Source organism: Vigna unguiculata, chromosome 9, assembly GCF_037176805.1.
Source record: "Vigna unguiculata cultivar grain cowpea cultivar isolate G323 ecotype 2 chromosome 9, ASM3717680v1, whole genome shotgun sequence".
In the NCBI taxonomy this organism is placed as follows: domain Eukaryota; kingdom Viridiplantae; phylum Streptophyta; class Magnoliopsida; order Fabales; family Fabaceae; genus Vigna; species Vigna unguiculata.
The window spans coordinates 32,349,238-32,493,416 of NC_140800.1; the positions used below are offsets into that span (position 1 = coordinate 32,349,238).

Sequence of the window (144,179 nt, forward strand, 5' to 3'; positions counted from 1 at the left end):
AAATTTGTCATTAAATTACATATAAATTAGTAATTAAATTGGTCACTAAATCAAGTACAGATTCGATCATTGAATCGGTCACTAATTTAGTCATTGATTCAGACAATAAATCAACTACTACCACCAATGACGAAAAATAGTGACTGATATGGGTTACTGACTAAATCAGTCACCATTTCATGTTTTTCTTGTAGTGAATTATCATATACTATTCCTAAATATCATTATATATATATATATATATATATATAAAATTTTAACCACTTCAAACAGAATTTAAAGTGAAAAAATTACATTATGATTAATAATGAGTTATAAAATATAAAATAATTAGATAGAATATATCGAAATATTATTCTACATGATGAAAATAAAAAAAATAAATAAAAATATTAAAAAACTAACAAATGTGTGTTTTAGAAATAATTTGAGAGACTATCGAAAAAAATCACACAAAGGAAATCAAATGTATAACTAAGGTATGATAAGACGAAAAATATCTTAGAGAATTAAGAAAACTTTTCAAATATTAACATATAATTAATGGTTGAAAAATAACGAAAATTATTTTAATGAAACAAAAGAGTTCTTCAAATTAAACAAAAATTAATAATAATAATAAGTAAAGAATTTTTTTTTATATTATCTTAAATTGAGAGTATAAACATTCTCATGTGAAAGAAAAATTTATAATAAATAAAAATATTAAAAAATAATATAAATATTCAAATGTGAGGCATAATTTTTTTTTAATTAACATACATCATTTTAACATAATTACATAAAGGTTATGATAAGATAAAAAATATATTGGAGATGAGAATGAGTTTATGACAAACCAAATAATTAGAAGAAATAAAAAATAGAAAAAAAAAATATATATATATATATAGGGGTTACTTGATTAATTGTGAATATTTTAATAATTTAAATGAGAATGAAGATATGGCGGGGACGGGTATTATGGCGGGTATATGTACATCCCCATACCCATCCCCATACCCAACTGAAAAAGTCGGGGATTCCTCATACCCATACCCATACCCAGTCAATGCGGGGATTCCCCGTCAAAACGGGGACGGGTTCGGGCAATACCCACGGGGACGGGTTTATTTGCCATCTCTAATCTTACGCTCAACAATTTTAACACACTTCCATGTAAGGTTAGGGTTTAAAGGAATTAGTGATAATATATTAAATTTTGAAAATATTTTGAACAAAACAAAAGGCATTAATTACTAAACTAAGTGAATGATTACTCAAGTACTCATGTCTTCCAAAAAGATATATTTCGATTATTTATTAAAATAGAAGGATGTAGATACTAGGCTTATGCATCTCCACATATGACACCAATGTTCCGACCATGTGTTCTCAAGGTATTGTTAGGATCAACTAATGTGTTCCAAGGTATTTTCCGCTTTAGAACGTGGAGTTCCATGATTTTATCCTTAAAAAACACTTTGAAGGGTGAAAGGATGAAAAAGTATTTAAACTCTTTCTTGGAAGATGGAGTATTTAAATTGTGATTAACCTCAACTTCTAAGCGATATAAGACTATTGGATTATATATATATATATATATATATATATATATATATTATCTTACTTTTTAGTTTTACAACTCTTCTTTTTCTTCCGTTATACACTTTTTTCTCTCTGTTATAATGGTTTGACTTATTTTATGTTGATGAAATCCACTCACCCTTCCAAGGTAATTTCCCTGGTATCTCTTACCATAACATTTGTACATATATGTTAGAATAGTGTATTATTAATTGTAGTTATTGAAATATTTTTATGTCTCACATTTGAATATTTTTACTCATTTTTAATATTTTTATTTTATTTTTAACCAAATATTTAATTCTCAATTTCAATTGTTCAATCGCATAAATCTTTTATTTAGTAGGTAATATAGAAAAATTGTTTTTTTTTTAATTTTCTTTGATCATTATCTATTAACAAGTTCAACTACTTCATATCTGAATTTTTTTTCTTAGATTTTCAAAGTACTTTTCATCTGATCACGCTTTTAGTTATACATTTATTTTCTTTTGTATGATCTCACTAAACGATATGTCAAATTATTTCTAAGACACATATTTAATCATTTGTACTCTCTTTTAATATTTTTTTTGTTCTTTATTTTTATGATATAAATTATTGTTTTTATGATTTTTTTATATAATTATTTTATTTTCTAACTCATTTCATAAGTGTAATTTTATCACCACAATTGTATAAAGACATTTTATTTTCTATGATATAAAAACTTAATGTCGATCTTGGGTATCGCCATCCAACATAGATTGAGGTTCAAAATATGAAAGACATATGCTAAATTTCAATTATTATTAATTTAATTTTTATCCTTTGTTAATTACTGCATACAAAAATATTAATTAGAATTTAAAGAAATTAAGTAAAGAGACATTTGTAATATTTTTAAACTTGGATCCTTGTTTTTTTTATAATGTTTTTAAGATATTATTTAATTTTATCAACTTTTTTCATTAACATTTGCAAACTTAACAAATATTATGGTTCTAAAAAACTTTTATTTGACACTCTAATTTGAAATGTATACAATTATAATTTTTTTAAAAAAAATTTGACATTGAAAAGACATAAATTCATTTGATATTGAATATTTGATAATATTTGTTTCTTTTACCATAACTTTTTTTACAAAAAATAATTAATTGATATTGAAATAGTAAGAAAATGAGTACAAATATAGATGTGAATGTATATCCTTACCCGTTGCGCGTTGCCTGGTGGGGATGAGGATGTAATAAAAAATGTTATATTTGTTAAGTATGAATATGAATATGAGAATGAATTTTATTTTTTAGGGATGGATATGAGATAATGAAATTTGTTTCTGCCGCGCCACTTGTCATCCCTTGAATCGAACCAATTCCTTAATCTATTTACTATACACCTCATGTATCATTATAAATAGGATAATTATACTTTAACCTGGTAAAAGTTACCTAGTTTTAAGTCGTCTATGTGTCAATCAAGCTGGAAATTTGAAAAGTAATTTTGAATTGCTTATGTGGGACATTTCGTCCTTCTTCCTCAACGAAACATGTAAGACCCAGAAAAAGTTAAATAAATAAATAAATATTTATTTAATATAAATACAATTAAAGGAATCTTAATAATAATTATGCAGGGTTTATAACAAGGAGCATTGGTAGTTCAAGTGGTTAAGAGTACTTGGCTTTCCTCTGAAAGGAGGGTAAACACGTGGCGATCCGAGCTTGTGGCCTAGTGATGTTGGTAACCGGTGTGAGTGTGCGAGTTGTTACTCATACGGATGGTTTCAACTTAATTAGGCAATCACGGGTTATGGCCAGTGGTGGTGGTTCGTAACATGGCAGTGACCATGTTTTCTAGAATCGAAGAATAGATGTTCTTCAATGAGTGTGATCGTGTAATTCGTTACAAGGAAACATATGATGTTGCAGGTGAAGCTAGTGAGACATAAAGTCAGAGAGGGGCAACATGAGAGTTTTATTTTATGGTTTATATTTAAAATTTTTGTAAACACGATTTACTATCAATTTTTTAATATGTAAATATTGAGTTAAATTATGGATTTTGGTTTTAGCGAGCGCTAATAAAGTTTATTTATTTTCCCACGCTTTGGAAAAGAGTATTGCTAATAAATGCGAGTTTGATATTAATTATATTTTATTTATTTAAATTAATAATATCCGATTGAGATGTTACAAAACACACCACAAGCACTTTCATCCATTCTTCTCTTTCATTACTTGCGTTCAGAACCTCCATCGTCTTTCAGAAACATCACAACAATTACTTGTAATTCGTTACAAGGGAATATATGATGTTGCAGGTGAAGCTAGTGAGGCATAAAGTCGGAGAGGGGCAACATGAGAGTTTTATTTTATGGTTTATATTTACAATTTTTGTAAACACGATTTACTATCAGTTTTTTAATATGTACATATTGAGTTAAATTATGGATTTTGGTTTTAGCGAGCGTTAATAAAGTTTATTTATTTTCCCACGCTTTGGAAAAGAGTATTGTTAATAAATGCGAGTTTGATATTAATTACATTTTATTTATTTAAATTAATAATATCCGGTTGAGATGTTACAAAACACACCACAAGCACTTTCATCCATTCTTCTCTTTCATTACTTGCGTTCAGAACCTCCATCGTCTTTCAGAAACATCACGACAATTACTTTACTGCGACGCTCCGTGCACCATGTGCACTCCTCGCGCTTGCCTTCCGCCCCCAAACTATCGTCGGACTAGGTCTTCAATCTAATCAAGGAAACTACTCCAACATCGGAGCTCACGTCCTCTCGTCGTTGTGTCGACGAGGATCATTTCCTTTGTCGTTGTTATCACTTATAAGGTCCTACTTCTCCCTTTATGTTTCATTTTTTATTGGTGTGGTGAAGGTTTTCATAATATTCATGGGCTCGTCTTTCTTGGGTGCATAGCTTGTGCCACTCCTACCATGGGCGAATCATTTAAAGGGCAGGGAGGGGCCACAGCCACCCAATACTTTTGAATGTTTTTTAAGTTATATGTATATTTTTGAGTTGTTTTTAAATTATATTTATATTTTTGAAATTATTTTAAATTATATATATCTTTTAAATTTTTAATTTTTAAAAAAATTATATGTAGTATATTTTAGAAATTAATGGAAATTAAATATTGTGACTTTTTATTTCTTTTATAAAACACAACATTTAATTTTAACAAAGTTGGTCATCTAGTTTTTTTAGTCTCAATTTGGTTCCGATTTTTGAAAAAATTGATGCAATTTGATCATTTGCATTAAATTTGTTGAAGCGAATCAAAATATTTTTCATTAAAATTAACACAAGGATTATGTTAATTGCACCAACAAAACAAAATATCTTTATTAACCATTTCAATTTTCAACAAATTGAGACTAAAAAAACATTAGACAACCAACTAGACATTTTTGGACAAATAAAGAAACATAAAATAATAATTAAACTAAATATTTATTAAGATAATTTTTATTTCTTTCTCATTGTCTTTCTAATTTTTCACAAATTGTATTCATCACTCATTCTTATATGTTTTCTTTTTGTTTTTGAAGAAAAAAAATTAGACACAAACTCATTATTTTTTTTTTCTAATTTCTCATTTGTTTTCTTTCTTTCTTGAAGAAAAAGAGGTAACTCTCTATCATCTTACATTATAATAAAATATTAGTTTAAGAGTTATTAACATGATTTTTTATCTCACAAGCCTTTTGCAAATTCATTTTTTATGAATATATAAGAAAAAAATTGTATTCTAATATTATATTGGAAACAAATATTTATACAGATGAAAAATAAAATAATAGATTCATTTTTTTAAAATGACAAAAGGAAAGCTATTCGTGAAGATGAGAACAGATACATTCTACTTCATATAATTTGAAACATTATACTAATGATCTAATTGTTTAGTTTAAGAAATTATTTTTTGAAACATTATACTAATAATCTAATCTAATGATAAAAAAATTATATTATTTTGGTCCCTCCAAAACTTTTGGTCAAGATCTGCCACCAACTCTTATTCCAATATGCAAGGAGTGGTTCATTTTAACATTCTCCGGCTAGGTCTAATGTACAATTTGTAAATAAATATAAATGTTATTGGGTACTTAAATGGACTGACCATGGATCTTCATTCTCTTGTACGGTGAGCTAGATCTCTCCTCACCCGTATGATTTCTGCTCACTACTTTCCCTTGAAAGCATTTGCCTTACCATTATCTTCTGGAAATCCAATCCACCAAGATCATCTTACCAATCAACAGAATGTAAAACACGTTAAAAGCATCAGGAACCAACAACATTTATATTTATTTACAAATGGTACATTAGGCTCAGCCGAAGAATGATAAAATGAATCACTCCTTGCATATTGGAGTAGAAGTGGCACACGTTATGCACCCAAGAAAGACGAGCCCGTGAATATTATGAGAACCCTCACCACACCAATAAAAAATGAACCAGAGAGGGAGAAGCAGGACCTCATAGGTGATAGCATCAACATGGGAAATGATCCTCGTCGACACAACGACGAGAGGACGCGAGCTCTGATGTTAGAATAGTTTCCAGGACGAGATCGAAGATTCGGTTCAACAACAGTTTGGTGGCGAAAGGCTAACGTGAGGAGTGCACATGGTGGTGCGCGGAGCGGCACGATAAAGTAGTTGTCGTAAGCAATTCAAAAAATAATTCAAAATTACTTTTCAAAATTCCAACTTCACCGAAACGTAAGCAAGTTAAAAGTGGATAACTTTTATAGATTTAGAGTATTATTATCCTTTTAAATAATGTAGACTTAATTAGTAATTCAGTTTCCTATATTTAGATCTATAATTTACTTTGTTACCTATATTATTTATAACTCAATTGATTACTATTATCTTTTAAAAATAGTCAATTTGGTATTTTGACATTAACAATATTCTAAAGGGTCACTTATGAAAATTTGAGTCATCTTTTGTCTTAAAAATTCTTTGATTTTTTTATCATTTTTTTTCTCCCTCCATCTCAAAGCTATGCTCATAAGCCCGAGAGAAAAATTTCTCCCACAAAAGGGAATCTCACAAAACATAAAGGAAGAAAACAAAGGCAAACAACTAATAAACAAAAGCAAAAGGAAAATGTCAAAACCTAAAAAAAAATGCTCCAAACCAAACCTTGCTTGGATTTCTTAAATCCACCATTGTAGTTGAAACCGAGTTCAAGCCTTCCCCTTTTGCGAGTATTTACAAGAAGAGATCCGAGATAAATGGCGAGTTCTACATATGTAAGACTGCGAAGAAAACCTTAACTTACAACTGGTGAGAGGAAATAAAAAGAAGAAACATTGATAGACAATGAATGAGGAAAAAACCTAATCCAGATTTAGAAGAAGAAAAAAAAACGAAGAAAAATCAAAGAAATTTATGATCCAAATTGTACGTTAACATCAACTTACTGAAAGAAACAGTTTAATATAAAGACCAAAATAATCATAAACCTAAATATAAATAACAAATTAGTAATTAAATCACTAATATATTACTAAATTTGATTCATCGTTTACGTCAGAAAACAATTATACTAAATCTCATAAATTTAACCAAAAACATGTATGTACTGCACCTAGGCGGTCAAAATCATTCACACTTTTCATCCTTTGTCGCTATGTCTCCACCGACAAAGGCTGGAGGATTGGTGTACTGCACCTAGGCGGTCAAAATCATTCACACTTTTCATCCTTTGTCGCTATGTCTTCACCGACAAAGGCTGGATGACTGATGTACTGCACCTAGGCAACCTAACACAACTATACAGTAAAACCCGCCTACATAAAGTCCCACAAGCATGCAAGCATTTATCAAATGAATCAAGCGGACAAGCGTAAGCGGCTCAAGCCGCCTACTTTAGAAGACGAAATGAGACCTGTCGACCCTTACAAACTTAAAGCATTACAAGCAAGGCCCCTAAGGCCAATAATGATCGAACTAAGGGGCCTGGGCTAGGCCTAGGCCCACCTACGGCCCACTTACGACCCAACCAAAGGTCCAGTCCATGACGTGACCAAACATAATTAATAAACTATAAATACACATAGACCCTAGTAATTAAAGGTACGCATTCATTAATCCCTTAATCACAAGATTTGACTTTCTGAGAATCGTTTGGCTGACTTGAGCGTCTTAGTCTTCTCCGCAAGTAACCCCTCTTGGGTCCAAGCCAGTCCAAGCCGTGATACCAGCAGATGGCATGTGCGAGCCGAGGAGAAGCCAACTAGAGAGATTGCGGATTGAGGTAAGGTGATATTTGTGTCTGACTTCTCTTATTTGTTCTCCACGTAAACAATGTATAATAGGTACATGTTATATTATAAATTTAACTGTATCGATGCACTCCACACTATTTTACACACTTGAAATTTTTTAAATAAATTGTCATACTTATGTATTATATTAACTTATCCAAAAAAAATATTTACACTCCCACAAGTACATTTTGAGTGGGAATTCTTAGTGAAATTATTGCATTTTATAATAATAATAATAATAAAAATAATAAATAAATAAATTGAATTTTGACTATTCAATAATTGTACCATTCAATCATTTTTTGTATATGTTCTGGTTCAGAAAAATATTAGATAATTCTTTACCAAAACAAAAAGAAAGTTTTTGTGACTTGCTTAGGCCAAAAAACTCTCATCCCTTGACCATGGGAGTAACTTTCTTATTTATATCATAATTAGTTACAAAATATTGAATCTAAGATATACAAAATAATAACCAAAAGGAAATCATCTTCTGCTCCTAATATATCTCTAAATATAACAACAACCTCAAAAAATGAAATTATCTTATACTCCTAAAATATCTGAAAATATAATAACCACCTTATTAACTCCTACAAACATCACCATATACGAAACTAACTAGATTAATATTCTCCCTCAGTACCCTACCGAGCTGACACAAAACCCACTTGTCCTCTCGGTCTGAAACCGACTCCCTCTGGCCTAGTACATAGCTCTCCAAATTCTGCACGATCTCGCCCTTAAGACGAAGATAGCAGAATTTGTCTTGTCAACACTGCCCTTCACCACTTCCCGTAAAATCATCATTACTCCCTGCATTTACGCCTCCACGTGTAACCTATCTGTTGTTACTCCATGCATTTACGCCTCCATGTGTAATCTATCTAACGGACACCCTTTCAATCCCCTTTTTTGAATACCAAACGACGCTCATTTCCCCCTTTCAATTCGCACCATTAACAATTCCCTTACCTCTCACATTTGCCACACTCAAGCTTTTCAACTCCCCAACGTCTTGCTCAACCGCCATTTCCTTCTTTCAGGTATTTCTTCTTTTCTCGTTCAGATTCTATACCTGCACTTTCTTGCTTCCTGTACTGGCTTCTTATACATTATCTCTGTTTTATGCGCTGTGTTTTAGCTTGCACTTTCTTTTCTCCCTTTTTTGATCACCCTAACTTATTTTGAGAATACTTTCCCTCGACATACTTTCAATCGCCCTCCATGAACGATCACTATAATGCCCTCTATTCTTGGGCCCCTCTGGCCCCTCGGAGGGAAACCTCAACCATGACTACCCTTACTAGGGTTAGAGCTTTTAGAAGCCACCAAACTTTATGTAAAAGCAATGAATCTGACGTTACTGTAATCGCCTGCGAAGGTGATGAACCTATCTGTAGGGATGGCAACTTGTTCCCTATTTCCCCTCAAAAATTTACCTTTATGTATGTCACCTTATTTGAAAAACTAGGTTTGCGTCTTCCCTTTAACACCTTCGAGAAAGAACTCCTCACCGTCCTGAACGTCTCTCCTTGTCAGCTTCACCCTAACAGTTGGGCCTTCATTCGTGCATTTCAAATTTTATGCACCCATTTCGGTATTACCCCCTCAAGCAACATGTTTCTCTATTTCTTCGAGTTACGAGCCCCTCACAAACAACTACTAGCCTCTCTCAGTGGAGTTAGTGGTCGAGCCCTTCTAACCCTATACAACTCTTCTTACAAGGGTTTCAAAGGTATCTTCATAAAGATAGTTGCTTCTGACCACAGTCCTTCCCTTCTAGAAGGCTTCCCCTTGTATTGGTGTCAATCACCTAACCTTCAATCCCCTCGGCAATTAGAAGACCTGGACCCCTCCGAGAAAAAAGACTGCCTGATGCTGGAACAACTGGATGTTATTTTTGATACCCGAAAACTATTAGAGCTGGAATTCCGAGTGGTGGATCTAAAATTTCACATCGGTACTTACTTTACAACCGTCCTCTTATTATAACATACTTAATACTGACTCTCTCCTTTTAACCGACTCTATTTATTTTTGCAGAGAACCTAATGGCGATGTCCCACGAAGATATGCTGAAACGAGCTCGTCAGCTTAAAAATAAAAAAACTTCCACCCCTGGCGCAAGTCCTTCAGCTCCCCCTCCCCGTATTGAACTCCACGAAGAGACTTCCGAGCCTGACCTCGAACCCCTAACCCGAAAATTCAGAGCCCGAGGTAAAAGAGTCATCGAAACCACCTCCCAACATTCAACCTCCCAAACTCAAGTGGCCCCTCTCCACACCGCAGACGATACTGAGTTAAGCTTCTGGCATCCCCAATTCCTTCATTCCCAACATAGCCGGAAGCACAACTACCTCCGCCACGACATCAGCTTGCTAAGAGCCCAAGACCTCCAAACTCTTCATGAAAGCCTCCTGGCTGATCTCCATAAGGCCGAGGCATCTAGCCTCATGCTGATGGACCAGTTTAGCCTCCAATCCACTCAGAAATCCCTTGACCTAGAGCAGAAAGATCAAGCCTTGATACTTTCCAAAACCGAAACCTCCCGCTTAACCAACGAAGTCACAAAACTAACCAATAAAGTAAAAAGAAAGGATGAATTGCTTGCCGATCTGCAGAACCAGCTGAGAACCCTTGAAGCCGAGAAGGAAAGTTGGATTCTTAAAGAGAAGGATCTTCTCCACAACTCAGAACTTCTCAAAGATCAGATCGGTTCCTCCCTAAACATGGGATTCCAACTGGCCCTTGAACAAGTCCGAGTTCTTTACCCAGATGCAGACTTATCTCCAGCGGATATCTCCAAGTCGGTGGTTGATGGACAACTGGTGGACACTGACGATTAAACATCTTCATTTTTTCCCTTCTAGTCTTTCCATTCTTATTTCGCCCTTCGAACTTATTGCTTTGCTACTTTTACTTCCTTGTTATTGCTTGAAACATTATGTTTTAATATTTAGTCTTACTTTCCCCTATTTGACTATAAAATTCTTTCCCTCTTCTCACGTAGCTTACATATAAAAATTTAATCAACTAGATAATCCCTCCAACTCGTAACATTGACTTTAAAGCAAATAATAACTTATTCACAAACTGAACTTTCAAGTCTGCAAACATTCAAACTAAAGCAAATAATAACTCGTTTATGAACCGAGCTCTCAATCCTGCAAAAATCAAACTAAAGCAAATAATAACTCGTTTATGAACCAAGCTCTCAATCCTGCAAACATCAAACTAAAGCAAATAATAACTCGTTTATGAACCGAGCTCTCAATCCTGCAAAAATTCAAACTAAAGCAAATAATAACTCGTTTATGAACCGAGCTCTCAATCCTGCAAACATCAAATTAAAGCAAATAATAACTCGTTTATGAACCGAGCTCTCAATCCTGCAAACATCCAAACCAAAGCAAATAACAACTCGTTTATGAACCGAGCTCTCAATCTTGCAAACATCAAACTAAAGCAAATAATAACTCGTTTATGAACCGAGCTCTCAGGCTCGGAGTAGATCGCATATATTCTTTTAACCTCGAGCACATAGGCTCGGAATAGAACTCATAGGTTCTTCTAACCTCAAGCGTATAAGCTCGGAATAGAACTCATAGGTTCTTTTTCTTCAAGCACATAGGCTCGGAATAGAACTCATAGGTTCTTTTAACCTCAAGCACATAGGCTCAGAATAGAACTCATAGGTTCTTTTAACCTCAAGCATATAAGCTCGGAATAGAACTCATAGGTTCTTTTTCTTCAAGCACATAGGCTCGGAATAGAACTCATAGGTTCTTTTAACCTCAAGCACATAGGCTCGGAATAGAACTCATAGGTTCTTTTAACCTCAAGCACAAAGGCTCGGAATAGAACTTATAGGTTCTTTTAACCTCAAGCACATAGGCTCGGAATAGAACTCATAGGTTCTTTTAACCTCAAGCACATAGGCTCGGAATAGAACATGTAGGACTGAAATACTGTAGTATTAAAAATCAAGAAAAAATATCTTTACAAAAACAAAACAACTTAGCCAAAATATCAACTAAAATAAAAACGCAAATTAGCCGCATTCCATGTTCGCGGGATCTCCTTCCCCTCTAATGTCTCTAACTTATAAGCTCCTTCTCCCAATACTTGCTTAACACAATAAGGCCCAGTCCACTTCGACGCCAACTTGCTATCCATCTGAATTAACTGTGCTTTCCTTAATACCTGATCTTGTGCCTGGAACCCCCGAGGTACTACCTTAGTCTTGTAACTTCTCTCTAACCTTCTCTTCATTGCTTCATTAGAAATCTGAGCCAAATCCCTAACCTCATCTATAACATCAAGGTTTGCCCGCAAGCCAACTTCAGAAATCTCCTCATCAAACAATCTCACTCTTCCAGTGTTCTCCATAACCTCTATAGGGATCATTGCGTCGGTACCATACACCAAAGCAAAGGGAGTCTCTCGGGTAAACGTCTAGGGAGTGGTGTGGTATGCCCACAACACTCGATGTATCTCATTTGGCCATTCTCCCTTTGCTGCCACTAATCTTCGCTTCACACCCCTCAGTATCACCTTATTGGCCGCTTCTGCTTGCCCATTCGTTTGAGGATGCTCCACCGAAGAGAAAACCTGTTTAATCTCGACTTCCTCACACAATTGCCTCACCTGTGAACATGCAAACTGAGTTCCATTGTCCGAAATAATTCGACGTGGAACACCAAATTGACATATTATATTCTTCCAAATAAATTCTCGAATTCGACCACCCGAGATAACAGCAACCGGCTCGGCTTCAATCCACTTTGTAAAATACTCTACAACTACGATAAAAAACTTGAATTGTCTCACCGCTTTAGGAAACAGTCCCAAAATATCTATTCCCCAAGTGTGAAAAGGCCAAGGTGCATTAATAGAGTGCAGCACCTCTGGCGGAGCACGACTCCAATCGGCATGTTTCTGACATAATTCACATTTTCTGACATACTCCACGCAGTCGTTCTTCATAGTGGGCCAAAATAACCCTCCTCGGATTATTCGTAGCATCAATGCTCTGCCCCCAACATGACTCCCACAAATGCCCTCATGAAGTTCGGCCATGAGTCGAGATGCCTCCCTCCTTCCTACACAAATCATCAAAGGTCTGGAATATCCATACCTAAATAAATGACCATCTATCAGCGTATACTGGCTTGAATGTTTCTTTATTTTCTGTGACTCATTAGAATCCTCAGGTAATTTGCCATCTGCAAGATAGCTTTTTAAAGGTGTCATCCAAGATTCTTCAGTTGTCAAAATCTCCAAAACCTGATGCTTCTCCCGCGTATCCACCTGAGGAACTACTAACGTTTCCCTTATCACCGACTTATGCTGCCTCGGTTTCGAACAACTAGCCAACTTGGATAACAAATCAGCTCGGCAATTTTGCTCCCTCGGAACATGCACAAATTCAAAGAGAACAAAATTCTTCGCAACAGATTGGACGACTTCTAAATATTTGGCCAACTGTGGGTCACGACCTTGAAATTCTCCAGTCACCTGACCTGCTACTAATGCGGAATCACTTTTGACCAACAACCTAGTGATTCCCATCTCTTTGGCCAAAAGCATACATGCTATTAAAGCTTCATATTCTGCTTGATTATTACTGGCTTTGAAAGCAAACCTCAACGATTGTTCGATTAATACCCCTTCTGGCCCTTCCAAAACTATACCAGCACCACTACCTCTTAAATTAGAAGCCCCATCCACCGATAAGATCCACATTATTTCCCTTACGCTCTGATTCGCAACAGGTGGTTCAGATAACTCCACCACAAAATCAGCCAAAAACTGAGCCTTGATCGGTCCTCGCGATTCATATTGTATTCCATACTCTGAGAGCTTTATTGCCCATTTAACCAACCTGCCCGATATATCAAGTTTTTGTAATATGTATCTAATCGGAAGATCCGTCATCACCTTGACACTATGATTCTGAAAATAATGTCTCAAACGCCGAGCGGACACTACTATAGCCAATGCGGCTTTCTCTATAGTGGGATATCTCACCTCAGCACCATGAAGCACTTTACTTACGAAGTATACCGGTTTCTACTCCCCATCGCTTTTTCGGACTAATACCGAGCTGATTGCATGTTCGGTTACCGATATATACAATGATAGTTCAGCGCTTTTTTCAAGCTTACACAATACTGGTGGTTTGCTCAGATACTCTTTCAATTTTTGGAAAACTTCCTCACACTGATCAGTCCATTGGAACCTTTCATTCTTCTTCAAGCATTGGAAGTAAGGAAAACCCCGATCCCCACTTTTAGCAAGAAAACGGGACAAGGCCGCCATCCTTCCCGTCAGTCTTTGTACCTCTTTTACATTACTTGGACTCCTCATGTTTATAATGGCTGCACATTTATCAGGATTAGCTTTTATCCCCCTCTCGATAAGCAAGAAACCCAGAAACTTTCCTGCTTTAACCCTAAAAACACACTTCTCGGGATTAAGCTTAAGTCTGTATTTGTTGATTGTAACAAATAATTCCTCCAGATCTTCCTTATGCTTCTTCTCCTCTACCGAAGTGACCACCATATCATCCACATACGCATGGACATTTCTCCCCAACATGGACGCCAAAATTCGGTCCATTAACCTTTGATAAGTAGCTCCTGCGTTTTTTAACCCAAACGGCATTACCCGATAACAGTAATTAGTCGTTCCTCCCATAAACGTCGTCTTATCTTCATCTGATGAGTGCATCTTGATCTGATTATAGCCTGAATAAGCATCCAAAAAACTTAACAAAGCACAGCCCGATGCACTATCAACCAGGGCATCTATGCTAGGCAAAGGATACGAATCCTTTGGGCAGGCATTATTCAAATTCATGAAATCCACGCACATCCTCCACTTTCCATTAGACTTTTTCACCATCACCACATTTGCTAACCAAGTCGGATACTGTATCTCCCGTATATGAGCTACCTTTAATAATTTATATATCTCCTCAGTAGCTGCCTGGGCACGGTCTCCACTCAGCCGTCTACGCTTCTGAACTTTAGGTTTAGCCAAAGGGTTAATGTTAAGCTTGTGACATAAAAAATCGGGATCAATCCCCGACATATCCGTTACACTCTAAGCGAATGAAGAAAGGTTTTTCTTCAGCACCTGTATAAGCTGTTGTTCTTGCTCTAAACTCAGATCGCCTCCAATTTTTAACTTCTTCCCCTCTACAAGCACCTCCTTCACCTTTCCTACAGGCTGAGGCCTTCTTTCAGGGTGTACTAGTCTAGGATCTAACTCGGGATCTACGACTACCTCCGTTGTGCTCACTGAATATGCTACTTTCCTCCTTAACCTTAGACTGTCTTCATAACATTTACAAGCGGTCTCCTGATTTACGGATAAAGTGAGCACCTTTCCCTCATCAGAAGGAAACTTCATCTTCAAGTGCACTGTCGATACTACAGCCCCCAATTTATTGAGAGAAGGCCTTCCCAACAGTAAATTGTATGATGAAGGAGCGTTGACAACTATATACCGTATAAATATAGTTTTTGCATCTTCTTTGTCCCTAAAGGTCGTTCGAAGATCAACATACCCTTTAACCTCCACCTGATCTCCTGAGAAACCCACAAGCACTCCGTCAAATGGCTTTAACTGGTCCATCGGTATTTGTAACCGTATGAAGGTGCTCCAAAACATCACATCGGCAGAACTCCCCTGATCAATTAGCACCCTATGAACATTCCTTCCCATCATAATCACAAACAAGACTATGGGATCATCTTCATGTGGGATTACTCCTTTTAAATCATCACTTGAAAATAGTATATCTGGAACTTTTCTCGGCCTGTCAATCGTGGCTGTAGTCATGACACTCCTTACATATCGCTTCCTAGCCGAGCTGGTCTGTCATCCTCCCGCAAAACCTCCTGCTATCATATTAAAATCCCCCAGGACAGGTGTCTCATGTAAATCGGGAACCATGCCAGTTTCAGATGGTTTCGCGTATGCATCCGATTTCATGAATTTCTCCAGAAGTCCCCTGTCTGCTAAGATAGAAAGCTGATGATTTAAAGCATAACACGAATTTGTGTCATGACCTCTAGCTTGATGAAACTCACACCAAGCATCCAGTCTATTGTTGAGTGCCTTCCCCGCGATGTTAGGATAGCGCAAATGTTTTGCTATTTCCGCATCCTCCAGTATTTGGGCGAGAGCCACCTTAAAATTTGGGGTTTTCTGAACTCGTCGATACTCGGTCCTTCGTTGTGCGACATAAGGGACGAAACGTCGATCCGACTTCGTCCGGGGTGGAGTTCTTTCTCTTCGATAAGTTCTCATATCTCGTTCACTCCTGGAATGAGCCAACGGTCTTTTGTCCCCTGCTTTTTTATGACGCATGGCCTCCTCGGTCTCAATCTCCACAGCTGCCCTTTGCCTAATCTCCGTTAAGTTCCTCGGAGGATATCGGTACAAGGATTCACCGAACGAACTGGCTCGAAGTCCTTTCACGAAGGCTTTGACGAGCAAACCCTCGTTAGGATCTATTAGCCTCATACTAATATTGGTGAATCGATTAAGGAACTGCTTTAGCGTCTCTTCGGTGGTCTGCCTTATATCAAACATGTCTGCCATCTCCACTGGTTTGGCCCTGTTGGCTGAAAATCTCTCCAGCAAAAGACGTTTGAAATCATTAAACGAGTTGATCGAAGAACTCGGTATAGTGTTAAACCATTCTAGGGCAATCTCGGCTAGCATACCCACAAACATTTTACAACGTATTGCGTCATTACCCCCCGATATCATCATCCGAGCCTGGAACGCTTTTAAATGTAACTCGGGATCAGAATTCTCTGTGAAAGGCGTGATTTTTGGAATTACGAAATTTTGTGGAATTGGCTCTTCCATAATCGAATCTGCCAGAGGACTGGCATCACCCACATCGGGGTTCAACCGACATGCATATCGGAAACCGACCCTGGTGGCCTCCAATCGGCTTTGCATATCTTCGTTTTCCTTCCGTAGCTGTTCTTGTTGCCGAAGTGCCTCTTCTAATCGCTGATGTGTTTCTTCAGCATCTTTCCGCAATCTTTCTCTTTCTCCCAAAGCCTCTTCCCTTAGAGCCTGTAAATCTTCTTTTGCCTTCTTACAAGTTTCTTCTCTCTCCTTTTCTAGCTGAGCCTGATCAGCCTCCGCCTTCAGTCTGATTTCCTCATTCTGTCGTTGTAGCTCCAGTATGCTTTGCATTATCTGCTGCCTGGTAGGTCCTTCACGCGTCGCTCCTCTGCCTCTGTTCATCCTCAAATTCGTCTTTTTGTTGTTTATTATTCTGATGGGGTAAGGATCGAGTTTTACCGAACCCCACGGTGGGCACCAATGTTCTGGTTCAGAAAAATATTAGATGATTCTTCACCAAAACAAAAAGAAAGTTTTTGTGACTTGCTTAGGCCAAAAAACTCTCATCCCTTGCCCATGGGAGTAACTTTCTTATTTATATCATAATTAGTTACAAAATATTGAAAATCCAAGATATACAAAATAATAACCAAAAGGAAATCATCTTCTACTCCTAATATATCTCTAAATATAACAACAACCTCAAAAAATGAAATTATCTTCTACTCCTAAAATATCTGAAAGTATAATAACCACCTTATTAACTCCTACAAACATCACCATATACGAAACTAACTAGATTAATATTCTCCCTCAGTACCCTACCGAACCGACACAAAACCCACTTGTCCTCTCGGTCTGAAACCGACTCCCTCTGGCCTAGTACAGTATATATTAAATTTCAACACAATAAATATTTTTAAAATAACGACAGTTACGTTTAATTCCCAGTAAAAAAATATATGTACAAAAAAAAACTATCACAAATCGGTAAAGGAATAAATATGTATGTGTACAGTATACATAGACCATTAGTGCTCTTACTTTGATTTTTTAAAATATCTATCACTTTATTTAATTTTTTAAACTTGGTTTCAAACATTTTGAATTAATTTAGAAAACAGACTAAAAATAAACTTAAAAGAGAATTTACTCAATAAAGTCTAATTGCATTCTACTGCTAAACGAGTGCGTCAAAGAATTTGACCCAAAATTGTTTTAATTTAATTAATGATCTTAAAATCAAATTTTAAATATATAACTATATTATATACCTTAGAGGAAAGTTTTACAATTTATAAATATCCTACTCGACTTCAGTGGACAGTGTCCCATAAATAATGAAGTAATCTTTAAAATAATTAAATATAAAATATTATCCAAATTTAAATGAAATAATATTGTATGAAAATAGTTAATAATGCACCCAAAGATATGATCATCTACAGGTAATGTAGAATAAAAACCGTAAAGATATCTCTGCTAAATGGTCTAGCAGCACCTCAACTAAATACGCAAAATCAGCATTTTCTATTCATTCCATGACTGCGACTGCGGCTCCTTCCCTCGTCTTTCTCCCAAAGCGTGCACGTCGTGAAAGCACAACCAAAACCAAACACACGCTATATCTCCTTTTTGTCTCTCTTCTCTTTTTCACACCCCAGAACATTATCCTACCCTGTATATAATTTCTTTTCACACCCAAAAGATAACTAGAAATGAAAATAGAGAAATCATGTCATCTACCAAACCAACAGCAGAATCCAAGACTACAAGAAAAGAAATGAACATAGTGATTTCATCAACATCAACTACCAATGTAAGTGTTTGACCTAATTCGATAGGAAAACAATATTCTGTAATGATGCTCAACAAGAATAAGAGAACTGCAAACAAAATTTATAGTACGCAAAGATCTACAGCAAAAAAAAAAACTAAAATGAGGAGACATGGGTGAACGTAAATTTAGGAAGCTGTAACGGCATGACGCTTTTGCCCAGCAAATGCTTGAAGAAGTTCTTTATATCCACTCCTGTAGTGCTCAATTGAAAAGCATAGTTGCCGGATGGCCTCCCTCTTCTCCTCAGCCCTGTCAGAGATCACAGAATTCTGCCGAGTCACCTCTTTCTCAAGCTCATCAACTTTTAGTTTCAACTCATTTACCACATTCAGTGTAGCAGCAGATCCTCTCATCAGCTCAGCCTTTTGTTCGCGTAGCTGGATTAACTCTCTTTCCAGGTTAGCAATATGATTGTCGCGATGTCTTGTCTCAGCCATAAGGTTATGAATCTTTGCGTTGGCCTCATCTTTTTCAGTCATGACCATATCATACTTCTGCTTGTGCTGGTCAAATTCCCTATTCACAGCTTCATGATCGTGTCTTCTCTGATTAAGTTCTTCCTTCAAACAACTGATTTCACCTTGCAGAACCGTTTGTTGGGAAACAAACTGCTCTTCTATTTTCAATCTTTCAGCTTCAACTTGTCTTGATTTGTTTTCTAACATGTGGCTTCTAGATTCATATTCCTCAAGTCTAGAGCCCAGCTGTATGTTCTCCTCTGATAAACGTGCAACATCAGAATGCAACTGATTTTTCACCGATGAGAAGTGTGCTTCGGCTTCAAGCATTTGAGCCTTCAATTTCTGCACCTCAAGTTCATTATTGGTTTCATTATCTTTGTACCATGTAAGCCTGTCTTCTAAGTCCCGCATCTGCTTTCTCTCTGAATCAAGTTGGCATTCTAATGTCACCACATTTTGCTGTGTTACTTCAAGCTGACCTTGCAGCTCCCGAGTACCAGATGTGCTGATATTAAGTTCCTCTTTTAATCTAGCAATTTCATCATATGATATCTTAAGGTGTTCTTCAGCAAGCTTTAGCTGTGCGACCAACTTCTCAATTTTGATGCTGCAATCTGAAACATGTGTTTCCAAATCAACGGTCTTTTTCTGCAACTCCAGCACCCGTCCTTTTTCATACTTAAGATTTTCATCTTTTACTTCTGATTCTACCAATGCATTATTAAGCTGACCCTCACTTTTTTCAATTTGAATTTTCAACTTGTCAATCTCTTCTTCTGAGAGCTTAAGTTTACAGTTGGAAATTTTCAGCTCTTCCTCATTTTTTAGGAATGCTTTAAGCAATTCATCATAACTTCTACTCTCAGTCTCCCAGGATATCTCATCGGCTTTTTCCTCCCCAACTATTAGAATTTGTTGCTCTGAATCTGAAGATGATGAGGACGAAGAGGAAGGTGATCTAGAGCCCTCTTTCATAGAAGCCACAGAACTATCACCACCAGAGCTAGGGGAAGAAAACTCTATATTGACTGGTTGAAGGCCAGATTTCAGCAACAAGTGTTTCGGATAGGGAGTATAGTATGGTGTCCCCGATACATTCTCTTGATCATCGAAACCTACACTAGAATTTTCAGGGTTCTCCATCTGAGGTTAAAATCAATACTGCACTCGAAGAAAAACGAAATATATATGAATTATCATTCCAATAGTCAGCAATCAACAAACGGCAAGGAATAAATCTGTCAGACAACAGAAATTTTGAGAAGAAATCGATACAACATGAATAATAAATCTGGACTGCAAAACCACGCAATAATCAGCTATCACCGTTTTTTTTTTCTTTCTTTTCCATAGATATGAATTAGATATAAAACAATATCTTAAAAATTAAACTACGGCAAAAATCCAATTATTCATTGAAATTTCAAAACTCTTCTTCAATCAAGATAGATGATATACTTTGATTGAATCTGAACCCTCCAAAAGCAAAACTGACAGGAGGTATACTATGTTCCATAAAACCGTGTTTAATGGAATATGTGAGCATACAAATTTCCAATTCTCTTCCTTCCACGGTCAATTCCATTACTTATCTCACAAATGATTACTGCTAGTGGAAATTACAGAATTACATCCTAACTATTATTAGTCCAGTTCTGAACGTTTTCTATGTTGCTACTCGTATACCTGTGTATTATTATTATTATCATTATTATATCATTATTATTACAATTGTACAAAATAATGCATAGAACACACACAACAATCAATCTGAATTTTAAGCCTTGCGTCACAAAATCACAAGAAACAACTTGCTGAACATGTTACCTTACAAATAATTAATGTATGTCAAAGTTTATTTACAAATATCAACCACGATCTACGTTATCCAGACTCAAATTCCACAATAGGAACAAACTAGAGTTAACTTACACTAACAAGGCTCTCACACACGAATGAAAACGCAAACGGCATAAAATTAAGCATGATTTAAAAAAACATCAATTGAAAAGAGACGGTTAAACAATATGAAGTAAGCAATGAGGAGTTAGTTAGGATGAATCGGAAATAATTGAGAATGAGAAAGAATTTGTAAAAGCAGAAGAATATAAAAAGCAATCGGCAGGAGGAAGATGTGTATGGAGTTGAGTGAAGCGTACCGTAGCGAGTGGCGGAGAGATCGGAGAAAGAGAGAAGATTGGAGAGAGAAAAGTATGAGAAGAAATAAGAAAAGCGAATGAATTTTGGGTTATAAGACAGAGAAGAAGAGACGGAAATGAAAAAGGGATGAGAGAGTGAGTGAGTGACAGAGAGACACGGCCCCTCAATTTCTGGTATCTATCCCGCCTTCTCAAATTTCAATTCCATCTATTTTCAAAATCGAACACTGTAGGTAACAAACAACACTGACGTTGACCTAGATGTTCAACCTCATCACACATTCAACTAATCCATTTTTTTTTATGTTTAAATATTTTCAAATCTCTTTCTATCTTTATCTCATTGCATAATACCACATGAGTATGTTTATTAAAGACTAGATAATCCAAATTAATGAAACAAAAACTATTTTTCAGAACGCTGAACAAAGGGAAAAAATTAACCCTATTAAATTGAGATGCACAAGTTAAATTTAAATTTCATTATTCCTAATACTGACTTAAATATATTTTTTAAGTGTTTGTATCTGCTTTAACTTCTCGTAACTTGACATGCATTACCTTTATTTATTACTATAAGCAGAATTATTTGAGTTAATGTAATTAAATTATTTTTAAGTATGTACTTTGGGAGCAGTATACTTAATTCGAGTAAGTGAGATAATTGAACTACTTTGCTTTAATAATTTACTTTTATTTTTTAATACATTGTGAATAGTAATTTATTGAATGGAATAAAAAATAAGATTAAAAACAATAAAAATCGTTGTTGATTTTGTTGATAATGTACTAAACAAATTATACATAATTATATTATTTTCACAAAAATAATAATATGTTAATTACATGTCTGAAAACCACGTAGCTATTTTAATTTGAAATATTACTTATCATTTTAGTTAATATTTCTCTACTTTGTATGCTAAAATAATTATAAACTCGTTAAAAAAATATTAAAAGAATGTCCTAAATTCAAAAGTAATAACTTTTAGAAAGATTAAAATCAAAAAAAGATATATCTATATAAATTTAACACATATCTTTATTATTATTTTTTTCCATAATGAGTTTCTCTTACCATGTCAATACATATTTTAATATATAAGTTAAATTCAAACTCATAATTTCTTACAAAATGTATATAAACTTAAAATATTGAGTTTACACTTATAAGCTAAAGTAGATATATAATTAATTCACATAATTTTGTTTTATTCAAATATATCACCCCAAAAATTAATTTTCTTTCGCCTTTGTAATATACCTAATAAATCAGTATCTTCTAAATTAACAATCAAACAGATATTTCCCTTAAAAAGTTGTACAAAGAGGCTTTTATTATTATTTTTCCTTTATTATATATATATATATATATATATATATATATATATATATATATATATATCACATATTAACAAAGACAAAAAATTGCCAGAAAATTTTTTCAATTTTAAAATATAAATCTATTCAAATATATTGTAGTTTTAATTCATTAAATTGTCTATCAGTTCAGTTAAAAAACAAATAATAAAAGATAAAGTTATTTTAACGTTCTCTAAAGTTTTTAAAATGTTATTTAAAAATACCCTAACGGAAATATATAAATAAGTTTTTTTAAGAAAAATGTTGAAAGCACAATCTATCCAATTATATCCATCTATAAGCCAATATTTGTTCTGCCTTCATAATTCACAAGGTACGGAACGAACTTACTCTTATTTTATAATAAAATATTAGAATGCTATATTTTTAATAAGCGAATAATATAATTGTATTTCATTTCTATCTTTCTTTCTATTTGCAAAACGGGACAGTGTTTAAATATTCAACTAAAAACTATAGGGTTAATTATTAATTAATGACACCGTTCTTAAAACCATCGTCAAGAAAATTGGTCCTTAAAATGTGGGCCATTGCCGACCCACATTGTTTGATGCCCGGGAAAGGATGAGATTTGTGGCGGGAAATAAAACAAATAGAACTTCGAAAATGTCGAGGGTACTTATCGGAGAGGCCCAGTGGGCCCGTTTGTAAATTTTCTTTCTTTTTCGGCCTCCAATGTCAATTACATTTTCCAGAGCTGATGGGATTGACCGATGAAATAAACGACAAAATAGTCTTATTACACTGTACCTTATTGCCCAATTACTATCGTTATTTTAATTTTCCATATTATTACGTCATCAGAATTTGGATTTAATTTTGATGTAGTACAATTAATATAAGATGAAGTAAATGATTAAAAAGTAAAATTGTTTAAATAAGGAATGTTAGTGAAAATAAGTAAAATATTTATGATAAATGTCCTTGATAAAAAGAAATTAAATTATGTATTTTATAAACATTTTTTAAAATTTAAAAAGAAAGAATATACTTTAATTTAGAAAAAAATGATTCAATATAAAGTAATTGATTTATAAAATAAAAAACAATAATTAAATATTTTGCATTAGTATATTTTTATAAAATTATCAAGATATAAAGAATAATTATTTTTATTAATATAATTCTATACTTATATAAAATTTGAATTTATTTTTTTAATATTTATTTTACAAGAAAAAAGTATATATATATATATATATATACTATTACAAGTTTTGTTCTAACACATTTTTTATGTATCATAATTTTTATTATATTTAATTTTCATATGAAATTTATGATATATATTTTTTGGTTTAAACTTAAAGTAAATACAAACTAATTTTTTTAAAACTTTGTCAAATCAAGAATAGAACTTGTTAAAAAATTTAATTATAAATAACATATACAAATTATTATTTTTTATTTTAAATAATTTATTTCTTAAATTACATTTATAAAACACAAATTTTTTACCTTTTAATTTCATTTATTTCACATGAAACACTTTATATGAAAAATCTTTAGTTTTCCATAATTGTACTAATTGGCATTGTTATGGTAGAGGTGCATAATGGATTATATGTTTAACTACAATTATATCATTAAATAGATATTATCAATTATGTCCAAAGATGGATTATGTACTTTCTTCTGTATTAACTTACATAGTTATTAAATGTAGTTAACTTGCATGTAATTATGAAATAGAGTTAATTTTAAATCACAATAATTAAATTACATTCTTCAAATTTACGTTTAAGTACAAACCTTCAATTTGCAAAATAATTGGTTTATTAAACCAACTTTAAAATGATAATGTCAAATTTAAACTTTGGTTTGTAAAAATATTGTAAGTTAAATTGTTTTAATTAGTTTGTTTTACCTATAATTTGACATTATTTTCTTATGAGGTATAATCAACTATGGCTAAATGCATGATCATATTACTATAACATCCCATTTTAATAGCATAATACTACTAAAATAAAATATTTCATGATGAATATTCATAAGACAAATAATCCAATGTGTATCATATATCAATACAGTTTTACAAGATAAAACTATAATAATATTACACATACACATTCTCAAACTACTATACTACAGTTCTATTATAAAATTATACCTAACATGATTTAACATTGTTCAACCACCAAGGCAACTGACTCCTCAACATCAAGAGGTACCTCTTCACCTACATCTCCATTTAATCACACCAACAAGATGATCATTGGAAAAGAATAACACAACACATACAAATAACAAACAGGAGACGGTAATCTAACTATAAAAGAACAAACATACCTCATAAATAACAAATTTTATTACAATTATCACAAGCAATCAAGATTACACACATGTACTTTATTAAACTCTCAAAAACTCAATTTATCTAGATAAGTGCAACTTGAGTAGAACTAGAAATGCTATGCACTTGTGGTGGGACAACTCGCCTACCCGAGCTACCATATTCAAGGTAAATCTTTTTTATTATCATAGAACCCTATGGTCGTTCTCATGATAGGACCTCCTACCACTCTAACTACCTAATCATCCTTCTCTATATGAGTATGAATGACTAGTAGAGTTCAGGATAATTTTCAAAGATGTAATAATTTTATCCTCAATGCACACCCTAAATATTTAAGCATTTAATGGGATTCCCTTCTTGGGAATACTCTCACATTATCATAAATTTCTTCAATCTCAACCAATTAAAATTATCGTATCAAAATGTTTTTACAAGATCCTTATACCCACAATCATACATCAACATGCTTTATCATACACATTTTCATTAATTATTTTATACAACTAAACTTATCATACCAAAACATACGATAACATTGTGCATCAATCATTCATTATTCAACATAACCAACAAATGTGAAAGCTATCAACAACCTAATCTATGTGAACCTTATGAGAATCACTTCTCTCATTATAGACCACTAATTACCGTCAAAGTGAAGAACTATGTGTCAAGGATTCGTTGTTAAAATTTCAGCTCAATTTGATGTTAACGAAGCAGGAATCTTCATTTTACCAAGAGAATGCAATGCATAAAAACTGAGTAGTGCCCAACGCCAGTTTGACAGTAAACGGGCGATTGGAGGTGAAAGGGTAGTGCCCGATAGTTTGATAATTCGACAGTGGCTTCTGTTTTGGGTTTCCAAAATTGGCACTCAGTGCCCCATCTAGGGGTGAGCAACGGACGGGTTGGATGGGATTCAGGTCCAACCTGTCTGATCCGACATAATCCATTTTTCATATTTTAAAATCATTCTGACCGATTAAAATGTTGGTTAGTATGAATACGGGTTCATTTGGGTGGGTTCATTCAGGTTTTAAAATAAAAGAGATGAAATTTATCTAGCAAAAACAAAATAATAATTTTCAAAAAATAGTTACAAGAAACCATGAAACTTCCAAGAAAAAAAAAACAAAATGAAACTTGAAACTTATAGCAAAATCAAACAGCAAGAACAGCAAATCTATATCTCCTCCAAAACAGAAAGCACTTTTAGAAGACTAAAATTGATTCTCAATAATAAAGTTGAATATTTTTTATTATCAGACGTTCAAATTAATCACAAAAAAAAAAGAAAAAACCAAAGAACACCATAGTTACGCTACATTTGAAAAAAAATGACACCAACAAGATAATAAAGGTGATTGCTTTTGGTGGGTGCATGAAACTGCGGTGGCTCGCAGTGGCCCACGATGGCTCACAATTTCTAGCGAAGATTGTTTCTTAGATCTGCACTCGCGGTGGCTCGTGGTGAATGTCGTTTTGTGTTTACATTGTTGTTCATGGTGGATCTGCACTAGTGAAGTCGTGCTTGTTGTTTGGGTTGTACGGTGGAGCTCCGGTGAACACCTGACGCGATGATTATGGTTCATTGCGCGTCCTAGTGACCGTCGCTGCAGTTGCAGAGTTTGCTCGTGGTTGTGCAAAGAGATGGCAGATGGAAATGAAGTAGTCAGAGAGGAAGCAATTGTAGAGGAAGCCGCTAGAAAGAGAGAATCTAGGGTTTTCTAGTCTGATAGAAGACAAAAGGGTAACAACAAAATCCTAAACTTTGGATTTTATGTTCCTTTACGGATCAAGTCGGATATCCACAGGTTTTTAAATTAAATCCGTACCCAACCATTTAAACCCACATTAACCCGTTAGTTTTTATCCAACTAACTCGTATTCATTTAACCCGACCCGCAAACATAATTCTTCAATCGAATTAGATGGTTTCAGACGAGTTGAGCTTTTCTGCTCACCCTTGCCCCATCAGTGCAACCCAACCCCATGACAGATCATAGAAACTCCTCCTTGAGCTTTATTTGTAAGATCTGATATTCCTTGAGCTAATACTTAGTTCAAAAAATCTTTATGATGATATATTTCATGATTTTAGGCTCAACAAATGTTAGATTACTCAAATTGAAGCCTCATAGAGAGAATTTCTTTAGCTCATTTAGAGTCACATACATCTAGTCATACTCACTGTGACATCCCATTTAATATAATAACTCTAATAAATAAAACATCTTATAATTATAATATAAAATAGAGCAATGACATAAAATATATAAGAATAAACACCATTACAGTTATCCAAAAATATATTGAAGAGGAAATACCAAGGGCACGGATGAGTGCCATAAACTTGTCTTAAAATGTAAAATAGTTTAGCAAAAGATTGCTCATAGAGTAAGGAATTCCAAAGAAAAGTAGTTCGAAAAGGTGCTCAAAAGAGTGATAAAAAATAAGCCTAGTCTAAATAGCTGCATCTCCATCATCTGCACGATCACCAGGAGTCTCCATATCTGCTCACACCAACATTGGTGATCATTGCAAAAAGGAAACTATCACAAGAAAACATAACACAAACAAGAAAAGGGTCTAGAGAAAAAAAATAAGTTTTAACATATGAGTAAGAAAGCAAATTATTAAACACAAGCAATATGTGATAACAAACCATGACAGACCCTCTAACTCAATTATCTAGATACATGTAATGAAATCAGATTCACTGGTTGCTTGTACTTGTGGTGGCCTCTATTGCTCTGTAGAGTCATTGTCAATGGGTTTCAACCTACAACACACAAGGTTAGTCCATGATCATCTAAGGCCATTATCCTGCCAAAGACTGGGACCTCCAGCTACTCTCACCACTTGAACCAGTCTACTTTAAATGAGTCTAACTGATTCATTAGAGTGTCAGGATGCATCCTTACTTGAATCCCTAAGTCATCACACACACATACACACACAAATTTATGACCCTAGGGATTTCTCCATGAAATTTCCACACGTAATTCACATATTATCTCATAACATTATCATCTCATGCTAAACACATCAAACACAATCCACAACATCCCATTATACATGCATAGTCACATATTTCATGCTTTTAAAAGAAACTCAACCAACTACAAATGAACTCAGAGGATTAAAACCAATATGCCCCATTATCGCTTAAGGTAGGAGGTCTCACTCAAGCAACAGGTTCTCCTCGCTTAAGCTAGAATCTCCTCGCCTGAGTGAGAACTCAAATAGAGGGTGCAGTGCACATCTGTGAGTTCTCACTTAAGCTAGACTTTCTCGCTTAGGTGAGAATTTTCGCTTGAGCGACAACTCGCGCACCAGCAAAGGCTAGAGGTTCCACGTTTAGGCAAGAATAACATATTTTGACTTGCTCACACATGCACGCCAGGAATTCATCTAAAAACAACATACCGTTTATTTTCACACAATGACAGGCATCAAAACAACATTTTAAGCAAGATTCAGAACCAAAAATAGAAACATGCAAGACACTTAAAAGCTTTAAAACCCTAGCTTCCCTTACCTTGAAATTGCTACTACTCTTGATAAGGAGAGAGTCCTAGGTGGAGAGGAACACCGTAACTCCAAAACATACTAAGAAGCTGAAAAACATGAACACAAGTGGACAAAAAATAAGGCTCTAAGGGAGATCCCAAAGTTGAACCAACACAATAGAACTGCAAAAGGAGAAAAACAGAAGTTTGAAGTTTGACTTACGTGGAGGAAAGGACGTTCAGTTAGCTCAGAGGAGGATTTCGCAAAGGCCCTAGCCCAGATTATGTTTCAAGGAAAGCAAGAGTGAGTGAGTTGTTTTTTGTGAATGAGAGAAGTTGAGTAAAGGTTTAGTGGTAAAAACTGAAAGGGTTTTCTGAAAAAAGAACAAGTGGGCTGGCCTTGGGCCTTTTTAATCAAGTTGGGCAAAACAGAAGTAGGCTTCACATTCACACCATATCAGATCCATCAATACAAGCGAAGTACTAAAAATCACAAACACTCATAAAACACAAGATTTAAGCTAGTTTCCCTTACCTGTTAAAATTGTTTAACAAGCTTTAATGTAACATCCATAAATCAATAAATAATGTATTATTTTATAAGCATTTTATTATATATTATTATTATTATTATTACAAATATATATATTAAATATTTTAGAATGTTAATAAAAAGAATACTTTAAAAAAAAAGAAGAAACGTAAAATTAATATCTTAAGTTACGTAAGTATGAAATTAAATATGGTTAGGTAAACTGAACATATTAGGTTATAAAAAAAATAATAATAAAAATAAAAATGAAAAGAAAAAAAAAAGAAAAAAAAAAGCCTTCATCATTATCTGTTCAATTACCCTACGTCATGAGATGAGCTCATAAGCTAATAAATGCATGTAACATCACATGTTAAAGAAAGAAGAAAGATGAAATGAAAACTTAATCCATAACAAACCACGGTGACTAGAATTTGAAAAAAAAGAAACAGAATTGAACAGTGTTACAAACCAAATAAACTAAATGTAATGATTAGGTGCATAGTATAAATAGGAGTAGTGGTAGACACTAAGACGAAAGAAAAAAAAAAGGGGAGAAGAGGAATTTGTGAGTATAAGTCGACAGTGAAGAAAATAGAAGAAGGAGTTAAAACGTTCACAAAGCTTTGGGATATATCTTTCGCAATAATTAAGGTAAGGGAAGGAGATATCTATCATTTTATTTTTACTTTAATTATTTTTTATCTGTTCATAATTATTTTTATCTCTATATTTACCTTAAGTGAGGTGTCCCTAACCTCATTCTAGTTTATATTTAGTTCCCATTCCTATTTATTTATTTATATTCATCTCTAATTGAGTACTAATCCTATTTATATTTACTTCCATTTACTTATTTATATCTCCAATTATATACTGGTCCCCTTCAATTATTTATATATATTATTTTTCTTTTTAATTATGCATCGATCATGTTTATTTAATTAAATAATTAAATGGTTAATATTGAAATAAATTTTACGATAAATGAAGATTTGATTATTGTAGTTGGAGGTATGACCTTGGGGATTTAAACGAGTTAGTATTACTCAAGATGAGATGTTCTTGAGTTACTTTGTTGGCCATGAGCTCATTTATCCTGACTAGTCACTACAAAATTAATCAATATCTTTATAAAAGTATAATAAAAATTCAGTTTCATGAACTTGGGAGAATTTTTATTTCATTTTATTTTATTATGATATGTTTTTTTTTTTGATATTTGTCTCACTTCCCTATTTCTTTTGATTGTGTGCGAAAAACAAAATTTTATAACATTATCATAAATGGCTGCTCCGAACACGCCTGATCCCTTCTTCGCCGACATTGTGGCTGTTTTTCCGGAAAATGCATGGCAAACCAATGTAGTGAATAATTCTGTAACATTTTAGGGAACGGGAAACTCTACCATTACTTTTCTCTCTGCTCCGAATGCACCGATTGTCATCGAAGGACAAATCGGAGTTACCTTTTATTTACCCCCAACAGTCCAAGTGAATCCTATCCATAACTTTTTCCCTCCACCTGTTTGATAAATCGTATATGAGGGGGAAACTATAAATAAATAATCCTTCTTCCTCTTCCAGTATAGGAAATATAAAATGTACTAAATAATGTGGATATAGGAAGTATATAGTATTGTAAATATATATATATATATATATAAATGTGAATATTTTAAATATAATTATATCTTAGTGTATAACTTTTCGCCTCTAAATATTTATAAGTATACTATAATAAATAAATAAATAGATTTTTTTTATCGCCACATTAGATGATATCAGAGCGACGTTTCATGCGAGATCTGTGAAATGTGCTCATTATATATATATTTTTCTTTCTAACTCATACAGTTCCAGATGGCGAACATTAGAAGAAACAATGAATTAACTGAAGCAATGCAAGCTATCCGAGACATGGCTGCTGCTCTAATGAGGAATCAAAGACCTGAAGGAAACCCTGAATCACAAGGATTAGCTGAATTTAGGAGAAACAAACCCCCACAATTCTCTGGAGGATATGATCCAGAAAAGGCTGAATTATGGATTAAAGAAATGGAGAAAATATTTCGAGTTATGAACTGTGCTGACAACCAAAAGGTGAATTATGCTGTATTTATGTTAATAGGAGAAGCCGAATATTGGTGGGATGGTACCAGGAGATTACTTGAAGGAGGAAGAATAATTATTACCTGGGATGTATTTAGAACAAGGTTTTTAGAAAAATATTTCCCTAGTGATGTGAGGAGAGCAAAAGAAATAGAGTTCATGCAATTGAAGCAAGGAAGCATGACCGTAGGGGAATATGCTTCCAAGTTTGAAGAATTAGGAAAATACTCTACTTTCTTTTATCACCCAGAGGAAAGGATGAAATGTATAAAATTTGAAAATGGACTTAGAGATGAATTGAGAAAAGCAGTAGGGATACTAGAATATGCTGATTTTCCTATGCTTATTCACAAGTGTAGATTTTTGGAAGATTTTGAGAACAACCAAAATATCAAACCAAAGTATTTTGGACCCCAGATAAATAAAAATAAACGCAATGAGGGAAAACCTTACAATCGCCCACAATGGAGGACCCAATCCAACCAATCTTCATCAGGAAATTCTAGTAGACCTGTATATGATCATATCAGATGCTTTAAATGCGGACAAGGTCATCATGCTAAAGATTGTCACCTTAAAGGACCAGTCTGTTTCAAGTGTGGGAAACCTGGTCACATATTCTCTGAGTGTGGACAACAGAAGCCACATTTCAATCCAACTGCAACCAAGACAAGACCTACCACAACAGGAAGAGTGTACACCATGACTGGAGCTGAAGCTGCTAAAAACCATGATCTAATTCAAGGTATGTGTTTTATTAAAGGAAAAACTTTAAATGTACTGTATGACTCAGGTGCAACTCACTCATTCATTTCCAATCATTGTGTTCAACATCTTAATATGTCGACCTCTTTTCTAAAAACTAGTTTGGTTGTTTCAACTCCCACAAATGACTCAGTAATAACCAATAGAGTTTGTTTAGACTGTCCACTGTTCATTGAGAATACAAAATTCCTTGTAAATTTAATATGTCTACCTTTATCTCAATTAGATATAATCTTAGGTATGGACTGGTTATCTTCCAATCAAGTCCTTTTGGATTGTGCTAAGAAATCAGTGATATTTCCAAACTCTGAGAATCTTCTAAAATCACCTACCAATTCAAAAAGTGAGCCTTTAAGGAATGAAATTCGAGGGTACTTGTTATTATCTTCTATGGAAATAAAAGAGGAAGTTGAGTTGAAAAATATAGCAGTTGTTCAAAATTTTCCTGAAGTCTTTCCCAATGATATTCCTGGTTTACCACCTAACAGAGAAATTGAATTTTCCATAGATCTGATGCCTGGAGTTGGACCAATCTCTATGGCACGATATAGGATGTCACCCTCTGAATTAGCAGAATTGAAGAAACAATTAGAAGAGTTACTTGAAAAACAGTTCATTCGTCCTAGTGTGTCACCTTGGGGAGCCCCTGTTTTGTTAGTTAAAAAGAAAGATGGAAGTTTTAGGTTGTGCGTAGATTACCGTCAATTAAATAAATTCACCATAAAGAATAAATATCCTCTTCCTAGAATAGATGACTTGATGGACCAATTGAGAGGAGCCTTTTGTATTTTCTAAGATAGATTTAAGGTCCGGATATCATCAGATTAGAGTAAAAGCAGAAGACATACAAAAAACTGCTTTCAGAACTAGGTATGGTCATTATGAATATCAAGTGATGCCTTTTGGTGTGACTAATACTCCTACAATATTCATGGATTACATGAATAGGATCTTTCATCCATTTTTAGATCAATTTGTGGTTGTTTTTATAGATGACATTCTTATTTACTCTAAGACTCTTGAGGAACATGAGGAACACCTTCGAATTGTCTTGCAAATCTTGAAAGAAAAGAAATTGTATGCTAAATTGTCTAAGTGTGAATTCTGGTTAGAGGAAGTAAAATTCTTAGGACATGTGATTTCCAATAACGGAGTGTCAGTGGATCCAACCAAAGTAGAAGCAGTTTTACAATGGGAACCACCAAAAACAGTGACTGAGATTCGCAGTTTTCTCGGTTTGGCATGATATTATAGGAGATTCATTGAGGGATTTTCTAAAATAGCTTTGCCTTTAACCCAACTCACCAAAAAGGGCCAAGCTTTTGTGTGGACAGAAAAATGTGAAAATAATTTTCAAGAACTCAAGAAAAGATTAACCACTTCTCCTGTTTTAGCATTACCTGATCCTACTGGACACTTTGTTATATTTTGTGATGCTTCCAAAATGGGATTAGGTTGTGTTCTTATGCAAGATAGAAGGGTAGTGGCATATAGTTCCAGACAACTGAAAACACATGAAAAAAATTACCCAACCCATGATCTAGAACTAGCTGCCATTGTTTTTGCACTTAAGATATGGAGACATTATGTTTATGGTGGAAAGTTTGAAATTTTTAGTGATCATAAGAGTCTCAAATACTTGTTTGATCAAAAAGAATTAAATATGAGACAAAGAAGATGGATGGAATTTCTGAAAGATTATGATTTTGAATTACAGTACCACCCAGGTAAGGCAAATGTAGTGGCAGATGCGTTGAGCAGAAAATCTTTACATGTCTCTTCACTAATGATTCATGAAATGAATTTGTTAGAAAAATTTAGAGACATGAATTTGTCGGTCACCCTAAGCCAGGATAAAATGCAATTAAACTCCATTCAGATCATTAATAATTTACAAAAGCAAATCCATGAGACACAAGAAAGTGATGAGTTAATTAATAAGAAAAAGAAATTGATAGGTCAAAGGGGTGGGGAGAATTTTGGCATAGATAAAACCGGAACTTTAAGATTTAAGGACAGGATGTGTGTACCCAATAATGAGGAAATTAAGGAAATGATTCTGGAAGAAGCACATAAAAGCAAATTAAGCATACATCCGGGCACAACAAAAATGTACCAAGATCTCAAGAAAATGTTTTGGTGGCCCAAAATGAAAAAGGAAGTGGCGCAATATGTAGCAAAATGTCTAGTTTGTCAAAAAGCTAAAATAGAACACCAAAAGCCAGCAGGAATGCTACAATCCTTAGATATACCTGAATGGAAATGGGATAGTATAGCAATTGATTTTGTAGTTGGCCTTCCACGAACCGTTCAAAAATTTGATTCCATATAGGTTATCGTGGATAGGTTAACAAAGTCTGCTCATTTCTTACCCATTAACATTAGGTATTCGTTGGAAAAATTGACTGATTTATACATAAGAGAAATTGTCAGGTTACATGGGGTTCCAATAAGTATTATATCTGATAGGGACCCTAGATTCACTTCAAAATTTTGGAGAAGTTTACATCAAGCCTTAGGTACCAAGCTTCACCTTAGCTCAGCTTATCATCCCCAAACTGATGGACAATCTGAACGAACCATTCAATCTTTGGAAGATTTGCTGAGAGCTTGTGTGTTAGAAAATTCTGATAGTTGGGATCGATACCTGCCTTTGATTGAGTTCACCTATAACAATAGTTTCCATTCCAGCATAGGTATGGCACCTTATGAAGCATTATATGGGAGGAAATGTAGAACACCTTTGTGTTGGTTTGAGATCGGTGATAATTTAGTATTAGGTCCTGACATGATTCAACAGACAACAGAGAAAATCATGATGATCAAGGACAAATTGAGAGCAACCCAAAGTAGACAGAAAAGTTATGCTGACAAGAAAAGACGACCTCTTGAATTTCAAGAAGGTGATCATGTATTCTTGAAAGTAACACCAACCACTAGAATTGGTAGAGTGATGAAATCAAAGAAACTCACTCCCCGGTTTATTGGCCCTTACCAAATTCATAGAAAAATAGGTCATGTTGCTTATCAAGTTTGCTTACCTACGTTCCTTTCCAACCTTCATAATGTCTTTCATGTGTCTCAATTAAGAAAATATATTTCTGATCCAACTCATGTGATAAGACCTGATACAGTACAATTAAAGAATAACCTTAAATTTGATGCAATACTTGTACAGATTATGGACAAGAAGGTCAAAGAATTGAGAGGCAGACAAATCCCTCTAGTGAAGGTCATGTGGAATGAAGCTAATGGAGATATTACATGGGAATTAGAAAAGAAAATAACAAACCTTTATCCTTATTTATTTCAAAAATAAATAAATAAATAAATAATTTCGAGGACGAAATTTCTTTTAGTAGGGGAGAATTGTAACATCCATAAATCAATAAATAATGTATTATTTTATAAGCATTTTATTATATATTATTATTATTATTATTATTATTATTATTACAAATATATATTAAATATTTTAGAATGTTAATAAAAAGAATACTTTAAAAAAAAAAGAAACGTAAAATTAATATCTTAAGTTACGTAAGTATGAAATTAAATATGGTTAGGTAAACTGAACATATTAGGTTATAAAAAAAAATAATAATAATAAAAAAAAAAAAGAAAAAAAAAAAAAGCCTTCACCATTATCTATTCAATTACCCTACGTCATGAGATGAGCTCATAAGCTAATAAATGCATGTAACATCACATGTTAAAGAAAGAAGAAAGATGAAATGAAAACTTAATCCATAACAAACCACGGTGACTAGAATTTGAAAAAAAAAGAAACAGAATTGAACAGTGTTACAAACCAAATAAACTAAATGTAATGATTAGGTGCATAGTATAAATAGGAGTAGTGGTAGACACTAAGATGAAAGAAAAAAAAAAGGGGAGAAGAGGAATTTGTGAGTATAAGTCGACAGTGAAGAAAATAGAAGAAGGAGTTAAAACGTTCACAAAGCTTTGGGATATATCTTTCGCAATAATTAAGGTAAGGGAAGGAGATATCTATCATTTTATTTTTACTTTAATTATTTTTTATCTGTTCATAATTATTTTTATCTCTATATTTACCTTAAGTGAGGTGTCCCTAACCTCATTCTAGTTTATATTTAGTTCTCATTCCTATTTATTTATTTATATTCATCTCTAATTGAGTACTAATCCTATTTATATTTACTTCCATTTACTTATTTATATCTCCAGTTATATACTGGTCCCCTTCAATTATTTATATATATTATTTTTCTTTTTAATTATGCATCGATCATGTTTATTTAATTAAATAATTAAATGGTTAATATTGAAATAAATTTTACGATAAATGAAGATTTGATTATTGTAGTTGGAGGTATGACCTTGGGGATTTAAACGAGTTAGTATTACTCAAGATGAGATGTTCTTGAGTTACTTTGTTGGCCATGAGCTCATTTATCCTGACTAGTCACTACAAAATTAATCAATATCTTTATAAAAGTATAATAAAAATTCAGTTTCATGAACTTGGGAGAATTTTTATTTCATTTTATTTTATTATGATATGTTTTTTTTTATATTTGTCTCACTTCCCTATTTCTTTTGATTGTGTGCGAAAAACAAAATTTTATAACATTATCATAAATGGCTGCTCCGAACACGCCTGATCCCTTCTTCGCCGACATTGTGGCTGTTTTTCCGGGAAATGCATGGCAAACCAATGTAGTGAATAATTCTGTAACATTTCAGGAAACGGGAAACTCTACCATTACTTTTCTCTCTGCTCCGAATGCACCGATTGTCATCGAAGGACAAATCGGAGTTACCTTTTATTTACCCCCAACAGTCCAAGTGAATCCTATCCATAACCTTTTCCCTCCACCTGTTTGATAAATCGTATATGAGGGGGAAACTATAAATAAATAATCCTTCTTCCTCTTCCAGTATAGGAAATATAAAATGTACTAAATAATGTGGATATAGGAAGTATATAGTATTGTAAATATATATATAAATGTGAATATTTTAAATATAATTATATCTTAGTGTATAAATTTTCGCCTCTAAATATTTATAAGTATACTATAATAAATAAATAAATAGATTTTTTTTATCGCCACATTAGATGGTATCAGAGCGACGTTTCATGCGAGATCTGTGAAATGTGCTCATTATATATATATTTTTCTTTCTAACTCATACAGTTCCAGATGGCGAACATTAGAAGAAACAATGAATTAACTGAAGCAATGCAAGCTATCCGAGACATGGCTGCTGCTCTAATGAGGAATCAAAGACCTGAAGGAAACCCTGAATCACAAGGATTAGCTGAATTTAGGAGAAACAAACCCCCACAATTCTCTGGAGGATATGATCCAGAAAAGGCTGAATTATGGATTAAAGAAATGGAGAAAATATTTCGAGTTATGAACTGTGCTGACAACCAAAAGGTGAATTATGCTGTATTTATGTTAATAGGAGAAGCCGAATATTGGTGGGATGGTACCAGGAGATTACTTGAAGGAGGAAGAATAATTATTACCTGGTTTATATTCATCAAATGTAGATGATATTTTTCTCCAAGATTCTCCTTTATATTCTCGAATATTCTCCTCTCAATCTTAGCTTCCTACAGGGAGGTCGATCCTAGGGTGACATCCTCGCAAATCTTGAACCATCAACCAACTACCCTCAGTGGCGTCGGTCCTAGAGAAACATCCTTTTGGCTTCTTGCAATGACCTCTGGAGACGAGATTTTTGACTTAAATTTTCGTTCGATTCCTTGGCCTATTGAATACCTCAGTTTATTGGTGATCTTCTCCATCCAGGAGGGCACAATATGTAATGGACTGTTATTAATCATTGATCGTATGATAAACAAATTGGTAGTATAATATCTACTATTAATTTGGATCATTACACTATTATTACATTGATCCGCGTTTGTTATATTATAATGATAAATAATTATATAAAGTTTAAAAATAAAAATAATTTTAATAATTTTATTTACATTTTATTTTTTACCAAATGAGTTGAAGGAGTATATTATCTTCAAAAGAAACATTTGACATGGATTTATGATGATTTTAAGTATTTAGTACAAATGATTTAAGTATTGGGAAAAGTTAGAGAAAAAAAAAACGTGAGATAAGGAAGAAAAGGAAAGATTTGTAGGTATTGTATGTAAATGACAAATGTAACGTCCCAATTTAGTAGGATAAATCTAATAAGTAAAATGTGACATGTTTATAGTATAAAATAGAGCACCAACAGAAAATATATAAGAATCAACCATTACGATTATTCATAGTATACTGAAAGAAATACCCAAAGACACAACAAGAATACCTCTAGCAGGAATTAAAAGAAACAATTGGCAAAAGGATCGCTCACTGAGCAAGAAACTACATAGACATCAGCGTCTCAAAAGTTGCTCAAAAGAGAGCCATAACTAACACCCCTGAACTGGAAAGCAACGTCACCACCATCTGAACTATCTCTAAGAATTTCCACATCTACTCACACCAAGGATTTGGTGATCATCACAAAAAAGAAAAGCCAAACAGAGAAACAAACACCAAACAGAAAGGGTAAGTTAAAGTAAAAGATTTGTAATCATATTATTGAGCAAGTAAATGTTAAATCAAGTTATAAACATACAAATCAGTAAGCACCCAAACCATGTGATAGCAAACAAATGCAAGACCTTCTGACTCAATTATCTAGATTATACTCTTGATATAGAATTCTAACAGAAGTATGTGCTTGTGCTGGTTTCTAAACTCTACAGAGTCTAGACACAAGGGGTTATCACCTAACACACACAAGGTTAATTCTCTAATATCTTAGGCCCAATACGTCCCAAGACTAGGACCTCCTATCACTATCACAACATAAATCATTTTACTCTATGTGAGTGTGAACAATTATTAGAGTTCAGGATACCTTCCTTTGTCTAGACATCTCCTATATCAATGTATACACTAACCACACCATCACCAATAGTTTCCCATGAAACTCTTTTATGCAAAACATTCCACATGTCATCTCAAACATTATAATCTCATGCCAATGTTCAACCAACCAACCCATTTGTATTTCATTTCATACCAAGCAAGTCAATATCACATGAAACATACATGATCACATATTCATACTTTTAAGATTAATTGAATAAATTCACAAGTTAAAGTAAGGAATTAAAATTCTACAACAATTCTCGCTTAAGCTAGACTGGTCTTGCTTAAGCTAGGAATTCTCGCTTAAGCTAAAAATTCTCGTGTGGGCGAGATTGCAAATAGGGAGCACTGCAGGTTTTTGGAAGTTATCGCTTAAATGAGACCTCCTCGCCTGAACGAGATAACTCGTCGCTTAAAACGGAAGCTCGTCGCCTGAGCGAGAGTTCGAGCAAAAAAACCAGGGAGAGCTTTTGCTACTCTCGCCTAGGCGAGACGTGCTCACTTGGACAAAAATACCAGTTCTCGTCACTGTTCACGCATGCAACAACTAGACATTCGAAATCAAACAACATCTCAATATTTTCCAAGCAACCACAACTACATACAAGCATTATTAACACGAAACTGAATTGAAAATAGGCAGATACTAAGAAAAGATTAAAAAAAACCTAGCTTCCCTTATCTTAAGTGGAGTTAAACTTTATGGGACTCTTAGTGGAGGAGAACCAGAACCAAAATAGCTTAAGGAGATGGAAGGACATGAACTCAGCTAGCTTAGAGAAGAACGATGTTCAAGCCCTAACAGAGCTTCTGAAATGAGAGAAAAGAAAGGAGGTGGTTCAGCTACGTGAGGGACAAAATGGAAATGAAATGGCAGCTGTAGGGATTTAGGGGTAACTCGTGGGCTGACTTGGGCCCAACTAAGAAGGCCAAGCCCAAAATGTTTTTTTTTTAGACAGAAAATGGGGCTTACAACAAATTGACCTCTTTTTGATTTTTTGAAAATAATTTTATTTTCTTGGTTTTCTTTAATTTTGAATTATTTTTATCAATTAATAAATAGTATTTTTATGGAAATAATTACTTTTAGAAATAATTAATTTTAATTTTTTCAACTAATATTTCTGAAAAATTATATTTTTAAATTTACACGAAGATAGTTTTAGCTTTACAAAATAGAGAATTTATTATCTTTCATCAATTCATTAATTATATATTAATTAATTTTTTATTTAAATCAAATATTGTTCTATTAGAACTTTTTTTTTTCAAAATGACTCCAAATCAATCTTCACAATCCAAATCAATTTTTTATTTATTTATGTCCAATATTTTTCTATTATATATATATATATATATATATATATATATTATTTTATTTTTCAAAATGACTCCAAATCAATATTCACAATCCATACCTCAATCAAAGAAAACGTTAATGCAACCTACAAACATCCTAATGGCTGGGATTTTTGTTGGAGGTTGACCTTTCGTATCCACTCATAGTGTGCCATTTAGTTTTCTCAATCGCTGAAAATCATGAAACAAAATATTTATTTTTTAATTGAAACTATTATGACTTTCCCATTAATTTGAAGCTCCTACATAATCTTTTAATGGTAGTGCTTAATCCCGCGTGGCCATCGCAAAATATTTTACATGGTTTGTTAATAACACATTATTCTAATATTGTAATGAAAAATATAATTAAAAACTCACCAGTCTATCAAATTCTTCAGAAAAAAATATTTTCAAATAAAACCAATAAATATTCGAGATTTACAATAATTTCGTAGAAAAATATCTTTTTGTGTTTGTAAGTGTTTATGTAAATAGACAATATTTTATGGAGAAAAAGAAGGATAGTGTCGGCCAACAATATCCTAATAAAGAAAGATGATGGTAATAAAACAAATGAATGTGTCACAACAATAAAATGGCAGTTAATGAAAGAAATTAATGCATATGACAAAAAATTAAAATGAAGTTAATGTGTCACGACCGACCGATTCCACTCTCAAATGTAGTTCATAATTATGCATTACATAAAAAACAAACAAAAATTCTTGCCGTCGTGCTCAAGGACCAAACACCATTTCCAAAGCTAAAATCTTCTTTCTATTGGTGCCTTTTCTTAATTTTAATTAATTAAATGATAATGAAATTTTTGTACCTCCTTCATATTATATATATATATATATATATATATATATAATATATATATATATATATATATATATATATATATATATATATATATATAATATAATTTGCTGTTTATCATAGGTCCAAGTAAAGAAAATGCATTCGATACTATCGGAATAAATTTGAATATATAGGATCCGACTGAGATAGATAAACAGATAATACTTAATAAATAAAATTATATTTATAAAATAAATTACAATGACTAGGTTTAGAACGTGGATTTGAATTTCGTGCGAATTCAACTCGAATCAAAATTGATGTTTTAATATTTCTAATTTATAGGAATATTTTAAATTCAAGTTTATTAAAAATGGTTTAAAAGGAACTAATAAACAAGAAAGACAGTAGTTCTATTTGATGCAATAAACATTACTCCATCAGTTTTTTTTAATTATCGTTTCTAATAAAAAAAATACATTTTTTTCCATATTACGTTATTTTCAAAATTCCAAATAACATAATTTTTTCAATTATACATTTACTATAGATGACAGGAATTGAGAAAAGTTATTAAGGATAACCTAGGAAAAAATATATAATAATATACAAATGTAAATTAAAATTAAAAAACTGAAAAAAAATAGATAACTCACTTAAAACTATATTAAAAATTAAATATTTTACATAATTTATGTAAAAAAAAAAAATCTGAAAACGACTATAATTTTTGTATTGTATCTCTTTAATATCTGCCTTTATTACTTAAACGTACTCTTTAATATAACATTTATTACAATTTCAATTTTGTGAGTGCACCTTGGCGTGTTAAGCAAAACCGAGTTATGCTCCACAGATCTATGCAGAAGTTTTCAAAGTTCTGATGATGAATGGAAATGACCCGAAGAGGGAATATATAAATATATAAATAAAAACCTCTGAATATTGGAATAATATTAAGAAGGAAAGTTACAAAGATAAACGTCACTATTACTGGTGCTGCTGACCCTTCAACACGTACTATTATTATCCTATATATGATATACATGTGTGTGTGTTTTTTTGTGACGAAGAAGGTTGAAAGAAAAATGATAGTGAAGGCAGAGAAAAGTATGGGTTCGGGAGTGAGGGAAGAAGGGTTGAAGCAGCACTTTGTGCTTGTACATGGCATAGGTGGGGGGAGTTGGTGCTGGTACAAAATCCGGTGCCTTATGGAGAATTCTGGGTACAAGGTCTCATGCATAGACCTGAAAAGTGCTGGAATTGATCAATCTGATGCAGATTCTGTGCTATTCTTTGATGATTATAATAAGCCTCTAATGGATTTCATGTCTTCTTTGCCGGAGAATGAACAGGTGGTCCCCCCCTCCCCTCTTCCTTATGTCCCTTTCTTTATATGCGAGTGAGTGGCATCACAACTCATATCACTCATGTGGTTGCTGTAGGTTATATTGGTGGGGCACAGCGCTGGAGGCTTGAGCATTACTCAGGCCTGTCACAAGTTTGCAAATAAGATCCGTTTAGCTGTTTATGTCGCAGCCACCATGCTCAAATCGGGATTCTTGACCCAACAAGATCTCAAAGATGTGAGTCCTTTTCGTAAACTCTAGAGTTTTGAGATTCAATTTGAATTATGTTTCTTTCTTAATATTGGTAGTTTCTGTGTTCAAGGTGATTGATTGAGTGTCATAACTTGGGGTTAGGGGTAGAATGTGATGGTGGTGGGTTCTGGCTTCCATTTTTGGTGTCGGTGTTTGGAATCTTGAAGGTTGATGACGATGCTCTGTTGAAATAATTAGTTGCCAACTGTCTTCACAAACAGATTGTAGATTTTAGTTCTTGAGGCTCACTAAATTATGCTTCTACTTACCTACTCCCAGTTTTTTTTTCCCAAGGATAGCACCATGTGATAACAAATCAGCAGCTGTTTAGCAATAGGAGTAGGAGAGTTTGTTTGTTCAGCATGAAAGGGACGTTTTTCAACTATTTTACGTTATCCCCTCTTTTCTTTCTGGAGAAAATTCATTTTCGTGTTTCTCACTGTTAGAGTTATTAATTTGGTCAATCACCTTTTCTACTCAGATTACCACCTTTTCAGGCTTTGACAACGAACTAGTTGGAATTTAATAATGATCGGTAAAAGGATCAGGCATTCTGACCCGGGGTGTTTATGGTTTATTTTATATTATGAACAATTTTTAATTTAATGAAAAACAATGAAAACAAATCTAACTCTAACCCCATCTCGTAAAAGCCTAGAACTAGAATGTGTACCTTTATTCAAAATCATTACAAAGCTTCCCTTCTGTGTCTGTCTACTCTGGTTTATCAATTATCATCACTAATTGTGTGCCATGCCATCCAAACAAGCTCCTGTGAAATAACAATCCCTGTATTAATGATTATAAGCAATCTTTGTTTGGAGACAAAAAAACTTCCAAGCCTCTTTCTTTCTTTTCCTTCCTCGGTCCTACAAACCCTTTTTTTTCCACATAGCTAATATCAGATTTTCACTGTGTTCAATGTGCCCTTAATGATTGAAAAGCAACAAAGATTCACGAGCCTAATTGCTAGAATTAACTATGAAAGTAGAGTAGCTAATTTTTCTGTGCCACCGATAAATAGGAGATATAATAGAAAGTTTTTGTGGTGTGTAACGAGCAGGGTGTGCCTGACTTATCTGAATATGGGGATGTGTACGAGCTAGGATTCGGATTGGGACATGATAAGCCTCCAACCAGTGCATTGGTGAAGAAAGAATTTCAACGCAAAATCCTCTACCCTTTGAGTCCTCAAGAGGTACATACATAAATATAATAATTAATTAATTTCTCATTACAGATGAAAAAAAAGACATGCTATGCTATGTTACACTGCTGAAGCTATACTATGTTGCACTGCAATTGCATGCAGAGTCTATAGACCTGTTCAATAGTATGTCACTTTCTGGAGGCATTAGGGAGTAGGGTACCCCACATGACATGCTTTGGTTTGGCCTATTGTTAATGTAATGTTATCCTCATCTTTGCCATATGTAGGACCATTTATGACGATTCCTTGAAAAAAAAAAAAAAGAAAGAGAAAGAGAATTATTCTTCCAAATGAAAACAACTTTATGAAATAAGTTTTCCCAAAAGATGAAAGAAAAAATGAAGTTGGCATGTGCATGAGGTTGATAATGAATAGTGGAATGATGTGTCAGGATTCAACCTTGGCTGAGATGCTGCTGAGGCCAGGGCCATTGGTAGCATTGACGAGTGCAGAGTTCAGAGAAGAGGGTGGTGAAGAAGTGGAGAAGGTGCCCCGCGTGTACATAAGGACAAAGCAAGACAAGGTGGTGAAGGCAGAGCAACAGGAAGCCATGATAAAGAAGTGGCCACCATCTACTGTGTATGATCTCGACACTGATCATAGCCCTTTCTTCTCTTCCCCGTTCCTTCTCTTTGGCTTGCTTCTAAAAGCTGCAGCTTTGGATGTTGGATTCCATGCAACTGCTTCATGAACACCGATTTTCTTCTAAAAGCCCATTTTCTTCTAAATCTCTGAATCAATTTACCCATTTATGTATACATTAATTGTAATTATGATGAATAATTTATAGATTATCATACTTTAAATCTATCTCTCCCGAGATTTGTTGGATCAATATGTGAGACATACTTTATTTTATTTAATTCAGATATGATTGTTTCAAATAAAGAATGTGTGGTTTATAAAAGAGTTGGAGATAATCAACAGAGAAGTATTAGTGAGTAACAATAGTAGATTACATACGAGTTGATGGTATTTTACTTTTAGTTCCGCTTAAATCCACGTTTAATTTTAACATGATATAAGGATAATTTTAGATTTTCTATCAAAATATATAAGATATGAGTTGAAGCATTCTTTAATTACAGATCAGTTTATAAGATGTAGACCAATTACTTTTATACCATTAAGACAAATAATATTTCTTTCATTTTAATTTCTTTAGTATATATTAATATAGAGAATGTTTTTAAAGACTTATAACCTTTTTAAATTAATCTGTTATATGGTATCAAGACAGCAAAATGATATATATGCATTACTAAATGATATATTTTTTGTTTATGAATACATGTGGAGAATAAATATAGGCATTTTAATTATGGGTATCATGTAATTAGTGAATTTTATTTAAATATTTTAAAAAAATTCAAGTATTCAAAATAAGGTTAATAAAATAATATTAATTATTAAAAAATTAGTTCGAATATGATTTTATATTTTTATATTTTAAAATTGATGTTGTTTTTTAAAAAGATTGATTTTGAAACTTATATTTGTATTTGTGATTCTTTTAATTTGTTTTATATGAATATTAAATTTGTTCGCATTGATCCTTTATAAGTAAATAGTCAATTTAATACACTAAATATTGACATATTTAATTTTTTTAGTATAATAAAAAAATTATATTCTTAACATAAAACTTTTAATTTCGTTAATTTTATTTAAACTTTGTTAATAGTCAAGATAATTGTATACATGTATTAATATTTGTTGTGCATTTATTAAAAGAAAAATTAACACTAATATTCTTCCTTTGGTTCTTACTTAAAACTAGAATCTTTAATAGTTGTTTAAAAAATAGTTGCGTAATCTATAACTATATATAAAGGGGATTCCCTCTTTTGTGTCCACATTTCATAATTCCAATTTTACCCTTTACAATTTAATTATTTATTAAATTTTTAAAAATTAACGGTTAATTTTACAAGTTTTTATAAAACTATTTATTTATCTCCTTTTTCTTTTTTCTCATACTATTCATCAACAATTATTTTTTTCATATTTTCTCCATACATTTCACTTTAATTTTTATAAATATACTTTTATTTTGTTCATTAACTTAATAACATTACAATATCATCAATTATAAATATAATTCGAAAAATGTGTACACGCAGGCGCGATAGCGCCTGTGTTTACACTAGTAATATTAATGTTTTTAACAAACATACATATTTATTCAATTATCTTAACCATTAACGAAGTTAAAATAAAACTTAACAGAATTAAAAGTTTAATATATATTTTTATTATCAATATTTATTATATTGAACCAATATTTATCGATATTTCTTTATATAATTTTAATTGAAATATGTGTAAAAACAAATTTTTATCTAACTTTACAATATACTAAATAAATATATTTAATCATGCAAGAATGAAGTTTATTTAAATATTTAAAAACAAAAATCAAGTGATAAAAATGAAGTCAATAAAAAGTGTTTAGAAATTTATTTTATATTTTATATTTTATAAGTAAATAGTCAATTAAATATACTAAATATTGACATATTTTATTTTTTTAGTACAATAAAAAAATTTAGTCTTAATATAAAAATTTTAATTTCATTAATTTTATTTAAACTTTGTTAATAGTTAAGATAATTGTATACATGTATTAATATTTGTTGTGTGTGTATTAATGGAAAAATTAGCCCTAATATCCTTCCTTTGGTTCTTATTTTATAAAACTAAAAGCTTTAATAGTTCTTTAAAAATAGTTGCATATTAATTTAAATCTTTTTAATAAACATACATAAATATTTGTTAAATTATCTTAATAACGAAATTTAAATAAAATTTAACAGAATTAAAAAATTTATATTTTCTTAGATATTATATTAAACCAAACATTTATCTATATTTTTTTATATAATTTTAGTTGAAATATATTTAAAAATTTATTTCTTATCTAACTTTAAAATATGTCAAAAAATAATTAGATACCAATTTACAAAATAAAAAATTATTGATTATTAAAACCGTCACTATTATGAATAAAAATTATAATTATTTTGTAGATTAATCTCTACAATTAGCTATCAAGATTTTGACTATCAGATGAATTAGTTTCTAAATTTGTTTATAATTAATTAATGGTCGATTCAAAAACTAATTCTTTTGTAACTAAAACCTTGTTAACTAGATTAATTTACAAAATAATTATAATTTTTAATTTACAATCATTACTATTTTAGTAATTAATAATTTTTAATTTTGTAAATTAGTATCTAAATTGGTTTTATAATAATTCTTGTGTAACTAAAACTTTGTTAACTAGATTAATTTACAAAATAATTATAATTTTTAATTTACAATAATTACTATTTTAGTAATTAATAATTTTTAATTTTATAAATGGGTATCTAAATTGGTTTTATAATAATTAATTATGTTTGATCACTAAAATTGATTATCTTATCAAGATTTTCTTCTAGTGATTTAAATACTTAAAACAAATCAAGTGATAAAAATTAAGTCAATAAAAAGTGTTTAGAAATTGATTTTATATTTGATATTTCTTTTATTTATACTAATAAAGTTAATTTTTTTAAACATTGATTTTTTAAACTTAGATTTTATGGTGTAATTTATTTAATTTTATTTTACACAGAGAACAAATTTATTTACACTAACATTTTATTATATAATTTTAATTGAATTATATTTTAAAATTAATTTTTTATCAAAATTCTTATTCTAAAAAAAATTAAAATAATTTTATTTAAAATTTTATATCAAATAAAAACAATAAACATACAGATACCCACAAATGAAACATTTCACAAAAGGGTAGAGAATACCTACGTACACCCCCAACCACTTCTCAATCCTGTTACCAAGGTCACTTGTGTTTTTTAATTAAATAATATTAAATAAAATTCAAGTGGTTTGAATTTTGGCGTTGTCACTTTAATACTCTGTTTTCATATGCCTTCAAGGTCTTCCTATATATTATTAATCCTTGTTTCCCACAATTAATCATCTAAATTAATACAATGATTACATTTTTTTTATATTATTATTTCTTTTATTATTTGTAAAGATATTTGATAACTACTATATGTGCCCTTGGGTTGGATGGCGTGTCTGTGAAAAGAATTTCATTTTTTTATACAATTTTTATTTCCAACAATATATCATTTAATATACGTCATATCGATTTATTAATTTTCTTTTTATTATTTATCAAATAAATGCAAAACTTTTCTCATTCCCTTTCCATAACTTTTCTGTATAAATTGGAAGTCTCCTGTGGCTTACCGATTCATGGTTCAAATGTTTTGATTTGGTTATTCTAAGTGAAATCTCATAACACAAAGTATCTTGTGCTAAACATTATTTGCATTTGAATCAAGAAGAAAAAAAAATGGTTAAGTATCGCCAAATCCACACTTTTCTCGACAAGAGCAAGATTAGGATTAATGTTAAATAATTAAATGTGTTAGAAACATATGATTTTTCAAAACTAATAGAGTTGATGTAAAAATAGAAAAATGAAATGAAACATGTGCTATATAAAAATTGTGCATGACATACGAGTATAACTTTCTCTTATTATTTTTGTTGGTTTTGTTCATTTTTTTTTTCTTTGACTCTTAATTTCAGGAGAGTAGAATTCGTCATTAGTGTCTCTAAAATATTTTATTTGAGCACACAAGTTTTAGTCTAATGTCCAAATAATATTATTTTGAAAATGGCTAGTGTCAACCCCGTTTTAGGGTGGAGGGTGGAAAATATAGACAAAGAAAAGAAAAAAAAAAAAAAAAGGAAGCGAAGGATAATGATGATAAATGTATAATTGATTAGATTAGATGAGACAGATAAATGAAGAGAAGGCATGAAGAAGAAAACTAATAATACAAATGATAAATATTTAATCATTTGTTACTAAGGGGAGGGAAGGGACAAGAGACTTGAATTGATTGTTAAATTTTTTTAAGACCTTTAGTGAAAAAATTAGTTCTTGAGATTTGTTAACAATAAAAAGAGTTTCGCCCGCTGGTTAAGCATGTGTTTGCATCCGGTCATTTACTATTCACACAGATACATTTGCAAGTAATAATTTAATCTATTAAAATATTTTTTTATCTATTATATCTATTAAATTATTCATAAAATTTTACAATTTTTTTTTTCAAATTCCTTTATCTATCTTTCAAAACAATATAATCGGTTCTTTGTTCATTTAAATTCATTCATTTATTTTGCTTCAATACATATCTCTAATTCAAACAGAGTCTAAAAGACTTTAAAAACACCTAAAAACGAAAATAATACAAAAAAATATGACTGATTCATACGAATTTATTTTTTATATGTTTGATTCTATCTGAATCTATATCTAATTAATTGAGACAATTTGAAGTGAACTTTTCACTAAAACCTTGAAAGTGTTTGATTACAAAAACCTCTTATTTAACTATACCAAGCCAGAAACCAAATTAATTTCAAGAAGATTTACATGAGAATGGAAAACACTGAATTACATATACCTAGAGACCAAGCACTCAAAATTTGGATTCAAATTACAAGAAAAATAAAAAGAAAGACATCACCTCTGATGTGATTGATTACATAAAGTATGAACATATAGCTTGAACAAACTCCCTTGTTGATTTGTGAAAAACGTTCTTATAGTAATTGCTCTCTAACTCTGAAAAACTTGTAAAAGGAAATATGTGTTTGAAATCGATAAAGTCTTTTTCTAAGAATTTTTTTATCTAATTATATGAAATAATAAATTATTATTAAACATTATTGATTAATTTGTTCGTTTATAAACTCAAAAACCATTTTAGTTAGATAATAATATATTATTACTTGATTTATTTGATTATTTCTAAAATAACAAGTTTTAAGAAAAACTTTAAATAATCAATTAGTCTTCAACATAATAAATTATGTTTGAACCTTAAAAAAACAAGTTTTGCATATATATTAATCAATTATTGCTAAACATAATTAATTAGAAGCATATCTTCAAAAAAAATTCTTAGAATTGAGATAATCAATTATTTTTTAACATAATCAATTATTTCTTAAGTCAGTTTAAAATTATATGTTTTGTCTTAATATAATCAATTATGTATTAAACGTAATTGATTAATTTGTTCATAAAAACACTTCTTTTGCTCAAGATCACCTTGGAAGATATTTCAAACTTTACAAAATTTTATACTACTACATCCATGTTGGGAAGAACCTTCAACACTTGTATTAAGGACATCATAAAAAAACTTCACATTCTTTAGCTTTATATTCATGTTTTACCAACACAACCACAGACAACAATGAGGAGGCACCACTTAAATGAACAACAGAGATAAAAGACAAACTTTCTATATCTTAATAGACATAAAATTTCTTTTAATTACAAAAATATCACTTCATATTTTTAACTTCAGCTACAATGGATGCAAAGTTTGAGATGTGAATGATTGTTTTCGCACTAGTAAGAAGAAAGATTTTTATCAATTATTAAATGAAACTTGTTACAAACATGATCTCTTAAAATGCTACGTACCATTAAGAGACGTTTATTTAAAAAGGCTAATGAGTTGATAATATGATTTTACTGTGATGTGATTTATTTTTTATATACTTTAATAACTATTAATTTTGTAGTATTAAGATTATCTTCCTAGAAGCCTTTATTCATGTTTATTTTGTAGTATTAAGATTATCTCCCTAGAAGCCTTTATTACAACGATCCAATGACTGTACCGATCCAATTATAGTATATAAACGTTATCAAAAAGGTTACTATATAATTATATCAAGCACACTAGTAGTAGAGGACGAAGAAATATAATTAAATAATATTTCTTTTGCTCCTAGTTGTATAGGAAAAAGTATTGTGTAATATAAACAACGTAAAATATAAGATACATAAAATATTGTAAAATAAGATAATTATATGTTATATGGTGTTATATTGTAAAAATATGAGTAAATATTTTGACTTGAGTGTCTAAATATTTTCTACTGAACAACTCCTAATCAACAAAAAGATAACGAATATCTTTGGAGAGGACGAGAAACCTTAAAATTAAAAACATGAGCATTTGGAGTGCTTGTTAGAGTCTTTGGTTAATATATTTGGTTAATATATTTGGTTTTGTAAGAACATCCAACACATATTACATATTATGATATTGGTTTAATCTCACATATTTAAATGATAAATGATAATGTTAAAAAAAGAGTAAGAATATATCATCTAGGAACTATGATGAAAATCTAATTAAAAAAATATTAGAAAGAACATAATTAATGAATATAAATCGATTAAATATGAGAATTTGAGTGAAGAAAGAAAAAACAATCTCTATCCATAGATTGTGAATCAATCACACTTGAAAACAAACGATAATCTCCACCGAAAATATTAATAATATGTTATAACAATTAAAAATTTATTCAAAATTGGTATATATTAAATTTGAATTTTTTTCAATCCAATTTTTTAATTAATTTGTTGAAATAAATAAATGAAATTTTACTATATTTTAATTTTTTATTTCAATAAAATATTTCAGTGGGTGCCAAATATAAAAGAAAATATTAATATTAAACAATATTTAGCAATAGAAAAATTATCAACCCATGATATTTTGCTTTTGATATTACTTAACATTATTTCTCCACTAAAGATTGTTACAATTTTTTAAGTTGATATCACTAGAGATTTTTTTATTGACATATGTAAAAATTATTTTCATCTCACATTAATAAAGATTTTATTAATAATTTTATTTAAATTTATATTTTACTTGACTTTTTAACATAGACTAGTTTAATATTAGACCAAAGATGTTTTTTGTTAAATTATTTAAATGATCATATGAAAAATAACATTAATATATATTGAAGGAAAAATAATTTCAATTATTTTGTTGATAAATAATTACAATTGACTTTAGCACGAAAGAAACATTTTTTTAAAAATAAGTTGAAAAATAATATTAAACTGATAACATCTGACTTAGACTGATTAAAAAAAAAAGATTACACGAAAACAAATATAAATTTAAAAGATTAGAAAATATGAATAATTTAAATTTGTATCTTTATTAGAAATTTGAAACTTTATATTAAAAAAACTCTAAACTTATAAAACTTATTTATCCAAATAGATTTGCAAATCTTTAGTATTCATAAATGATTCAACTTTTTCTTATTTTACACAGCATATATAAAACTCTAAACTCTCACTTGACCACCACGGTCAACATCCTGCACTTTGGAAGCAACAAAACTATGACCATTAATTCAAAGTTAGAACAAGTGTACACCACCGACCAAGGACTAGAAATTCAAATGAATTAACATCACAACTTGTTTTAATTTTCAAATGGAAGATGATAGTTTTAAAAAAAAATTAACAAACTTCGACAAACCACTCATTTAGGTAAAAAATATTATTTTATTATTTTATTTTGGTTAAAAAATAAAAAAGAAATTAATTCTATTTATAAAAATTTTGTTAAATTTGTCGATCATCATATAGAAATACCACTCGAAAAGATTTCAACATTTAATAAATACTGATATTTTGACATCATTATTTTATTTACTATCATTTGATTCTATCTCTCACAATTACTTATTTTCTCTTTCTTCTAAAAATATAAAAATTATTTTTTATTAAGACTATTTTACTCTAATATAAATTATCAAATGGTCGTCCAACGGGGTGTCAAATAACCTTTTTTCTTGATTAGATCTTGTATTTTTTATGATAATATGTATTTATAAATTTAAGTGAATTATCATATCCATATTTCACATGATAGGATGTATTTATAAAGAGTATAATATATATATATATATATATATATATATATATATATATATATATATATATATATATATATATATATATATATGATAAATGATTTCTCGACTTTCACTCGTATAAATGTTTTAGTAACTTGAATAACGGAGTGTTGTTAGATGAATTTCTCTCGTGATAATTTGGAGCATAAACACATCATCAATCTGATGAACACAAGTCGGAGACTGTTTGACCAAATCGAACAAACAACTTATGCAATATAGCATCTTCTTCTGGTTTTGTAAAAGGAAAAGAAAAACGTGTCATGCGTATAAAATTCAGAATAAACTGAAATGAGTGGCATCCAATTCTATAGAAAGAAAACACATGAGTGATACTAATGCTGTAATTCCACTACCTGACTCCAGCAGTGTTGATGGGCCAGTTGAGTGGGAATGAAAACAAAAGAGATCTAAAACTAATTACAGAGAAATGAGAAATAAAAATGGCTAAAGTAGCAAAATTCATGTCTCTGGGATTTCTTGCTTCCTCATGTAACATCACAATGGATTTATCGAGGGAATCTTATTGTCCATCCTTATCAACTTCTGCTACAGTTCTATTATGCATCACACCTTGTGATGTGAAGAGAACATGTTCTGTGCATGAGAATTTATGTCAAATAATTGATAGCTGCTGCTTAATTGCACAATCATTAGTTTAACCCTAATGTACACAAACTTTTTTCTGACTCTGTTATTTGTGCTTAGGACCCACTAGCTCCAGAATCCATGTGCTGTGTTTGGCATCGAATGTGAGGGATGGGTCATTCTGATCGGGAATCAACACCTCTTATTACGCTTCAAATCTCCTTCACTCACATGCCAATATTTCTTCATACAAAAACTATTTTTGTAGCTATGAAATGGTACGATTCTATTGTCCATAATAAGTTTGGTGGAAGTGTTCAAAACTAATATAGGAATCATGTAACAAAATATGATGATCTTTGAGTTTTGAAACTAAATAATATGTATTTTTTTATTTCTGAAAATATTTTTATTTTTTACTGTTATTATTATGAAGAAAATCCCATATTTTCACATTTTGAATAAATATTCGATCAAATTTGTATTTTTTTATTGTAAAATAATTATGTCTGTCTCTATTAAAAATATATTTTTATATCGTAGATTTTTCTTAGTGTTGGTTATAGTATTATATTCTTTTAGACTATTTTATACAATAAACCTTTCTATGCGTGGTAAACTTAATCATCAGCATTACTATATAAATGATTAATAATTTAGATTTTAGACATATTAATCAGTATTTTTTTCTTTCTTATAATTTTTTCTCATATACTTATTTAATATTCTTTTTTTTTTTACTTTTATATTTAGCTTTTCATGCATAGGTTGTGATTCTTCAGTGTTTTATGAGTTCAAATCTATGAATTCATTCATTTTCTCTACCGTTTTCCCATACGACTGAGTATTTTTGTAAAATTAATCTACTTTTATTTGTGTGTTTTATTTGCATTTTTTTACGAATTAAGATGGATACTTCTTTGTGTCAATATACTTATTTATTACAGGCTGGGATTTATCCTTATTATGTATGTAGATGTATCTTTCTGTGCATTTACTTTAGAATAATGAGTAGAAATGCATGTAAAGACACTTTGATGTTTAAGTTGTAACGTCCCATTTAATTGAAAAGCGTAATTAAAAGAAACGCTACACAGGAATAGTACAATAGCGTAGTCCTGGGATCCTTAATACCACTCCTACAAAACTAGGCACACCATGATACCAATAACGATGCCAATAGAAAACAGGATAACAAATTTACAAAAAGTATATAAATCCAAGGACAACAAGTACATGAGCCATAGCCCTAAAGAAAGGTCCACAAAGAAACAAAAGTCCAGTCCAAGCGGACTATGCGGCGGAACCGTCACCTCCCTGTTGTCCACGGGCGTTCCTCGCATCTGCTCACACCAACAAGTTGATGATCATCGCAAAAGAGAGTACCATACGGCAGAACACACAACAATAAAAGTAGGGTAAGCTAGAGCATAAAAGTTTTCATCCTTACGATCAAAATATATATTCACCATACCATATACACATACCAACCAAGCATGTTATGACTTCTCAGGCAATACACTAAGACACGACTGGACTCATCCGGATACATATAACTGGGTCGGATTCAGCGGATGCTCGCACTTGTGGTGGATACCTCTGCTCACCTCCGAGCTGCTCACCCCCGAGCTATGTGTTACAAGTGTTACAATGAATCAATTTCCCTCACCACAAGGTTAGTCCTTAATGAATTTCAGACCTCCTGCTACTCTCACCACAGGAGTCAGTCCGCTCTAGGTGAGACTAACTGACTCCTTAGAGTGTCAGGATGCAACCTTACCTTGAATCCTTACCTAGTTATACAGATGGGGCACCACCATGAACACCCACTAACAGGGGCCATGGAATTACGTCCCGACCACTGAAGCACGATCCCGAAAGTCTCACCTAGAGACTCCAAGGAATTACGCACTGACACAGACCAAACATAATCACACAGCCAAATAACATTCACCATGCAAGTATACATTCATTATATCAACCTTTAAAGCCAACACCTTCCATGTTCCAGGTCCAACTCATTTCAACTCATCATAACCCATCCATGCATAAAGGATTTCCAACGCATCTCATTATCATGCCTCTTTAATACCAACCATTTCATTAAAGTCTCATGCTAAGTTCATATCAACCCATTATTCACAACTAATGACTTACACCACTCATGCATACTCATTTATCTCATACTTTCATCATAATACTTAAATCCAAGCAAGCATTAACCATTCAACGTCAAGAAAACAATCACACATCGCACTGTCTCGCCCAGCACCTCGCTTAGGCTGAAGGGTCTCGCCCAAGCGAGAGGCTCTCGCTCAGGCGAGCCCCCTTCGCCTAGGCGAGGGCTCGAAAAAGGGGAACAGTAGCTCACGCGGGATCTCGCTTAGGTGAGACCCCTATCGCTTGGGCGAGACGCTCGCTCGCTCAGAACGGACCTGGGTCGCCTGAGCAACCTCTCGCGTGAAGCAGCTTGGGCGAGCCTCTGTTGATCTCGCCTAGGCGAGACATGCTCGCTTGGGCAAGAAAACCAATGCTCACCATTGTTCTCTCGTGCACTACCACTCAACAGGTCGCACATGGCTCAAAATCATCATACACAGATTCACATCAACATACCAAACATATTCAAAACGGTAAAACAGTGGCACAAACAACATAACTCAAAAGAAAGGGCGAACCCTAGCTTCCCGTACCTGGAAAGGGGTTACACGGGTCTTCGACAATGAACCACGGAGCATAGCAGCTCGAGAGATAGACTGGGAAAACTGGTGGAACAACAAAACAGTAGAAAAATGGAATTATTATGGAACTCTAACTAGAGGAATACGAAAAAGAGCTTTAGGGAGTAAAGGTAGGAGATTTAGGATCACTTACATGGAGCAGAAAGCAATATTGAGCTTTGAGCGGACTGGTTTGAGATGAGGGAGCAAACCCTAGCAGAGCTCTAGTGGTACATTTGAGAGAGATGGCTGCAAATCTGTGAATGAATGAGAGTGGAAGCGTTAGGACAACTTGGGATCAGCTTTATCCTTTGGGCCAGCTCCTTGGCCCATAAGATTTGGGGTAGCCCTTTTTGTTAAAGGGTGAAAAAAAATAGGGCCTTACATAAGTAAAATGTATAAACAAAATAACAAATATATATTTAATTAATATTTTATATTTCACCAATTTATAATATTAAAATATATGTATTTACGGACTTAGGTGTGTTTGTTTTCACGTTTCGGAATCCAAATATCTGTTCATATATTATTAAAAGTCACAACAAATTTTTGACATTTTTCTTTTATGTTTTATTTAGTACAAAATGTTGGTTGATTTCAAAGCAACATCATTATATTTTTCCGTTCAACGAAATTTTTTCGTTTCATTCAAAGATTTTTTTTTTAATTGCAATCCAAAAACACTATTAGTAAATAATCTTTTAGCACTTGGTTAGAATATAATAAACTAATTGATTATCTAAGATTTTCTTAACATAGGATCAAGATGTAATAGTATAACCAAAAGAGTCTATACAAGAAAAACTCATTTTCTTTGCTCAATATCATATATATTGACTCTATTCGTATAATGAATGACCCTCAAGTTTGAGGAAGGACAAATGATAAAAAAGTCTTTAAAAAATATTTTTTTTTGTTGAAAGAAAAAGTAGGTCTAATTGGGCATATCATTAAAATGCTCCAAGTTGATTGTGGTTAGGTTTTCATGGAAAGAAAGATGTCATCATCTTGAAGAGAGAGATAAGAGCTATCAATTCTAACGATTATACTTCAGATGGTCACTTCTCTTAAATAAAACATTTGAGGTCATACATTATTGGTTTAACATGGGGAGGAAACAATTTTGAAAACAAAATATCTTAGGTTGAGATGTTATTGATAGTAACTTGAACTCGGGAGGAATCACAAAGTGAAACATTAAAGGCTGAGATATTATCATTTTTAATTTGAAATTAGGAGGGATCACTTTTGGAAGTGAAATATCCTAAACCAAAACACAAGTTTCAATTGAACTTGGGAGGAATTACTATTGGAAATGAAACATCCTAGGCCAACTTGTTTGTAACTTGAAGACGTGAGAGATAACTTTTGAAAGTGAAACATCCTAAGATGAAATGTTATTCATTTTAACTTGAACATAAGAGGAATCATAAGAGAAATATCTTGGGTTGAGAGATTCTTGATTTTAACTTGAACTCGTGAGGGATCAAATTTAGAACTGAACCATCATAGATCTAGATGATGTCAATTTTAACTTAAACAACTTTTGAAGAGAAACATCCTAGCTTAAGATGTTATTATTTTTAACTTGAACTTAAGAGGGATCAATTTTGGAAGTGAATCATCTTAGGTTGCAATGTTATTGAATTTAACTCGGGACAAATCACTTTGTGAAACATCCTAGGTCAAAGACGTGTTAGGATAGGAGGATCGAATTAAATATGATTATATTATCTATTTTTTTCACTGATTAGAGATGTGGAAAAGGAGAACTTAATGTCTCTAACTTAGTTCATGCTCTGACCTCTTTTTGTCCTCTTCTTTGGAAGACAAAATTTTGTTGGCTTCCATTACCTATTTTCACCACCGTTGATTTCATCCACTCTTCTCTTCGCATGCTCATTTTAGTGCCATCAACTCCTCCTCCTGGTACAAAGCCTTTTGGTACAAATTATAACACTTTATTATCTTGTAAATTTTTTTGTTTTATTTCCTATTAGAGATATTATATATCTCCTGATTTTAATTCTATTATGGAGATATCATATATTTTATTCTCTTGTATTGTTATCAAATATTCAAAATATTCATGTATTATGATGATATATTAGGTTTTGTTTTATCCTTATATTATGTAATATTGTACTTCATATATTGGACAAGTTTCTAATAGATCAATATGAAAAGTTAAATTTTAGTTGCTTTTCATCAAACACTTCTTGTGCATATTTTTTCTTCTTATAGCATATACATATTTAACATGCAATCAGAACCAGTTTTTCTCAAGGTTATATTTCATGAAAGTTATATTTTAGCTGCATCCGGTTTTGTGAGGTTGAGTTAGGCTTAAAGTTTCCTTTTTAACATGGTATCAGATGAACAAAAAAAAACACCTTCTCCATTTTCTCCTTTCTTATTAATTTCTTGTCATGGTGAATCCTACTTCATCCTCTAACTCTCTCACAAACCCTGTGAAGGGACTGTTTTCTCACGATGTCGACTTTCTCACCGTCTCGACTTCTCAAGGTTTTTGAATTTTTTGAATTTCTCAAGATTTTCAAAATTTTCAAGGTTCCCGAATTTCTTGAAGTTTCTCGTTTCCTCAAGTTCTTGGTTTTTTCTTAAGTTCTTGACTTTCTTGTTCTCAACTTTCACAAGTTCTCGGCCTTCTCAAACCAATCTCTCAAGGTTCTCACCTTCTTCAAAGTTCCCTCATTCTCAAGGTCCTCACATTCTCAAGATTCTCTTCATCTGATTGTTCTCCAAAAACTACTATTTTCAAGTGGGTTTTCATAAGTTCCATGTCCATTTTGAGAGCGGGTGTTAGAGATATCATATATCTCCTGATTTTAATTCTATTTATGGAGATATTATATATTGTATTCTCTTATATTATTATCAAATATTCATGTATTATGATAATATATTAGGTTTTATTTGATTCCTTATATCATGAGATATTGTCCTCTATATATTGGACAAATTTTCAATAGATCAATATGAAAAGTTATATTTTAGTTGTTTTTCATCCAAAACTTTTTGTACATATGTTTTCTTCTCCTAACTTATACATATCTACAATTATGATAAAAATTGCAAAGTTCACAGGAAAAAACTATGCACATTGGGTTAAGTCTTGTTCCCTTCTAATATACTAATGGTTGGGAACAAGAATCACTTATGAGTTTTACCTTGTGTTTGGATGGAGCATTTCAACAATGCTTAGAAATTGAAATACTTTGTATTTGAATTGCTTGTAATTAAATTCTATTCATTTTTTAAATAACTTGTTTGGATAAGGAAATTAAAATACCTGACATTTCAATTTTTTGTTTGAAAAAAAAATTGAATTTATTGTGAGATAAAATTTAATTTTAACAATATTTATTTTACGTTTAATTATGTTTTGAGTTCATTCATGATAAATTTGGAAACATGCTCGACAACCCAGATGGGTCAGGCATACCCAACTACGCAACCGGATTGGTTAGACCCGATGACCCACCTGAGATGGATCGACTGGGAAGCCCAGACAGGCTGGATGGCCCGATGATCTAGAGGCCTGACGGCCCATACTGCACGATTGTGTCGTCAAGTTCGTCAATATGGCCCGATCCAACCCGTCTAGGTCATTGGCCCAATGCTCCATACGGGTCCGACGACCCGAACGGGCTTGACAATCAAGACGGGCCCGAAGACATGGACGAGCCTGACAATCCGGACGGGGCCGAATACCCGGACGAGTTTGACGACCCGAACGAGCCCATACACCCAAACGGGCCCGAAGACCTGGACGGGTCCGACGGCTAGGATGGGCTCGAGGACCCGGACGGGCCCGACAACTCGGATGGGCCCAACAACTTGGACACATCTGACGACCCGAACAGGCCCGACGACTTAGACGGGCCTGACAACCTGGACGGGCCCGGAGACATGTACGGGCCCGACGAGCTGGACGAGCCCGACAATCCGGACGGGGCCGAATACCCGGACGGGTTTGACGACCCGAACGAGCCCGTACATCCAGACGGGCCCGAAGACCTGGACGGGTCCGACGGCTAGGATGGGCTCGAGGACCCGTACGGGCCCGACAACTCGGATGGGCCCAACGACTTGGACACATCTGACGACCCGGACATGCTCGACAACTCGTACAGGCCCATTCAAAACGTCAGGTCCGTCTGGGTCATCGAGATTGTCCGGATAGTCTGGCCCGTATGAGTCGTCGGGACCGTTCGGGTCATCGCGCTTGTCCGAGTCATCGTTCTCGTCCGAGTCGTCGAGCCCGTCCGAGTCGTCGGGCCCGTCTAGGTCGTCGAGCCCGTCTGAGTAGTCGGGCTCGTCCGGGTTGTCGGGCCCAATGATTTGGAAGGGCTAGTTTGGGTCGTCATGCTCGTTTGGGTCGTCGTGTCCGTTCAGGTCGTTGGGCTCGTCCGGGTTTGCTGGCCCGTCTAGGTCAGACCTGTTTGAGTCATCAGGCCCGTCTGGATCGTCAGGCCAGTTTGGGTCGTCAGACCTGTCTGGGTCATCAGGCTCGTTTGGGTCGTCGGGCCCGTCTGGTTCGTTGGGCCCGTCTGGGTCGTCGGGCATGTCCGGGTCGTGGGGCCTGTCTGGGTCGTCGGGCCCGTCTGGATCGTCAGGCCTGTCCAGGTCGTCGGACCCATCCGGGTCGTCGGGCCCGTTCGGGTCGTCGGGTACGTCTGAGTTGTCATGCCCGTTCGGATCGTCTAGAATGTGAGGTTGAGTGAGAAGAATTTCAAATTTCATCTATTTTGAGGGTATTTGAATTTCTGCTAATTTAGCTCATTGAAATCCTTCAAAAAAATGCTTGCATTTGAAATTCTTTTTAATTTCTCTATCCAAACAAAGCATTTTATTACAAAGAAATTTAAATTCTTCAAAAAAATGAATTGCTTCGTTAAAATACTCTATCCAAACACACTCTTAGGATACACCAATCTAATAAAAATTATATTACGTGTGGAAAATAGGTTTTGGTAGCTTTAAATGGAGAATAGGCATTAAAACTACATTTAGGTTGGGTATATTATTTTGTGTTCGCCCTTCCATAATATAAAAAGTTTAGTTTTGAATTGGTTACGGGATATTATGACACGGTCATGTTAATAAAAATATCACGGGGATAAAAAAAACAATAATCCTAAGGCTGTGTTTGGACTGAACTGATGAGTCTGAAACGAGAGTAATGTTCAGCCCATGATACATAGCCCATAATTCAGCTTGGATCACGGAACAAAATTCTACTTTTTCCACCACCATAAATTCATTAGCGTCTCTTATTCAGATTTTTCAAAAGATAAAAACAATATTATAAAAAGCGAATTAGAATATCTGGCGGTACTTAACCACTTTTATTGTATTCTTCTTCACTGACACTTAAGATTTAACAAAATTTAATTTTTATTCCAGAGCTAAAAAGCTAATCCAACTTCTTATCTTATTTTAAATAGACCCCACAATTTATCTATATTTACCACCTTTTCCCATTTCTTATCTACTATTTCCTTTTTGTTTGAATGATTCCTCATTTTATTCCAATACTAAAACTTAACAAGAACTGGTTCTTAATTAAGAACCGAGCAAGATCCTATTGTTGGAGTTGCCATTAGGCGATGAATAGAAGGTGTCAATTTATAGGGAATATCCCATCAAAATCCGCAATAACAAACTTAACACAAACATACAAATTAGATAAATAAATAAACAATAAAAGATTACATCTTATCACCCTTTACCAAATAAGTATCCACTTTACAACTTTATTTTAAAATATCAATACTTTAATTTAAAATTAAAATATATTACAATATTAGTATAATTAGTTGTCAAATCATTGTTTCTTATGATCGGTTCTAAAAGTATCCATATCCTAAATAATATATTTTATTGGTTTTTATATTAAATAAATGCATGCCTATATTTATGTAATATAATTTACTTAATTTTAAATAAAATACACATTTTCACTCTCACTCATATGTCTCTTACATTTTTCTCTACTGTTTTCAAATAATATTTTATTAATTCAGAAGAAGATATAATTGAAAATTGAAAGGAAAACTTAATGGGGCACCTTTGGTGTGCAAAATGGAGCTTGAATTAATTCTGAAGACTGAACAACAATCAGCCAATTTTTTTCATAACTTTGTGAAACATGAAGGAAGCTGTTAAGGGCAACATGAATAAAAACATGAGTAAAGTATTTTACAATGAAACATGCTTATTAATTGAGGACAGAACAAAATACGAGAACATCCAATTCTCTTGAAATGTTATTACTCTCCCTCTGGAACAAGGTTGAAGGAAAAGATAAAAAAGATTGATCATGGTGTGTGCACATTGGATTCAGACTCAGAAGATGGCCGGTTCTTCAACTCAGGATGCTTAATTTCCTCGATCATTCTAGCAACTTCATCCATTCTAGGCCTATTTTCTGAGCCCTTAGCTACACATGCTAATGCAATCTGAAGCATCTGCACCATTTCCTCTTCAACGTATTGTCCTCTCAGAAGCTCCTCATCAAACACTTCTGCAGTCCATTCCTCCCTCACAACAGACCTCACCCACCTTGGAAGATCAACAACATCCTCGTACCCTGGATACCTCAGTGGGGTCTTCCCTGTCAGCATTTCAAGCAGCAGCACCCCAAAGCTGTATACATCAGACTTCTGAGTGATCTTCTTTGAGTCTGTGACTTCTGGAGCTCTATATCCGTTGCCTCTCGACATGGTTGCTGGGGTGTTCATTAGAGGTGGCAATCCAACATCACTGATGCAACCCTCTAGTTCTTGGGTTATCAGCACATTGTTTGACTTGATGTTGCCATGTGTGAATTTTGGACCTCCCTCGGAGTGGATGAAAGCAATCCCCTTTGCCGCTCCATGCAGAATCTTCACTCTGGAATCCCAGTCAAGTGGGGTTCTTCCTGCACCTCTGTTTCCTGTTGCATACAATTCAAGTTCATAAGTTGTAGATGCGACCACTAGCTTTAGTTCAATCAGTAACTCAAGCATGGAATTCAAGACATGATTTTGCAAATGTTAAGGATGTTGAGTAGATAGTGTTTGCACCGACAATGTAAAAGCTTTTGTATAAACTACCTAAATTTGTCAACTTTCAATCAGAAGTTGGTTATAGAACAATGATTGATACCAAGTAAAGTCGCTTTATCATAGTTTAGTTAAAACTGAGAGGTTCATGTAGAATCACAAGACTTGTTAGTTTTGAAGAAAATGAGAAGAGTTTTGTACTTACCGTGCAACAGGAAAAACAAGCTGCCACCTGGCATGTAGTTGTAAACCAGAAGTTTTTCATCTTTGGAATAGTAATAAGCCCGTAGGGGCATCACATTTGAGTGGCTTCCAAATTTCCCAACAATCTCCAAATGCTGCTCAAACTCCTTCTTTCCTACCACAACTTCTTTCAACCTTTTGACTACCACTGTTGTTCCCTCCTCCAAAACAGCCTTGTATGCTGTTCCATAACTTCCTTTTCCAAGAACTTCAGCTGAAGCCTTCAGCAAATCCTCAAGGTCAAAGCTTGAAGAGGAACCTTCAAAGAAAAATAGTTTGTTTTTTTCAGCCCCTTGCACCCCACTTCCGAAACTCTTTGAAACCTCTGTCTTTCCAGCACAAGAAGCCTTTCCTTTCAGTATGCCACTGCTTTTACTGTTCTTCTTCCTCTTCAAACAGAACACACAGATCACTACAACTAGCAGAGAGAGGAAGGCAAAGACCCCAATGACTAGAGCAAGGATAGGAGCCAGGCCAAAGCTTTTCTTATGGTTGGTACCCTTTTGGTTTTGGGTGGTAGGTGGGGTGAGTGGCTGGTAATCATCAGTGGAAGGAGATGGAGAAGGGGAGATTGTGGAGCAATCATTTAGTGGTGGCCCACATAAGAGAGAGTTCCCGACAAAAGAAGAATAAGGGAATGTCTTTATGGAATTTGGAATTGAGCCATTGAAGTTATTATAGCTCAAGTTCAAATGTTTGAGACTTGGAAGGTTGAAGTCAGGAACAGCACCAGATATGGAATTGTTTTGGAGATACAACCAAGTGAGTCTTCTCAGGTTCTGAAATGTAGGTGGGATGCTGCCAGAAAAGGAGTTAAAGGAGATATCAAATGCAAAGAGTTTAAGGGACACAGGAGAAGGAATTGCACCAGAGAAGTTATTGTGCTGAAGGTATACAAATTGGAGTGAAGGAATAGAGAGGATGTTAGAAGGAAGATTTCCTCTTAGGCCATTAGAATGAAGACTGAGGACCCTAAGAGCATCTAGTTTTCCTATGCTGTTCTCTTGAATGGTCCCGGTTAATCCCATTCCTGGAAGGTGAAGGCCTATGACACGTGTGCCATTTGAGTTGCATGTCACACCAACCCATGACATGCAAATTGAAGCAGAGTCATTCTTCCAGTTGAGCCTTGGGGCATGTAGGACACTTGAAGCAAACTCTAACAGAGCTTGTTTGTCAGAGTTCAAGTCAGCTACAATCAGGCCACAGAGAGACAGTGTGGAGCCTAATAGAACAAGTGCAACAATTGAGAACTGCAACTTCATGGTTATTGTTTGATGCAAAATCAAGGCAAGTGATGGTTCCGGCTTCTGAACTTAACTGTTCTTCATTCTCTCCTAGTCTGGCTTTGGAAGTTGCAGCAAGTTGTTGGCTGATCCTGTAGCTGAGAAAGTACAATATTGTCAAAGTTCAAATTGACCAGTTTTTGTTCAGACAAATGATCATTTGGGTAAGCATGATTACATGAAGCTATCCTAAAATCAGTGATATTTTAAGTTTTAAACTGTAGCAAACAGGAAGTGTTTAGTTTACAAGATGAAAAGAGTAGGAAAAACACATTACTGAGCGTTGAATTAAAAAAAGGTTGAACTAAGTTCTATTGCAGAAAATTTGAATTTTACGACTAGTCTCCTGTTTATGCAGAAAACTGAAAACAACACTTGCTGCAGCTTTTGCAGAGAAGAAAAAAAAAATAAAGCAAAAAACACAGTGTCATTCATGCTTGCTTACCATTTACAAAGGAAGGGAACTTCCTTCTTTCAAATGCATCAGTTGAGGCATTTTCTTTCATTCAATACCTGAAGTGTTATGCTGACTCCTCCATTTAAAAAGAAAAAGTAAAAAGCCAAAGGTTTGCCTCTGAACTTTAGATAATGGGGGACTAAAGTGCATTTTTCACCGAGAATAAAGAAATTGCCTCACAAATCGGTGGTTATAAGTTTCAGAAACAACCAAGAAGGGAGAAGTTAAAAGAAAAACAAAGGGCGCTATTGTGATAGTTAAGAATCCAAGAAAAAATAGAACTCAAAAAGAAAAAGTAAAAGTTTGATTCTCCGGTGTACTTTATAAAGAAAAAGCATTCTTTACCTAAAGCAGACCGCATTCTCATAATTTATAAAAGATCAACATAAATCATTGGTGTTGATTTCTCATTTCTGCCACCTTATCTGGTCAGTGAATACTGCAGAAAGGTCATTTTGAAGCACAGAAAAATATTTGATTAACCAGATTTTGACACGCACAGAAACAAAGGATGATTAAAGAGATGCAGATGGGTCAGGTGTTGTATTAAACAACTCAAAGCTAACATAGCATCAACATCTCAACAAAAACAATTTTCAGATTCCTCCTCCACTTAAAGCAAACAAAACAGAACGTTTGTCCATCATCCGAACTAAATAAAACATTAAAATTAACAAAGTCTAGAGAAGAAATCGAAGACATACAGTTCACACCTGAAAAATTCTCCAATTTGTGAGACATATATAACCAGAAAGACACTCAAAACTGAATCATGAAGATGGATAAAAACTTTACAGGGATCAGGAACAAACAACAGTTGTGTGATGAGCATCAGTAGTAACAGGAATTCTTCTATCTTTAATCATGGATAATGAAATATTTATCAAGTGTTCCAATCTAAAAACTGCAAGTATTGGAGATGGAATTAGAAGGAAGTAGAGATGCTACCTTGGCATGAAATTCAGTTCTGGGAGGCTGAGAACACATCACAGTGTGAAGCATCACTGCGCGAAAAATGAGTTAGGAAATATCATCGAGGTAAAGAAGAAAGCAAGTTAATTAGTAAAGCAAAGCACAGTGTGAAATGGAGCTCAATAGTACTTGACTATTTTTGTTTCTTGCAAATATAGTATGACTTGTAACTTTAAAATTGAGAAGGAGCCTAGTTTTCCCTTAAAGTTACTTACAACTCAGCAGAGTTGGTGTTGGTGGCATCAGACTTGGCATTACGGTGTTACCAATATTAAGAGTATGATTTCTTCTCTTTTCAAGAGATTCACACAGAAAAAAAGAGAGGGTAGCTGAATATGTTTGATGAAAAACCGTAAGAAGAAGAAAAAAATGAACTTTCCTAGTCGCTACAATGACAGCAATAATGAGGGAGTTCAGCAAACATTTTTATGTAGCTAACTATAGTACAAGTACATTAATATCCACCTGCTGCTTTTGAAAATGGCCCAACATATAAGGAACAATGCATGAATTTTGTAGAGGTAATCGTATGAAAAAGAAGTACAAAGACCACCGAGGCATAAATAAGGATATGCTGACATGCCACTCTGAAAACTACTGAAGAACCGTATAATGGAGTACTTTAAAAACCTCACTTCCCCATCAATATTTCACTCTTTCAACATAGATATTAACTCTTGTATTTCTCTCTACAGTTAAAAATTTCAGAGTATGAGTTAGTCTTTGTCAAAACTAGGAGGAAGGAAGGAGTTCCCCCAGTGGTTATGGTTGAGTTGGAAACCTTTCTTGAAGGAGTAATTAGAGGTTCATGAAGAGGAAAGTGATTGAGATAAATTCCTGTTTTGAATTGTTATTCAACATCAAAATCCATGAGCATGGTCCCCTATGAGAATTAATTAATTAAAAGAAGAGGGCACTTTGCACTCTAAAACCTATTATTGTATAGGCCATGATGAGGTACTAACGAGGGAATGAGAATCAGGTAAAAACTGGGAGTTGTTAACTAGTTATGAAAATCCATTACAGTCCATTTGATTAAGAATATTTTGATGATTACCTATTGTCATGTTCCAAAGTGTTTGACTAAAGATGAAGTAGGAATAGGATAAAGGTGTGAACAGAAACTAAACATTTAAAATTGGCACATATTGGCTATGTTTGTGAGAGAGACTAGACCACAATGGGGCCAACTGTTTAATGAGTTACCCATAAAAACACGAAGAAGGTGGTTGGCTGTTACAGAAGCATTTCAAATCCTTTCCTTTCCATCCTTCCACACTATTCTTAATGCTATTTTAGATATAGGTAGGCTGTCACTCATAACTCATCGTGTCATCATATCTGTTTCCACTTTCAATAAAAGATAAATTAAGAGAGAATTTTGATAATAAGCAGCAATTTTACATTGCACGCATCACATTAGTGATGATCTCAAAAATCTTATAGTTCATGCATGTATATATGGATCAACTAGTTGTTTAATGAGTAAGTTCGGTTAAAGTTTGTCCGGTTAAAAACTCAGAATTTCACTTGTGACTCATGTATAAATCTCAACTCCCTTCTAAAATAAGTTTTTTTAGTAGGTCGAAAAAACTCCATCATCCAAAACTTCCATATATAGATGGGTTAGGCTCGAGCAAACGATGAATATTTAAAATACTTTAGGTTACAAATTGATCTATAAATATTTCACATTATTATAAATTGGTTTTTTAATGTGAAACTTTATTACAATGTTGAGGCCCAACTCAACTGGATTTTACATGGGTTTGAAACTAGGTCTAACATGAGTCTGACACAACTCGATCTAGTCTCAATCTGACCTAATCTCACTTGAGCTTAGTCCAATCCAATAAAGTTTGATTTGAGCTTGACTCAGTTTGAGCCATTTTGACCTGGAATAGGCCTAACCAACATAACATAGATTTTGTGGACCCTCAAATTGATTTGGACTTGACCTAACTCAATTCTATCTTAACCTAAATCACATTTAGCCTAGTTAAACCTGACCAGGACCTAACGAACTTGTTTGGACCTAGCTCGATCTAATCTAACTTGGCTTGATCTGACCCAAACTTGCATGACTTGGACGCAACTCGACTTGAACATTCTTGATTGGATTCGAGTCTGATATAGTAGGTCTTACCTAAATCGGTCTAACTTAATTCTAGGTCAACTTTTCCAAATCTTGGTCCATTCCAACAAGGTTTAACTAGACCGACCCTAATAAACTTGAACTTGGCTCAACTCAACCTAACTTAGGTTCAACCCACATTGCTTGATTTGGCCTGAATTGGATTGAGCTCTTCTTAACCCAATCTAACATGGCCCAATATGGACTTGGCAATACTCATTTTGAGCTTGATTCAAGCTTACATGGACATACTTGACTAAACAAGACATGGATTATGAGATCCTAAAAATTTTAATAATTAAATAAATATAAAAATATTGTTTAATATTTTAAATAAAAAATAAAATGGTTTGTTAGTTATAAATTTAAAGTGTTTATTTTAGTTTAAAAGATTTATTTTTAAGAAATAAGATTTGGTGAATAATTATTCAATTAGGAAAAAAATATTATTAGATATTAGTTGGTATTCTTGGATATTATTATATTTACAAATTAAAAGATATCTTGAGATATTGTTAGACATTATGAGATATTCTTATATATTGTTATATTGTTATTGTTAGGTAATAATAAGTGGTAATAAAATATTGTACTTTCCCCGGAAATATTAGGCTTATAAATATATGGGAGAATAAAGTTTAAGGGAAATTTTTTTAAAGGTTGAGTTTTGAAGGGCGAAGGAAGAAGTGAAGTGTAAGAGGCAAGGGGAGCTTACATTCTTATTTTCTTCCTTGTGTTCTTGTTTGTATGTGATATATTATTTTATAAGTCAAAATTGAAGAGTTAATGTTATTTAGTATAATTGTGATGACATGTTAATATGTTCTTATTTGAAAACATAAATGTATGCTTGTTTGTGGTGGCTCAACAAAAGGTAGGGCACTTCGCCTGTAAGACTCTCTAGGAAAATCGTGGGAAATGGAACCTAAAGACTCCACCCTGGGAGAAAGGAGGAGTGGACTTCGTCCATAAGACTCTTAGTGAACAAAAGGGGTTTTAACTTCGCATGAGTGAATGACTAGTAAACTCTACATAGTGGTACAAATGATAAACATTGCCCGTAAGTGTCTTCAAGAGAGTAGTGGGTAGGGGTGGCAATGTGGGTCGGCCCGACCAGTTTAGGCCATTCTTGCACTTGGCCCGCAAAATACGGGTTGGGCTAGCTCGTCCCACGTTGAAAATGTGGACTGAAAAGTTTGGCCCGCCCCACATAAGTTCTGGCTCTCGGTTCAGCCCGCTTTTTTATTTTTTATTTTTTAATTCTTAAGACAAAGCTTTCAATGTTCAACAAATTGGAAAATTTCAACAAGTTCACAAAATTAAGCAAAGACTTTGGGGAGTTAAATGATAAATTGATAATTCAACATGTTCATCATATTCATATTCATATTTGTACTTTGATATGCATGATGTATTCTTCAAATTTTTGCACATTAAAAATACATAACTCTTGTCTTTTCCACTCATACAAGAATTTGGAACATTCATGCAGAAGTCCAAAAGGAAAGTAACCAATATATACAAGTGCTGGTTTGTTTTTCTTTTAACTTTTTTATAAGGGTCGCGGGCCAGCCCGTACGGGTTGTGAGTTATGCGAACTGGGCTTTTGCGGGCCAATGGGCTCAATATTTTGGCCCACCCCGCATCCAAGCCCACATTGTCACTCCTAGCAGTGGGAAGTGAACTCCGTCTGTATGACTCTGGGAGCAATGATGAGTTCTAGCTCTTATGTTGAGTGAATGAGTGGTCTGCTATGTGCGTAAGTTGTAGTTGAAAACCTGATATTTACTTAGTTCTCGAAGAACAAAAGGCTAAAAACTTTGTGAAAGTTGGTAACAAGCTATGAAAGTTGTTTATCATGTGGCTTTGTATGAGATGATGCCTTTAGTTGAGACCATTTTAGTGTTGAGCTGGTGTGTGAGATCATTGTTGCTTCGATAATATGTTTTGAGCTAGGATATGATCATGGGTCGGGTTAGAATGTTGGTGGAGGGATATGACGTAATTTTCTTTTATTATTTAGTTGTGAATTGTAATTGTAAGGTTGGTTGTTTGTATGTTAGCTCACTCTTCTATTTTAGTGGTTATGATTTACAACTACGATGATCGTTTTTATACTGGAGCATATGATAGTAGAAGTGTTGAGGAAGATGAGCGATCCTAGGAAAAGGGGTCAATATCATTAGATGTTTGGGATAGTCTTTTAACCTTATGTTTTTCCTTTTCAATAAGTTTGTTGTAAAATAATATTTTTTTTATTGAGATTTTCAACAAAAATAGGAATGAAGTTTTTTTTCAATTATGTAATTTGCATTATAGATTTTAGAAAGTGAAAATTAGGATGTTACATGGATTCAACTCAATTTGACAAGACCTAAACCCGATCTAACTTGGCTTGACTTGAACCTAGTCACAACTCAACCCTACACATGTTAACTTGGCCCAACTCAACTTGACTTTGGCTCCCTTGACTCAACCTAACTTAGGTTCCAATATAATCTAACCTAATGTGTATCCAACCCTACTTGACTCAACATGAATCAGGCTCATCTTAACCTAACCTGATTTGACTGAAAATAGGCTTCATTTAATCTAGACTTGACCCGACCTAACTTATATTAACCTTAGTCCAACTAAATTCTACACAACTAGAGCCATGACAACTCAATCTATTCTAAGTCACGACCAACTTGTCCTAACCTGAATTTGATCTTTCAATCTTACTTGACTAACGTTACTAACTTGACATGGTCCAATTTTAACCTATTCTAACCTAGGTTTAGATTTAGATCGAGCATGTACTTTTTATGCGTATAAAAGCTTTTAAAAATAAATATGTTTGTTTTCTACTTTCATTTTTAAATAAGGTTATTAACTTGATAAAATGACTCAGGTTGGCTCATGCGATTTTCGAGAGCATTTTAGTCCAATGAATTTTTTTATATGAACTTTTTTATTTTGTAGATTGTTCTTTAATACGTCGCATGTGGATCATAGCTAAATTGTCCGAGTAAGGTGAAATTCACATCGGTACTCTTTTAACGAATAAAGCATAATGAAATATTTTTCTTATTCCATTACAAAAAAAAGTGCTTACCATACATTTTAACTTACTAATATATTGAAAGTTATAAAACAGTGTGAGGTTTATTTAATAACATGAAAGTTTCGTTAAAATTTGTAATTTCTATAAATTTAACCAATAATAACAAATTTGTTGAAAAGGGTGTTGGTAACATTTTCTTACTATCTAAAAGGACGACATCCAGAAAGTTTCTCATGACAAGACACGAGTCTTGTACAAGTGAGAAAATTAATTGAACACTTTTCTATAACTTGTTTAATTTATCTAATAAGTCCCTGATTATCTGTTGAGCATTGCCATGAGAATGCTTAATACTAAGATATGAGGGTAGCTGAAGAAGGAACATGAGGGTAGACACATAGTTAAAGAGCATGAAATCACATTCACACATAGCTATAGACAACTAACATAAGTGCCTCATTAATATCAAAAGCAACTTGAGTAGTCCATTTTTCACTTCTATTTCAGACATGGTGGCGGTGTAAATAAATGCACGGAATATTTCACCAATCACACACACTGCACAAACCCTTTCTTAAATTCTTCAATTCCTAGCTAACAAAACTGTCATTCAATGAACATTCATGTGCTTCTGAAGCCCTTGCTAACCATTCCTTTTATTTCACATCTATTCACATTTCTTAGTCTTCTTTTTCTGTGCTCAACATTGCATTTTAGATATTTATGTCTTCTCTAACTTATAGTTTCCTACTAAACCATAACTTGCTATGTACTATTAATTCTCTTTATTCAGAAAATTATACATAGAAAAAGAAAGTAATTTGGTCTTTAATTTCGAAAACATCAATGGGTATGAAAACAAGTATAAAGTTTTAATAAACATAAACAATCAACTTTTTTTTTTGTATTGTCATTCAATAAAAGATCATCATTTATATTATTTTTAGATGATGTCATAAAAAAATTACACTATATTATTTGCTTCCGAAGGAATTATACTTTTTAGTCATTATAATTTTTTTGTGGATCTCAAAATGTCATAACGGTATCAGATGTAAAACAATACTAACAATTATTATACGTGTAGATATATATATATATATATATATATATATATATATATATATATATATATATATATATATAAACAGGGAGACTAATATATTTAATATCACAATGGATATCTATTTTAGAAGAAAAATTCTTTTACTTTGTCTAAGCACGGTTAAAGCTCCCGTGAAACTACAAGACTCACATATAATAAAAAAAAACTCTAGCTATTTCTTTTATCAAAGCAAACAAAATACAGACAAAAAAAAAAACATTATAAGTGACCGGAAAACTCGAAAGAAAAATTATTTTTCTTTGGTTTAATTATTGATAGTACCCACTTTGGTAGAAATATCTCAATTTGGTATCCGTGAAAAAAAATGTTAATTGCGTCTTCACTTTTGAAAATTTGTTTTAACTAGGTCTTTTTCAGAAAAAAAATAATTAACGCCGGCACGCCATGTGTGTCTCTCTAATTTGTTTTAATTTTTTTGAATTTCTTTTACTTTTTTTATTTTTTATTTTTGCAAAATTTCTTGTTGCCATCAAGTTCCTGTTGTGACACATGGCAATATCAGTGCTACATGGCAAAATAATGTCACGTGTGTTAAATGTCATTGTACTTATTTCAATCTAGTATTCATATATACCTCATTGTTCCAATTTAGTCCCCACTTTTGTGTCTTTGGTTCAATTTTATCCCAATTTTTTTTTAATAATTGAAGTATATTTTTTAATTATTTTTTTATAAGATTAAAACTAATTTAGAATAAATATTTTTACAAAATTAAGTACTTACATTTATATTAAAATTTAGTGGTCAAAGAATACATTGAAAAGATATAAATATGCTAAAAAGTCATTTTTATTAAAAAAGAATATTAGTATAACATTTATACAAATAATAGATTTGGTCCCGAATTGGAAAGAGACAATATTGCTCTATTTTGAAAAAAAAAGTGGATAACTATATTGTTCTATTAGTATAACATTTTTTACCACTAAATTTTAATGTAAATATCAGTGCTTAATGTTGTCAAAATATTTATACTTAATTACTTTTAATCTTATGAAAAAGTAAATTAAAAAATTTACTTCAATTATTAAAAAAAATGGAACAAAATTAAACCAAAGACACAAAAGTAATGACTAAATTGAAACAATTAAGTATATATGAGTACTAAATTGAAATGAGTACAATGATATTTGTCACACTTGTCACAACAGTGACATTGCCACATGTCACAACAGGAACTTGACAAACAACAAAAAACTTTACAAAAAAAAAATTAAAAAAACTAAAGAGTGACATATGACGTTTTTTTTTTAAAGGACCTAATTGAAACAATTTTTCAAAAATAAATATACAATTAACATTTTTTTTTACGAGTACCAAATTGACACATTGCTACCAAAATCATTAACATCCAAGTAATTAAACTTTTTTATTTCTTTCTCTTCGCTTTTGTTCTGTACAGTTTAACAGTAAACTTTTTAAAATTTTAAAATTTTCGTTCCCGTACTATTTTATTGCTTTCCAGTTTGTAAATGCAACCTACATTTTTAACGTTTCACTGTAAATTGACCGGTGTTCTTTTATGCGAGCTACAGTTTTAACTCTGCAACCGAAGTGGTCAGATGAGAGCAGCTATTAGTCTTATCTTAGAATTTCAGCACTCACTGTAAGTTGTTGAGAGGCACCTGTCACACTGAGAATCCTTGGAAAGTCGGAGAAGAATACTAGAAACAACTTTCAAGGGGTAGGGGACAGGTGTTCAACACTAAGGTCTCTGAAATGACATCCAACCATGGCAGATAGTAACCATATCGTGGACAAGGATTATACATTTGAGTCCATTCCAGTGCACGTTGATCCCTGTCAGCTTTATTTTCTCAACTTTGGTTCAGATAAACTTGGCCATTTCTGGTACAAGGGTTTCTAAATCTACGGAAAACTCGAACTCATACAAAACAAAATGTGTTGTAAATAACATCATCAGAAGAAAAACATCTGGAAAGCCTATTACTAGGTGCCACTCTTTTCAAGCTTTTCAATTTCTTCACGCTGCTTTCTTTCATCCTCCAGGCGTTCTCTTTCAGCATCTTCCTCTTCCTCAATCTCATCAAGAGCATCAAATTCCTTGGTTGCCGCCATTGCCTTCACTACAGGGTCTCTAAGCTCGGATATTAGTCCCCCACCAACCTTGTACTCGTTTTCATCACCAATTAGATACAACCGCTGGTCTGGACCAGAAGCCATGGGTACATCAACGGCCAGAAGCTTCATATCATACTGCGTATAAACAGAATGGGAAAGGCAAAGTAAGCATACCCTGAAGCAACAAATATCTCTTCACATATTACGTTTATTTTTCTCGAGAATAATTCTTGCTAATAATTACACCACAATAAATAAAGGGGTGACAAAAAAAGATAATGGCTTTGTCAAGCACAAAAAATTTCTATTTGTTGGAGGTACATAGATAATGGATGGACACAACCATAAGCAACTACCTAACGGGATGAAGCTAGAAGCTACAAGCTATAGCCCAGTTGGAGGGGGAGCCAAAGTTGACTACTTCAAAATGTTATGCAGCCTCTCAACTTTTAAAAATTAGTATGTATTTTCTCTGGTTTTTAATAATCACAAGTGTCACTTCAAAGAAAACTACTATCGTAATAAAAAAAAAGTAATTTGAAAAAAATTCTAAAGCTAAAATCTACTTGATATAAATAAGTTCTTCTATTTGAATTGAAAGTAAGCACTAAAATAAAAAATTATATATCGTAATCATATTCAAAAATGAAATTGTAGGACTACAAGCCCGAAGGAAATCATCATGCATCATGGATCATAAATTATGAGTGCAGTCATTACCAGCCCATGCTAATTTTCTCTAAATAAACAGAGCAGATAATTAAGGTTATTAATTCTAATTAACATTCTTAGGCCAGGCATAATGTCCTACTGCAGAAACACAAGAGAAATTAGGAACATACACCGAAGACCAGATATTGTATCAACTACCTACGCCTGCTCTAAAGTAACTTGGGGGATATTGCTGGAAACGAAACCATGATATTGTCACATAAATAACTTCATGGGGAATATCTATGTCATGCATTCAGCTTCAAAGACTGCATTTTCAATTGAGTAACCGTTTTATAATAGAATTAAACACATTTTCATCCATTCTGATCACTCAACCAAAAGTAAGATTTAATAACCACAAAATAGTAGATGTTGAAGTTAATATGCTATAACAACAGCAAGCATAAATCAGCAGAAACGTTGGCAGCTTGGCATCAGCAGTGATACTTTCGTGGTAGGAGAAATGAGATATATTTCAAAACGAATCAACCAATCGACAGAAACAAGACATCATTCTTCACATTTCAACCCTTTTGAATTTAATTACAAAATAGGAATCTACTAGCAGTTGCATCCTCCATTATTCCCTCAAAAGCTTTACCTCTCATTAAGGTTCTGTTCTCACTTCTTAGATATATCTATAGATCCCGATGTAGATCATCTTGGGTTGTAAATATGAGCCGCTTCAATTTTTTGGGCATGCATATGTCAGTGTATTATTACTTTTCAGCCTTGGGTGGTTTGAAGAACAGCAGACTCCTCTCCTCTCGACTATTCTTCCACTAATGCAAGATTCAGGCATAAAGCATTTTATTTTCTCACTAAGAACAAAACCATTCCTCTATTCATGAATCCATCCCAATTGAAGTATTAGAGAACTGATAGATACCCGTAGCATCCTTGCACAGCAAACTGTTCTGTTATTCCTTTGTTATGCTCTTACGTGGTGTAGCAAGTTGCCAGCCAACCAATCATCTTAGTGCGAGGCTTTTTTTCTTTTGTATACAAAAGAAATTACATAGACAGCCAACTAAATTACATGGAATTTAAAGTATAAGCAATCCTCCTTAGCTGAAAAGGAAAACAAAAAACAAAGTATGTAGCCAACCCTACTAATGGGAAAAGACACCGTTGGTGGTTGCTGTACACACACACACCCCAACGGAGCAAAGCATCCCAATCCCCCATCATATCAGTTAGGTAATAGCTTTAAATAAAATTAGTTGCAATGCCAAGGAACCACAGGCTTCAAACACGAGCATTATGCGCCAAGCCTCCAACCAAATGAGCCAAAAAGTAGCATAGATTGCACATTATCATATGTCAAGCTAAGTTTTGCAATATAAAGATCTCAAATGCATATGAGTATCTTCCTGTTTCGACATTAATAAAAGAACACCTCATTTGCAGGCGACACATTACAATATGAGAAAGAGTAAAAACAATTTAAAAAACTTTTGAAGCTGGGATTCTAGGTACATGGTCAGTGCAAGATATTTGTATGTTTACTTTTTGTTTGGGCTCGAATGTTTATCATCAATATTGATGCATTGAATAAAACCTGATGTGGTTATTGAAAATATATTTATCATATAACACAGATGGAGACGGAAATACTAATAACCAGATAAGAATTTTTTCAAGAAACGGTCTTGAATCATATAACTAACAATTCTCAAGACATGGGAAGGGAACAACGAAATGTACCTAACTCAACAATATTACTAGCTTTGGAAGCAAAACTACAATGTTCAGACGGATGATGGAAGCAAATAAATGTAAACAGAAGACTAACAAATTCTGTGAAATGATTTCCTAATATACAATTTATTTACCTGGCCATTCTTTTTCTTGACTTCAACGTTGACCAGTCCCTTTTTCTCAGACCCTGTAATGGGGAAAATGAGAAAACACCGTTTGCTCCTAATACTCGGCTTGAACTTCTTTAAGGTGAGACCACCCCCTGACATGACATAGGCTCTCAAATCAGTTCCAGAAAGAGGGGCACCCATAACTTCAAGAATCCCGGCAGACGTGTTAAGTCTCGTCATTGCCATTCTGTAAACTTTATCCGGGTTGATTGTGAACCTCGAGCGGATATACAAGCCCTGAAAGACAACCAACGCGAATAAAACAATTAGATAATGTCCCATTCCATGTACCATTCATTCATACATGAATCAAAACATGATCCACCACCAGTATTTCCGATCTCAAACGAGCATACGTTAACATGATGCAAATTAGTATATGTTCGGATTTCACTGGGAGAGCTGAAAAGTAATTTTACTCTCAAAGCATTATTCTTCATTTTTCATTTTGTGCAATGGAATGTGGAAATGTGCATTGTACTTTCCTAACTTTCATCCAAACATAGCCCAGTGGTTACTTATATCTTAATGGAAGAGTTTGTATTGAACAATCATAATAATTGACGTAGCCTAGAACATGTGAAACAAGCTGGCGAAAGAACTTACAGTAAAAGCAACGATAGCAGATGAAAGGGCAAGGAAGCCATACTTAGCCAAGCCTTCGGAGATTCCAACGAAGAGGTTAGCGACTCCGAAGAGGATCCTCCAAAGAATACCGCAAAGGATAACTCCACTAGCGCCCAACAGAAAGAGGTAGTTCCTCTTGCAAAATGCCTCGATTTGCAACCCAATTGCCTCGCGGTACCGCGAGAAGGCCGAGCTCACTGCGGCCGCGGGTTTATCAAACACCTTCTGCGCCAAGCCTTTGTCGAAATTCGAGGAGAAGAATCGGAACGTGCTATTGCCCAGGCGTTGTTGGGGGTGGAAAATCGGCGAAGGAGAGCGGAACGCGGCCGCATCGGAGAAGGAGGGGCGGCGGATAGGGTGGCGCTGGTTGATCGTGCCGCGGATTAAAGCTTGGAATTGGGTGATTTTTTGCGAAGATGCCCTTGACATCTGCATTTCCGATTTTCAAATAAACGACTCACAAATGCAAACGCAGTGCTGTCAACTGTGGAATTCACAACACAACACCACTTTCTGTCGGGTCCAACTTTACTACCTAACTGCGCAACCCGACCCGACCCATTACAATGAAAATAATGGTCGTGAATGGAGGTGGATGAAACGTGCGGAGGAAGTCAGCAATCCCCTTTCGTTTAAACTATTAAACCATCTAAGAACCAATTCAGATGAGTCTGCACGCACCATGAATTCCCATCCATTCTGGTACACAACTCTTCTTTTATGCACCTAAAGAATTTTAGATTGTGAATTTAAAATTATTTTTAGATGGGATTTTTAACACGACACAAAACATGATTTATAATTAAATGGTAAAACAAAAGAAAATATCTACATTTACTCCCAACTTTTTCATTAAATTCGTGTGACTTTATCTAATGCAATATCCACATCGTAGATTGCAGAGGATCGTGCGCCTGCTTACTTATTCTATCGAGCTAAAGTCTCTCATCCACTCTACTTTTGCATTCCGGGATATTAAAGATATGAACGAAATCATTTCATTTAAACGAATTATTGCACCGAGGTTGGAGGAACGACGTTCTGCAGCAATCCGACTCATCTATAATTCATTTTGTTTCAACTCTAAAGCTACATCACAAATTACTCCGACCTAATTATAGTTTCATAGAACTGTTTACGTGATGGCAAAACCAATGCAGGCATTGAATTATTGTTGTAAATTACAACTGAGGCACAACCCTCAACGTCTTGTAAAATTTATAGTATTGCTTGTCGAGTAATGATGTGGTTAAACCATGTTTTTTCTCACTATACACATTATCATGTTAGTATAACAGGGTGAGCAACCAGTTGTTTTCACTGGAGATAGAATGGTAAGTTATCTGATCAATCATAACTTTTTTCATTATGCTACCATCAAACAAATCATCAAGGCAAGGAAATCCGAACAAAAAATACCACTCATTCCATTCATGATGGTTTGTAAAAGATGAGATAAACTCAATATAGTTTAATACTACGGGTACAATAAATGAGAAAAGCTCAAGTAACAGCCATTTAAGCAGTAGCACTCGTCAGAAAAGCTCTTCCAGGTTGACGATTTGCCAGTGGTCCATGGCACCCAAGAAGCTGCAAGACAGCATGAAGAAATTTGTAAATTAGATAAGCTAAAAATAGACCCACTGAATGCATAATCAAAAATGTTCTTCAAACAAATCCATATCCAAGTGTGAATTAGGTAAAAAAATAAAGGTCCTCGAGCATGAACAGTAAAATTTCAATATGTTCGATTAGTACATCCAAATGTAGCTTTTCGTTACCTTAGCATTCACACCATCAGGCACAATCCTGTTCTCTGACTTGTACTTGAGATAATCAGAACGGCTAAACTTGGTGAAACCCCTAAACAAGCAGTTAAAATAACAGTCAAATCAAATGCATAAAAGATATCCTAATGTCAAAGGACTAAGTAAACTCCAATCAAAATCAGAATCAAAACCATCTTAAGAACAGGCAGTAATTTCAACCCAGTCACAGGATGACAATGGATAAAAGATATAAGGATTTGTTTCAGAAAACATAAATATATTCCTTTTAAATCGAAGGTATTGTAGCAGAAACTCTACTCAAGTAAAAAAAAATGACATTAACTAATCTAGAAGTATTCGTGTTCAGATGTGAAAGCTTGCTGTCAAAAGAATTAATATTAAATACATACCACTTCCTGCTAACAATGATCTTTTGACGACCAGGGAACTTGAACTTAGCACGACGAAGGGCCTCCTGTGCATGATGACTGTTACTGTCCTTACAGCGGACTGAAAGAAGGACCTGGCCAATTGCCACTCTAGCACATGTACCCTGTGGCTTTCCAAATGCACCTCGCATTCCAGTCTGAAGCCTATCAGCTCCAGCACATGAAAGCATTTTGTTGATCCTAAGAACATGGAATGGGTGTACTCTGACTCTCAAGTGGAAAGCATCCTTTCCAGCAAACTTTGCCATATATTTGTTGCATGCAATTCTAGCAGCTTCCAATGCTTCACTTGAAACATTTTCCTTTTCCCAGCTAACCAAATGGACGCAGAAGGGAAATTCATCAACACCTTTCTTCTTCATACCAACATCGTAAATTCTGATCTTAGGATCAGGAACACCACGACAGAAACGTGATTTGGGGTATGGTTTGTTTTTTATCTGCCTATAACACCTTGCAGGCCCTAAAACACACACCATCATGCCATGAATATGACAGTATATAATACCAATTTCATTCAAATATCATTCTAAAAATTTACAGTATATATTACCAGTCATCAATGACACATGGACTGTAGGTGAACAGGGAACAACATTAAAACACAGAATAGTCTCCTAAACTGATATCAATACTATAAAGATCTCAGAACAAACAACTGCTTAAGTCATAACTCATGAGAGAATTGAAAAACAATATGCCACTGCAAGACTAAGCCCTGTACATGTGACTTGATAGTGGCCTTTCCGGTAGAAAATGTAAACAATGTAAAGGAAAAAAAGAAAAACTGACATGTTCTTGAAGCATAAACCATGAGTAACAGCAGGCATATATCAATAGCGTAACTCTTCATGTAGAACTATGTAACATTCAAACAAGGGGATGACCATGAACAAAAATACAAAGGACAACCGCAGCCAATGAATTTACAAATAACAAAATGTATGCGTTTAAATTCAAAGAAAACAATTAATCAACTTGCTTACATTTGATTATAAAAATGGAATATATGATCAGAGGAGATGTATTCGAGTAGCAACAACTTCAAAATTATGACACTTTTTAAACAATTAAAAAATAACTCAAACCCATTTTTTCTTTGTTAGATAAACTAAATGGCGAACAGAACTGTACATAACATAAATTTCACCGACGCGAATATTAAACGTATTGCCCGTCATAATATCTACCAAACACAAACCAGAGGCAACAATGAAGCTTCCATAAACAAAACAGCTAAAACGGCTACAAACATTATTGTCAGCTTGTATACAAAGATGCAATGTATCTTTATTCAAAGCATGTTTCAATCTAGCTGTCCTCAAAATCTAATGAATCCTAAAGATGAACAAGAACAAAAGGGAACATAAAAATTTCGAAAAGCTTACGCAACTACGAATGAACTATAATGGTGTGAAACAAAAACGAAGCAACGAAGAGGAATCGAACGAGAGAGCGTAGAATAGATAACAGAGAATGGAGATGCTTACTCCTCCCCATTGCAACGTCTCTCTCCGCGACGCGGTGGGTTCTGGCTGTGCACGGAAAAGCGAAAACCTACTCCTGTCAACGCTTGAAATTGCAAGATGTCACATAAGTAATTTCAATTTTCGTTTATGGACCGGATCCTATCGGCCCAATGTAAACAATCTTCCTCTTTTTTACTATACCTCCCGCAAAATTCGCAGAACGGTGCATACTGAGTTTTATGGGGGTGTTCTAAAAGAGTTTCTTCTATTACCCTCATGAATTCCTTTTTCATTTTGTTACAATTTTAAAATTATTTTTTATATTTGGTTTATGCAGTTCGAAAAACTTTTATATAATTCAAAATTTATTTATTCTTTTTAAATTATACAATCTAAAAATTAAAATTAATTTTCAGATTATATAATCAAGCATAATTCAAAAATAACTTTTAACTTTCGAATTATACGATTAAAAATCAAAATGAAAATGAGAAAAATATTAGAATGCAAAAATAAAATTATAGAAGTCCAGGAAGAAATTGCCTGAAGATAAATATGTAAGACTAATGAATTGTTAATTTCGTTCAAAGATAATGGAATTTTAATTTAAAACAAAAATCAATCAATTAACCTTTTTATATTTTTAATGAAATATTCTGATCTTTTTATACGCGGGATTAATTTTAAGACCACTGAATTTTATTTTTCATAACAATTAGAAATAAATTAAAAAGTAAAAAATAGATACTACGGTTTAAATAATGTTAATAAATATGATTTAAAAATAAGAGATATTAATTTAACAATGTTCATATTCTATTCAACAGACTCAAATATCCACAATCATGACAACACTAATAATAGTAATTATTATTTTGTCCAATATGAAGGTTGAATTTTTAAATCTATACATGTACACATTATAAACTTATATACAACTCTATTTTGAATTTTATTCTAGAGAAATTCATAATCATCGGCACATTTATACATATACATGTTATAAACATCCATATACAACTCCATTTTGAATTTTATTTTAGAGAAGTTCATAATCATCTGCACATATAGAACACATAAAACTTTGTTACATTTAAAATGGGATTCATAAAACAAAAGAATACAATTTTGGACAAAGAATTGCAACAGTCTAAGATTAATTTGTATACCTCTTATTAAATATTTTCAAATACTTCTTTGTAAACCACATATGTAGTTATAGTGGTTATATTTCCATTTATATCAATAATTAGTATTTTCAATCCTTGTTTGTTTTTACTCTTGAAACTGCTATATATAGTCGTCCATGTGTGAATATGGGACGAGGAAGATAAAGTATAATGTTAGAGAGAATTTGTCTTTAGCCTTTTAGCTTTTGTTTATTGCCATCACAAAGTATAAACATATTGAAAACTGTGTCCTTTGAAACTTGAAAAACATGCTTGAATCAAAAGGAGTCAAGTTCATTCTTGGTATGAATATTTTATCACTAATATTTTTGCCTATTATTATTGTAGCATAAATAATATTTTTTCCTAAATCATTGACCTGCAACATTGTACCTTTATAAAGACCATTTACTTGGTCAATGTTTCTTAAAAGCATGATAGGTACACAAACTTTGAAATTAATCCTATGATTGGGAATCCCTGAGCATTTAATATCATTGAGAAACTTTGGAGTAAATCACTCACCCTGAATTTCTTGGTCTTCATCAGGTTAACAAGGAGTGTGTAAACTTAAATAAGTTTTTTTTTTCACTAGACATCAAAGATAAAATGTAGACATTTACCTACTCAATAAACTCAATTGTAGGAGCATTATCATATAAAAAGTTAGGGTTTATTATATTACACAAAAGACCATGAGAAACAAAGTTCACCAAAAAAGTAATGGCCATTCATATTCTCAAACTAAAAGATATTCTAGTATACAAATGTTGCTTTCACAAATTTCGTTCAAATCCCAATGTCCATCTCGAAATTGTAGAATCCAATAAGCAAATTATCATATGTATTTGGAATCTTTAATCTTCATAGATGTCTTTTCCTTTTATCACTTACAAAAAATAAATCTATTATTTGATTTTTATCAATATACCTATTTAAAAAAGTTTAAGACTAAAAATAATTTATCAAAATTAAAGAAAAAATTGAGAGACGTAATTACTATAAGAAAAAAAATATGATAATCATGTCAAAACTAAAAAATGGTTATTATAAATATAACACGTAACTTTTACTTCCATATTCATAAAAATATTAATATACAAAAAATTTACGAAATGAAAAAATAATAACTATTAAACTAATATTTCACTATCAAAAATAGAAGAAAGTTATATTTTTCATCTTAAAAAATAAAAGATAACATATAAGAAATGAGAGTAGAAAAAAAAATGAATTTGTATCTAATTTCTTAATTTTTTATTTAGAAAAAAAAAATGAATAAAATATATGAAAAATTTAAAAGATGATAAAGAAAATCTCAATAAAATTTTTGTTATATATTATATTTAATTATTTATTAACATTTAATATTATACTTTATAAAAAATAAAAATATATTTAATTTAATTTCTATCTATATAATATATATTATATATATTCTTAAATTTTAAATATTTTGGAGATATATTTTTAAAAATATTTAATAATTTTGAGGATATTATTCTACTATTATTTATATTTTTATGAACTTTTAATATTATAGATAATAATTATTATTATTATTAGCATTTCTACTTCTTGTCATCACTCTTTCAAGGATTCCAGTCCATTCATAAATAGGATATCCACACTCTGGGGAACCTTCTTATGAATTTCACAATATCAGAGAAGAGAACCCGTTATTACTTTTCCTGTAGACACTTTCATACTTGCGGCTCAAGGCATGGTCAAATGTATATTTTTGTATTAATTAAAAGATATTAAATTTCAGAAAAATATATCAAAAAATAATATTTTATTAAAATATTTTTGTTATTATAAATAATTAATCTAACTATAAAAATGTTTAAATTTAAATGAATAATTATTTAAAAGAATAAAATGATAAAATAATTATTTTAATTTAAAAAAAAATTACTTAAAAACAAAGTTAAAAAAATTGAATTTAAATTAATAATTATTTAAAGAATAAAAATGATAAAATAATTCTTTTAATTTAAAAAAAACACTTACCGTTAAAATAGAAAAAGTATTATATATAATATAGAAGGGATTTTTCTCTATAATGATCTATATTTCATAAAAAAGGAAAAATTAAATCTGAAAACGTATTTTTGATTTGTTAAAACTTAACTTTACGTTTCAATATCTATTTGAATGTTTCGTTTTCTGAAAAGAAATGTAATTAATTTAATCTTATTGAACAAAAATAATGTTATATTATCAACAACCATTTTATTAAGCATTAAGTATTAAGAGGAAAAAATTTAAAACAAAGACCAGATGTGAAAAAATTCTACTTTCACGTTGCTTATTGTTTCGACACGTCAGAGACACGTGGCAGTTTATGACCAACCATCGTAACCACGAAGTATGTTCCTTGCGTCTTGTTTTTCCACATAGCTCAGTTTCGCATTGAACTCAAACTAACTCAAAAAAGAACCAGAAGCTACCCTGTTTGTGTAGTGAATCTTGATATCGTTTCTCCTAAAACTAAAGTAATTTCACACAAACACAAACCAAACCATGAAAATCTATCACGTTCCTTCTCTGCAAGACAACAATTCCTTCTTGTAAGTCTATATATGATGCAATTCTACATAAAGTTCTAGTTCTTCATGCTTCACTGTTTCTTGTTATAACTATTTGGTTTTGCACTTGTGTAGAATCGTTGACGAGAGCACGAAAGAAGGTGCTGTGGTGGACCCTATAGAGCCCGAGAAGGTTCTAGAAGCTGCCGATTCGCATGGGGTCAATCTCAAGCTCGTTCTCACCACGCATCATCATGGGTGCTAACTAATTTCTACTCTTCTTTACCATACTTTTATTTTGTTTGGTCATGAATCTCAGTACTTTTTCTGCATTTTCTTCCATGGCTGCTATATGTATTTCAGTTTTGAGTCTTGAGATGATCATCGATCTGCTTGTAAATTTTGTTTCATTGTTGCAGGGAGCATGCTGGTGGAAATGAAAAGATAAAGAATTTGGTGCCTGGAATTAGAGTCTATGGTGGTTCGATGGATAACGTCAAGGGTTGCACCGATAAGGTTGAAAATGGTGATAGAGTGTCCCTCGGGGCTGATATTAATATATTGTGTCTTCACACACCATGGTAGCATTTCTCAAATATTAGGACTCTAATTTTGTCGTTTATTTGTTAATTCAATTTTTGAGTACACATTAACCGTTTGGTGACCTGCTCAGCCACACCAAAGGTCACATAAGCTATTATGTCACCGGCAAAGAGGAGGAGCAACCGGCTGTTTTTACCGGAGATACACTGGTAAGATCACTCACTAATCAGACTTAGCTTTCTCATTTTATGGAACATTTCCAAAAGATAATAGTTATTGGAAAAAAAAATATAAAAATTATAAATCTTGATTTATTTTCTTATTGGTTTTTGTGCAGTTTATTGCTGGTTGTGGGAAATTTTTTAAAGGAACTGCAGAAGAGATGTATGAGTCACTCTGTGTCACATTAGGTTCGTTACCGAGGCAAACCCGAGTTTACTGTGGACACGAGGTAACGTAACATAGTACTAAAATCCTGTGTTCTAGAACTCTCGTAGCATCTTGCATGATTTTCTTTATGATCATATTTTGGTTGTAGAAGTTATTGCTGCTGACTATTCTCAATGATCATTTTGGACCCACGCCATATTTGTGGACTTTTTTTTGAAAGTTAAGGCTCATGTTTCCACTTTGGGATGCTTTTTTCCATACTGATTTGCAATAGAGAAAAAAAAAGTAAAATAAGCTTTTCTATAAACTCAAATTAATTTATACAAGACACTAGGGATGAAGTTCAGACCAGAAATTTCCGGAAGACTTTGATTTCTGGTTAAGGGTTAGTTTTTTTTTTTCTTTTCAAGAATTAATTAATTAATTCTTGAAAAAATAAAAACTAATATAAGCATGACAATCTATATCCTAAAGGTTTTCTTTATACTATATCAGTTTTATTATAATAATATTAATAAAAAAATTAACATTAGAAACATTAATATTATTCCCATATTAATAAACGTGTCATAATTATGATAAAATGAAATGGTATTAAAAATATGAATTCAATATTATAATTAACTCAGGTCATGTGTTTGTAAAAAATTCTAACATTTTAATTTTACTTAGGGATGAGAATATGTCATGTTCGACACGAAAATTTAAAAGAATATTAAAAAATATCTGAAGATTTAAAAAAATCATGATATTAATATAATATTAATTTAATTTTAAGTAAATTTAATCTAATAAATATAAATATAATTTTAATTTTAATTTTTTACTCATTATCAACTACCCAATTTATTTATAAACGAATTTTAAATGAGTTTTAAATTATCTCTTATCTATTATTTTTAAATACCCATTTGAAGTATTTACTTGAATTATCTGTTATTTATTATTTTTAAACACTCATTTGAAGTATTTACTTGTTATCAGATTTTATTGGCACTTGTTATTTGTAGGACATTGACATTTTTGTCATTTTTAATTTTAAGTTATACACTAATTAATAATAAAATGAAAATAAAGGAACAATAGGAATTCAAAAAATATATGAGAAAAAAAAACATGTGAAGTGATTTCTACCTTAACATCCAACACAATCTATTTTTCACTACAAATAAATATGGAAAATATGGAAGTATTAGAGGTTCATTTCTACCAAATTAATTATGTAGACATTGATTGAGAGTTTTGCAATATATGAGAGAATCATTTGTACCAAATTTTGGTACAAAGTTAAAACTATTTAGATATTCAATGTAAGTTGTACGATGTCCTTATATTTAAAGAAGTGGGTTGTGTTAATTATTGTTGTACTGGACCAGAGGAGTGATTCAGTTGTAGATAGGGATGGCAACGGGGCGGGGCGGGGACGGGTTTCGCTATCCCATACCCATCTCCGCATAAAAAATTCATCCCCATCCCCATACCCAAACCCAACGGGTATCAAACTTTTTTCCCATCCCCATCCCCACCGGGTAACGGGTATAATCTCGTACCCATACCCGTACCCGTGTTCTAACTACTTCAATATTAATTTTTATAAAAGAAAAAAAATTACGGTAAAGAAAACATAATATTATGAAATATTCAATATTAGGAGGATTTTCTTCGATGTCAAATACCTTAAAATAAATTATAATTGTTTACATTTTATATTAGAATACCAAATAAAATTTTATGTGAACCAAAACATTTGTTAAATTTGCAAACTACAACATTGATGAACTTAGTTGATAAAATTAAAAAATATTTCAAAAAAATATAAAAGGAAAACAAATATTTAAATTAAAATATATTTTAAATGTTTGTTTACTTCAATTTTTTAAATTCTAATGAATATCTTTTTTATACACTAATAAAAGTTATAATATATCACTTGATCAAAATGACACAAAGAATAAATAATAAACATAATAATAAAAGGAAAACAAATATTCAAATTAAAATATATTTTAAATGTTTGTTTACTTCAATTTTTTAAATTATAATGAATCTCTTTTTTATACACTAATAAAAGTTATAATACATCACTTGATCAAAATGACACAAAGAACAAATAATAAACATAATAATAAAATTTTGACATAGATTTTGTATCTTTTGAACTTCAATATATGTTGGATAGTGACAAAAAAATATTCATAGCAATTACATTAAATTTTTATATTGTAGTAAATAAAAGTTATTTATACAATTAAAGTGGAAAAAATTACAGTATGATTAATAGTGAGTTATAAAATAACAAATAATTAGATAGAATATATCGAAATATTATTCTACATGATGAAAATAAACAATAAATAAAAATATTAAAAGACTAACAAATGTGTGTTTTAGAAATAATTTGAGAGACTATCGAAAGAAATCACACAAAGGAAATCAAATGTATAATTAAGGTATGATAAAATGAAAAATACCTTACCTTACAGAACTAATTATTAAATTATGTTTGAAGTGGTTAAAATTAAATAGAAATATCATTAGTGACCAAAAAATTTGTCATTAAATTACATATAAATTAGTAATTAAATTGGTCACTAAATCAAGTATAGATTCGATCATTGAATCGGTCACTAATTTAGTCATTGATTCAGACAATAAATCAACTACTACCATCAATGACGAAAAATAGTGACTGATATGGGTTACTGACTAAATTAGTCACCATTTCATGTTTTTCTTGTAGTGAATTATCATATACTATTCCTAAATATCATTATATATATATATATATATATATATATATATATATATATATAATTTTAACCACTTCAAACAGAATTTAAAGTGAAAAAATTACATTATGATTAATAATGAGTTATAAAATAAAAAATAATTAGATAGAATATATCGAAATATTATTCTACATGATGAAAATAAAAAAAATAAATAAATATATTAAAAAACTAACAAATGTGTGTTTTAGAAATAATTTGGGAGACTATCGAAAAAAATCCCACAAAGGAAATCAAATGTATAACTAAGGTATGATAAGACGAAAAATATCTTAGAGAATTAAGAAAACTTTTCAAATATTAACATATAATTAATGGTTGAAAAATAACGAAAATTATTTTAATGAAACAAAAGAGTTCTTCAAATTAAACAAAAATTAATAATAATAATAAGTAAAGAATTTTTTTTATATTATCTTAAATTGAGAGTATAAACATTCTCATGTGAAAGAAAAATTTATAATAAATAAAAATATTAAAAAATAATATAAATATTCAAATGTGAGGCATAATTTTTTTTTTAATTAACATACATCATTTTAACATAATTACATAAAGGTTATGATAAGATAAAAAATATATTGGAGATGAGAATGAGTTTCATGACAAATGAAATAATTAAAAGAAATAAAAAATAGAAAAAAAAAATATATATATATAGGGGTTACTTGATTAATTGTTAATATTTTAATAATTTAAACGAGAATGGAGATATGGCGGGGACGGGTATTATGGCGGGTATATGTACATCCCCATACCCATCCCCATACCCAACTGAAAAAGTCGGGGATTCCCCATACCCATACCCATACCCAGTCAATGCGGGGATTCCCCGTCAAAACGGGGACGGGTTCGGGCAATACCCACGGGGACGGGTTTATTTGCCATCTCTAGTTGTAGACTGAGAGGATAAGTGGATTTTGGTATCGGATCGGGGAGGCACCAACCGAGGGAGAATATTAACCGAATTAAGTTCTGGGTTTGGTGTCGTTTTTAGGAGTTAATGAGGTTGTTATATCCTTAAATATTTTAGGAGTAGAAGATAATCTTGTTTCTGAGAGATGTTGTTATTTTTAAGAAATATTTTAGAATTAGATAAGGGGGTTTTCTTTTAGTTATTATTTGGTGAATCTTGGGGATCAATATTTTGTAACTAATTATGATATAAATAAGAGAATTACTCCCATGGTTAAGGGACAGAGATTTTTTGACCTAAGCAAGTCTTAAGCTATGGTTAAAAATATTTCTTTCTTTTTGTTTTTGGTTAAGAATTATCTGGCACTTTTCTTGACCAGAACATTGGCGCCCACCGTGGGGTCCGGTAAAACTCGATCCCAACTCCACCAAATTTCAATAAGAAACGCTACAACAAAAAATAGAGATGAATCACGCAAGAAGGCAGAAGAAGATCTACGACTCTTAAGGGAAGAAATACTCAAAGAAAGGGAGATACTTTGGAAGGAGACCGAGGATACCCATCATCGGCTGGAGGAAGTCCTTCGTCATCAAGAGCAACTGAAAAAACTCAATGAAAACATGCAGTAGCAGATTACGCCTCTGCAATATTTACAAGAAACTTTTGACATATGCAAATCATGAGAAGATGATCGATCTATGCTCAGTTTCTACTTACAGATCAACAATTATTCATTGCGATTGAAGCTCACGCTCTTTCTCAATACAGGTACGAAAAAACCCAAAGTTCCAAGTATGTTGCTATTTTTTGATATAAAAAAAAAATTGGACAAAAATTACAAACCAGAAAGTCTAAACAATTTCCTGATCACAATCATAAATCATTCTACTCTTCTTGTATTATGTAGGGGTCACAAGTATAAATTTAATAGTTTTACAAATTTGATTAAATGATTTCTTTAGGGCACTAAAAATAAAAAGCTAGAATGATTAATATATTGTCGGAAATGTAATCTTAATTGTGTGTACAGGAATAATAAATTGATTTGCTAAAAGATAGTAAAATATATTTATATAAAAGAATTATTATTATCGATTGTTCCTTTTATTTTTAACCATTTTATTAGAAAAAGAGCAAAATAGTGAAATTAATGAATAATACAAGTTTTATGAATTAATTACTCGTCGTCCTTTTCAATGCATAAAACTAAATGACTTTTACATTAAAGTTTGCCTTTGAAATATGTGTTGTGTTATTTATATTAAAATGTATGTTTCTCATTAATACTTTATTTAATATTATTAAATAAATAAATTTTAGTGTGAAGTATTTTATATTTAGAGGAGTTTTAAGAAAATATTCTTAACAATTTAGGAAGATTTAATCTACCGTAAAGTTGCTTCAAAATATCAATATAATTATTTTATATGGTGTTAGAATTATAAAATAAGATTGTTTAAATATATAAAACTAAGATTTTGATACATATGTTAAAATGTGAGTATTATAGTAAATATTACTAGTTATCTTTAAAATAAATTTATTGTTACTAGATATAAATGTGTTCTGGTGTTATTTTATTTAAATAACAAACATAATTATTTTATAATAGTATGTTATTTTAATCAGCTTAATTTTTTTGATGATATCTTATAATTTACTATTTATTTGGTATGATTTTTATAAGTGAAAATTATTTAATTAAAATTAAGAAATTTATAAAATGTTTTATATATAAATATTACAATTGTCATATATATATACATGGGATGTTATGTGAATTATTAACGGGAATTTCGTAGATATATTAAAAGTTCATTAATCATGTTTAAATCAATAAAGATTGGCTTCATCGGAAATAAGATGAAAGAGCCTATGTGCTCGAGGTTAAAAGAACCTATGTGTTCTATTCCGAGTTTATACACTCGATGTTAAAATTCTGAGTTTGTACACTCGATGTTAAAATTCCGAGTTTATACACTCGATGATAAAATTTTGAGTTTATACACTCGATGTTAAAATTCCGAGTTTATACACTCGATGTTAAAATTTCGAGTTTATACACTCGATGATAAAATTCCGAGTTTATACACTCGATGATAAAATTCCGAGTTTATACACTCGATGATAAAATTCCGAGTTTATACACTCGATGATAAAATTCCGAGTTCATACACTCGATGTTAAAATTCCGAGTTTATACACTCGATGTTAAAATTCCGAGTTTATACACTCGATGATAAAATTTCGAGTTTATACACTCGATGTTAAAATTTCGAGTTTATACACTCGATGATAAAATTCCGAGTTTATACACTCGATGATAAAATTCCGAGTTTATACACTCGATGATAAAATTTCGAGTTCATACACTCGATGTTAAAATTCCGAGTTTATACACTCGATGTTAAAATTCCGAGTTTATACACTCGATGATAAAATTCCGAGTTTATACACTCGATGTTAAAATTCCGAGTTTAGACACTCGATGATAAAATTCCGAGTTTATACACTCGATGATAAAATTACGAGTTCATACACTCGATGTTAAAATTCCGAGTTTATACACTCGATGTTAAAATTCCGAGTTTATACACTCGATGATAAAATTCCGAGTTTATACACTCGATGTTAAAATTCCGAGTTTATACACTCGATGTTAAAATTCCGAGTTTATACACTCGATGTTAAAATTCCGAGTTTATACACTCGAGGTTAAAATTCCGAGTTTATACACTCGAGGTTAAAATTTCGAGTTTGTACACTCGATGCTAAATTCCGAGTTCATACACTCGAGGTTAAAAGAAGTTTCATTTTGGTGTTTGCAGGATTGAGAGCTCGGTTTGTAAACGAGTTATTATTTTCTTCAGTTGGCTGTTTCCAGGATTAGGAGCTTGGTTTATGAACAGGATTGAGAGCTCGATTTATAAACGGGTTATTATTTTCTTTGGTGTTTGCAGGATTGAGAGCTCGGTTTATAAACGAGTTATTATTTTCTTTGGAGTTTTGGTGTTTGCAGGAGTGAGAGCTCGGTTTCTAAACGAGTTATTATTTTCTTTGGAGTTTTGGTGTTTGCAGGAGTGAGAGCTCGGTTTATAAACGAGTTATTATTTTCTTTGGAGTTTTGGTGTTTGCAGGAGTGAGAGCTCGGTTTATAAACGAGTCATTATTTGCTTTGGAGTTTTGATATTTGCAGGAGTGAGAGCTCGGTTTATGAACGGTTGATTAAATTAATTTAAAAGGTTGAAATTGTGGAGCGTGAAGATAGGGAGTAATGATGATTTTACGGAAAGTGGTGAGGAGTAGTTATTGACAAGACAAATTCTGCTCGCCTCGTTTTGAAGACGAGACCGTGCAAAATTTGGAGAGCTATGTACTGGACCAGAGGAGTGATTCGGTTGTAGACTGAGAGGACAAGTGGATTTTGGTATCGGATCGGGGAGGCACCGACCGAGGGAGAATATTAACCGAATTAAGTTCTGGGTTTGGTGTCGTTTTTAGGAGTTAATGAGGTTGTTATATCCTTAAATATTTTAGGAGTAGAAGATAATCTTGTTTCTGAGAGATGTTGTTATTTTTAAGAAATATTTTAGAATTAGATAAGGGGTTTTCTTTTAGTTATTATTTGGTGAATCTTGGGGATCAATATTTTGTAACTAATTATGATATAAATAAGAGAATTACTCCCATGGTCAAGGGACAGAGATTTTTTGACCTAAGCAAGTCTTAAGCTATGGTTAAAAATATTTCTTTCTTTTTGTTTTTGGTTAAGAATTATCTGGCACTTTTCTTGACCAGAACAATTGTAAACAACTCCTGGTTAGGTTTACTACATAATAAGGGTTGGAATTGGTTGTGTTTATAGTACGCAGTGAAGAACTTGCAATTTGCTACGACAATTGAACCAGACAATTTGAAGATACAGCAGAAATTAACATGGGCCAAGAATCAGAACCAAGCTGGCCAACCTACAACTCCCTCCACCATTGAGGAAGAAATGGAGACCAACCCATTTATGAGGGTTCACCTACCTCAGATTCAGGTTTGTCCCATGCCACATTTTCATTTCTCTGTTCCAAACTATGACAAGTAATGCAAAAATCTCTGCAGGAGAAAGTAGGGTGCAAGTCTCCAATTGAAGCTTTGAGAGAGTTACGAAAGCTGAAAGACAAGTGGAGTTGTTGTGTTGCCGAAAGCTGAAAACTGAAAAACAGATATCAGATACTTGTCATGTTTGCACAATGTATCTTACGTTGGTTAGTCTAATGCGAAGATGTTCCATTTCATTCATGTTATATACTTCTGAGCTTCAAAAATATTCTTTTCTCCTCTCTCTGACACCATGTAACTTTCAACCGCCAAATCTTAATAAAAAAAACCACACAGATACTAGGAAGATTCGTTTCTATCTGTGCTGTCAGAGAAAATAATGCTTGCTTTTTACCGATGTGTTTTTATTTTGGTTTAGCTTCGTGCGGTGATTGCGGGTCTCGCTTTTCTTACGTTTGGCGTAAGCGTGGCGCGCAGACTAATCATATCTAAATTAAGACTTAACAAACAAAAAAACTGTACTAAGTGTCTTTGATTATGAATGGTTCTAGTTAGCGTTAATGTCTGTTAGACTTCAGATTAAAGAGTGGTGGATTAGTCAATTATATGTTTTTCATGTTTAAGGATGTACGGATCGTGGTGTGTGTCTGATTAAAGTCGAATAGTTTCAAATTCTTGATCCATCACACTCAATAAATAAACATAAATAGGATTGGTCATACAAAAAAGCATTTATTGGAACTTTTGAAGTTCTAAAGCGATTTTAAGACTATACATATTTAAATACGAATGTGGGTTTTCTTAATGAAGATCTGGAATTAATATTTTTGGCACTTAAATTGTAATATTTCGATTTTTTTTGATGAAAAAGGTAAAAACAATGGAAATGGTGCATTTTTGAAAAGAAAAAAACGAGAGAAAAAAGTAATTGTATTAACTTAACCGGAATGTCTCCAAATTTTGGAAGTAACAAATAAATTCCCGACCAATCCTCTATATTTATAATTTTTAGTGTCATGTACACAGATAAGATTCTACCTTTGTAGTCAAAATTTTAGAGATAATAATTTGTAAAAAATGGTGGAATTAAAAAAACGTTTAAATATAATTAGCAAGAGAATCATTACCAAAAATTTAGCGGAGTAAGAAGTTAATAACGATAAAAGGAGGAAAAAAAAGAGAAAAAAAGAAAAAGAAAAAGAGGTGACGGGATCCGTTGGAAGGGAAGGTGGAAGGAAAGAAAAGTATAACAATAATAATATCCAATGAAACGCGTTGGTTCATTTATCATCATTGGTTCATCGATGTCAACCTCTCACACACGCTCCGACACAGTCACAAACAAAATTAATCGAAAGAGAAGGTTTCAGCTTCGTGACCTTGACTTTTCTCCTCTCTCCCTCTTCTGCTTGCGCTATGCATCTCCATCGCATCGCATCGCACGATCCGCGTTCGCATTAAACCCTCTCTCGCCATGTTCATCTTCACTTTAATCTTCTTCTACGTATCTTGCTTTTCTTCCTTCGTCAAACTTCATCTCTTTGCTCGCGCCCGATAGTCTAATCAAGAAACTCTTCGCAACGCAAAACGAATGCTGTTGTGAATTCTGATAGGAGAGTACCGTACGGAATAAGGAATATAAGGTAGGTGAGGTTAGGGTTTCGGAGAGATGGAGTCGTCGCCGTCGTCTTCGTCTTCGTCCTCGTTGTCGTCGTCTTCTGGAAGCGATGCCGGCGGTGGGGGCGCTGTCACGTGGTTCGGGATGAGTTTCCCGTTCCGTTCTCCGCTCTCTCTCGTGATGGATTACTGCACGCGCGAGGATTCCGCAGAGCCTGTGATTATCATTCCCCGGACGCGCCCGCGGTTTCAGGCGCCGGCTGAATCTGCTGCTTCTGCTTCGGCCTCTGACTCTGGCGATAATGCTTGCGGCGGCGCTGAGGAGGTTGCGATACGCATCATTGGGGCCGGCGAGCAAGAGAGCGGTTCGTCGCCGTCGTCGTCGCGGAGCCGCGCTGGGGAACCTGGATGTGAGGAGGCGGCGGTAGTTGGGAGGAGCGGGATGCTGTCGTCGGAAGCTCGCCGGCGAATGGCTGAGGAGAGGGTGCCGTTGGTGTCTTTGGATGATGGGATTGGTGGCGGTAGGGATTCTTCTTCGTCTTCCTCTACCTACCAGAGGTATGATATTCAGCAGGTTGCTAAGTGGATTGAACAGATTCTTCCGTTCTCCCTCTTGCTGTTGATTGTTTTCATCCGCCAGCATTTGCAAGGTACTGCTTCTTTCTGGTGTTTAGTTTGGTCTCTCAAGTTGGTTTTTTGTTTAAATGCTAACTACGTGATCAAGCCATTGAATTATATTATTTCTGATTTGTTGTATGTGCTAGAGTTTGAGGATGTGGGTGAAGTTAGTTATCTTGCTCAGATATTAGAGAGATTGTATATGCTTGACTTGTTGGCGTGACTATGATATGATTTGTTTGGGGTATGCTCTTTTGCATTGTGCTCTTGATATTGATAGTTGTGCTTTAACATATCTTGGCTTTTTCTGCGCCTTGTATTTGGAGGCCTGTCTTGGTTTTCTCGTGATATGCTTGGTGGAATAATGGTTGGTCAGAGAAATGTTGCTTGCTCTTTTAAGGGACAAAAGCTGCGAAAATAGTATCAACTAATATACCTGATACGGATTTGGTTTATATTAATTTTTGGTGCTTATTTCTTGATAAATGTTTACTGTTCAAACTAGGATAAAGCTAGCGTGGGCTGCTGTTTGGGTTTCAGCACGCCGTGTACTAGCCTAGGATAGAGGTAGAGTGAAAGAAAAGGTTACCTGAAACAATTGCTGAGGATCATGTAGGAATGTGCTTGTACCTTTGTTTCGTTTACTGTTATATTAGACGGAGGTGCCTCTCCTTTGCAAGGAAATTGGAATTTCGTAATCATTAGAGATGTAAAGAGGAATTTGTAAAGTTAATTCGAGATTATGTTGATTCCTCTTGTTTCTTTAATGGTTCTTAGTTGATTATATCAAATCTTTATTGTTGAAGAACACTGCTGCTTGCTTTTTTATTTTCCCTGTGACCATGAGTCCATGATTGATTCTTATCTTCTTCTTTGCAATCTCTTACCTCTTCTAATTGGGGAAAGAAGAATTGTGGTTTGTTTTCTGTTATTTATATTTAGTTTATTGGTTCTACTGTATTGGGTGGCAGTAAACTGCTTCTCACATACAGTTTCAGTTTATTCGGGTATTCTACTTTTGAGTTGGCTCTTTTGACATAACTATGATCTATTCATTTATGGGATCGTGCAGGTTTCTTTGTCACAATTTGTATATCAGCTGTGATGTTCAAGTCAAATGAAATTGTTAAGAAGCAGACTGCCCTGAAGGTGATATACCCAGATTTTTGTAATTTCTTTTAGATTTCCATTCCCAAATGAAATATTTATGTGTAAAATCCCATCCTCTCGTCTCCAGAGGAAAATAAAATTAGGAGTCTCAATTCATGTTCATTTTCGCAGGGAGATCGGAAAGTCTCTGTTCTTCTTGGTATCTCTTTTGCCTTTATGCTGCATGTTATATGCATTTACTGGTGGTATCGAAATGATGATCTTTTATACCCACTGGCCATGCTTCCACCAAAGACAACTCCACCTTTCTGGCATACAATATTCATCATTTTGGTTAACGGTACGTTTTAGTTCTATTTACGTGCCGTTGTTACATTGTTTTTATGTTTTATTTATGCTAGATATTTTTATTTCTCTATTGGACAGAGACATGAAATGTGTATTAATAGCACGTGTTTGGTAAAAAATCTAAGCACTTTGTTTTGATTGTTTATGCTTGATTAATGTGTAACAAACTCAGAAGTTTTAACACAACAGTAGGATTATTTACTTGATTAATAATGATGGAATTGAAGACTTCCTTTTCTCTTTGTTCCATACTTCATAACTCATTTCTATTTTGAAATATATCTTGATTGTGGAAGGACGGAAGTACAATAAAAGGGTTCTTTGCATTTAATCAGTGGCTCTGGGTCAAAATTGAATGAAACTGGTTTGAAGATAAATTTTAACTGTTTGTTGCCAATGGGGGTTGCCTACCTGGTCAACCTTTTTCTTGGAAACCGCATGAATTGAGTTTGAATATTAAGGTCTCTTGTTGGTGGGTGATCTATAATCTTATTGAGAATCTTTGTTGATGTTGGTTGTTTTGCACTTCTCCTTTGCCTTAGAATGGGGAGAGCCTTCAGCACCCTAAACTTTTATCAACAAAAAATGTTGACCGTTCTTTACTCGTTTTTCGACTTTGGCCCTTTTTGTGCTATGTACAGTCATTGCTTGATGATATCAGTGCATTCCTTGGGAAGGACGGGGTGGTGGTGGTGTTAATCCAATATGACATAGTAAGGCCAATTTTGATCTCCCTATACCCACTCATTTCAGGCCTCTTTAACGGGTGTTGTGGAAGAGCTTTTATTCAGATTCTCTGAGCTTATTTCATCACATCTAAAGTAATTAAGCTTAGAAAACTAGCTTAAAATCCTTCTATAAGCTCCATTTAGCTTATTTCAACAAGCTTTCTTGGTGAAGGTTATCAAATTAAGCTTATTGAATTTAGTGTTTGTGAATAAGCTCTCATGTGATACAGCGAATGTGTTTAACTAAAATCTTTACACAATCGTACCTTTAGACGAGCTTGTTGAAATAAGTGCTTATATACAAATGTGTCTTACATTCTCACTTACACAACTTTGCGATAACAGTTTATTTTAAAAGCTAAAACAAGTTTTAGCTTTGCGTCTAGTCTTGATCTGAGCATGAAAACATGTAGCCCCTCCTCTCCCCACTCCTTTCATTTGAATTGATATTGTTACATGAATTGTGGAGACTATCATTGTGTTACTGTCAGTATTATAGATGGATTTGATGCATATCTGAGAATTTTTAAGTTACATATTTTGCATCAGTGTGCCATGCAGCCGACCTTGGTGAAACCTTAATGAGTTACTTACAATATTAAACATGTTCTTATTTTTTTAGTCGTGAGCCAAGATTCATGTTCTTGAAGTATTTTTCCATTTGAAGTACTATGTCCTATTATTTTCTCTCTCTCAAATTTGGCTGTTTGCATAATACTTGACTGGTTTTCTTTCATTGAATGCTATTTCGGAGGAAAAATGGTACCTGCCAATTTGCATTACGAAATATTTCACAACACCAATAATTAGTATCTTTGCAAATCTCTTTGATGCTATATCAATAAGACTTTTGGGGTGTCCTTGTTAATTGTTTGTTGGTGTCTTGGCTATCCCTTGATATTGGTGTTTTCCCAGGCATGTAATAATTTTAATTCTGTTTGTAACAAATCTTGTCGCTTGGTTGGTTGGAATTGATGGTCACAATGTACATTTGTCTTTTTAGATACATTGGTGCGGCAAGCAGCAATGGCTTTGAAGTGTTTATTGCTCATTTACTACAAAAATGGAAGAGGCCATAACTTTCGTCGGCAGGTTTGAGTAGCTCCTTGCTTTTTATCAAGCATTTTAGCATTTTTGAAGTATAGTTTTCTCCTGCAATCTTCTGAATGCATTTAACTTATTTCTAGGGTCAAATGTTAACTCTGATTGAGTACACTCTTCTGCTGTATCGTGCCTTGTTGCCAACACCAGTTTGGTACCGATTTTTCTTGAACAAAGATTATGGAAGTCTGTTTTCCTCACTGACCACAGGATTGTATTTAACTTTCAAGCTAACATCAGTAGTTGAGAAGGTATGTTTTCATTCTTTAAAATTGGCATTTACGCTATAGTGATATGTTTAATAATATTTGTGCATGAACCTAAAATGTTCCATTTTATTCAACCTTCTATGTATTTATTAGGTCCAATGCTTTGTTTCTGCCTTAAAAGCATTATCGAAAAAGGAAGTTCATTACGGGGTTTATGCTACAACAGAACAGGTAAATAATTTTTGGAATGTTCTGATTAACTCTGAATCTGAATACTTGCAATTACAAGGGATACTTATCAATTCTTTGTTGCAATTTATTTATATTAATGCCATTTTTGGTTTCGTAATTGTTGCCTTATATTTGTAAATGCACACAATATATCTAAAATTGAGTATGTCAGTTTCTGTCTCGGGCTTTTAATTGCGTTAAATTTGATATATAGTAACAAATTTTAAGTACAAACCATATTTGTAAAAGAAAATAGATTAATTTTATAATTCTATGGCGTTAACTATTCTCTCTTTCCATAATAAGTTGCATGAATGTGTAATTAAGTTAATATAATAAATTGTAATATAAGTTAAGGCAACTGTTTCCTATCTTATTACTTAACATATAATTACTATTGCTATTGTAAATTATTGCACATCAATATTGTATCATGGAACGGGTGACATTACTATTTAAGAATTTAATGCAAAGGAGTATACAATGTCGATTGTGAAATGTGATTGATTAATATTTTTCTAAGGCAATAGCAATCTTATTATGGTGGATGGTGTTGTAGACTATGTACACCCTAAAAACTGCATAATATATATGTAAAATAAAAAACTTAGAATGTATGTCTATCAAGAACAATAAATTAGAAACCTATAAGAAATAAAGTCTTCCAAAAGTATCGCAATTCATGAAATTAAGGGAACAAAGAGGAAATACATTAATAACTGAACAAAAGAGAGTAAGAAAATAGAACTTTGGTATGCCATGCTTGGATGCAAAGAACCGAGTACTGACTCCACAGAGAATATAACTTCAGAATTAAGAATGTGAACGTATTTGTTAAACATAATTTATGTCAAGGACAATTTGTTTGTGAAAATAGAACATGATATTACAAATAATAAATCTGAATTTCAGATTCATAAAAAAAACAAGACATTGAGGGAAAGAAAGGACACAAAAGGAAGGGAATAAGGGGGAGGAAAGAAACTAAAAAATATAGAGGAAAGTTGGAATCCAGAATTTTTTCGAGGAAGAAATAGGGGTAGGCGATCCTTTTACATGAGAAATAGGAATTTCCTGAAGACGGTTGTGCAATTGCTAGAAATAACTTCTGGTTGTCAGAGGTAGTGTTTTTACAACTGGACATGAATTGAAGATGGTTCCTGTATATGTATAGTTTAGGTTTTACGTGGAGTGTCATATTTTCTTCAAAAATAAGAATTATAATCTCATTTGGAGAGCTATCATTTCAAAATTAATATTTTTTCGTGATGGCTGCAATTTCCTTTGTGATTGCTTTTAGAAAAGCAGTCTGAATTAGCTATGACAAACAACAGCACCATGCGATGGTTCTTCCATGGTATTTGTGTCCTTGATGGCCATGGTGTTTTGTTCATGCCATGTGTGGAAGACTGTGAAAGGAAGGCAATAGGATTTCCGGATAGAGAAATTGGCTTAGTAGGCTGCATCTCTCCCATGAACAGGAGGTACTCATTTTATGCAGTGGTGCAGACAGCAATCATGTTGGATGTGTCAGATGAGGCAACCTGTGCAATATTCACATTTTAAAACTGTTTGTTGCTCTTGGTTCTGTTCCACTCCTCATGGTGTTCTAACTCCAAACCTCTGGCAAATAGTGAAAAGTGTGATAATGTTTACAAACTATGTTCTAAAATTTGAGAACATAGCTCTATGCTGATGGTTAGGGTTTCTTGCAGATGCTAAGCTTGTCAATCTTTAAAAAATATGAAATGGAAATAGTTATAAACTAGGCCATCAAAGATATTAAAGGGAAGAAATATGTTAGACCTCAATTCTTAATTGTGTCACAGCTGAGCAAGCTGACCAAAACATCATAATATCTAATCTTTGCATGTTTTAATTTAAATAACATGTAAAATTATGTTATATATTGTTATCATTCTTTTAGCTTTTTCCCCTTCTATTTTCTATTATCATTGTATGACCACTCATGAATCCCTTAGATATGGACTATGGATATGCTTGCATTGCATTGTCTCCATTCCAGAATAATATGACCTCATGTCATTCATAAATTTTATTTAGTGGATTGCTAGCACGTAGTGCTTGTATTTTAGAAAATAAAACATTACTTTTTCTGGATAATAGTGTGGGGAGTGATCCATGTGTTGAAAATCTATATTATGTTGATAATTGGCGTTTACTTCATACATTTATTCTATATTATGTTTGCTTTTGACCTTATGTTTTTCATTTATTCCTCTTTAACGAGATCTTTTCTGCATTTAAGGAAAAAGCTTTGTATACTAATATTGGGTTTTGTCGAATAATCTTTTTCATCCTTTCTGACAGTGATTAACTAAATGCAGGTGAGTGCCGCTGGTGACATGTGTGCTATATGTCAGGAGAAGATGCAGGCTCCCATATTGTTGAGCTGTAAACACATGTTCTGTGAGGAGTGTGTATCTGAATGGTCAGTTTTGAATTCCTTGTTCGGAAAATTGAAAGCTTACTACATATTTAAGAGAACTGAACTAAAGGATTGTAATAGTAGATAATTTTTTAGGGTGGGCTAGCTATCTGTCTATCATTATTAATTCCCTGTCCAAGTACTTTTATTAAAAAAATCGATAAAATGTACTGATTTGTTTCATAATCGTTTTCATCAGTTCTCTTTAACCAACAAAGATACATCTGTTTTTCAGGTTTGAGAGAGAACGGACTTGCCCATTATGCAGGGCTTTGGTAAAACCAGCTGATCTTCGGACTTTCGGAGATGGATCAACAAGTCTGTTTTTTCAGCTGTTTTAAGTTCACTTTGTTCGGCTTGTTGGGTCATATTTTTGAGCCAAAAATCTTCCTGGAAAATGTCACCCTTTCTGGTTTGGTAAAATTTTCCATTAATGGTTTCTAATGAAATTGAAATTGGAATTGGAAAAAGGAATAAACAGATATTCCCATACATGGCTAAAGTATAAGTTCTTTCTAGTGTAATGAGGTCAGGTGTACAAAGGGCTATAGACAGCCGGCATATGAAATCCGCGTGGATCTTTTAACCTTATACGCACATCAAACGTGCTGGAAACATTTTGTTTATAATGATACATTCCAGATTAATTCCCCATTTCTCTTCATACCATTCTCCAGGGGTTACTTCTACAGGCGTAAGTTGGAAAATTTATAATAGAACAAGTTGACATTTTATTAAGTAAGTGTTCATCGACTTTGAATTTTATCAGCACAACCGGTGGGTTGAAAATTATTATATTTATGGAACTTAACCCAATTTAAATTTGTCTTTGGCGTATTAATGTAAAGTTTTTGTAAATGAAGTATTAAATGAATAAAGAATATGTAAATATGGACTATTAGTTTGCAGAATATAAAATTACGTAACTGATTGGTTATTGTAGGACTGAACCTAAATTTTGAACATGACCGTCCGACTTGCATCCTTAATATCATTTTTCTCGCTGTTCACGTGTGGTAAAATGAAGTTTTCATATATCCCCCTTGTGTAAATTCGGTTCTTCTGCAACTTCTGTTTGATTACTTTTCTTTTCCTCATTGGAGAAACATAAAAGTTTAAGTAGTTTGCAAGTAAAAAATAAATTACGCGCGGAAAGGGTCTCAAAGCTTCACACCTTATGCAATTCAAATTCTAATAATCCATATATTTAAGCAATATCTGTTCCTTGATGACACGTATATTGGAGATACTGGAACATATAATATTTTTTGTTTTCTTTAAATTATCCTATTTGTACATCCTAGATTTGGTATGTTGTATGCATAGGATTAAGGAAAGCGGTTGATGAATGAAGTCGAATTTGAGGTTGTATGAAAGTGCGGGGATGGAGAAGGAGTAAGCAATAAGTGGATTAAGAAATATATATAAATGTGAAAAAAGAAAAGTGAATGTAGGTGGGAACATTAAATTAAGAACTAAATTTGGAAGCAGAAGAATTGGAGGTGGTGAAAGAGAAGAATGGTTAAGGAAAAGTTAAAGATTGTATGGGAAATAAATGTGAAGAGAATCTGGGGAGATATAAAGATGGTGAAGGCATATCTTTTGTGGTCCATTGATGGTCTGGCTGCTGCTCCCCACTGTGGTATTGTGAGTGCCTTTCAATCACTTCAACTTTTGACCCTTTCCATAATCACTTTCTCCCACCCTTTTCACTCCTATTCTTCATCATCACCTTTTTCATCTCTCTTTTCTTTTCCTTTTCTTCTTCGATATGTCCATTTCTTTTCTCAGTTTAGTTTGTTCTATTCTGCTCCATCTCTTCCTGCTTCGCTGTTACTACTTTTGCTTTTCCCATATTTTAACCAACTCATTTCCTAATCAATATTTTTCTCTCATTTCTGCTGATACAATCAATTAAGATTAGATTAGTATAACACACACGTTCTTCGCTCTCTTATCTTTTTCTTCTTGGGAAAGTAAGTCTTAACTTTTTGAGGCAAACCCTATGGTTAGGGTGCAGTGAGATTGTAGAAATGCGTAGTTGAGGTGTGCAGAAACATTAGATTGGAATGGAAAATAAAGTGAGAGTTTGGTTAGAAAATGGGGTGCACAGTGCACGTGGTGATAGGGTCTCTGACAGTTTATGAAATCTTGATGATGAGGAATGAGACTATCAAAAGCACAGCTGAATGATTCATATAGGGTGGTCTCCCATTGCAAGGAACAATATTATGACCAGCTAAGGAAGCATATTGTAAAATCTTACACACCTCTTCAATCATTCTAAAATGGAACACAACCCTTCCAACCTATATATATGGAATTATATCATTAACAATGTCTTTTCAAAATCTACTTTTTTTCTTTCTTTTTCAATGTTAAATGTGTTAGAAAATATTACTCAAATAATATTAATAATAATAAAAATATACAAATGATTACTCCAACAAATCATCAAAAAAAATATTCAATGAGCAGGAATATCATTTATCCATAATTTCATTTATTGTTACTAATAAAAATATAAACAATTATACACATAAGATTTTAGGCTTAGTTGAAACTGACTTAATTATAATCATAAGAAACACTCATAACATGTGTTTTCAGTCTTCAATTCTATATTATTTTTAATTTTAGAAATGAATACAGATGAGTAATCAAAAATAGAAATAGCAAGATAATAAGTTTTTCTCTCTAAGAATGTTAGAAAATGATTACCCAAATAATACTAATAATAATAAAAATATACAAATGATATAATAATAATTATTAAGGCAATAAAAACACTAAGACATCTATATAAATCAATGAATATTAATAAGAGATCAACAATTATAATAACAATAATAAATAATAAATAAACAAGGAAAGGAGTAGAAATATCTTGGGTTGAGGCACGCATAGTGCTATCCTTAGAGAGAAAACGCCCCTCCTGCACACAGGGCTAAACAAATACACAATCATATGTGTTTCAAATCATATGCGTTTCTCTCCCAAGATACAACAACCCGTCAGATCGATCGAGTGCAGCGAAGGATCTCCGAACCTTATGAACACCACTGTCTTAAAGATAATATAGAGAAGAAAAGAAGAACACTTTTAAGAAAAAACTACAGTGTTTGTTGTCTGTTGTTGTTGTGATGTGTCTTTCCCCATGTACTTAGGTGGTATTTATAGGTAGTAAAAGAAGACAAAATGAGTAAATAGTAATAAAAATATAGCCATTAGTCATAAAAACCATTAACCCATAAATTAAAGATCTATAAAAACATAAATAACAGTAAAAATTTTTATTTTAATTATTTATTTTTTAAATTATAATAAAATATTTCCAACAAAATGGTTATAATATACTTCGTTTGCCAAACAATTATGCTGTCTTACACATCAACACGTGTCGGATTAAAGTTTATCCTAAACTACATATGTTTCGAGAACAGGGTTTTTAATTAGTAAAAGTAATAATACAATAAATTAGTTTTGAAGACTTTATTTTTGTGCACTATAAAATGAGTACGCGTAACTAATATAAAACTTTAAAATATGAGTATTTTTTACTTAAGGAAAAATATTGAAGAAAAGTTACAAGTATAAGTATAAGTAATTGATATATACAAATAATAGTTATATATATATATATATATATATATATATATATATATATATATATATATATATATATATATATATATATATATATATATATATATATATATATATATATATATATAGATGAGTTTATATATTTCATATAGGATGGGATTGATCGTATAAAGATTATGGTTCTATATAAATATATGACATTAGTTTTATACATATAAATTATTTGACATCATTCTTATTTCAAAACCTTAAGACAATGAAATTATGGATATTTTATCTTATATAGTATTTAATTTTGTATTTTTTATCTAATGTAAAACTTTGACTCACACTTAAATTATTTTCAACAATATATATAAACAAAGAAGATTGAATTTAAAATAATTAATAATTTAAAGATTTTTCAAATATAAAAATGAGTTAAATATATTTTAGTCTCTAAAGTTGATGAAATTTATTTATATTTCAAATTTGATATATTTTGATCATAAAATTTAAAAATAAATAAATATAATATTTTTACCCAATAACATTAATTCTTTTGAATATGTTAAAAGACGTTTAATAAAAATGTGTAAATAACTAAAACATCCACCTATATATTTGATAAATAAAAAAATTTAATGCAATTAAATTAAAAAAAATGTACTCATTTTTTTTTTCTTGAATTAAAAAGACTTCACTCATTCTTTTTTAAAATTATATTTAATTTTATAAAAAAAGTACGAGAAGAAGTACAGTAGGATTCAACATCTTAATATTTTAGTTTAATCAATTCGACTATTAATAAAAACAATGTCATAATTCTTGAAAATATTGATAAGTTTAGATGATAAGGTTTTATTAATCTGGCCAATTATCAGCATTATATTTTATACGTAACATATGACATTTAAAACTATAGGGGTACATGGAGTTTATTTCATCGGCAGAGAGATAAACTCATAATAAGATGAAGTTATTTTGTAAATATGTAATCGTTTTAAACAATTGTTATTTTTGAAAACGTGATTAATGAGTAAAAATATTTTGTCTTAGGGCTAGATTGGCCTTAACTATATATATATTCATATAGTTTTTTCAATAATGAGAATTAAATTGGTTGTAGACATGTTAATGCATGTCTAGTTATAAATAAATCGCCTCTTACACAGTAAAAATTAAAATCTTGTTAACATTGCTAACATTAATATTTTTAAATGTAAATAAAATTTAAAAGTTGTAAATAAAGTTACGAATAACTAATAAAAAACTAAGTAAAGAAATAAAAATAACTTAGAAGGAAAAATAAAATAAAAGTGAAAAGAGTTAATAAAAGGCTATAGATAAATAAGTTTTGGAGTGAAAGAGATATATCTACAAGGAATTTAATCAAATAAGCAAAGATTTGAAAAAAGCATAATAAATTTTGTTAACTTATTCTATAATCTTATATCTTGACAGCTTTCTGTAACTCACGCTGCATTACAACTCTTGATATTATTATCTTTAGGGTTAAATATATTTTTGTTCTTCAAGTTTCAGTAAATTTTGGAATTAGTCTTTTTTAAAATTTTATATTAATTTAGTCTTTCATCTTTATAGATGTGTGAATTTAATCATTCTTATCAAATTTTATTAAGTTTATTTGACATTTTAAATATATTTTATGATAATATTTAAATTAATATTGAAGCGAAAATGTGTTAAACGAAATAAACAATTCAAATAATATCATGAAATGCGCTTGAAACGTCAGATAAACTTAATAAAATTTGATAATAAAAACTAAATCCACATATTTATAAAAATAAAGGACTAAATTTATATCAAATTTTGAAAAATAACTAATTTTAAAATTCAAAATTCATTAAAATTTGAGAAAAAAAAAACATATTTAACCTTTATCTTTATCTTAATTTTCTTATGATAATTAACTACAAACATACATACTCTTGAATATATGTTCTTTATTATTAAAGAAGTTAAATATTGTTTTGATTATTATGTTTGAGACTTCCTAAAAATAAATAAGTAACAGTGTATTATTTTGCCAGTACGGAAAAATAAAACAGTCCTCGTCGCTCCTTCCCCATTCTCAGAAAGAAGTTTGTCTGTCATTCTGACAAAATAAAAGTCGTCCACGTATCAATTCTGAATAATTGCCTTTACCTTTTATTTATTTATTATTATTATTATTTTGATAGACAAGTTTTTGTTTTATTTTGATTGAAAACCTAAGATAAGAAAAAACAGCGAAGCCTTGAAAACACAATATATAAATAGTTAATTATGTATATTCTGATAAAAAAATATTCTTATTAAATAATTAATATGTCCTTATTAAATCCTCAAAACATTTAATCTGCGCGTATGTAACACGAGGTCAAGAAGCAAACAAAATAAATTTTCTAAAATCTAAATATAAATTATTTATTTTATCAATGCATATAAATCGTTATGGCGTTGCAGTTAATTATTTTCAATATATATATATATATATATATATATATATATATAATTTAGCCATACAATTTTATTTGTGATATCATGATAGTTATTAACCTGAGGAGATTCTTCATTAAAAAAGTTGTATTTTAAAATGTAAAAAAATTATATTTGATTCTTATTTCTTTTACTCTCATATTTTAGTGTGAATTATTAATTTTTAAAAAAATAATATATTAATTAATAACTTATACTAACTTACGTGAGAAAGTAAATGGTCAGAAAATAAATGATGAGAATGAAGATATGAGAATTATAATATTAATGTTGAAGTGTAATGTGGAATTACATGGTTAAGTAATCACTTTATAACAATTAACACATTAATTAATTTCACATATGCAAAATGCACGAGGACAGTTAATCGAGGAAGTACCATTTGTAAAAAATGTTTGGCAATATGAGTACGTGGGGCCTAACCTTTTTTGTCTACTACAAACCAGTGAAAATTTATAAATTTTATATTGGAGACAAACATAAGGGAATCTAACAGTGAAAAAGAAAAGTTATATGGAAACTGTTACCTTAATTAATTTTATTTTTAACTGTCCAACGTCTAATTCTCACTCTCAAAATTCACAAAAAACAACAAATAATCAATAATTTATATAAGAAATACCATTTTAAGATAATAAAGATTTATGAGTCCTTTCTTTTTCTTATCATGTTAACCTTGTCTTATTCTAATATTGGAGACAAATAAAGTTGTGATAGACAGGGAAGAAGCACATTGAATCATATTTCGTATGATGCGTAGTAACTTTATAAAACACCATTTTAAATTATACTTTATTATTATTTTTAGATTTGTATTAATTTTAACACCCCTTTTCTATTTTGGAATACACAGTAAATTTGAACAAATTTACCAATATATAAAGTGCTTGTAAATAAGCTGTGACAAATTTAAAATGATGTAAAGTGAATGTTTGGTTTGCTATTTCTGATCCATGTATGTTCCAAGTTAAAGTACGCGTGAAACAAATTAACTAGTTTACTAGAACACGCTTCCAAGTTACAAGGATAATTATGAGAGAGGATTATTATCACAAGAAAAAAATTACAAAATTTAACAAGATGGAATTAAAATCTGAGTTAAGTAATAGACAATGATAATATGATCTTATTTTTTTACTTTCATCATTTATTTTTTTAACATAACTTGACATGAGTATTGATTAATGTATCATTAATTTTTTTAAAAAAAATTAATAACTCGCACTAACTAAATTAGGTTAAAAAATAAAAATCGAGAGTTAAAAAATAAAAATTATAATATAATTTTCCTATAGATATTAAGATTTAATAATAAAAAGTGTATTATATGATATGAAATTATGAGTGAGTGAAATAGAGCCACCAGTCAAAGGTGTGATATTTATTTACATATTGGGGTTACTTTCTCGTCTCTGAGTCTCATGGGGACAGTGACCCACCATGTCTCTACTACACTTATTAACGAATTAAATAATGATACAATTTTCATTATTTTCATTATTCACCTGCACCAACTCTTTGAACGCTTTACTCTTTTCATTTCTTTATAACTCTCATTTTCTTTCGTCACTTGAGCGCAGATATCCATAAAAAAACATACCTCATTTAGGGTTTCTGCCACCATCTTACCTTCCTCTTCCTGCTTTTTTCATCTTTCTCTTCAAAACCCTTTCAATTCACACACACACTTTAACTCTTCTCCTTCAAAATTTTCTATATCACTACCAATTCTATATTGTTTTGGATTAATCCTTCTCCCTCACTTCTCTTGCAGTTCTCATGATTAGGGTTACCTGCACTTGATTGCTGCTCTATACGCCTACCACCTCTTTTCTTAGGTCTTCGATTCAATATGGTATATACATATATGTAGCCTTTTATATATGTTCGTACAATTTTTCGTCAAATCTTTTTAAAAACAACATAATTCTCAGATTTTTTATACTTGCATGGACATATATACACATATTTATATGTATTTTATACTCCTTGATGTCAGTTCAGCTTTTCTCCTTTTCCTTTCCCTAAGTTTTCTTTTATTTGAACCTGGCCTTGTTTTGGGCCTACTGAAACGCCTTTTCCAGTTACTTCTTCTGTTAGTTTTTGTGTGAAAATTAATAAGCAGTTAATTACTAACATAACAGGCTTTGCAATTACATTAGGTCAATTTGGGTTCAGATCAGCACAAAGGGTTTTCTAACTTGAACAAACTATATATTTTGTCATCTGATCTATTATTAATTCATTGATTCATATGATAGAGAATCTGAACATGTCTGGTTTAAAGTGTGATCCATTTATTCAAGTAATAATTTCCCATTTTATCATCATCTAAACCCTTTATAGGTTTGTTAATTTGGTGATATATAAGAAAGTATAGTGTGATGGAAGAGGCAATTGTTAATTATGTGCGTGGCAGGAAGAATGTGTGAGAATATGAGAATATGAAGAAGATGCAGTGTAGATGTGAATGAGAGAAGGTACTGGGAGAGAAAGAGAACGAAGGAGCTTCCTTCAGCCCACGTATAAAGGGTTGCTCAAGTATCTGCTGACTCATTCATAGAGACACAGTAAGGGTTTATATAAGACCATTTTTCTACTGTAATTGTGTGAATGAAGCAGCAGATATTTTGCATCCCTCTTGCTCTGTGCTTGGACTGAAGGGGAGCTCCTTCCTTCTCTTGTCTCCATCATTGATATTAATACATTTATATATATAAACATAACATTATAATATATATCTGTCTCCAACAACAAAACCAATTTCTTAGTATTATTCATCCAGTGCCACAAAAAGTAGCAGCCACAACTCTGTAGCTGATGTAACACATCGTCTTCTAGGTCTTTGTAAGTATTAACTCTTCCTCACTAGGCTGCCCAAGATTCAGCCAACATCTGCAACAGTCGCATATGAGTTTTATAGCTGCATGCCCCACCTAGTAGTACTTTTTTACTTCCATCATTTCACAACTCCTCATCAACATTACATTACATGGTACGTAATTTCTTCAATTCAACTTCAAATCTCATCATTGCCCTATATAACATATTGTGTGTCACTACTTTTACATGACATATTTTACAGGAAGAGAATCTCAGCACTCTACATGCTACTTTCCTTTCCGGTTCTTCAACACTCAGCTTCTCTCTCATTTCCCCTTGCTTTCCTTCAATTCTTTTTTCGGTGGCTGAAAAAGCAAAGTTTAGGTGATGATGGGTCCAACACTTCACATGTTTGTATTCCTTCCAAACTTTGCCTGCTTCAAGGTATCAATATCTATGAATACCTTAGTTTTTCTTTTCCCACTCCTAATAATTGATGATGAGTATTGTTTCGGATTGATCTCGATTTCTTTTTCTGTTCAGTTTCTTAAGAGTGGGACCGAGTAAAGTGTAATATTATAATTTATAGAGATATGTGGAGATTTAGAGACATTGAGCAGACAGGATATTGAAGAAGATTATGATGTCAGACAAAAGTAGTGACTGTATAATATGAACTCTGATCTCTTGGTTATCCCTATGACCTACTGCTACGTACATGAATTTTTGTGTAAAAGGATAAGAGATAAACTTGCCATATCTTTTGGTACAGAAACTCATGATTCGGAACCATTCTCTTGATTTTTTTGTTGTTGTTTTTTGTTAAATTTCAAAATATATTAATATAAGTATATTATTTTTTAATATATTTTGAAGATATAATAAATAATAATATTTAAAATAATAGGATATCTAAATTCGAAATAGCACATTCGATTTTTTTTTTCTGTCAAAGTGAACAGTTTCTCTTATTAGTGCTATAGCAAATTTTAATTCCATCCCTCACGAGTAACTATTAAAGGGTGGTCTTTGAAGCCTAAATTTGTGAGTGCCTATATCCATTTTAAGAATAATATTATTTTGATATTCAATAAATTTTTATATCCATTTTATATTTGTTATTTTATCCTTTAATATTTTTTAAAAGTATAAAAAATTACTTTTTTTAATTGTCAAGTGATATTAGTAGTGTAAAAAAATATTTTTTTCTTAATATAATCAGAGGAGCTGCGCTTATTCAATAGTGTTTTTTTTCTTTCTTTCTTAATTCTAACGTTTTACCCGTCAGGCATTGTTCCTTCTTCCATTGGGTTGCTAACTATCCTAATGAATATTTTGACTATGAATAATTTACATTTATTGGTAGAATATCCTCTGAAATCTTATACATTAAGATGAAAAGTTAATATATGTGCATTAATTATATATGCAGTTTAACTCTTCAAACCTCAGTATCTAGGTGAAGTTTAGCTTTCAAGGTAACTGAAGTTTGACGAGAATATAGATATGAGAAGCGTCGAATGCTGACAAAAAATGAAATACAAGTGTTAAATATATTGATAAGTGTATAATGAAAATTAAAAATTGATTTAAATGTTCAAACTGAAACCTAAACACATTTAGGTAAGAATAGTTTAATCAGGCCAAATTTCAAAATTGGAGTTTATTGAAAAAGCACAAAATATAAATGTTAATTTTATATGGATGTTATTATTTTTTTAATTAACAAAATACATATATTAATAGAGGTAATTGAGTTACCTTAACTCATAAACAATAATCCATAAATAATAAAAAAATACTATGACTTACTATGACTTTCCTTCATCATTTCTCATGTAGAGTAATTATTGGTTTTTATTAAGATATTTTGACTGTTGGCATTAATTAGGATCACTGTTTTGGTGCAGTAATCAATTTCTATCCCTAATTTCATGTTAATCTCTAATTTTCTTCTATTTATTTGTTTACCTTTCCGTGTTAGAGTTTTTTCACAAATCCTATAAATCTCATTCTACATATGAAATAGAATATAATATACAAAATAAAAGATTAGCAAAACGCTCTCGCGTACATCTTCTTCTTCAAGGTGCAAACCCATTTCTTTAAGAGAGAGAAGCTTCTCTCGTGTTCTCTGCGGTCAAGCTCATTTCTCTTTCCTTCTCTTTTCATAATTACATGCTTTGTGTTTATTTTGTCGGAAGCATGGGGCCCACAATATGGTTTTAAGAGCTACTTAGTGGCTATGCACTTCGCTTCTAGTGCAACTCATTTTGATAATCCAATTCAATTTTATTGATCCTTATTCGTGGCGTTCCTTGACCCAATGGAAAAGTCTTCCAACCAGTCCACTAAAACCAACAACAAAGATCAATCACTGAATCCATCTAGCCTCTATTATCCTCATCCTGGAGAAAACCCAAGTATTGTTCTCATCTCTTAAACTCTAAATGAATCTAACTACTCTTCTTGGAGCAGAAACATGAAGAGAACACTCATCTCTAAGAACAAACTGAAATTCATTAATGGAAGGATCACGAAACCACAAAAGAATGATCCCATATTTGATGCCTGAGAAAGATGTAATATGATGGTGTTGTCCTGGATCATAAAGGCTTTCTCAACCCAGATTGCTGAAAGTGTGATTTACGCGGAAGATGCCAAGGAATTATGGGATGAATTAAGGGAACGATTCTCCAAAGGAGACTACTTCGAAATTTCAGACTTACTGCAAGAAATTCACTCCATCAAACAAAGTGAACATAATGTTACCCAATCTTTTACTGATCTAAAAATTCTTTGGGAAGAATTGGAGTTTCTTAGACCTCTACCATCCTGCACTTGTAATGTACCCTATAATTGTGATTTGTCAAAGATCTCTCTCAAATATAGAGAAGTGGAACACGTTATATGTTTTCTAAAAGGTCTAAATGATACCTTCAACACTGTCAAAATGCAAATCCTTTTGATAGAACCCTTACCCAACATAAATAGGGTATTCTCTCTTGTCATGCAACAAGAAAGACAAATTGTTGGGGGCAACAACTAGATTGAGACCAAGATTTTGGCCAACATAGCTGACAAACAAGCCCAATGGAAACAAGATTAGAACTGGAAATCTCAGGAACATGGCAATGTAATGTGTGGTCAAGGAAGAGGAAGGGGGAGAAACCCCAATTATAGGAAGTAATGCTCTTACTGTCACAAAATGAACCATACCATATATGAGTGCTACTCAAAGCATGGTTATCCACCATGGTACAAAAAAAATGATAACCATAAAAGCCAAGACAAAGGTGGACAAAACGAGTTGGGTTATGCTAATGCGTGCAAGGAAGAACCTAACACTTCTGCTAAAATAAGGACTGATAAGCAATCTAGCATTAACAAAACTCTCAGTTCTTTCACTCTTGAGCAAATACAAAAACTCCTAAAAACGATGGAAACTATTGAAAACAACTCTCAACCTCACAACGTGAATCAGGTTCAGAGAAATATTCTTGGAGAAAAATCAGGTAACCTTCCTTGGATTCTTGATATAGGGGCAACTGATCATGTGACATATGAGAAAATTTTATTTATGACATTCTATAAAATAAAGCCTATATCTATTAAATTACAAAATAATTCCTTAGTTATTGCTGAATTTGCTGGAAAAGTTCAATTTTCTAAAAAAATCATAATTTTTAATATCCTATACATTCCAGAATTCTCTTTAACCTTATATCTGTTCAAAAATTGACTAAAGATTTGAACTGCACACTAATTTTTTCTCTTGAGATTTGAAAAATTCAGTACAATGCTACATCGAAGACGATTGGACATGCTAGTGTCTGCAAAGGCTTATACTAATTCAAGAGTTTTCCTATTTTTAGTCAAAATTTTGTTTCTAGTTCTATTCTTTCTTTTAAACGCATTGATATTAGTTTGTGGCATTAGACTTGGCCATCAGGGATACAAAGCTATTGAACAAATATGTAAGAACTTTCCTTATGTTAAGATGCCTAATCATACTATTTGTAATGTATGTCATTTTTCCAAACAGCAAAAACTGCCTTTTCACAAAGTATTTCATACTCTACTAATTGTTTTGATCTTATACACTATGATAAATGAGGTCCTATGTCAATACATTTTGTTCATGGACAGAGGTATTTTTTTACTATAATGGATGATTATAGTAAAGACACTTGGATTTTCCTAATGAACGCCAAAAGCCAAACTAGGAAGTTACTACAAAATTTTATTGTGAAAATTAAAACACAATTCAACAAGACCATCAAGACTGTTAGATATGATAATGGCCCTAAATTTAATTTTAATGCTTTATATAATGATCATGGTATTGAACATTAAAAGGGTTGTGTTGAAACCCCACAACAGAACTCTGTTGTGGAAAGAAAACATCAAGATATTTCGAAAAAAACCTGTAGTTTAATCTTTCAATCTAATATTCCCAAAGCCTATTGGAATTATGTTGCTTCTCACGCTGTCTATTTGATAAATAGGTTACTCTCCGTTATTCTTAAAGGAAAAACCCCTTATGATTTACTCCATAATGTTCCTCTTACATATTTAAACTTAAAGACTTTTTGTTGCCTTTGCTTTGCTTCTACTCTTGAAAGTAATAAAAATAAACTCTCTACTAGAGCTAGGAAAGGTGTCTTCTTAGGATATAAACATAGTATCAAAGGTTATATTGTTCTTGATATTCATACTAGAGAAATCTTTATAAGCAGAAATGTCATATTCTACGAAGACGTTTTTCCTTATAAGGATCCCGACAACAAAACAGAGATCTATCATGAAGAGGAAAATGAAAGCAACTGCAGCATGGACTTCCTAAATGAACATATCAACACTAACATAGGAAGTCAAGCATTTGATGATTACAACAATAATAATCAAGCACAGATGCCAGAGTTTATGCAAAGTGAGGGAGTTTTGAATAACATAATAGATGTTCCTATTGAAACCCAAAATAATAGAAGGTCATCAAGGACGAGAAGAATTCCTGGATATTTGAGCAACTATGAGCATCATGTTAATTCTTTCCTTAACAACCCATATGAGAAAAATAAATTTAAAACTGCTTATCCTATTTCTATAGTGTTATCTAATAAATCTCTATCTGAAAAACACTTGAGGTACACATTGGCCATATCCGAAGACATTGAACCACAAACATAGCCAAGGCCAATCCTGATTGGATAAAGGCAATGGAAAGGGAGATCAAAGCCTTACAGGAAAACAACACATGGTACCTGACTCAGCTACCCCTTCGGGAAAACTCCTATCGGCTGCAAATGGGTATGTAAAATCAAACGAAAGGCTGATGGAACCATAGAAAGATACAAAGTCCGCCTTGTAGCAAAATGATATACACAGCAAGAAGGGGTTGATTTTCTGGACACTTTCTCTCCAGTTGCAAAACTAACCACTGTCAGACTCCTACTTGCTTTGGCTACCTCACACAACTGGTTCCTGCAGCAACTTGATGTACTAAGATTGAGCACATCAAGACTAGGATTGAGCACATCAAGACGTTACTACACAACAATTTTCAAATCAAGAATCTTAGGGAGCTAAAATACTTTCTAGGCTTTAAGATGGAAAGATCAAAGAAAGGAATTCACCTGTACCAAAGAAAATATGCCTTAAACATCCTAGAAGAAACAGGAATGATGGGAAGCAAACCATGCTCCACCCCTTTTCTAAGTGACACGACATCTCTATATAAGGTTGAAAAATACATGGCCAATCCCAACTCCTATTGTAGATTAATAGGGAAGTTGCTCTATCTTACCAACACAAGACCTGACTTGTGTTTTTCTATTAATTTGCCAGTTCATGAAAAATCCCACTAACTATCATTATCGCGCTTTGCAGCATGTGCTAAGGTACATAAAGTCTAGCCCATCGCAAGGACTCTTCTTTGTTGCTGACTAGAAACCCAAATCAAAGCTTTTAGCGACTCTGATTGGGCCACTTGTCCCAACACTAGAAGATCTAAAACTGGTTTTTGCATCTTTCTTGGATCCTTCATAATCTCATGGAAGTCAAAGAAACAACTGATTGTTTCTCGATCATCGACCGAAGCAGAATATTGTGCACTAGATGCCACTGTCTGTGAGATACAGTGGATCTGATACCTTCTACAAGACTTTGCTGTCCAACCAATTAACACAACCACCCTATATTGTGACAACAAGTCATCAAGGCATATAGCTCACAACCCGAGCTTCCATGAAAGAACCAAGACATTGAGCTTGATTGCCATGTTGTTTGAGAGAAGATACAAGCCAATCTCCTACATCTTCTTCCTATTCGTTCTGAAGAATATCTCACCGACATTTTCACCAAATTTGCTCATTGCGTCCACTTCAAGTCCATCGTCTTCAAGCTTGGACGGGTGAACATACACCATCCAATTTGAGGGGAAGGTATTAAGATATTTTGGCCGTTGAAATTAATTAGGATCATTGCCTAGGTGCAGTAATCAATTCCTATCCCTGATTTCATGTTAATCCCTAATTTCCCTCTATTTATTTGTTTCCCTTTCTGTGTTAGGGTTTTCCCACAAATCCTATAAATCCCATTGTACATATGAAATAAAATATAATATACTGAATAATAGATTAGCAAAACGCCCTCGCATACATCTTCTTCAGGGTGCAAACCCCTTTCTTTAAGATAACAAAAGCTTCTCTTGTGTTCTCTGCGGCCAAGCTTATTTCTCTTTCCTTCTCTTTTTACAATTACATGCTTTGTGTTTATTTTGTCAAAAGCATGGGACCTGCAATAGTTTTCAAAGTAATTAAGAATACATATTAGTAAAAATTTATCTATTCAAAAAATAAATTAAATATAAATGTCAATTGTCACTTTTTCGTGTATCACTAATATCATAAATTTATTACAAAATCTAATATTTATACAGATGATACAACTCAATATTGAATTTTTCTTTTCTGGTGTTTAGGCAATATTGTATCTAAACTTGTGTATTTAAAACCAAAAATACATAATAATGTAAATAATGATTGTTCTGAACATCGTTTGGGTCAATCCATTCCTCATTCAATGTATTATCTGCTTTGGAGTCTATATGTCATAATTTTATCCTTAAGGGTGTGTTCACTTGAGGGTGATTCCTGTTCACATAGATGAGAGATGAATGATTCTAAGGTGATTAAGTTGTTCACATCAAAGAATTTGAGAGAGGGGGAAAGGAAGGAAGAGTGAGATTCCTTTATTTTCTCATCCTCTCTCTTATCTCTTATGGGAAGATTTGAAGGTGATATTGGCCACATTATAATTATGCCCTCTGTTAATTATGGTTTTAAATGTAAAAGTATGACTTTTAAAAATATGATAATAATGTAAAAATATGAATTTTTAAATTATGGTTACAATAATAATTAATACCCCAAATTTCTAAATTGTTATAAAAAAAAGAAAGTTGAAGAAGTAATTATTAATTTTTTTATTAAATTATTTTTTATTAAAACATATATTTTTTAATTTACATTAAAATATTTTTTTATAAAATAATCTAACTCATCTAAATATGATTTTTAGACTACTTTCAAAATCAACGACAATTTGGTAATCTTGTTTTTCTTTCTATTAAAATTAATTTTTAATTTATCACATCAATCAAATCACTAACATACTTTCAGAAACTTTACCTTTATATTCACTCACCTTAACATCCAAATCATTTAAAGTGAACACAAACTTTACTCTCGAATCTACTCAAATTGATTATCTCCCTATCTCCCAAATCAATCTTTACAAGTGAACACACCCTAAAAATGTGTTTGGATTTGGGAAAAAATTTGAGGGAGAGTGAGTGAAAGAATTTTAGAAGATGAAAAGATAATTGTAGAGTTGTTTGGATTAAGGAATTTGAAGGAATAGATGAAGGAATTTGAAAATTAAATTTTGGGAGTTTGAGTGATGGAACAAATTTGACAAGTTAAAAAATTATTTTAATTGAAAAAATTAAATAATTAAAATAAAGTATAGTCACTGTAAATTATGTTAAAATGATATGTAAATTGTTGTTATTATTTATATTACTATTATTATTTTAGTAATAATTTATATTTTATTTTGAATATCACTGTTTCTCTCCAATTAATTCTTCGCATATGCGAAGAAAGATTTTAAAAGCAATTTTTCATTGGTTTTAGAATCATCGTTCCCATACGTCATCGGAAACAGGGTAAAAGACATATTTGAGAATGAAAAAAACAAAATGTATTTAAATAGTTTTACACTTCAAACTTCTAAGTGATGCAAAATTAACAATAATAAGCATCAGAAAATAGAAAGTAGGGAATATATAGTGAGATTAATAAATTTATGATTGTATAAACATTAGAATACGAAGAAAAACTAATAAAGTCATAATTGTATAAAAAGATAAAGTCATTCGGGACAAATATAATTATTTACACCCATTAAAAATAACAAAATATTATAAATGACCTTAAAACATACATGTAAATATTTTTTTTCCTAATTATAAGCAAAACTAATAAAGTTGTGGTTTATAAAAAAATATAATCATTTCATGGCAAATTTGATCACTTACACCATTAAAATAAAACAACATTTTATAAGAATACCGGCTCTCGAAAATAATGAAACTTAAGTATTTTTCCAAATATAATTTTCTATATCCTGATTTTCTTTACATTCTTTAATAGAAGGCTCTTACAAATTATATTTATATATTTTCTTTCCTAAATAGAAGAGGAATATTTTTTTTTCCAAAATAACTATTAATTCCCAATATATTTTATACAAAAGAATAAAATTATATTCCATAAAATATTAAAATAAATAAATGAAACTTAAATGACATTATCTCAGTGTTTTATAGCCCTATAAAAATATTACTCTAATAACTTTAAATATTAAAATATAATGCAAATTCAAAATAATCTAAAAAATTAGAAGAAGGAAACCACCATCCTCAAGGTAAATTTGTCACTAATGGATGAGAGGATTTTGAAAAATTTATGTCAAAAAAGAAAAGTGTAACTGTGTGTGTGAGATAAAAAATATTTGTTGAAATATATGAAACCATGTAAAATTGTTGTCTAGTGTTTTTTTTTTAATTTTATTTGTGATATTACCCTCATATTTTATTTTTATTGTGTGAGAATGAGATATTTTTTTCTAACAATATCAAAAGAAAAATTCCAAATGACTACTAATTTTTATTTATTTCTCTTACCACCTTATGTGTATCAAAACATTTTATTTTATTTTATTTTTTTAATTTAATTAAAAGCTAAACAATATGGTAAATGAAAGTGAAAGCTCACTTTCGCGTGTGGGCTGGAAAATTCTTACTCTCTCACTTTACCCATTTTTTGAAACATTTTAAAACAAAATCTCTTTTCTTTCAACTTCGAAAAATTCTCACTCTCTCACCCTTACCTCATTCTCTTTCTAACATAACCCCTTTCCTCTTCACTCTAAAAAATTCTCAAACCTCTCACTTCCATTTAGAAACACTACCCCCATCCCATTGTAGACCAAGTATTGGTTTCCATTGTAGAAACTGGAACTGAAAAAAGAATTCCCTCCCAAACTTGTGTACTTTCCAAATCTATTTGAAAAATGAACTTAAAAGATAATTTTTTTCCAAAATGAACTTAAACCTGGTTTACAGCCACATTCAAAGAGTCAACGTTAATTTGAGACTTGATTCACCTAACAAAGTCTAATTCACTTAATAAATTTGATAACTCGCCTAACTTAGCCTAACTTATCTAATCTCATGAATAATTAATATAATTTCTTATATGATAATTCTAATAGAATTTATATATGATATTTTAGATTAAGTATTTTGAAGTAACGTATTTAGGATATGTTTATCCAAATTGTTTTAAAGATATTAAACATAGAACCTTTTATTAGATAAAGAATATAAGTTGCATTTCAACTGCCAAAATGAGTTTAGTAATTATATGATTTAACTTATCAACTTGCATCACTTATTAGTCTAACAAGTTAATGGCTAAAAAGTTAATGGGAAGAGTGTGCTAAATTAAGCGATTGGATTGGATGTTTTTTTTGTTTGTTTAAAGGTTATTTGTTAGACATAATATCTTGTGCAGTATTACAAATTTTATATTAATTCTCTTCTTTGCATTATACTTATTTTAACTTGTTATGATAACTTGAAAAAAAAAACTATATATCTAATGTAACTTCACCTAACTCAAATTTTATAAATGAAATTGAATTGATATATTTTGATATTTGTATATATTAAACATTTTAGAGATGAATTTCTCACAAAATTACCAATTACAAAGATAGATGACTTTTAAAAAGTACATTCATAAACATCTGTTTTAATATATATACTGGATATCTACATTATATATATATATATATATATATATATATATATATATAATTGTTTTTTTAATTTTTTAATTTACAATTATTATCAATATTTTATTGTTAATTTTTTTTATAATTTTTTATATATTTTTATATATTAATATTATTATTTAAAAATTATAAAAAAAATATATTAAAAGTGTGAATCGGATTTTCACATCCGGTTAACATTTGAAAATTTATGTTAACATTTTAATTTATATTAATTTAAATATTTAATAATTTTAATTAATTAAAATTAAAATTAATAATGTATAGTTAACTTTATATTAATTTATATAAATATTTAAAAAATTATTATATTAATATTTATTACATTTAATCTTAATTTTGTTTTTAAATTTGTTAATTAGATTTCCACATCTGCTTAATATAAGTAAAATTATGTTATTTTTTTAATTTATGTTAATTTAAATATTTAATAATCTTTATTAAAAAAAACCTTAAACAAATAAAATGTAATTTACTTTATATTAATTAACATAAATATTAAAAAAATTATTATATTAATATTTATTAATTTTAATCTTAAACCAATTTTAAAATCAATTTTTTATGTATTTCGAATGTGGAAATTCAATAAATAAATACATAAATAAATATATTTGGACGTAGTTCAAGCTATTTCTCCTTCCGAATACAAAAGAACAAATTAAATTTGAATAAGTTTCTTTATAATTGGATCATATTTGGACGTAATAGTATGAGGCTTGATTTTTATTTATTATATATATATATATATATATATATATATATATTTTAATATTAGTTAAGCAGATGTTGACATCTATAAATGGAAAAAGAAATACCGGATATTAATTTCTGTAATGAAAAAAAAATAAAAAATAAAATATTGGATGTTGAAATTCATAAATGAAAAAGAAAAGACATAATATCAAACTTTTGACATAACGGAGAAAAATTAAATCACATTCGTAAAACAAAAGAAAAAGACATCGGATGTCGACATCCTTTAGAAAAAAATTCTTAGAAGTGAGTTAGTTACGGAGGATAAAAATATTGTTACTTATAAACGAGAGACAAAGTAAAAATTTTAAATTATTTTTGAGGGTACAAAAGAAGTATTTGAAGGTGCATGGAGAAACCACCTAGACATTACCTAGAGGGGAGCTTCTCCCTGCACCTCCAATAATCTCTCCTGTACCCCCAAAACCTCCTTTATTTCCAACGTTGCCCCTGGTTAAAAAAAAAGTTACTGTGTGTGTTTTCTCAATTTCACCGCGCACCCCAAATACCCCTGCATCCCTCACACCCCTCACCACACTGCACCCCCAAAACCCCTCTACCCGCACCCCAATAAAAAGCAGATTCTCTCTCTCTGCACGCTGCACACACTCTGCACCACCCTTGGAATCTTTGACCTACCTCTCCACAAAGCTTCCTTCTCCCCATTCTCCCCCACTGCACCCCACAAAGCATCCTTCTCCCCCACTGCACCGACTCATTCTCCCTCTTCTCCAACAAACCATTGTCGCCGCCACGCCATCCTTTTCTCCTTTTCTCCTCCACACACCATTCTTCTCCCCACCGTCGGCAACCACCTTTGATCCTTTCCCGCGGCTTCTCAATTTTTGCAGGTAAGTCATACTCGTTTTTTGTTTTTTAAAATTAGACAGTGTATATTTTTATTTGAATGCATGTGTATATTTTTATTTGAATTGATTTTATATGTAGGTTTTTACATGTTGTTAAATCTGGAACGGTGGGTTGTGTTGATGAGTGGTGTGCGTTGGAGAGGAAGGGTGTGGTGTTTTTATTTTTTTTAAGGAAACGGATTGTGGAATCCGTTTCCCCATTTTTCAATTTTTTTTTTCAAAACGGATTCTGGAATCCGTGTTTATTTTATTTTTATTTTTGGAAACGGATTGTGTAATCCGTTTCACTTTTTTTTTTTAGAAAACGGATTTTGGAATCCGTTTCTTTATTATTATTTTTTTTTGAAACGGATTGTGTAATCCGTTTCACTTTTTTTTTTAGAAAACGGATTTTGGAATTCGTTTCTTTATTTTTTATTTTTTGAAACGGATTGTGTAATCCGTTTCAATTTTTTTTTTAGAAAACGGATTTTGGAATCCGTTTCACGTTTGATTTTTTTTTTTCAAAATCCGTTTCTGTTTGTTTTTTTGGATGCGTTTAATGTTTTTTATATAAATTCGTTTGATGAAATTGAACGTGCACTTGTGTTTGTATGAGGAAAAAAAAATAAGGAAAGATGAGTGCGAGTATTTATTCTTTTTTATTTATTAATTTGTATTTTATTTTATTATAGATATGGTTAGGACCAGAGGAAATATATCTAGACGTGGTTCAAATGATGCACCCGAGAGTTCCAGACAGGATGCTGCACGAAAGAGACCGACAACATCGGCTCGTAGAAGGGGTCAGCATGAGGCTAATGTTGTTGAGGATGACATTGTTGAGAATGAGGTTCCTGACGTTCCTCGGGAGGACGAGCAGGTCATTGATAACGATGGTGGAGGATTTCCTGGTGGGCCGTATGATACATCTTTATTGACGCAGTACCAGGATCATGTTGCACGCATGATATGGGATGGTCAGGTGAGTAAGAAGTTTTTATATAGGTTTAATTTTTTGTTGTTGTTAAGTATTTTTATTGTTGTTTGTTTCTTCTGTTAGGATCGAGCTGTGAAAGTGGTCTCCCATATTAAAAAAGTTAAGAAATTAGGACGTCCTCACCCTGCTGTTGCACCTTTTGTGTTAGCTTCGGGATTATCGCCTTTGTGCGACATTTTATATGAATATATCGACCTTGGGTTAGTATTGGGTTTCGTGGAGAGATGGCATCCCGAGACTAATACTTTTCATTTACCCATTGGGGAGATGACCATCACTTTGGATGATGTATGGTCACTTCTCCATGTTTCCATCAGTGGAAACTTTTGCTCGACTGAGAATCTTGAATATGAAGATTCTGTTCAGATTTTGACGACACTTCTTGGTGTTGACCGGGCCATGGCATGTGTGGAGCTGAATCAAAGTCGGGGTGCACAGGTCCGACTGAGCTGGCTGAGGGACTTGTATCACAGCTGTTGTGAAAACGAGCAATGGGAGTTTGCTGCACGTGCATATCTTTTGCATCTTGTAGGGTGCACGATATTTGCTAACAAAAGCGCCACCTATGTTCGTACACATTATCTGGAGCTATTTAGAGATCTCTCCACATGTCGTACATATGGTTGGGGAGTTGCTGCTCTTGTCCACTTATATGAGCAGCTAGGAGATGCCAGCTTTGCAAATACAAAGCAATTAGCTGGATATCTACCTCTTCTGCAGGTACCCATTTATATAACATTTTATTCTTTATTTCACTTGTTTTTAGTTTTATATGACAATGGTTAAATGAAATATTATTTGATACAAGCTTGGATATACGAGCACTTGCCTACATTGGGAAGGAAGCAAGTACGGGATACATATGTGGAGACCGAACCCCGTGCTCTACGTTATGTCACTGGACGCGCCATTTCCGCTATAGCTGATGTTAGAGTCCAGTTGGATGGCTTGACATATGATGGGATGATTTGGAACCCATATGTATCACACAGAGCTGCACGACAACTGGTAACACATAGCATGTTTTCTGGCTTCCTAAGGGTTGGGACCGTCGTACAACGTCATTTGCCGGAGCGTGTGTTGCGACAATTTGGCTTCATCCAGCCTATTCCACGACCGCCTAGTTCGGTTCCCATGATGGACTTTGAGGCTATTGATGATCGGTGGAAAAAGCACGACCAGTTTGTTGTACATCAAGTGGTCTAAGCACCAGCTCCCTTTTCATGTTCGGATGGATATTTGCAGTGGTTTAGGAGAGTCTCCCATCCATACATTTAACGTGGAGCTGAGGCCGACCGACCTAGCCTTGTGCTTGTGCCGCGACTTCGTCGGAATTTGCCAGATGACATAACAGTTCAGAGGACGTCACCGTCATCATCTTCCAGTGGTTTATTGGTATGTCACACATTTAGTTGTTCATATTATTAGTAACTATTAATATTTGACATTAACTTGTTATTATGACAGGGTCTCGTGAAACGCATTGTAGGTGGTCTTCAGCGGATGATAGATTGTAGAGATGTTACTGAGGGCACAGTTGCCTGGGATCGCACTCATGAGTTATTGCAGATGGCTCAAGATGGACTTGAAGAGGAAGAGACTAGAGGAGGACGTAGAGTTCGAGGTCGACGACCATCTACGTCTGGATAGTCGATTTATTTGTATTTGATGTTAGAATTGACATTTGTATTGGATTTTATGTTAAGATATTTCATCTATATATGGTATTTTATATTAAGTTATTTAATGTTAGCAATGTGGCCAAAATATATCCGTCCCTTGGCCAAAGGAGTTAGAATTTTATATATTGGTAAAATAATTACAAACTACAACAGTGAAATACTTAAATACAATCAACAAATATCAGTCTTCCATGAGATCTACATAACTACGATCCACTATGTGTAAATCTAGGAATGCTTGCATCCTATCTCTATAAAATGATGCCCACCCTTTTGCCTTTGGGTAACAATTGCTAGATGATATGATATCCACTGTCGGTAATGGACAGCCTTCTTGTAGACGAACCTGTAAATACGCAATTAGTCAATAGAGAAATAAAGTTATTTATAAAAATAATATATATATATATATATATATATATATATATATATATATATATATATATATATATATATATATATATATAAACATATATACCTGAACAAAATGAGAATTGTAAACATGTCCGATACAAATTAGTCGATGTTGACTTTGCGAAGTAGGTGGGGATGTACGAAGTGGGAATATAGTCAAATTCTGAACTGATGACAAGCACACGAGGATTACATTATACCGATTAGCAATCGCATACCCCATGTCTGGTATAGTCATCCACTTGTCTCGATTAGCCTGTATATAATTAATTAGATTATAATAAAACAAAATCATAAAAAACTTGTAATACATAAATTTCAACAGTGGTGTATAGAAGTTATACCCCTGATGGTGATTGAACTAGCAAAGACTTTCTCAGTTCTTCCAGACGATCATAGCCTCCAACTAACGTTGCATATTCATCTCGCCATTGGCTAAGTTCTTTGTATAGATCATGTCTGATTAGAGGCCACGACTCCTCACCCATACCCAACAATGCAGCAATGCATCTATATCCACAATGATCGTCCGCCACAACATCGACAACATCGAGTATATATGGATGAAAAACAGGATTGAACTGTTCTAGCATGGGTATTACTTTCTCTTCAATTACACGTTTGCTCTTCACCTTGTTTTCTGTTTTTGCAACAAATGTGTCTTGTCTTGAGGACTCTATCAAGGCGTCCACATGCTCAAAATAGGAGGGATCACGTTTGGTTGACTTCTTTGATCTATGACTCTTAGCTACACCTTTCGTCTTAACTTTACTCGGTGGTGGTAACATCGATGTCATGGAAGGGCTAACTATGTCAAGAAATTGATGTTTTATGGTCACTTTTCCTGCAATATCAACTTCTTTGAAAAGATTAAGCAGTAGATCAACCTCCCTCTGAATAGATAATTGCCCTTCAGATTGTGAAGACGAGACATTGGAGAAGCTCAACCTAGTCCACATGACATGAATTTCTTGGAGAGGAATAATCCCAGGATCATATCGTGCTAATTCACACGCACATGGTAGACCATAAGTTTGTCTGAGAATGCAGCCACAACGACTACTATCGAATCCAATCTTCTTTACTCTTTCCAACTCTGGAGCAAGGAGTTCTAAGGCACATCTAGAAATATTACCCACTAATCTTCTATAACTCAATGCCTTGTAAGAGTCACTGATCAGATTTATACTTCTTTCAAAAGACGCCTTAATTTCGTTGTGTTGCAAGATAATAACGTTGTGAATTCCATCCCAACACGAACAAAGGTCTCCCATACTACTTCCAAGAACTTTCTTCAGACTCCAGTGAGCAGACTCAACCCTAGTACAATTTATACAAGGAAATCATATAAACCATTAATAAAAAAAAATTTAATTAATAGCAAAATACAAACATACCTGTTTGATGTTGTATTCCCCAAATGCATAACTTTGTTCATCCATGCCTTCACAAAGAATTTCTTATAAGGAATGATCCACGAGTCGTTAACATATTCAAAGAATACATGCCATGGCTGGCAAACAAGCTCAAGACGATGAACACACTCGTTGAACTTTAATTCATCTTCACAGTCCATGACATTCTCCCAGGCTTGAAGTACAACATCCCATGCGTCAACAGAATTTACTAACATTTTGCACTTTGCCTGCACATTTTTTTGAATGTGGAAACAGCATAGAAGATGATAACACTGAGGGAACACCATGCCAACAGCATTCATTAGAGCAAGATCCCTATCAGTTACAATGACTTGTGGACCACCCTCGGACGTCATAAATAGACCTCTTAGCCTTTCAAGAGCCCAAATGAAATTATTTTGCTTTTCACTAGATAAAAATGCAAAAGCGGCCGAGAAAGTTAATCCCGTTGAGGTCACACCAACAATCTCAAGTAATGGCAACTGATATTTGTTGGTTTTATAGGTACTATCCATTAAGAACACAATGTTGAATGAATTTAACAACTTCACAACATCAGGATGGGTCCAGAACAAATCGCTTACCACATCAGATTCATCAAGACATCTACTAAAATGGATGTAGTGATCACGTTCCAACATCAACATTAACTGTTGTAACTCAGTTCTTGAACCTCTTATTGAACGTTTGTACCTATATCTCGCATTATACACTTGCTTCAGAGTTGTAACATTACAATCATCTTTTTCTTTCAAAGTGAGAAGTATATTTGCAGGTTTGACTTGACTTTTGGTCATATCAACAAGCAACGACTGTTCAGTAGACTTCAACCTACCCGCATAGGGGTGACCAACTAGAGTAGAAGAGACATCGTGATTATGGTAACCACATTTTACGTTCAACACCCATCCCTCCCCTTGAGAGATGGGTCTCCCTCTCAATCTAAAGGGACAATCACATTTTCTTGTCCCAGATAAATTGGGTTCTGCATCACACTTGTATTTTCTATATTTTCCACCTCTTTCACAACCTAATAATACATGGGTATTTCTTCCTGGTTGTCCATTGTATTTATCCGATCTTAGAATAATAACGACAAACCCAAGATTATAAGCAACCCCTCTAACCCATTTAATTAAATCATCACGTGTTGAGAAAATATCATCGGTTGTAAAATGAGATGTATAATCTTGTTCGCAGATATCATGAACAAAATCAGAAAACTCTGACATGAGACTACAATTTTGTTGAGAATCCGCTTGAGAATCCAAGAAACTCAAATAACTAAAATGATGCTCTTCCATAATGAACTATAATAAAAAAAGAAATTTTAATAAGTAAATAACCCATCCAAATGCATAAAGAATGCAACACGTATCACAGAAAACGAGTGAATGCAACACGTATCAAAAATTGAAAACTAATTGCATGTTCATATTCAAAAATTGAAAACTAATTGCATGTTCATATTCATTGCATAATTTAAGTTAGAAAATTCACCAATCACACAGACTCACATTAAAAATTCACCAATAACACAATATACACACCAACACACAAAATCAAAGTATGAAACGGAATACCATGAAACGGAATAGCTATTCCGTTTCACATCTTTAACACACGGATTATGTAATCCGTTTAGAAAAACAAAATTGTGGTTTCTATTTCATGTTCAAGTGTGTGGACTTCAAGTGTTTGATGTGTTGGACAAAACATCCATACAAATAAGGAGCGGAAATTTCAACGAAATAAGTTATTCAATTCTGATACATATGCAATGATACGAAAATCAAAATTTATACGAAACGGAATACGGAATCCGTTTCAAAACTGTATCAAACGGATTTTGTACTCCGTTTCTAAAAAAATTTGCAAATTTTTTTATGAAACGGAATACATAATCCATTTCAAAACTGTATGAAACGGATTCTGTATTTCGTTTCCCATACATTTTGAATTCCAAACAATCCCTTCAAACAAATTCAATTTACAAACTTATGGTGGTATGAAGGCTAACCTGACGGAAATACCACTTGAAGGAGCTAACGCAGTTACTCAGAAGAACTTCCTTCAAATCATCAACCTTCAATCACAATAATAATCACAATAATGCATACTGAGTGTGACAAAATAAACAAAACAATAATCAAATGCATGAATAAACAAATGAGAATACAAACCTCTTTCAGGGACCACCACAGATAGAATGAACGAACGAAGATACGAGGGACCACTGCAGAGAATGAAGGGCTGAAGCACGAGTGAGAGGGACCACTGCACAAAATGAAGGACTGAAGAAGCACGAATGAATGGATGATGGAGAACAGAGGGAGTACATTAGTAACGTATAGTAACGTTTTTGGGGTGCAGGGAGGTTGACGCAGTAAATGAAATTTACTGCGTCCGTACCCATTTCAACCATTCTCACAGGATATTAAATAAGGGCAGAAATGCAAATTTTGGGGGTACAGGAGATTTCTTGGAGGTGCAGGAAGAAGGCCCCTACCTAGAGTTTATTGTTTAGAAACTGAGCCCAATCCATTATTGCTGAAACCAATGAGAAGCAATTATTCCTGCACCCATCAATTTCTACTTACACCGTGTTTTCCTTGGAAGACGTTGTGCTGTGCTGCTGGTTGAATGTTGAAGCCCTTAAACCCTAAATCATAATTTTATTTAAAATTTATTTTTTTAATCTTTAAAAGATCTGTTTTTTCTTAGAATCTTAAAACAATTATTATTAAAAAAAATTGAAACCTTTTTCTTTCTTATTTTAAAGTCTAAAATAAGAGTAAAATAAGAGTTTTACGTGCTTGAGAACTTGAGTCGGTCCTGATTGCAGTGATGTTTTGAAGTTGCTAAGGTCGAGTTTGGTGAAAAAGGTATGAAGGGCGTTTTCAAAATTGTATTTTTGCTTTTCTTTAAGGTCAATCGAGAATTGTAAGGGTATCAGCATTCAGGATCCACCCTAAAGTATACCATCTCGAATAAGATATCATGTTATGTGCCATAAAAAGGCTGTTGCTTCCTACACTCCATAAAATTTCTTCCTCCACCCATCAATAGGTTTTCGGAAAATTTTTGCCATAATAAGAGGCGTGATTGCTTTTCTGAAAGAGAATTTTGAGGTTGTTTATTGTGTTTCATAAAATAAATTTCAGAAGTGATAGGGGGCTAGAAGAAATATAACAATTGCAGGAATTGCCAAGGAAAAAATAGGGTTAAATTTGCAGAATGCATTGGGTGCAGTAAGCAATACCGTACTGAAAAAAGAAATCAAGGGAAAAAGGTATTGGGCCCAAGTAAATATTAAACGAACATATCCTAAAGAGTTTCCTCTTACACTCTCCCAACTACTATTTATACTCTCCTTTTGTTTTCATATTTAAATTTCCACGATAACCTACTTTTTTTTTCTATTTAAAAAAGATAACCTTTGCAATTTCATAATCTAAAATTTCCTTAAGTTTCATTTTTAGGGTTTCATTGAGTTCATCTTTTAATTTCTCTATCATATCAGAAAAACCAAAATGATAGAATGTGACAGCACTTTTGCTTAGACCACATACAATTATTATAAATAATGCTTACAATTATAGATTGTGATTTTAAAGGAAAAGCCAACCGAGTGATAACAGATTTTTCAAACCTGTATTTTCGTGATGAGGTGCAGGAAGAAATTTGGTGGGGTGCAATGAAGAAATTGCCCTAAATCATGACCAAACTTGTTATTAGCCCGTGTAGAATCTTCGGCCTTTCGAATGGTTGTTTTTTCCTGCACCTCCCTTTTTTTTTCTGCATTCCCATAAAATTCATAAATACCATTTTACCCTGTGTTTAACAATTTAATAAAATCTAACAACCCTTTCCCCTTCCCTCGCGACAGCCTCACACTCTTTCACCTCCACCATCTATGCAATATCTGTTGTAGGAGAAAAAACACACCGTTTTTTCTTTATCTAAAAGAAAATGAATTTTACTATTTTTGATGATATGAGCTTGCCTATGATGAAGGAAAAAGCTTGCATCTAAATGTTAAATGATATAATGATTAGTTTGATTTATCTTTTTTATATGAATTATAAAAACATAAAAATCGAATGAAAATTTATATTTTAGTATTAATTTTAATTTTTATCTATGTTGCTTTTTCTTAGTTCATATAATGTTATTAAATTTTACTTTAATTTTTCAGGTTGTTTAATCCAGTATGAGAGTTACTCAACGAATATATATATATATATATATATATATATATATATATATATATATATATATATATATATATATATATATATATATATATATATATATATATATATATATAATATTATATACAATTCTAAATTAACAAATGACAACTTTGTCTATAAAATAATATATTTGATCCACTTCATTTCAAAAAATTTCATTCTACAAAAGGTAAAATGGCTAACGTGTCAATCAACCAGAATTTACAGCGTTTTAAAACAAATTCAAAATGCAAACATTATCAGCTTCAAAAAGTTTCTCTCTTTCTCTCTCTCTCTTTTCTTCTCCTCTCTTTCGCAGTCTACACTCTTCAGCTTCTTCTCAACCTTCCTCTTTTCTCTATTTTTCTCACGCACAGACAACACCTCTTCATCTTCCTCTTTTCAGCTGTTTGAAATGAGAAGATCTGAATATATCACCTTAAACAAGCAAGCATCTAATTTTCTTCTTATATTTTTTCAGATATAACTTTTTGAAGCGTTTTTTTACAGGTTTAAATCCAGAAGTCTTTTTTATTTTGATTATTGTGAATCTGACATCTATTTTTCTTCTTATATTTTGTCAGATCTAACTTTCTCATTTCTTTTTTTACAGGTTTAACCCCAGAAGTCGATTTTATTTTCAGTTATCTCAACCGAACAACTCATCTTCTTCTTATATTTTGTGATATCTAACTTTTTCATCCCTTTTTTTACAGGTTTAAACGGAGAAGTATTTTTTGTTTTGAGTTTTCTTAAGCCAACAACTCATTTTCTGTTTATATTTTCTCAGATCTAACTTCTTCATGCGTTTTTTTACAAGTTTAAACGAAGAAGTATTTTTTGTTTTGAGTTTTCTTAAGCCAACAACTCATTTTCTGCTTATATTTTGTCAGATCTAACTTTTTCATGCGTTTTTTTACAGGTTTAAATAGAGAAGTCGTTTTTGTTTTGAGTTTTCTTAAGCCAACAACTCATTTTCTTCTTATATTTTGTCAAATCTAACTTTTTCCTGCATTTTTTTACAGGTTTAAACCTAGAAGTCAATTTTATTTAGAGTTTTCTCAACCGAAACACTCATTTCTTCTTATTTTTTTGTGAGATCTATCTTTTTCAATCATTTTTTTAGAGGTTTAAACCCAGAAGTCGTTTTTATTTTGATTTTTCTCAACCGAACATCTAATTTTCTTCTTATATTTTGTCAGATCTAACTTTTTCATGCGTTTTTTTACAGGTTTTAAACCAGAAGTCGATTTTATTTTCAGTTTTCTCAACCGAACAACTCATTTCTTCTTATTTTTTTGTGATATTTATCTTTTTCAATCGTTTTTTTAGAGTTTTAACCCATATACCGTTTTTATTTTGATTTTTCTTAACCGAACATCTATTTTTCTTCTTATATTTTGTCTAATCTATCTTTTTCATGCGTTTGTTTGTACATGACTAATATGGCTCACTGCGACATATGGTTTTATTACCCAGATTTCGTTGTTATTTCTACCTTTCTCCAGCGAACAACTCATTCTTCTTTTATTTTGTCATATCTAACAATTTTATTGGCATCATTGTATTTTCTAGGTTTGCTACATTTCTAATATGGTTCACTGCCGCAGATTTAACATCAGGTTTGAAATAAACTTTTTATCTAACTTTTTTTTTCGTTTATGTAGATCTAACTGTTGTTTATCTGTATTTTTTCACTTTTAAGACCGTTCATCTTCTTCACTTTTCTACCTTCAAATCTCTTTGTCATTTTTTTTTCGTTCATAGTTTTTTTTAATAAAGTATTTTATCAGCAGATCTCTTTATTGTTACCAACTTACACTATAATTAAATAGGCTTCAATTGTTTTTTAGGACTAAAGTCTATTCCTTTATTTCTTTATTTATTTTTCTAATTTTGGACTTCGATCATAGAAAATCAGAGCCTAATTTCAAAGTTTATGGTTCAATTTAGAATTGAAACAAAAAACTCTCATATTTAATCTGGCCTTTACATGTTTTGATTCGTGAACCGAAATACAATATCACAAATAATCGGTGTCAAAATCCTTTGTTGTACTAGTGAAAGATAACAATACTATGTTTGGTGCCCATTTGTTTTTGTTTGTAGTTAGTTCTTCCTTGCAATTTTTTCACTTTTTTTTGGAACACATTTAGGAATGTATTTATTTGAATTTAATAATAAGTTTTGAAATGTACATTTTGAAATACAATTTTTGAATATAATTCTGAGTGTGTAATTCAAAAAATATTTATGGGTATCAAAATATTTTTTTGAATATGTAATATATTTCCTTAAAAATATATTTTGGATTGTAAATTTAAAATGTAATTTTGGATTCAAAAATAAGTTTTGAATTGTATAATTTGAAATATATATTTTAATATATTTAGAATTATATAATCTGAAAAATATTTCTAGATCTAAAAATACATTAAAGAATGTAATATTTTTTAAATGCATTTCAGACTATAATAACATATTTCGATATCTAAAAATATATATCTAAAAATATATTTCGGATTGTATAATAAAAATGTATTTTTTAAATACATTTCAAAAATATGCATTCTGAATTATATTTTCAAATTTGAAAATATTTTTCAAAATATATATTTCGAAATACCTTAAAAGAGGAAATGCCGGATAACTTTTACCTTTTAAAATAAGAAGTGAAAAAAGAAACCTCCCTTCCGAACCCATTGAAATACACTTGTTTATATTTAGACCATTTTCATGAAGGGAAGTGATTGGTTAACAAAGTTTTTTAACAAACTTTTTGACAAATTATTAATTTAAGTAAAAAAGTATTATTTTATTATTTTATTTTGATTAAAAAATAAAATGATAATCTATTTTAATTCCATTTATAGTAACTTTGTCAACTTTGTCAAAAAAAATTTGTCAAAACATTATTTTCCTTTTCATAAAACCAACCTGGTGAGGTAAATTTCGTGTTGTGCTCGTGTGACAATTACTTTAAAATTTGAAAATTTGTTGTCCTTGGCTCTCATTGGTACTAAGTCATATCATGTGACAATTTTAAGATATTTTCCTTTTTTTTATCCCAATCTCAATGGTATGTTTTGAGAAAACCAAATCCTTAATTTTATTGAATTAAAATGTTTATAGGACAGTATTTAATCATTTATGTTTTCTTAGTACTTTTACTTTTTGTTTATTTTATGTCATGTAATACTTTCTTACTATCAATTTTGAATATAAAAACATATAGTAACATTTAGTTTAATAAATAACCTATATAAGTTATTTCACTTGGTTCTTGATTTGGTTTTATTTAGAAAACCTTTTTCTTCCGCTACATAATTTTCTGCTTTCTCATTGAAAGTCAACTTATTCAAATATTTATGAATTTTACTCAAATTATTTTTTCTTACAATATTTTTAAAAAATCGTTAGCATAAGGATATTTTACTTTGGATATTTTTACTCAAGAGGTAACATTTCAACGTAAATGTAGGTGACGTAAATTTACACCGGGCTTAGACCTTAATGTAAATTTACGTCAGAACTAGTTAACGTCGATGTAAATTTAGGTCGGACTTTTAAGTAATTCCGACATGAATTTACTCATTCCGCCAAGCAATTCTTTAGTCCTTAAATTTTGGGAATCACGCAATAGGAAAATAATCTCTTTAAGCAGAAGTACACCCACAAATAAAAGCAAAAAATATAAACTAAAACACACAAGAAATTGATGTGATTTGACACTTCAAGGCCTACATTCATAAATAGTAAATATAGAACTTTATTACTTAACGTGCAATCTTTTTGTCAAAAACTACAAACATTCGTACAAACTTTTCCTGGAGAAAACTCCAAAGTCTTCTTGTGCAATTTCTTGTGAACCAAAACTACAAACCCTTCACAGTACAAGTTTTTTCGTAGTGCAATTCTTCTAGAAAAAAATGCAAACATTCCAATGACACACAACTACTCAAGTCCCCCACACACCCAAAAGACATATTGAGTTGGGGTGATAATTTCAAAAGCAACTCTTTATTTTTATAATGTTTTTCTACTACTTTCTCTTTCATACTGCTCGATGTGGAACTTTTGTGAATATCCACTTAAGAACTAACACTAAAGATGGTGCTATGAGTCTTTGACGAATTGCGGTACTAGCCTGCAAAGGCGTTGCACTACAAATCTTTAGAAAACACACACCTACTACAACATTCATGAGTTACTCTTTTCATTTATATTACTTGCTTTTGTCTCATTGGTCTTCAAACTATTTCGGCATTTTGATGAGCTACTAAAATTATTTGGTGCAACATTGATTTGGTGTTATCAATGAAGTTCGAGTTTGCATTTCAATTCTCTCTTTGAAGGACTAATAATGCCACTAATCTAAATGAAGGTTTAAATCACTAACCTTAAAAAATAATCGTGATATAATCTTAAAAGAAAAATATCACAGTGAAAAACGATTTGCAACTATAATTTTGGTGGCTATTTAGCGACCAAATTTGGATTCAGTTGCTAAGTGGTTTGTGACTAGGGTTTTCACCACTTCTTCAATTTAGTCTCTATTTTGGTCTTTAAACGATTTGCGACCGTTTTTTTGTCATTTAGCGACCAAAATGGGTGGTCACTAAAAAACATTTTTTTAATAGTGATTCTCACAAATATTGACTCATTTAGTTTTGTTCACTCATAATCAACCTTTTATTTGAACAAAAAGGTGTGAACATAACTTATTAGGATTGGAACGTAGATTAACAACTTATATTCCTATTTGTGAAAATGATATTTGATTAATTTTGTTGCCATTTAGGAATTGAATTCTCCTGAACATTTGCCTTAAGGGGATTTTCTAATCTTTGTTTTTCATAGTAATGGTTGGATCAAACTATTACAGGAAGGTCAAAAATTATAATTGATAATCAAAATACAAAATTTTCTATTTAAGAGTATAAAAATTTAAGTGTCATGATTTAATTATAACTCTTCATTTAATCTATGAGACAATTGATATACTCTACAATAAAGTGTTAATTTTTCACTAGTAGACTTTGGAATATTTATTTAAAAGTTAGTTCAAATATATATTAGAGAGATAATGAGACTGCTTGGATATATTTAAGAGAAATCCTAAGTTCTCTTATAGGTTTAGGAAGATAATACAAGAGGCCTAAGGACTAGTTCAAGACTTAGTTTAATTAAGTGTCCTAAAAAAATTGATAATTAGAGAGAACCATTCGATCTTTGGATAATTTATTGAAAATGTCTATTTCATCATTTATAAAATAAGGATAATATATTGTTTTTGATGAAATATTCAAATAGAAACATTTATGAAGTATGTATCGGGATGACATCATATGGTAGGAAATGGAATATACGTTAAGAAAGAGACTTTAAACTTAACTCAATATTTGTAAGGTGATGTTTGCATTTATTTAGATGTTGTAATTTTGATTCTGTTATTGGATCGTTATCAGACTATCAATTAAATATCTGATCCTACGCTTGAGATATACATGTCTTGATGTGAGAGGTCTGTGTTGGAGATGTCGCATTGACTAAAGATAAAATGAGTTTACAATATATATAAAGATCTGGAAACCTCATCTTACAAACAAATTTTATAAATTTAAAAAATAAACTTCAAACATAACTTAACCTTACAAAATCAACTTAATTTTTTTATTTTTTTAATTTTGAAAATATAAATAAATATTTAAATAAGAGTATCTGGGATACTCTAACTCTTATACATAACTTATGTATATTGTTTTTGTAATACTTTATCCTTGCAATATTAATATTCTATTGAGAGTGAATTTTTATATCTATTATTGTAACCTTCCTTGTTTTCCATCAAAATAAAAGGACTGCTAGCTATCACACTATGTTAGTAATATCCTAATACCATGAAAGTAAAAGGAAGTACTTTTTCTCGAATAAACATATATATATATATATATATATATATATATATATATATATATATATACTATTATAGTCATATACTATAATATTGGAATGTTACAATTAACCTGACTGAAAATATTATTATATCATAATTATTTAATTAATTAAGTGAAGTTCATGAGCACATCGTAAAATCCCATGCTGTCAACAATATGAAATTGATTTGTACGAATGCATAGGACAGCAATCATGTCTCTACTATATGAATTATGAAGACAAACAAAAAAATAATAAATGATTATACAATTTATTTTCATTAGACATTGGTCAATCTGCAAAAAATTATTAGACATTGGTCAATCTGCGAGTCCTTTCTGAAATTTCGTTTTCTTGGTCTGTCTACCACAGATAGATAGGACACCTGGTTTAGGGTAGGGAAATTTACGGTTCAAATATACACATCAATTATGGACCTAACCTAATGTTAGGAAACATTATACAGAACTTTTAATATATGGATTTGTCAGATAAAAGAAAATCTAATTAATATATATATATATATATATATATATATATATATATATATATATATATATATATATATATATATATATATATATATATATATATATATATATATATATATATATATATATATACCTTATATGAGAACTGTAATGCACGATATTATTTTTAACTATCACAATTATATTAAGATTTAATCATTGATTTAATCCTTTAATTTATTATTTTAGTTCATTTTGGTATTTTTATTATTTTTTTTCAATTTAGTTTTTAAAATTTTTAAAAATGTTCAACTTGGTTTTTTTATTATTTTTTATTTAGTTTAATCATTTTTTTTAAACGATCCAATTTTATTTTCTCCGGTTTGACATATATACATGTTAAAATATTTTTTTTATAATTTATATATTAAATCACTTCACCTAAATATTCAAATTATTTAATTTTTTACACCCCACCTAAATACTCGACTTTTTTTACATTTTGGTGGAATGATTTGATGTATAAATTCATATATGATTGTTGATTCCATTTTTCCTAAGGATAGACCACAAGTTTTTCGCACATGTTGAATTATTGATCTTAACCAAACTCATTCATGACTTACCTCATGTATGTAATTTGGTGATGTTATTGTTATGGTTTGTTTCATAGACCACAATGAATTCATTATGCTACCACATGTGAACAAATATCTTGTTTGTGATTAACTATTATGACATTGTGAGTATATGATAAATAATACGCAAATGCATTACCCTTTGGATCTGATTTTGAATCATTTGGATAAAATAAGTTCATATTCACAATTCCCTTAAGGTAACGAAGTACATGTTTTACTCCAATCCAATGTATTATTGTAGGTGAAGAACTATATCTTGCTTGACAAATTTATAGTACATTAGTGTTCCTATAACCCTAAGATATGGTACTTTTGGACCAAGTAGTTCTTCATCATTTTCTTGAGGTCTAAAAGAGCCTTTATCAACATCTAACAACCTCACAACCATTGGAGTGCATAATGGATGTGACTTATCCATTTAGAACCCTTTAAGAATCTTCATTATATAAGTCTCTTGATGTACAAAAACACCTTTATTTAAATACTCAATCTTTAATCTCAAGATCCTTCATCTCAAATTCTTTCTTTAAGCAATCTTTGTGAGCTCATTAGGAGTTCTAATGATGTTTATGTAATCTACATAAACAATAATTATGACAAATTCATTTTTAAATATTTTCATACAAATACAATGAAAAATAGGATCATTTCTATACCATTATTGTAACAAGTACTCACTAAGACGATTATACCACATACGTCCTAATTGCTTTAATCAATAAAGGGACTTGTTCAATTTTATTGAATAATGTTCTTTAGAATTTTCCTTGTTGGGCAAACTACATCCTTAAGAGATTTTCATATAAATACCATTCTTAAGATAATCATACAAATAGACTGTAACATCATCCATTAGATGTAAATGCATTCCTTCTTGTGGAACTAGGATAATCAAATATCAAAATGTTGTGGCATCCAATACTAGTGAATGTCTTTTCACAAATTAATACTTGGTTTTTGTGAAAAAAATCTTGAGCAACTAAATGTGCTTTGTATCTAACAATTTCACAATTCTTATTTTATTTTTGTGCAAAAATCCATATGTACCCAATGGGTTTTATGCCCTTAGGTGTGTGAACTATAGGTCTAACAACCAAATCTAATTACACTTCTATTGCATCTTTTCATTTTTGCCAATAATTTCTTTGTCGATAATCTTCAATGATCATTGGTTACTGATCCTCATTTTCACTCATAACATTCATTGTTATATTTTATGCAAATGTCTCGTCAATGTTGAATTCATTTTGCTTCCATATTATCTTAATCATGACATAATTTATTGAGATCTCATCATTTTTAACAATTTTAGAAACCTTAGGTTCTTTTGAAACTGACTCATTAATTATGTTAAATAAATCTTTTGGGATTTTCACCTTTTTTATTAAGTCATCTTGCATTTTTGCTCTTTTTCTGATTCGAGAGTTTTATCTTTGGAAACAATAGGCCTACCACACTTCAAGTGTGCCTTTGCAACCAATAAACCTACCATGCTTCAGGCATTTTATGAATTAATATGAATTCTATTTAGAGCATTAGCAGCTGATATATATGATTTAGTTACCCTTTTTCTGTTAGTAAAAACATCTCGTAATTGATTTACTAATTTTGTAAATTAATTATCCTTTGAACTTCAAGATATTTTATTATTTATGGAAAATCATATCCAATATATATTCTCAATCGTCTTTAAGGACCCATCATAGTCGCTTTTGGTGTGGAAATTGGAATATATACACCACACCAAAAAAATTCTTAAATGAGAAATATTAGGTTATGGACCAAAAATCAATTGCATAATAGAATATTTGTGATAACGTGTTGGCTTGATGTGAATCAATACTCTAGTATGCAAAATTGCATATCCCCAAGTAGTCATTGGAAGATTAGTTCTCATAATAAGTAATGATCTTGCAACCAATTTTAGATGTTTTATTAATAAGTCTATTAAGACTCTGGCAAGTGTACCAAGTCACATAAGTAGTAACCGGTAAGATCAAAATATCGTTTCCCAAAAGACTCGTGTATACTAAATAATCATGTAATTAATAACTAATTTAAACTAAAGAATGAATCCATAATTTGTATTTTTTATGTAAGAAAGTAAATTTTGCATAAACAAGTAAAAGGTAAACTTGGATATTTGAAACTTTAGAATATGAAAAAGACTAGAAATGCAATGGATTGATATTGTTTGGGTTAGATTTCACCGACTACACTCTCATGCATATAAAACATTAAAACTCTCTTCATTAAATTACTAATGTCAACCCACAAGTCTACTCAAACCCTAATCCCTTAGTTGAATGAGGCCAAGTTTCCGTATTAAGAGTCAATTCCTTGAATCCCTAAATAAGCAAACCCGCTTTACAAACTAGGGTTTAAGGCAACTAATGGGTCAAGCTCCATTCCTAGATACAAGTTCCATTAGGTATATTGTTCAAAGTCTAGGTTTCAAGAGATATTTTCCAATACCTAATGACCTAAATATCATGCAATGAATAGTTAAAACAAAGCAAACATTAAGTAAGGAAACAAAGACACTAACAATTAATGGAAAAACCATATATATATATATATATATATATATATATATATATATATATATATATATATATATATATTCAAAACATTCACAAATACATGAAAGTTCAATGTCTACATATACCCCCAATAAAATGGGTTTAACTCTCCATTGTCATGGAGAGCACAAGCTTACAAAATGAAAGTGGAAGAGGAAAGAGATACAATGAGGAAGAAGGGATAGTTCCCACAAGCCCTAACAGTCCTCCAAACACTCAAAATCATGCTATTCGAGCTCCAAAATGTCCAAGATGCACTAGTGCAGAAATTGATTTCTACCTCGCCTTATATGTCTCGGTTGTCCAAGAACCGAAGCATATAATGGCGCGGTGACATTTTTGCAATTTCAAACAATTTTTATGCCTCGGTTCAGCTTAACCCGAAACAAAAGAGAGGTATATGCTTCGGTTCGCCAAAAACCGGTGCCAAAGGAGGCTTATATGCTTCGGTTACACAAACCAGAAGCCAAAAACCCACCAACCGTTACCTCTTTGGCCTCGGGTGGGACTGAACCGGTGCCAAATAGGGCTATATGCCTCGGTTCAATTAATAACCGAGGCCATGTGGTTTAATTAGGGCACCAAATTCGCGAGCCCACTTTCTCTTCCTCTTTTCCCGCGCCCCTCTCTACAGCAGTACCCTTTCTCTTCTCCCGTCTCTCTCTCGTCTCTCTCTCGTCACTCTCTCGTCTCTCTCCCTGCCATCACCTTCCTCCGTCGCTGCCACTAGCTTCCTCCTCCATCAAGGTCTTCTTCTCCGATCTGACTGGCATTGTTCACGGTGGTGGTTAACTGGTGAATGTTCATGACTCGTTGCAGAGAAGCTTCAATGGTGGTTGTTCTGGTTCGCGGGAACGGGAAGCTCAGCGGCTTTGGCGTTGGCTCGTCTGATGGCCGGAACACCTCTAACGAGTCGCGCGACGGATCTTCCTCTGCGACGCCGTTTGCGATGTCTGAGATTTGGATTCTTGAGCTGATTCTTTGATTTGAACTTATTTTTCCCCGTGCACGAACATTTTCTCCTTAGGAGCCAAATGGATTTGGAGTGTTTGCAGTTTCGAAGGTTTTTAGGGTTTTGAGGGTTTTGCATTGAGACAGGGATTGCACCTGGAGGGTGAGACAGTAGCTCAGTACGGTGGTTCGTGTGCGAGGAAGATGGTGGCCCTGTATGGCTTCGGTTCTATTTTGACCCGAGGCAAAAATGGAACATTATGACTTCGGGTAACAACCGAGGCCAAAAGAGGTGTCTTTTGGCCTCATCCCCATATGTCTCGGTTCCAGACCCGAGGCAAAATGAGGAAAATAACCGGGGCAAAAAGCCCTTACTACACTGGTGATGGGGTTCCCTCACAAAAACACAGAGAAATAGGGCAAACATGCCACATCAACAAAAGTGGTGCTTGGCGGAAGCCTCTCACTTTTAGGCGCAACCTGTAAAACAAGTGTTGAAATTCTTTATGTACCAACCGACAATCTCTAGGTGCCGCCAGGTGGTGAGCCTCTGGAAAGGTTGTCACCTGGTGCTTGTTGTGGCTCGTCAGGCGTTGAGTCCCTAGAAACATAGTGTCGCCTGGCACTGACCTTGTGTCATCCGACATTGGTTGTTTCTTCAATATTTTGATTTTTTTAAACTTCTTCTTGCTACTCAAGATTACTCACTTCGTTGAGTTTTTGAAACAAAGCTTCCAATCTACAAAAAGACACAAAAATGGGAATCAATGGTAAATTTATATTAATGTAGCCCAAAATGTATTTATTTACAAAAGCAAGGTAAAATTGAAAAATCTATAGAAGAGTTGGTTTTATGAATGAAATAAGACTTAGATAATGGTAAAATTTAACATTATCAGTCTACAAGTCCATTTTTTAGTATGAAATGGAGAATTAGGTTAGATTAGGTTATCGATTACCACCTCATGTCGAGGGTGCCATAGTTGACGTCGATGAGTTTGTTAGAGAGAAGCTACTTTATGTCAGTGTTGACGAGCTTAAGCAATTTGAACCCTTATTTCTTCAAATTGGAGGTACAACGGCAGAAAGTAATTCCATTCTTATTTTCTTCACTCTTTGCCCAATCTCAACATGATATACAATGTAGTATTCAACACTTGCTAAAAATTGCCATTGTACTTGAATATCAATGCAAAGAAGAAGAAGATTTGTCCCCATTTTGAACCCTAAATAAATGTTTTTGCCTCGGTTCAATTTGCAACCGAGGCATATACCACATTCTTTCTCGGGTTCAACTCACCCAAGGCTTATATTACCTTCTACATCAGGTATAGTCCTAATCGAGGCATATATGTACTGCAATTTAATTAAAATTGTTTTTAACTTTTTTGAAATTAATTAACTTATATGCCTCAAGTGGCAGTCAACCGAGGCCATAATGTCTTTATGGCTCGGGTATTGGAAAACTGAGGCATAATCTGGATCGTCCGGTTTTAAAATGTGAGAAGAGCGAGAGTTTTGAAAACATTTTTCAGGTTTTATGCCTTGATTGGGTATGATCCGAGGCATATAAGTGTTTATGCAGCGGTTATTATAGGAATCGAGGTATAAAAGTTCGCTAAAATTTCAAAAATGCCACCGCGTTTTGATATGCCTCGTTTGCTGAGGAACCACGACATAATGGCCAAGGTAAAATAACATAAATGCACTAGTGTCACCAACATTATCAAGATAGATTTCCTTAATAAGATAATTTGGGAGTGAGCTCTTAAGTTAATTAATTGTGCTAATAACTTTGCACATGTCTGATTGCCAATTGATAATACAAAAATATGTGACCATCTAGTAAATGCATCAATTAAAATCATGAAATATCTAAATGATCCACGTGATAGGTGTATTGAACCACAAATATCACCATATGTATTCGTTCTA

At 32.2% G+C, this 144,179-nt stretch overlaps 10 protein-coding genes and 2 pseudogenes across 14 annotated transcripts; 6 read left to right on the forward strand and 6 right to left on the reverse strand.

The window, feature by feature from the left end:
- Positions 1-15,751: 15,751 nt before the first annotated feature.
- LOC146883907 (uncharacterized) lies at positions 15,752-17,140 on the reverse strand. Its single transcript, XM_085666775.1, has one exon. It carries the CDS (start codon positions 17,138-17,140, stop codon positions 15,752-15,754), a length of 1,389 nt encoding a protein of 462 aa, XP_085522901.1.
- Positions 17,141-18,508: 1,368 nt separating this feature from the next.
- Positions 18,509-21,361, reverse strand: LOC114164207 (protein NETWORKED 4A-like). The gene is made up of 2 exons (XM_028048783.2): positions 21,199-21,361; positions 18,509-20,200 (listed from the first exon to the last, which is right to left on the reverse strand). Exon 2 carries the CDS (start codon positions 20,180-20,182, stop codon positions 18,704-18,706), a length of 1,479 nt encoding a protein of 492 aa, XP_027904584.2. The 5' UTR covers positions 20,183-20,200; positions 21,199-21,361; the 3' UTR covers positions 18,509-18,703.
- Positions 21,362-30,786: 9,425 nt separating this feature from the next.
- On the forward strand, positions 30,787-35,046 carry LOC146883908 (uncharacterized). Its single transcript, XM_085666304.1, has 2 exons — positions 30,787-31,780; positions 34,979-35,046. Exons 1-2 carry the CDS (start codon positions 30,787-30,789, stop codon positions 35,044-35,046), a joined length of 1,062 nt encoding a protein of 353 aa, XP_085522430.1.
- A 6,836-nt stretch (positions 35,047-41,882) lies between these two features.
- On the forward strand, positions 41,883-44,532 carry LOC114164695 (methylesterase 17-like). Its single transcript, XM_028049441.2, has 4 exons — positions 41,883-42,241; positions 42,332-42,472; positions 43,551-43,685; positions 44,089-44,532. Exons 1-4 carry the CDS (start codon positions 41,924-41,926, stop codon positions 44,386-44,388), a joined length of 894 nt encoding a protein of 297 aa, XP_027905242.2. The 5' UTR covers positions 41,883-41,923; the 3' UTR covers positions 44,389-44,532.
- Positions 44,533-61,978: 17,446 nt separating this feature from the next.
- On the reverse strand, positions 61,979-66,282 carry LOC114162969 (putative inactive receptor kinase At5g58300). Of its 3 annotated transcripts, XM_028046995.2 has the most exons (4): positions 66,102-66,282; positions 65,863-65,918; positions 63,134-64,555; positions 61,979-62,819 (listed from the first exon to the last, which is right to left on the reverse strand). In XM_028046995.2, the coding sequence occupies exons 3-4, from the start codon at positions 64,434-64,436 to the stop codon at positions 62,203-62,205; spliced, it is 1,920 nt and encodes a 639-aa protein (XP_027902796.2). In that variant the 5' UTR covers positions 64,437-64,555; positions 65,863-65,918; positions 66,102-66,282; the 3' UTR covers positions 61,979-62,202. The 3 variants fall into 3 exon arrangements, with proteins under 3 accessions (XP_027902796.2, XP_027902795.2, XP_027902794.2); XM_028046994.2 differs by lacking the exon at positions 66,102-66,282 and having other exon boundaries at positions 65,863-66,029; XM_028046993.2 differs by lacking the exons at positions 65,863-65,918; positions 66,102-66,282 and adding an exon at positions 64,903-65,832.
- Positions 66,283-73,912: 7,630 nt separating this feature from the next.
- Positions 73,913-78,151, reverse strand: LOC114163187 (uncharacterized). Its single transcript, XM_028047339.2, has 3 exons — positions 77,466-78,151; positions 76,824-77,096; positions 73,913-74,409 (listed from the first exon to the last, which is right to left on the reverse strand). The coding sequence occupies exons 1-3, from the start codon at positions 77,919-77,921 to the stop codon at positions 74,143-74,145; spliced, it is 996 nt and encodes a 331-aa protein (XP_027903140.1). The 5' UTR covers positions 77,922-78,151; the 3' UTR covers positions 73,913-74,142.
- A 738-nt stretch (positions 78,152-78,889) lies between these two features.
- LOC114163188 (large ribosomal subunit protein uL16) lies at positions 78,890-81,423 on the reverse strand. Its single transcript, XM_028047340.2, has 4 exons — positions 81,195-81,423; positions 79,666-80,167; positions 79,268-79,349; positions 78,890-79,076 (listed from the first exon to the last, which is right to left on the reverse strand). The coding sequence occupies exons 1-4, from the start codon at positions 81,202-81,204 to the stop codon at positions 79,005-79,007; spliced, it is 666 nt and encodes a 221-aa protein (XP_027903141.1). The 5' UTR covers positions 81,205-81,423; the 3' UTR covers positions 78,890-79,004.
- Positions 81,424-84,755: 3,332 nt separating this feature from the next.
- Positions 84,756-93,851, forward strand: LOC114162996 (hydroxyacylglutathione hydrolase cytoplasmic-like). Of its 2 annotated transcripts, none has more exons than XM_028047033.2 (7): positions 84,756-84,915; positions 85,009-85,131; positions 85,293-85,454; positions 85,547-85,625; positions 85,754-85,867; positions 93,377-93,553; positions 93,622-93,851. In XM_028047033.2, the coding sequence occupies exons 1-7, from the start codon at positions 84,869-84,871 to the stop codon at positions 93,709-93,711; spliced, it is 792 nt and encodes a 263-aa protein (XP_027902834.2). In that variant the 5' UTR covers positions 84,756-84,868; the 3' UTR covers positions 93,712-93,851. The 2 variants fall into 2 exon arrangements, with proteins under 2 accessions (XP_027902834.2, XP_027902835.2); XM_028047034.2 differs by having other exon boundaries at positions 93,632-93,851.
- A 990-nt stretch (positions 93,852-94,841) lies between these two features.
- LOC114163284 (uncharacterized) lies at positions 94,842-102,636 on the forward strand. The gene is made up of 8 exons (XM_028047500.2): positions 94,842-95,828; positions 96,869-96,945; positions 97,078-97,246; positions 98,986-99,074; positions 99,170-99,334; positions 99,446-99,523; positions 101,872-101,975; positions 102,208-102,636. The coding sequence occupies exons 1-8, from the start codon at positions 95,231-95,233 to the stop codon at positions 102,311-102,313; spliced, it is 1,386 nt and encodes a 461-aa protein (XP_027903301.1). The 5' UTR covers positions 94,842-95,230; the 3' UTR covers positions 102,314-102,636.
- A 920-nt stretch (positions 102,637-103,556) lies between these two features.
- LOC114162266 (uncharacterized) lies at positions 103,557-111,684 on the forward strand (annotated as a pseudogene). Its single transcript, XR_014984616.1, has 3 exons — positions 103,557-103,614; positions 109,850-109,917; positions 110,904-111,684. The product of XR_014984616.1 is annotated as an uncharacterized LOC114162266 (transcript).
- A 125-nt stretch (positions 111,685-111,809) lies between these two features.
- LOC146883909 (uncharacterized) lies at positions 111,810-114,831 on the forward strand (annotated as a pseudogene).
- A 10,926-nt stretch (positions 114,832-125,757) lies between these two features.
- Positions 125,758-126,524, reverse strand: LOC114190874 (uncharacterized). The gene is made up of 3 exons (XM_085666153.1): positions 126,355-126,524; positions 126,075-126,266; positions 125,758-125,942 (listed from the first exon to the last, which is right to left on the reverse strand). The coding sequence occupies exons 1-3, from the start codon at positions 126,496-126,498 to the stop codon at positions 125,778-125,780; spliced, it is 501 nt and encodes a 166-aa protein (XP_085522279.1). The 5' UTR covers positions 126,499-126,524; the 3' UTR covers positions 125,758-125,777.
- Positions 126,525-144,179: the final 17,655 nt, after the last annotated feature.

Coding starts and splice junctions, on each gene's coding strand:
- LOC146883907 (XM_085666775.1), bottom strand. CDS start 17,140: ATGAACAGAGGCAGAGGAGCGACGCGTGAAGGACCTACCAGGCAGCAG.
- LOC114164207 (XM_028048783.2), bottom strand. CDS start 20,182: ATGGAGAACCCTGAAAATTCTAGTGTAGGTTTCGATGATCAAGAGAAT.
- LOC146883908 (XM_085666304.1), top strand. CDS start 30,787: ATGGCGAACATTAGAAGAAACAATGAATTAACTGAAGCAATGCAAGCT. Junction 31,781..34,978: donor AAACCATGATCTAATTCAAG/GTATGTGTTTTA, acceptor ATACTTGTACAG/ATTATGGACAAGAAGGTCAA.
- LOC114164695 (XM_028049441.2), top strand. CDS start 41,924: ATGATATACATGTGTGTGTGTTTTTTTGTGACGAAGAAGGTTGAAAGA. Junction 42,242..42,331: donor CTTTGCCGGAGAATGAACAG/GTGGTCCCCCCC, acceptor TGGTTGCTGTAG/GTTATATTGGTGGGGCACAG. Junction 43,686..44,088: donor ACCCTTTGAGTCCTCAAGAG/GTACATACATAA, acceptor ATGATGTGTCAG/GATTCAACCTTGGCTGAGAT.
- LOC114162969 (XM_028046995.2), bottom strand. CDS start 64,436: ATGAAGTTGCAGTTCTCAATTGTTGCACTTGTTCTATTAGGCTCCACA. Junction 62,820..63,133: donor CTTGTTTTTCCTGTTGCACG/GTAAGTACAAAA, acceptor TGTATGCAACAG/GAAACAGAGGTGCAGGAAGA.
- LOC114163187 (XM_028047339.2), bottom strand. CDS start 77,921: ATGCAGATGTCAAGGGCATCTTCGCAAAAAATCACCCAATTCCAAGCT. Junction 77,097..77,465: donor CTGCTATCGTTGCTTTTACT/GTAAGTTCTTTC, acceptor GTTGTCTTTCAG/GGCTTGTATATCCGCTCGAG. Junction 74,410..76,823: donor TCAAGAAAAAGAATGGCCAG/GTAAATAAATTG, acceptor GTTTATACGCAG/TATGATATGAAGCTTCTGGC.
- LOC114163188 (XM_028047340.2), bottom strand. Junction 79,350..79,665: donor ATCATTGTTAGCAGGAAGTG/GTATGTATTTAA, acceptor CTGCTTGTTTAG/GGGTTTCACCAAGTTTAGCC. Junction 79,077..79,267: donor CTGATGGTGTGAATGCTAAG/GTAACGAAAAGC, acceptor GCTGTCTTGCAG/CTTCTTGGGTGCCATGGACC.
- LOC114162996 (XM_028047033.2), top strand. CDS start 84,869: ATGAAAATCTATCACGTTCCTTCTCTGCAAGACAACAATTCCTTCTT. Junction 85,455..85,546: donor TTGTGTCTTCACACACCATG/GTAGCATTTCTC, acceptor TGACCTGCTCAG/CCACACCAAAGGTCACATAA. Junction 93,554..93,621: donor TTCACCTACCTCAGATTCAG/GTTTGTCCCATG, acceptor AAATCTCTGCAG/GAGAAAGTAGGGTGCAAGTC.
- LOC114163284 (XM_028047500.2), top strand. CDS start 95,231: ATGGAGTCGTCGCCGTCGTCTTCGTCTTCGTCCTCGTTGTCGTCGTCT. Junction 95,829..96,868: donor CATCCGCCAGCATTTGCAAG/GTACTGCTTCTT, acceptor GGGATCGTGCAG/GTTTCTTTGTCACAATTTGT. Junction 99,524..101,871: donor TTTATGCTACAACAGAACAG/GTAAATAATTTT, acceptor AACTAAATGCAG/GTGAGTGCCGCTGGTGACAT.
- LOC114190874 (XM_085666153.1), bottom strand. CDS start 126,498: ATGGGTGAGGAGTCGTGGCCTCTAATCAGACATGATCTATACAAAGAA. Junction 126,267..126,354: donor TAGTTCAATCACCATCAGGG/GTATAACTTCTA, acceptor AATTATATACAG/GCTAATCGAGACAAGTGGAT. Junction 125,943..126,074: donor ACAATTCTCATTTTGTTCAG/GTATATATGTTT, acceptor GCGTATTTACAG/GTTCGTCTACAAGAAGGCTG.